Below are 121,896 nucleotides of genomic sequence, written 5' to 3'. Positions count from 1 at the left end.
TGCTGGGAGAATCATTAAGGCTCAGGGACTGTCTGTAAACTGGACACATTGAAGCTGAGGTGGAGAACAAACTGTTAATACCCTTACCGGAAAGGCATTTAATCTATTATTATTATTATTAGTAGTAGTAGTAGTAGTATTAAAAAACGCTAAAAAAAAAAACCCCAAAAAAACAAAGATGTACAAACAAGATTACATATCCTACTGGGCCGAGAAGAAAATGCCCCTATCTCTTGTTAAATTACACATGCCTAACTCTTCCATTCGTATAACAAACAACATCTCCTTAATTCAGTGTGAAAGTGCAGATGGATGCAAAAATTTGAAAATAAAGTCTTTGATAATCACAATTCCAAGATGCAGATCAATCTGGATGTTAGGTGGAAGCTGGGAGGTTTCCATCTTTTCATGATTTTTTTTTTAATCGTAGCGTTATCCCAAAAAGGGCAGATGAACGAGTAGTGGTTGAACGCAACACACGAAGTGTACAATAAAAGGATAAAGGTTCTCGAAAATGCTCGCGGAAACGCAGCTTCGTTTAACTGGAAGCGTGTCAAACGGCCAGCAGCGCCATCCGTGGAAACCCACACGACTGACCGTTACACAAATGTAACAAAAGCGGAACAGGCAAAGTTAAGAGAAAAATAGCTTCACCCCAAGGGTCCTACCACCGTCTCTGTCCATAGGAATGACGTCGCTGTACGGTTAATCAGCTGTTTCCGAGCGAGGAAATGGACCAAAATAAATACACATAAAACTGTTTTATCTCTCTGAAGACATTTAGCTCTGACCGACGGCAGAAGCTACTCTGGTCGGACGCTGTTGACATGCTTTATTTGGGTAAGCACACATGTTGGATTATTTGAGTTACATGATGGCATTTATGCTAAGTCAGTTTGTAGGCTAACGGCAGGCCTCTTCGGCTGTTTCTTTCTTCTTCTTCTAATTTTTTTAAAAATTCTTTTAATTGTATTTTTGTTAGTAAAACTGCCACTATGGAGAGGTCAGTACTGTTTCTCAGGTTTAGTTTTAACGCTCATTCTAGCCGTACTTTAGTTTCTAGACATATAGAAATATCTGCTAACTTTACAACTAGCTTTAGCAAGCTAGTCGGCTATCTGTGTGTATCCCCCACAGCAGCAGCAACACAGAGCGGCAGGAGTCATAGATCATAGGCAAAACACGTGTGAAATAGCACATAGTAATGTAATGTGCAGTCTTCAAGGCAGATGGACAATACATTAAATTTGTTTTATTACGCTGAACTTGAAAAAAAAATGTATAGCAAAGTCGTGCGTTATATTTAGTGACAGATCCACTGAAACCACCTTAAATGCCCCCCTTCCCGTTAAGGTCAATAAGTTCAGCTACACCTTTTAATCCGAGAGGTATCTTAACAGCTATATCGATATCTACATCGATATCTTAAAATAAGTGTCTTTCGTTTTTACTACACGATAAAGAAATGCTACGGTAGTAAATGAAAGAAATCTGTCAGCGCCGCTCTTTGGGCGTAAATTTTAAGAAATTTGTAAAATTACGGAAAAAGTCACGGGATGTCATGTAGATCGCGAAAAAGCAACCGTTCTGTCATTTAATTGTTAACTACAGTATTAGTTAATTATTTTTGGTGTAAAGTTGTAAAACCTTTAAAAATACAGTTAAATGTCCAAAATGCACGCCTTCAATCCCACTTCCCAGAGCCATCCAGGGGGCCCCATTGGAGTCTGTGCCTGGCCAATTGTAACCTTGCATTTCTAATTTTGTCTCCCAAACTGCTCAACATGAGCGGTGTTGCTGATATTGTGATTTCTAATCTAATAATTTTACTGTTTACACCTTTGCTTTATAGTCATAAGTCAAAATGTTTTCTGTGACGTGTGTGATCACAAACAAAAACTGTGACAGAACAAATGTTCAGTGCACCATTTAGTGTGACTGCAGATGTTTTCTGACTCTTTTTTTTTTTTTTAAATGTTTCACCTAATTACTTTTTCAATTTTCCTCTTCAGATCGACATCATGGACAAGATTTTGGAGGGCCTGGTGAGCTCCAATCACTCTGTTCCAGTGAAGAAGGCCATTGTGAAGAAGGTAGTGGAAGCAGCTGAGAGAGAAGTGACAGAGGATCAGTGTCAGGCACTATTCACACTCACCACCCGCCTCATCTTGCTCGGTGAAGATGCCTTCCAGAAGCAAATTGGCTCCCAGGTTCTTGAAGCCTATGCACGCTACCACCGCCCAGAGTTTGAGCGTTTCTTCAGCAAAGACTTCGTCCTCAGTCTGCTCCAGCAGGGCTACGGCCAGCTGGACCGCAAAGACCCCGCCATAGTAGAATACATTCACTGCTGCCTGCGGTTGCTCATCAGCTGCCCATCGGTGCTGGAGATTTTTAGTGTGATCCAGGTGGAGGTTTTAAGGATGGTGTGTGAACGACCTGATCCCGCTTTCTGTGCCCGCCTGAGCACTTTGCTGTCAGACTTTGTGCAGTGCATCCCAAGAGATAAGTCGGGTATTCTGTTCTGCCAGCAGCTGGTGAGGACCATCAGTTCCTTCCACTGCTTTTCTAGCCAAGAGCAGGAACTGAGAGAGTATGTTGGTCAGGTGACGAAAGTTAGCGCGCTGCTACAGAACATCTGGAAGGCTGACCCAGCCACGCTGCTGCCCTCACTCCAGGAGGTCTTTGCTATTATCGCCTCTACAGGTAAGACTCTTTGATTCCATATAAATTGTGCCTTAAAGGAACAAGAAAGTCATTTCATACGTGATTACATTTTTTTAAATGGGTTCAGTTTTGAGACATTTGTTGTTATAGATGCCATTTAAAAAAAAAAAAAAAAAGAAAGGAGAAAAAAAAAAGAAATACTCAACATAAAGAGCAAATTTGGATTTTGTTAATAGTAGCGTTAAGGATGGGCATTTCAAACAGAAATATTATTTGATATTTACATCTCTTCCTCAGAGATTGCCCACAGCTCAAATGCTCTTAAATGACTTTGAATTCAGCTGTTTATATTTTCGACACACATTTGAGTGGGCTTCCCTGGCATACTGCCATCCACCAATTAATGATGCTGTTGGGTAATGCCCGTACTCTTATTCTGAAAGTTCAGTCACAGCAAACACGCTAGTACCAGCCCTTCCTGTCTTCTACCATCTCCTGAGAGGTTCATCAGGCTACTGTTGTGATACCCATCCCCCAGTTTGATAGACTAATGATGTGCTCCTGAATAAGCCTGAATTTCTGAGTTCCCAGTCAAAATTTGAATCTCAAACTCCCCCTTTGATTTGCTTTTGCCACTTGCGAAGTCAGAGTAGTAACCTGCAGTTAACAAACATGGTGGCACTAAATGTAAATAGCAGGAAAATCATAAAACTTTTCATTTGTACTGCCACTGTTATGTATTTGTGACTTACTAAGTAAGCTAAGCACAGACCAGGCTCTAACATGATTGTGCAGTGGTGTTTTAAGGTAGAAAAGAGCAAGACTTTTGCTCTATTGCTATTGATTCCTGAATAGCTTTACATTGCTAAGAAGCCAAACAAATCCTGGTTTGTTTGTTTGTTTGTTTTTTGTTTTAAGTTGTTGTTCTTTCTCGCTCTTTCTGGAACACGCTAATTAGGGAGGGACTTTTGAGTTGCAAGGTATGTGAAGGGCAGTATAACTGTCTTGTCTTGGACTTCAGCTAGTAATGATACTCTTTGATCTGCTCTGGATTTTTTATTGAGAGCTGGAGGGGAACTCCAACCAGAATCTGCAGCTGGTTGAGTGCTGGTTCATTTGCTGCTACACTGTTACCTCATCTAGGCTCCAGAGCAGAATTAGGAGTGCACTTCAGATGGGTGGAGTATGAGCCCATCCAACTGAAGAGAAGCTCAGTGGAGAGACAGCTAATACTTACTGTCATTTATTCTCACAGTCTGTTTAGCGTGATTTATTCTTGTTTTTAAGAAAACGTGTGTGCGCCTCCTTGAAGACGCACACCCACTCTGCTGAAGCTACAGCTCTTAATCATTTCTGGAGTTGGTGGGTACAATGACCTAGCCACACAAAGTATTTGTTTTAGTTTATTTAATAATTTACATCTTACATTGTAAAATCATGGTTAGTCCTAATTTATGCACTCATATCAACTGATTCATTTATTTATTTTTTTGAAGTATGGAAGATCAAAACCATCTCCAACCCTAATAAATAAGAGTGATTTACAAAATGCATGAAAAGTATATTGATTTTTTTTTTAAGTCACAGAAATTTTTGTTTTAACTTGCTTATGTGATGATGGTTTTTAAGTTTTTCCAGTTCCCCACTTCCCACTATTCCTTTGTGTATTTGAGATATATGAGACTTTTAGAAGAGTGAAACTGCCCAAAAAGTATAAAGAAAAAAAAGACTGAGTGTATGTGTATACACACACACACACACACACACACACACACACACACACACACACACACACACACACACACACACACACACACACACACAGTCTTTTTTTTCTTGGGCAGTTTCACTCTTCTAATAGTTGAGAGAGTTTCAGCTGAAGTCAAAGTTGCAGTAGCTGATGGTAAATGTTATTGATGTTCTGGGTTTGAAGCAGGAAATTGTTTCAAATATTATATGGACAGTATGTGTTTGAGCTCTGTGAGCAGATCCGCTTTGGATTGAAAGGTCCCTCGGCCTCCATTTTATTGATATTGTTCAGGCGAACAGTGCCCCTGGAATGCTTTCCTAATATCCGCAGAGCATCCCCCCTCTTCATAGAGGATGCATAAAGCACCATAGATGATTGTGATCGTGTTTTCATGATGATAAACCTCTACTTTCATATTGTTCAACCTTAGTGTTTGTTTCTTTTTCTATTTTCTCTTACAGACTGTAAGTGTAATTTGTATCCCAACACGTGTCCGCTGGAACACAAAGAAAAACTAACATTATGTATTTGATTATCGCAGACCCTTCCTTTGACCCAGCCATTGCACTGGCCAGCCTGGTCCAGCATATCCCTGTCCAGATGATCACAGTGCTTATCAAGAGCCTCACCACAGACCAGAACGTCAGAGACGCAAACATGACTAAAGCACTCTGCAGGTGAAATTGCACACTGAGCTATTTGAGTTCAAAAGAAGTGCCACAGTATTTAAATACAAGAATAGAATAATCCTTTAATTGTCCCACAAGGGGAAATTTGGTTGTAACAGCAGCCAGAAAGACACATACAAACAAACAGTACACAGGACACAGAACAGAAACATACACAATTTTTCTTACATATTTACATATGAACAATGGTTACTATAAACAGAGTACTGTACAACTGGAGAAGTACAGTTTTTAGGATGCATGTATAAATGGCTTGAACATTATCTTAACTGAAAATCTGTGGATCTATTTAATAAGAGTGGGTGGGTTTGTTCCAGTCATTTGCTGTTAACATATCCTTTTTCTGTCCATCTAGGATGATTGACTGGTTATCTTGGCCTCTTGCCCAACATGTAGATACCTGGGTCATCGCTCTGCTGAAAGGCCTGGCTGCTGTTCAGAAGTTCACTATCCTCATAGATGTCACTCTGCTTAAAATTGAACTGGTTTGTAATGAGAACTCTTCAATGAGTTTCTAATAGATGGAAATTGTGTGCATTTTACTGAAGCACCTCTATAAATAAACATGTTCGCAACAGATGATTTTATTTTATTTTTTTAAACTCCACCCATAGGTATTCAGTCGTCTGTGGTACCCCATTGTGCGTCAGGGGGCGCTGGCCGTGCTCTCTCACATGCTGCTGAGTTTCCAGCACTCTCCCGAGGCCTTCCATTTGGTAAGGGGGTCTCTTGTGTCCTCACAGCCCATTTCCCTCTCGTATGGCCACTTTATTGGTTTTCTCATTTTCGTCTCTTCTGGCTTAAATTACTTCAAAGCTGCATAGACGTCTTTTCCCAGAACTCTGGGCTTGGCACCACACTCTCACTAATGATGTGTGAAGCACTTAAATGCAGAGCAATAGCCCTTGAATTGGCCAATTTCATTAGATTCTAAAAACATGAATAGGCTCAAAAATACTCTGCAAATGAGACCTCTGTGGGGTTTCTGATGTGCAACCACCCCGTGGCTCACCGCACCACAGATATTTATGATTAATGTTAGCTGTACCTTCTGCTGTTTTCAGCGCTACGGTGTAGTCAACATTTTTCTCTTCTCTTTATTCCCTTCTCTCTCTTAGGTTGTTCCACATGTAGTAGATCTAGTTCAGTCCTTAAGGACAGATGGGCTTCCCACTAGCAAAGCGTTCCTGCTGCAGTTCACTGAGCTCATACACTGCATGATGTACCAGTACTCTGGCTTCCCTGACCTTTATGACAACATACTGGAGGCCATCAAGGTAACCAAGTGGGGAGAACACTTCTTTCTGTAGTTGGATATTTCAACAATAACAAAACACATCAGGTCCATGTTTTATTTATTTGGATCATTATAAATGAAACATGATATGCAATGAGGAGCTTCAGTTAGACTTTCTGTTACTTTTACTTTGCATTTTTACTGTGTTAAAAACGTCTCTTTTCTTTTCAGGATCTACCAAAATCTGCAGAAGAGAAGATCAAACTGGTGTTGAATCAAAGTGCCTGGACGTCTCAGTCCAACTCGTTTGCCTCTGGTCTGCTGAGGCAAGCTAAGTCTGAGACGGGCAAAACAGGCTTAGTCAACTTGGGGAACACCTGCTACATGAACAGCATCATCCAGACCCTTTTTATGGCCACAGAGTGAGTCTTTTAGACATAAAATCTGTAAAAGCAGGTGTTCTTGTTGTGAAATGAAATATGAAACCAACTTTTCTTTCTCTTTCTTCAGTTTCAGGAGGCATGTTTTATCATTGCATCTAAACGGTTCCAACACACTAATGAAAAAGCTTCAGCTTCTCTTTGCTTTCCTCGCACACACTCAGGTTAGTGTTGCCCTGTTAAGTAGCAATTACAAGCATTGTTAGTGGAGAACTACAGCAGCAGATATTAACGTGTTTCATTCATTTGTGTTTATCTGTCCTACAGAGGGCGGCCTATGCTCCCAGAAACTTCTTGGAAGCGTCCCGCCCCCCCTGGTTCAACGTGGGTTCTCAGCAGGACTGTTCAGAGTACCTCAGATTTCTTTTAGACAGGTATTTTAAATTAATAGCTTGTCAATCATTTGCATTACTGAAAGCGGAATGGAATAAATGTTAATGAATATAAAGCATTGTTAGTGCTAACTGCGTATGAATACTGTTTGTAAACTGTGTTTAAACAAAGACATAGCCGTTGCACTAATTTGTTTGATTTTTTTTCAATAAAAAGCTGAGTGTTTTCTGATCCCAAGGTTACACGAGGAGGAGAAAACCCTTCAGGCACTGGATTCAGCTGAACCAAAAGCTGCCTCCCCAGCTGACACGAGCTCCAAAGACCCTGCAACAACGTCTGCTCAGGAAGACAATGAACAGACCATTTTGCCTCTAGCAGAGGCCAAACCTGGAGATGACACAAGGACTTTGATAGAAAAGATGTTTGGAGGGAAGCTAATCACGAGCATTTGCTGTATGCTGTGCAACTGCATCTCTGAGAAAGAAGAACCTTTTACAGACCTCTCTTTGGCCTTTTGTCCAGGTACCACTTTACAGGATGGCCCTCAAACACAGAGGCAATCAGAAGAGCCCAAAGCTCTCTGTCAGGGATCTGTCAATGGTGGCAGCGAAGCTCCTGAGCCAAGCTCGGCCAAAGCTCCAGCTAGCAATGCCCATTTTGTGCCAGTAACAAATGAGCCTCCTCTCTCCGTGCCTGACCTGGTGAATTATTTTCTGGCTCCGGAAATCCTCGACGGAGACAACGCCTATTTCTGCGAGAAGTGTAGCTCCCTCCAGCGGGCAGAGAAGACCATTAAAGTGGTGTCTGCCCCTGAATACTTGATTCTCACTCTGCTGCGATTTTCATATGACGCCAAATGCCATGTCCGTAGGAAGATTCTTGATAATGTCACCATCCCACCGCTGATCAGACTTCCTGTACATGACCCTTCCGTACCTACACAGTGTTCTTCTTCTACCTCGTCTCCTTTGCAAGTGGATTCTCCTGAGAGCAGCGAGAATCTGGCCAAGAAACTCAAATCATCGCAACACGATGAGGAAGAGGAGAAGGCAAGGATAGATGGAGCAGAGGAGATGAGCAGGGCGATTCAGTCGGTCCCCTATGTCCTCAGCTCGGTCGTAATACATTCTGGTATATCGTCAGAGAGTGGCCACTATTACTCTTATGGTCGTAATATTAATGGAACAGATGGGGCACAGCATCCAGACAACCAGTACAGCATCAAAGAGGATTTAGGGAACGCCCAGGCCGAGTCCAACCTCTACACCTGCTCAGCTCCCTCGCTTCCACGTGAACAAAGCGAAATGCTGCCTAATAGTAGCCAGGAGGCAAAAGATTGGCTGCTCTTCAATGATAGCAGAGTAACATTCACATCTTTCCAATCAGTGCAAAACATTACTAATCGCTTCCCCAAGGACACCGCTTATGTGCTCATGTACAGGAAACAGGAGCTACCAGGGCAAAGCTTAAATGGGGGACTAATGGCAAATGGAATGAGACTGAGTGCCGAGCCTCCTCTGCAGAAAGAACTACTGGATGCTATTATCAAAGACAACAAGCTCTATTTACAGGTACGTTGGGTTGAACACATGAAATGCACTTCCATATACTGGTGTTCAGTTACCCTTTAAAACTGTCACTGCCTATAAATTCAAGTGTGAAGCGATTAGCTCGTATTAAATCTGTGGTTTAAGAACTCTGAGGGTATTTGGATAGAAATTGTGCTTATTTTGCCTGTTTTACACAAACATGACTTAAAGCCTCATTAACACTAACACTTCTAAGAATCGAGGTTATAAAAGTCAGTCACTGAGGTGGAAAGAGGTGAAGGGAAAGCAGGCCGTGCTTTTACGGATAACTTGGAGATGTAGTGTGTAGGAGTTTTTTATTTGGACTGCACATCTGAACTGTCCTGTTACAAGATGTGAAGAGTAATTTCACGAGTCATTGAACTGTGCTCCATCGAGTTGACATTCCACCACACTTTTTTTTTTCATTACAACTGCAGTAAATCTCCTCTAGGGGGTGCTATAATTACATGCAGCGAAAGCTCTGATGGACTTTCAAGCACACGCAAACTAGCGTTGCTTCTTTGTCACAGCAAAGTTGAGTGCTGTTTAAGCTTAAATATAATCTCGCTTGGAAATAACACTTCTCTCCCCTGCTTGCTGTCGTTAGGAGCAGGAGCTCAGCGCTCGGACCCAGGCTCTTCAGGCCCCATCATCCTCCTGCTCATTCAGGCCCAACGGTTCAGATGACAATAACCCACCAGGGAGCTGCGGCCCATCTGGAGGAGGAGGAGGAGGAGGAGGCGGAGGCTTCAATACTATTAGTAGACTGGTCTTCTGAAAGAGAGAGAGAGGCATAAAAATGCTGCAGGAAATCCAGATGAACTGGTGCTAAGGGAGTTCTGGGCTCATCCCACAGGACGCTGAATCTTCTCACTATGTATAGCAAAGGAGGAGCACTGAAATGATCTAGCAACACACATCAAAACTGGCTCTGATTCTTCATTTGATTTTCTTTAAATCTAAAAGTTTTGGTTAGTCCTCATCTATGATTTTTCTTTATTTATTTTTGTGATTTGAAAACATTGTAATCTCCTGTTAATCCTACAAATGTCAAAACTCGGGGTGGCTATTACTCACTGGTGCAAATATATTTCTGTCTCAAATGAAAGAATTTTGGCAGGATATGATTCAATAGTATACAAACGACTTCAGATTAATCTTCTAATAAACAGACAGAAGGCATTCATCTGTTGGAAATACAGATTTGTTTAATTTTTATTTATCATACTTTAAGTTTTTACTTGCAGCTTATTGTGAGCTGTGGTATTTTATTATTGGGGATATTGTGCCTGGGATCTGTACTCTGTTTCATACAAGACATGCAATAAATGTACATATGACTTCAAATAAAAGAACTTCAAATTGATTACAGTATTGACTTGTGTGTATCTATATAGATACACACGTGTGTGTGTGTGTGTGTGTATATATATGTATATGTATATGTTTGTTTGTTTTTTGGGTTTTTTTTCTTTTTGCCTGTCCCGTTTGGCTCTTTTGCCATCAGAATTGTTGTCTAAAGGCAAAGAAAGATGCCTAACGGATTTACTTTACCAAATTGACCATCCCAGCCTTGCCGTAATGGTCCATTTGATTCACCTTTTATTGTTTATTTTATTTTCACTTACTGAATACGGGACAGACTTGACTGGGGGAAAGAAGGGGAGAAAGAAAGAGGGAATGAGAAACAGCTGAGAAGAGGGACGGGGGAGAAGGGCAAAAACCAACAGAATGAGCAGGGGAAAAAAAAGAAATAAAAAATGCATATATCAATCACCTGGATCACCTGCTGAGAAAGAAAAAAGAAAACAAGCAGAAGAGAACAAGAGTAATAGAATAAACAGCATCACAATGATATATGGGAATATGACAGTAAATACTAAATATTAAACATTGTGCAGCACATAAGATCAACAGAACACAGTGTGCTTTGAGGTAGGAGCCAAAAAGGGTGTAGTTTGTGGGTGTGATCACCCGTGTGTACACCTGTGAGCATGGACGCGCTTGTTTTTTTTTTTTTTTTTTTTTAAAGGTTCCTTCATGTAATGATCTGCTAGAGGGTGTGGGGGGGCCACAGCCCTGTCCTCCAGGGCATGAAGCAGGTATGGAGGAGATCAAAACTCCAGACATCCAGAGGCCCCCAGAACACAAGAGACCAAGGAAGACCAACAGAGGGGCAGCCGCGCCACTGTCCCAGAAAGAGCTGAGGAGAGTCCCAGATGAGGGCTCACTCAGCAGCCGCGGAGCAGAAGCCAGGGGGAGTTGCAGTGACGCGCCTGTGAGCTCCGCCGGCAGTCAGCCGTGCCTGAGTGACCAAGCCCCAGGCCGAGAGGCCGGGGGCACCCCACCTCCGAAGTGGCCCGAGCGAGCACCAGGCTCCAGGCCCCGATAAGCGGCCGCCAAGGAGTGAGCCGGTGTGTACCTGGACGCCCATCCCCGGACACAAAGAACCACCAACGCACCGATGTCTGAGGGAGTCCGCCACTGAAAGGGGGAGTGGTGGTAGGGGGAGATAGGCCTCCAAACCTTGGAGGGCCTGAGATGTCCCTAGAGAGGTGGCGCCTGACACCCAACCTGACATATAGACACAGACATACAGGCACACACATATACAAACATCCATTCCCACCCTCATGCTCTCATATGCACTTACTCCACACTCAACCAACGTGGAGACAGACATAAAGAGACGCTGTACACACGATCACACTCCCCAAGCGTCCTCTACAAACCGGGTCTAGGTACCCTTGCCCCTGGAGGGGGGAACTGCACCCAGACCCAGGTGGTGTTACCCTTTTCCCTGCGGTGGGGGGAGGCAGACCGCCCCGACTCCGCAGCAGCAGGGAGGCCCCACACTCCAGACCGCAGTCGGACGGCCAACTCCTCCTCCTAGCCCCCCCGCTCCAGCAGGTCGCAGAGAACGGGGGTGAGAGAAGACTCCAATGTATATATATATGTATATATATATGTGTATATATATATGTATATATATATGTATATATATATGTGTATATATATATGTATATATATATGTATATATGTGTGTGTATATATGTATATATGTGTGTGTATATATGTGTATATATATGTATATATATATATATATATATATATTCAAAATCGCTTTGTCAAATGGAGTCTACTCAAACCAGTATTGGAAAAGGGAACTGCAGAGTCACATGCCATCACATACTGTTCCCACAGGCAAATTATAGTTGTCTTTTTTTTATGCAGAAACACAAAATCATTAGCAAATGTTTACTTTTTACACATTTTTAATTGATGTGGTAAATACACAGTGGCATGTGAGCCTTCAAAGGACATTTGGAAAATAAAAAATCTCAAGACTCCTTTTTAAGCAAGCAAACCTCCTGTTTGGTGGATTTTTTTTGCTTTTTGTGGATGTATTTTCAATATTCTGTATCCATTCAGTAGCCTGTTACTATGTTAGATAATTTGCAGACAATCTATAGCTCATCTGGAATATACTGACACCATATTTTAGGTCTGTCTTTCTAGGTAATACTGAAAAGCTGGAAACAGGTAACATAATACCCACATGAACCTTTAAATCTTAACTCTGGAGACTCTAGGCCTTTGCTTTTTGATGATGTGCACATATGGCTCTCAAAGAGAATTAATTGGGGTTGCTGTGTTGTGTCTACAGCCTTTAATTGCTCCCTGTTTCTTCATCAGGACTAATGCTGTGGAAACAGGCCATGTGTCAATAGACTGGCAAAGTCATTAATCACAGAATAACAGGGAAACATCCTTTCGGAGAAGCATAACCATACCAATAGGATTCCTCAAATTCCACTCGGATTCCATAGGAAACACGCCTTTGCCAGTAGAAAGGACCAGTTATAGATGGTCTTTTTGGTCCCCCGGGATATTGACATATTTCTAGTGAACCACATCCAGGCTTACAGGAAAAAACATTTTCTAACAGCTTTGGTGCTGGACTGTAGCCTGTGAGGAGATTGCTGGTAGCTTTAGGCTCTGTGGATTTTTAGATTCAAATAAATGGTATGGGAAGTAGATTTAAATTTAGCAGTGACAGAGATGATATAGCTTTGTAAATAAATAGAGACACGGATTCATAGATAAAAACGTTAAAAAACTATCATGTAAATAGACTACTGAGTCTATTTTAACATGATTGTATACAGATTCCTCTCTGGGGACTCCAGCAGCATTGTGGATAGTGTAGTCTAGACATGCAGTGATTTGTTGGGACCCTAGGGGTTGAGGCGGGTCCTTTCATTGTCGCTTTTTTTAAGCTCATTGTCTTCACCAAGAGGTGCATGCTTCTGTATTAACGTTATGCGTCATCTACAAAAAAGCTAAACAACACTTCACTAGTGTTGTTATTTTTTTAGGAACGGGACACAGAGAACTGTTTGAACTACATGTCCCATGATGGAAGCTCTACAGCTTTCCCTGCACGCCGCCGCCTCTCCAGTTTGTGCTCTGAAGAACCGCATCAAGCAGTCGGAACAAACATCAACTTCCGACTTTGAATTTCAAAATAACATTCTAGAAATTAAACCACGTTGAGTCGTGCCTCGTATGTGCGAATATTACCATGAAGAAATATTCTGGAGTGTAAAAATGAAAATATATTCTATGTTCTTTATAACAATGTAGCCTTTATCAATTTACAGAACTAGCCATAGTACTACAGTATTGCTTAGATGAGAAAAGGTAGATGTCAACCTGTCAATCAAGACTAAAAATAGCAACTTACACTACTACGTTTCTAAACTAAAGGCAGCTTCAAAGCGTGCTAATATTATTTTGAAAACAAACCAATAACTTCCGGTCCTCTCGCCTATGCGGCTGTTAACTCCATTCAGTAGTGTTCCAGAGGAGGGTGAGTTTAGGGAAAGACGGAGCCACCCTGTCAATCACAATTAAGGAACCATGGGAGTAAACTGGTAGGAAAGCTAGGCGAAACCACCGTGTTTACGGTCGAGCTTGTTTTAATTTGCGTTCAGACGACAACTATGCACCGGTACAGTGTGGGACATGCACACCCGACCTCTCCAGATGGGAATCGCTTCACTTTGACGGGAATTAGCATGAGACGTTAAATATAACAACAACAAAAAAAACTTGCCGACTTTCATTTGTCTGCGCCTGTTTTTTCTTTTCTTTTTTCCTCTTTTTTTTTTTTGCCCCCACAGCCTTCCAGTTTGAACAAAATACAAAAGTCACCGCTGATATTTGTTCAAAAGGCGGTGCCGCCGGGGTTTATGTTTACTCCAAGCTAAGGAGACACGTTTATTTGAGTACAACTCGTGGAAATCTGGTCTGTGCATTTCACAGAACTGCCGTGTCGGCGAGTCCACTTTCGGAGGAGTGACGGTTGGTTATTGCGCCTTTAAAAACACACATACACGCACAGCATTTTTTTTAAAACAAACTTTATATTCGAAGTATGTTTTGACTTCACCGTCTTAGCCTCATATTAACTGTTTTATTGTTATTTTTCCCCCCAGGTACAAGAAGACACTCCCGAAAACAACCAGCGCCAAGCGTCAATCCGGGCTCAAACTCCAGAGAGAGCAAGAAAAGGAGCAGAAATGAGCGGGGGAGAGGTGGTGTGCTCGGGGTGGCTGAGAAAGTCTCCTCCTGAAAAAAAGTTGAGACGTTACGTAAGTGCGCTTTATATCCTCTTTGTTACGTTGTAATAAAGTAACCTGTTAGACCAAAGGGAGGAAAAAAACGTGCATGCTTTTCCCTGGAGGCTCTCCCCGGGTGCAGACGATGTGTAGGCCTCATCTTGTGTGCATTGCAACAATCAGCTTTTGTCTCTCCCCCCCCTTACCCTTTTTGTTGGTGAACCTGAAAGTGTGCGTTACTTATATAAAGTAAAGTTGCTTAAGCGTGACTTAACAGGCTTTGCTCAAGGGCACGTCAGCGGGGCGCATGGCCGTTGTTTGGGAAGCAAACATGAGACTCTGGCAAGCATTATCTCGGGAGAATTTGATTGTCTTTGACCAGTAACGCAGTGCTTTGATTACCTTTTGAAGTCACGCAGTCAAGAGTATCAAAGGTGGTCGCTGAGAGTTAAATGATTTACAAATCAACTGCAAAATCAGAGCTAGTTGTGGCTGTCATTACATCTACTATATCTGCCATTGTTTACATCCCTGTGTTGTCTTATCTGCAGCTCTGTCAGTCTCTACTCACACCTGCTATTCAGTCTTACATACTTTTAAAACGATATGCAATCAGTTATGACATGCCATTGATTTTTTTTTTTTCCCCCCACAAGTGTAACTGACAGTTTTATGTTCCTGTTCTCTCTGTTTAATTAGTGTGCTATTGGAAGAACCTCTCATATAAGGCTAAAGCAAATAACTTGATTAGCTGCTTTGTTAGCCATCAAGCCCATTTGATTTCTTTGTGCACGGCATCTTTATTGATACAAGAGCTGTAAGATCAGAGAAGGGATGTTTTTGCAGAAACCAGAAGTTCAAGAGAGCATAAAATATACACTTAGAAGCAGGGTTCATTGAGTGCCTGCATCACATCTATTACAGAATAGTGTTTTATTTGATGACAGAGGTCACCTTGTTGTACAGTACTTTGTGACAACAGTTTCCAGCTGTTTTTTTTAAAACCAGGACCCTGTTCATATCTGGAGTTGGCCAGGATTTGATCAGGAATGGACAATCCTTCTCCAAGTGAGATCAGGTGCCTTTACTGACCACTCATAATTAAGTGTACCCCACCCATTGCATATGCATGCTCTGACGCAGCATGAGAAAACATGGGGATAGATGCAGAGAAGACAAGAATCCTGTTCGTGCACAAAAAACAGCTAAAGAATGAGGCAATCAAGAAAAACTGGACTTTCCAATGCTTCCAGTGTTTGTTATCTTTAACTGTCTGCGGATATCTTGCAAAACTGTGTGTGAAAAATTGAGTTTATTGAACAGATTCTGGTGCATAAACTGCAAATAAGCAAGGCAGACATGCAAACTATTTTGTCATGGGTACTCATCCAGGAAACCTCTCAGCTGCGAGGGGGGAAAACCCCTGGTCGGTGCAGCTACGCGTGCTGAATAGTCATCGACGAATGCTTTCTTGTAAAACTAGCATAGATTTTATCAGAAGTTTAATAATTTATGAATGTGCTCAAAGCGAATATTTAACCATTTCCTTTTTTTTTTTTCTTTCAACTAAACCACAGAAATTCAAAGAATGCATACAGTTTGACATCATCAAGTTAAAAATTCATAGGAAAAACCAAAGATTGATGAATGAAATCTGTGTTTTGCTTATTAATGTAGAAGTTTAGAAATTTTGTTTGCAAAGTTTGCATTAAATGGAGGGGTCCAGTTCTGTAAACCTGCATCTTGCCTGTAGCGGCAGGCTTTGGTATCACTGTTGTGTTACCTGCAGTCAGCATCTCGTATGGTCATTACAAAAAAGTATTTTGTTTAGTTTTTTCAAAGTTGCACTATTTCCCAACAGCCTTGTGCACAACTAATGGCTAATAAATGAATCATGAAGCAACAGCAATATAACTCCTCATATTGATTCCTGACTTACTTTAATCAAACAGAGTCATGGTGCGAGGGAATAATACAATATGGGACGCTTACAAATATCAATGACTAAAACATGCTATTTCTTTCTTATTTTGAAATGATTTGAAATAACAATAATGTTTGCATCCACAATACAAAAGTTAATATGACCCCAAATGTTAGTTTCTCAGGAGAAAAAAAGAAGTAGGCTACTGGAGGACCTAGTTATTTTCAAATGGTTATGACAACTTGTTGCTCAAGTTGTGTAACTGTTTTAGTGTTTTAAGAACTCTGAGGAAACTCGTGATTTTGTGAGGTAGAAGTTAAGCTGTTTAAAGCTGCGAAATTATAGTTGTTGTTTTTTATATCTGCATAAACTGCATCTTTTTTTCCCTGTTTAATGTTAAGAAAACATTTTTGAGTTAAATGTTGGCCATTGCTTTTATACAAACAAGGAACAAACTGCAAGCTGGTTTCTTTCGTTTTGGGGGGTTTATCAACGCAAATGCCACGTTTTAGTCTTTCTGTCACAGGTAGCGACATAATCCTGTTTGAAAATATATTTCTACACTTTAGATTTCTGTTTGACTTATTGAGGCCATAAGAGTGTAACAGCAGAGTTCAGCTAAATCTTTCGAGAATACAGCTTCAGATTGTGGGTCATGATTCTTCCTCTTCATTGTTCGCTCTTATTAGATTTTCTACGGCTGCTACAGACTGTTCATATCAGAGTTGTTTTTCAGTGACTAATACTCTGATCTAACTTTCAACAATGCCCTCTATAGTAGTGCAGCAATCTAAAATCTAAAAATACTGGGAAACACAGCAGGGTGGTTTGAGCAAGCTCGGTCACATGAAGCTGTGTAATTAGTGGAAGTACTTACAAGTTGTTCAGATTATACTAACTCAAATAAATAGAGAAGTTGATTCTCTCTTGTTTTTCTTTTTCTTTTTTAAATTGAAACAATTCAGCTGGTTATGAAGCATGAGAGCTTTTGTGGGATTAGATGAGACATTCTTGAATTGTTTTACTTCCTTGCTGCTTCTTCTTCCTTTTCTTCTTCTTCTCCTTTTCGGTTACTGCCTTAATGGGTCATCGCAGCAAATCATCACCTTCCCTCTAACCCTATTCGGAGCGTCTTTTGATGTCACACTAGACTTCTGCATGTCCTCCTTCGGGACATCCACAAATCGTCTCTGTGCCTTTCCTCTTTTCCTCCTGCCTGGCAGCTCCATCTTCAACATCCTTTATCTAATATATCCACTATCCTTACTCCTCAGCAAACATCCAAACCATCTCATCCTATCTCTCTTTAACTTTGTCTCCAAACCGCCCAGACTTAGCTGTCCCTCTGATGTACTTCTATCTAATCTTGTTCAGCCCCAACAAAAATGTTAGTGTCTTTTAACTTTGCTGCTTGCAGCTACACCAGCTCTTTTTTTTTTTTTTTCTTTCTTCAGTGCCACTGTCTCCATACCATCACATCCTGTAAAAGTTCCCTTTTAACTCTAGCTGCTATCCTTCTGACACAGCATTTAATGTAATCGACACAAAGGTCAGCGTATGTTTTGAGCTGCAATGGTGCAGGCGAACCTGCAGCTCTCCCCGGGGCTTTTGTAGTTTGTTTTTTTTTCCGAAGGTGGACGAGTTTGCTGCTATGTGGGCGGCCCTGACTCTATCTGCAGTTCCCCAAGCCACTTTTTTTTTTTTTTTTTTTTAAGGTAATTATTTGGTTTTCAGCTGGACTAGGGCTGTTCGATATAACGATATATATCGGATGATAATATAAAAACTTTTATCGTTTCATTTTACGCTATCGTTTGTTTCGTGGTGTCGCAAAATAAACTGTTTACGGCAATATTTTTTCATTGTTCTGATGGTCACTGTAGTGGCTATATTAATTTCTTAAAGTTCTCTCTTTCTTTTATATTTTATATAACCACACTACGGATGGACAAGCGCCTGTTTTTATGCGTTGTCGTTAGCAACAACTACAGTAACACCATCACGTGTCCGCTTGTTTATGTTCCACATAAACCTTTCACAATAAAGCTCCTGTTGAGACTTTTCAAAATGAACTGAATCACGTGAAAGAGCAGATTATTTACGGATGAGAAGTAAAAAAAGAGCCGCCAGGTGCTAAAAAATAAACCTTAGACTCAAACGTTAGAACAGGCTTTTCCCTGCAGCACGCCGTGTAATAAATACTCACAAATGTAACGGTGGCCGTTACAACTTATGTCTAAAAATGTATAGTTTCATGCATCTGTTAAAACACTCGACTCCAGCTACATGACGCGCAGCTGGAAACACTTCCCGCAAGACGAGCTGCCCGAGATTCACAGAATTTACAGAAAATGTTACATTTTTGTGATTTATATCGTTATCGGGACGATAGAATTCTTATATCGGGATATGAGATTTTGGTCATATCGCACAGCCCTAAGTTCGACTGATGTTGGTCTCACTATTTGGCACAATTGAGCAGTCCTAGATTAAATGTGAGTTTGGTGCCACATGCTACATGAGGTTTGCTGGCAAAGTAAGCTAGTGATTACTGACTTTATTTTTTTTGTGGTAAAATCACATTACAGCTACATTGGTGCAAGCATTTTAGTTTGTCAATGTCCTTTGAGAACAGGGACCAGAATAAACTGCTGTCTGTACGCTATTTAGTACCAAACCGATGTGGGCATTTTGTTTTTTGTATCTAAAACTACTCACCTCAGCTTTAAAAAATACAAAATATACCATAGGGTCAGTACAGCCTTGCTCCCTGGGGTTTTCCATTTCATTGGCACTGCATTTTTCCATCCATTTCTCCTTTTTCGCTTTCATTTCTCTTAACTAATGTGCATATTTGTCTCAGTGTCCACTAGTGTAAGCATCCTTAAAGGAACAGCTTTCGAGATGGATGTCTTCAGGACATCTGTTGTGTTGTCACATGGACCCAAGGAGATGCAGAGATCGAGTTACAAGGTTGCTGTCGTCACTGCTCGATAAAATGGTGTATCTCAGTTAATTCTGCCACCACATCATGGAGGTGTAGGTGAAAACGGATAAAGGAAATGAATAAGGATAGTTACTGGTAACATTTTATTGATACCGATGCCATTATTTATTCTAGGTCTGTTTTTACGGATTCTCTCATTGATCGGTGATCAATATTTTGCATTGGGGAAACATGTAGGTCTACAAAGGTTTTCAGCATCAGTGCTGCTGGTTATCATCAGGGTCTGATGTAGGATGTAGAAACCAGATTTAAACAAACAAAAAAAAAAACCAACAGGTATGTACTGGTGTGGAAAAAGCTCCACTGCCGGGGGTTTGACGTCATGCTTTGTTATGTGAAACTGCAAGAAACAAGATGCCAGCACTGATGAAAGCAATTGATAAGCTCTGAGACAGACAATTAATATAAACTGGACAGTTTGGAACCGGTTCTCTGTCGAGAATCTTTAGTTCTCAATCAGCCTCTCTATCTAATCTAGAGTTGATAGAGAGATATGTATATAACTGCTTCAAACGGCTGTTTATGCGTGCCATTTTGAAGCCGCCATGTTTCAATTAAACGTCATTGTTCGGCTTGTTCACATTACAGTAATACAATTCCTATTGAAAGGAATCCTTAATTTTAGTTCAAAACATTAATTAAACAGCAGCAGTTTTGAAAATGTATAAAATAACTGTCTCCTTGATTTTTAATAATTTTGCTTAGCTCTTAGTTTCTCAGTTCTTGCCTTCCGGTGCACATAGCTTCATAGACCATTGTAGTCCCTGTAGTTTATTGGCATGCACTTTCTGAAAACAGATTAGGATTTTGCTGAACACTTTGTGCAGCCCTTACAAGGGCCTCAGAGCAAGAGCACAGGGCTGCAGGGTAGACCGGATGAAGGAAAATATTGAACCCTGAAGGTCCTCCTCTGGCTCTAAAGGGAGACTGAGGACCTACTCCATGCTGGTCTTATGGCCTCTTAGCTGAAAAACAAAAAAGCATTTATAGTGTACATCAAAGTGGCTGTTAGCTTTTGTCTGTGGCTGACTGTAAAAAGTTGTCATTTACACACAGTTAAAGAAAACTGTATGCCACCAGTGTGACAACGTGGTCGAACGAAAACAAAGGCATAGCTCATTTGATTAAGTAGAGGATTCATTAAATCTGCTTAGCAAGTGGAACAGAGAACAAACGCTCACTTTCTGTTAACCCTCCCCCCGCCCCTCCCTACGTGCTTGAAGAAACAAACAAACAAGCTACCCAAACGGGATGCAACAGAGGGGTACTTGTGCAGCATTAGCCTCTTAGGCTAACAAAGAAAAATTACTGGACTGTGTCCTCATCGCAGCAGCACCAGCAGCACAGCTCTCCATTTGGAGCAAGCAGACTACTGTTGTGTGATCTGCCACAGCTTGGAAATGGGTTGAATATGCCATTAATTATTCAATGCCCATTACAAACAAATAAGCATTAATTATTAATATATGTGCTACTACAGTAGTTGTCTCTTTTATCCCTGACACAGACTATCGTCACTGTGTTATACATAGGCGGTGTCATTTTCATCGTAGCCTAACTGTTGGTACAGCAGTTTAAAGGATAAAAAAAAAAAGCTGTGGGAATGAGGGTGGGGGGAAATGTGTAGAATCTGTAATATTCACAACCATTTTCCCCCCAAAGAACTGAAAGCTGTTCTGAGTCCTGTACTGGTGTTTTGGTCTTTTGTTTTAAAACACAATCGAAGTAAACATGAGTGTGGTTGTTCTGCATTTTCTTCTGGGTATTTATAGTCTTAAGCATGAAATCAAGTCATTGCCTCACAAAGAAAAACACAGCCATGAAAACAAAACATTCAGTTGGAGCCAGCCCTTGGGGAAGTTGGCAGCACAGAGCAATTTTTTTTTTTTTTTTTTTTTTTTTTTTGGGGGGGGGGGGGCATAGTAAATCACTGTCAAACCTGTCACAGCATTACTCAAGTGGTGATGTATACAAAAATATGACACTTTTTATTTTCTTCATTTTTTTTCATCGGTGCTTCATGTGACATCAGTTTTGAGAGTGATGACAACACACATGGTGCATGTCAGTCACCTAAAACATAGTCTGTGTTTTTGATCGTCTCCGTGGGATCTTAACAGCAGCGTTTGGTGCTGTCGATCTTTGTGAGCGCATGCTTCATTGTCGATACAGAAGGTCTCTCATCTCTTATGCAGGCGTTTGTAAGCAGCGTCTGATATTATGTGCATGATGACGAAAAAAATGGGTTTAACGCAACAAACGTGAACTTGAGCTAACCTCGAAATCACGTTCTCATATGTATACTATTATGTCCTGTTATGTAAACTAGACACTTGCATGCATAACCTTTCATGCAAATTCTTGAGCGACGCAGCTGCTTTTCAGAGCACAGTAAACCTTTGTTTATACCAGCACGCCACTGCTTCAAAATGAAGCTGAAGTTTAAGATGATTGTTTACGCGTTACAGACTAAACTTTAGTGTGTGCGCTCCAAAAAGAGTGAGAGGTTACAGTGAGTATGTTGCTTGCAAATTTATTTTAAGCTGAAAGGGGATGGAGGATGTAATCGGTTAGGAGTCATTAAGAAAAAGATTTAAGAAGTTCTGCTTTTGAGTGCACGTCAGCGCATAGTTGGTTAGATTTCAGAAATAAATGTCATTTCTGTATGAGAACAAAGGAAATGTGATCATCATTGTGATCATGTCTGTTTTCGGCTTGTTTTTGATTCATAGGTGGCGCTGTGTGCTGATAATGCTTAGAGTTACCTCCCAAAATCTTAACTTTCACTTGTATTATCATTTGTGTATGCCCCTTTAAACTTAATTTGTTACCTTAGTGCAGAAATGACACCGTTGATTTAATTGGTAGGTCAAGGCTAACATGGAGCATTTTGTAAACAGATGTGTCTCTTTTTGCCTGGCGCAGCTGTTTACTGTGTCGTGTGCCAAGTCCGCAAAGCAACTCGTGGAGTGGCTGCAGAAAAGCGGTTCTCATGCAGGCTTGGATTTGCTGTGCGAAACCTGGGAACAGATTCTGAGTTGTGTTTTCTGCTGTAAAATGATCCTTTTATTCCTTTTTTTTGTCACTGCGCCAAGTCGAAGAGTTTCAAGAGAAGCTATTATTAAATGCAGATGACAGAACCCTCAGAGCTTTGCTGCTGGGCTAATTGCACACGTCATCATGCGTCTTATTTTCTGATGACTGACGGTTGTCTCATATGCAAGGAAGTGACACAGGCCGAGGTTAAAGAAAGCTGAACGCTTTTTTTGATCACAATGCTCATTCCTGGTTTTCGTGTTGCGACTTGCCAGCTAATGACACGAGGCGGTAAAAATAGGACGTGTCATAAGGCTGCTTCTATTTCCAGGGTGTAGTTGTAGTCTTGTGTGGAAATAAAACAGTGCTAGTAGGGAGAACACAGAAGGCCCATAGATGGTTTACAGTAAATCAAACACAAAGGCCGAAGGGGTCCCTCTTCCCACCAGATTGGCGCACGTCATTTGAGGGAACGAAAGCTATCGCGAGTCGGGCCAAATGTCTGATTATTTGCATTTTCTGGATTCTTGCAAAGCGCGCAAACATTCTCCAAGATTAAAGGTGAAGGACCATAAATATGTGTGCAGGAAACGACAGGCGGGCAGGCAATAATTTTATTGTCATTGCGGAGGAGAGCAAAGCTTAAAAAAAAATAAAAGCAATCAAGATGAAAAAGACTGGAGTGCTTCTCAAAGCCCCACCATTAGGCAGCCTCCAGTGAGAGCAGCTCTCTGTTCTCTCCCTCTTTCTTTCCGTTCCCAGTGCTTCTTGGCAGGCTCAGACAGCAGGAATGCGAGGTTGCTCTGTGCTCCTCTTTGCTGGTCTGCAGGGGTGTGAGCGCCTGGTCCCTTGCTGCTGCTGCTGCTGGTGGTGGTGGTGCCGCTGCTGGCTCCTCAGCTGAGGATTGAATGGGCTGGACTACACTACAGTGCACTGCACTGCTCTGCAATGCAATGCGCTGGCTGATTGTTGTTTCTCCAGCACCATGAGGGAAGAGGAGCCGCTCCCTGGCGCCCCAGCAAGGCATGGCTGCTACTTCCTGTGTGTGGTGTGATGGCTACCAGATGGCGAGTGAAGACAGAGGAAGGGTCCCCTGCTCTCTTCTTTTTCTTTCCTTGGCTATTATATTGTTAACTCCTGCATATGTCCTCTGCTGCTCTCTAATATGTTTTATATATATAATATAGCTGCAAATGTTTATGTTAATAACAGATAATGAGAAGATGAATTTGGAACCTAATGTTACCGAGCTGTTTATGTACCTCCGAGTTATACTCACGAAAGACTCCACTGTGACTCACTAGTGATCTGTGACTCACTGAAGAGTTGTATACTTTGAAAAGCCATTCTTGACACACTCTCTTTTAAAAGTCACTGCAGTGTTTTTTTTGTTTTTTTTTGTTTTATTTTCTTGCACCGTAGAAGCACTCACTGCTGGTGTCTTTGGACACACCTGGAGTACGACAGCACATATTTTCATGGTGGTACATTGAATAGGTAAAACAGAAAATAGGAAGAAAATGTAGCCAATGAAAGCGGGGTGCTTTTTGTTTAAAAATGTCAGTAATATCCTAATTAATTGGCTGCCAAATGCTAGATTATTTTGGCATAATGTTACCTTCAGATGTGTCCTTTTTGCAAGCAACAACTAGTTGTAGTTCTGGTGTTTTGAGGTTGTTTTTGGTACTACTACTACTACTACTTCATACGGAACAGATTATTATTGAATTTGACTGAATTTTAAATCAGCAGTTGACCCATATATGCAGCCTGAGGCCTGTAAATACCATACAGGAAACAGTATCTGCTGATGTGATGTTTATCGTCACGTTAGCTCGACAAAGAGAAGCTTTTGCTGCCACGTCTTGTGATCTAAGCCTTAAAGAAAAAAAAGGCAACTTCCTCTTCTGTTTTTTTTCTTTTCCTTTCACAAATGCCAAAGATAAACAAGAAATTTTCCATTGTGCCAAAACTTGTAGTTGCACATCAGATATTCAAATGGCTTACACAAGTGTTACAAATAGGTCCCAGAGGTTCCCGTGGATAATTGGACATGTGCTGTGCGTTTGCAGAATCTCCGAGCTTGTTCCTAAGACTTTTGTTTTATTCCAGAGTTTGCACTAGATAAGATGCTCTGTACTGCAGCTGTGGTTGACCTGTAGGCTACAGCAGTGAGAGTGAGAGCACAAAAATCATGGTTAACCTTGTTCACATTCAACAGTGAATGATTTAGTCTACCGCAGCCTGTGTAAGTAGGAGGATGGAGAAGAAGATAAAACGGTATCAAGTCATAACAACCAATTTTGAGCTGTTTTATTTGTATAATAATTGTATTTAGCTTAAAAAATATGCCCAATACAAAGTCCCCCTGGATGGTGAACTTAGGCACCGCTGGGCTTGCAGTATACTCTGTATTGCTCTTCCTGAATTGAGCCCATGGATGAATTTAATACTTGAATATGTTGGATGGTTTGAGGGTTGCTTTGGAAGGTAGAAGTATGTGTGACTGTATCTGTTCCCATTTAACGCTTCACCTGTTGCACACACATACACAGCTGGCACTCGAGTTATGCAGTGCTGTGTGATCTGACCCTAGCCGCTGTGTCTGCAGCCCCTTAATATAGCCCGCTGCTGTCATGGTACTTTTTTTTTTCTTTGCCCCTCTTCCCTCGCTCTGCGAGCACCAATTTGTGTGCATGTTTGTCCCACTCTTTAGACAGGCTGAGTTAGACATGTGGGTGTTGACAAGTCAGCTTTGAGACTAGATGCGAAATATTCCTACTGACCTGTGTAATTTCCTAACTTACTGTGACTCACAGGCCGCTCTTACAGTGAATCTTATCAACTAATAGTCTCGTTCTTCATTTGGTCTTAAACATCGTATTTAATAAGAAACCAAAACATCAAAAAAAGGGTCTCTTTGGTATTTACTACTGCTGCTGTTTCTTCTACTGTCCATAATTGCGTTAGTTATGATGGTACTACCTAGTATCTTTGCCCTGGCCTCCAGCCAAAGGACGTTGTTAAACCTGTAGTCATGTACACACACACAAACACACCTACACACACACATGCGCGCTGAGAGAGACAGAAAAACTCCTGCTCTTGTAGACGATTCACTCGTAGCCTGATTGGAAGCTGAGAGTCTGGAGGTCCTACCTTTCTTGTTTAGCTGTGTGTAAAGTTTCCTGGGCACACTTCTCTTCCTTTTACTTTTTTTTTTTTTTTAAAACAAACTTGTGGAATACCTTGACGTTTTTGCCTCCACTCTAAAACGATGGCATTTGGATAACCCAGTCACATTTGATATTCAAGGTTGGTGTATAAGATAAGTTGTTTTCCTTTGAATATAAGCAACTAATGCTTGTAAGCGTTTGAGGTGAGCGAAAATGAAAGTGTTTAAATCCATAAAACTTGATTTGGTGTCGCATTTCTATTTTAAACAGTGTATTTGAAGTTTAAGGTAACCTTTTATGTTGAATTTTGAGCTTTTAAGTCCCGTGTGAAACAAGCACAGTTTTAGTTTCTATTAGTTTTAAAGGATGATAAAAACGAAACATCTGTGTTCCTTATTTTGCTGTTTCTGTCAGATTCCCGTTTGCTTGCACTGCATTGTTTATTTTCGGGGGCTGAAAGCTGAATTGTTTGAGCCCGTCTCGTCAGCGGTTAAGAAACGGTATGCTCATGTGAACAGTCTGCTATGCCAAAAGAATGTGTTGAATTCTAACCATGCGGCTTTGACAAGTGCATGTGACTAGAGCAGGGCGATATGGCCAAAAATATTTATCACGATATATATTTGAAAATTTGCGATAACGATATAACTGATGATATAATTGATGCGAGACAAAATACAACTCCACAACATTACTAGCGCAAAAAGACAACCTTCCATTTATTTTCACTTAAACAAGAAGCTGGTTTTTATGTACATTAAAGCTTTATAAAAATGTAACAGTGCAAATGCAAATTCCTTGAATGAATGTGCAGGTAATCAAAAATGATGAATGTAATGGGTAACCATCTTAAAGTGTCAAGGCTGTGGAGTGGCAAAGTGTGCATACTTTTGACTTTCTGCTTATCTGGGAGGAAAAAGTGAAAAACTGAAAGCCAACATGCCAAGGAGATATGGCAGAAATATGATAAACTTGTGTTTTAGGGAGTAATGTGTCCTGAAGTGAGAAGCAGATGTTATCTGTGCTACAGCTTTAGTTCTCATGGCCGAGAATGCTGCCTGCATTCACAAACCACCCTCCCTGTATGAGCAAGGTTATTTCAACACTGAGTCTGGGAATAATTTTCAGCTACCATTCTGATTGGTTATATTTCAGTTGTATTTGGTATCTGTTAGTGACTCAGCAACCATAACCTTTATTAGAGGAACAATTCATCAATTTATTTGGCAATCATGAAAATGATTGGAGGTTATTTTGTCATTTTCAGGCATGATTGTGAAGAACATTTCTGTGGTGTGTCGGCGTGCAGAGTGGGAAAGAAATTAGTTTGAAAAGCTCTGATAATGTTTAAAATAATAACAAAAACCTGGCCTAAAGTGCAATAGATGCACAGTCTGTCTTTCTCATGTCCTGAGCTGTTTTCTTGCTCAGTCGGTAATAGGCATTGATTGCTAACCTGGATTTTGCCCTTTCTACCACAAGCCAATGTTGATGGTCGTTTACCATGGCAGAGAAGCAATAGTATGAATTACAAGAAAGTGAGAAGGATATTAAAGTAATAGTGAAGATGTCTTTTAATGATTTGGTGAATGCATTTCAAATGCGCCTCCATTTTCATTTTGAATTTCACAATGGCATATGTAGGTGATACATGTATCTTGAATTTTTGACTTTGCATTGTTTGTATACAGGCTTTATTTTTTTATTTTACAATTAGTTTATAAAAATGCATTAGGGACAACTATGGGTTTAGCCTTTCCCAATGATACTTCTGCATGTGGACTGGAGGAGTCGGGGATCGATCCACCAACCTTACACTTATCAAATGACCCCACTCTACCACCTGAGCCACAGTTGCCCAGTTGGACTATTTAAGAAAGACTACAATTTTGCATTAAGAACTTTTTTCTTCTCTAAGAAGTAATTAGTATTTCCCCACTGGTTGTGAGTGGTTGCTGGAGATTGAAATAAACTACCAAAACCATGAGTCTCACAGTCCTAGAGACTAGTCAGTGACATCCCCCTGTGTATTCCCCAAATAGCTGGCAAGTGACTGCTTGAGGTTGCTTGCTGTCAATGAGTGCAATTGTTTGAGATTTAGGGCGCTGCACTGAAAACCTCCGTGCAATTACTTTAATCTGCAGCTGATGCTATGATCACCCTGTAGTTTGCGTGGAAGACTGTGGACACTCGACAGCTACTCACTAAACCATCGTCAAACTGTGAATAGTGGGACGCATACTTAAAAAGGAGACCATTTGCTCTCAAAGAAAAAGCTGCGTCTTTTGAAAGATGTTGGTTTTAATATTAAGGTACAACTTTTACTTTGAAGGCAAACGTTCTGTTTCCAGTTTGTGTCTCAAGTTTCAGTGTGGCTTAGTGGTTGGTTAGTGACTGTTTGCACACAAGTTGGTGTCTTCCATGCAAACGCACAACCAAAGCAATTGTACGGTGGTGCAGCTAAGGATAAGAACAGGTTCTCTAAAATAACCGGTTCTTAGTTGAATTCCTTGGAATTGTTTGTCTGCTTGCCTGTCTGTCCCGCTTATCAGTTCTTGTACTTGCGCTACAATCAGCTGATTTCAGTTGTTGGAGGAGGAAATTAGTAGGCACGTTTACAGTGTGGATACGGACATAATTTTTATTTGCATTGCACAAAAGGACAAGAGCGTGATGGTAAAGTGCAAACTGCATCCAGGACAGAAATGGCTGCATCGTGCTGGTAACACAACTTCAGCTCTTTGCAAGTACCTGCACAGACAGCATGCTAACGCTAAGCTAGCCACTGAACCTTATCAGGTAACAAGCAGTAAGGCTGAAGCCTCTGTTTCTACCTGTGTTTTTTTTGTTGTTGTTGTTGTTGTTGTTTAAAAAAAAAACCAAAAAAACAAAAAATTGTGTCCAGTTTCACCTAGTGACAGAAAGCAGCCTTGAGTGATCGCCAACTGGTCAGGGAATACACGTTTTTCCCCCAACAACTGGTCGTTACCAGGTGGTCGGCACCCTGTCTCTAGGTTTGTGTGACTGAAGCTTCAGCTCATTCAGCTGGATGAGCTGATGAGCTTATGCAATGTAGAGGCATCTGTCCGTCTGACCACAAGTCACAAAATCACTACTCCTCTTGGAGCATTGGAGATTTTAGTAAAACAAGATTATTTTGTCCTGACTATTAGGGATTGTTTTTACAAGGGCGATTTATTTGTTTATTTGCCCATGAGTACGCTTGCTAATAATGATGGAGCTAATAGAAGCAGTCAACATAAAAAAAAAAATAATAGCACTGTTTTAACAGCAGCCTCTTTTATCTGTGATCAAATGCTCATGCAAGTTAGTCGTGTTTGACTCCTTTGCTCGCACTATAGGTCTGCACAGGCACCACACCGCTTTGGTTACATCCTTAGGTTTACCTCTTTCATCCAGTTTAAAGCCAAAGAAATCCAGAATTGGCGACTCTTTTTTTTGTTTTTTTTTTTGGCAATTATTTCATCCATGTTTGGACTCCTTCTGTGTTGTAAACGCGTGAGCCTCCTTCAATTTAATTTTCATTACTTTGTACAATAGAGCCAACCAGTTCTGACTAGAGATGGACCGATCCGATATTACGTATCGGTATCGGTCCGATACTGACCTAAATTACTGGATCGGATATTGGAGAAAATTAAAAAATGTAATCCGATCCATTAAATATCACGAAATAACCTCACAAAACTTGCAACACGCCGTAACTCACCTCAGAACGTTAGCACGTCGGAGCAGTATGCATCACGTGATAGAGCGGCTGTGGCATGCGGGACCTATCGGTGGTCTGGATAGCATGTGGAGCTTTGCTAGCAACCCGGCATTTCATCTCCGACAAAGTTATCCCGAGAGAAGTAAAGCAAGTGTGTAAGTCCATCTCTGAATGTTTGTAAAGCATTCCTGCGTTAAGCTTAACAAGCGATATATGGAGCGACTGCCTCTTCTTGCTGCTACTTCAATCATGAAACTGCTTAATGATCAGCTGGTCGGCTTTTCTGTCGCGAGTCCGTCTCTCTTGTTTGTTTTTGGCCCACTTTGCACCAGAAAGAGGAAACCAGCGGCTGAACAACAGCAGCACATTTAAGCTTGATAAGCTGTTGTTAGAATTTATTTAATATTACTTTCTACACCAGGATCTTTTTCTACGTAGCTGACGCTGGTAACTGTGCAGGGGCGGATCTAGCAAAGTTTAGCCAGGGGGGCCGATAGGGCATTAACAGGGAAAAGGGGACACAAAGACATACTTTTCTTTCTTATTCTCATTTAAAATGTCTAGCTTTTAATAAATAATTATCCAAATCTTACACCCAAAGTTTTAATTTGATGTAAAATGAATAGAAGTCAATTACTGTATATAGTAACTATTAAGTCTAATATATATACCCTAGTAAGCTATAGTACTTTTTACTTTGGGAAGGTACCATCTGTGCAGTCTGCAATTTTGTTGAAGAAAGATGTTAAATCTATTTAATATTTCTTGAAAAATAATTGATTTCTGTGCATTTTTTTTTTACACTGCATCAAATTAAGGTTGATTACGTCGATTAAGCATCATGAGGTGGAGCGTGAGGGGTGGTTCCCTATTTTTTTTATTTTTGTTGTTGCTGGGAGTTGGAACCCTATTAGTTAGGTTGCTTAATATTTATGCTAAGTACTCTTTAAAATACCAGAATAGGGAGGATGGTGTAGGTTTAAGTTTATTAGATTGATCAGTATTGCTGAACTATGAAATATTTTTTTTGCATACAGGTATAACAGAATAGCTTTAGTGTAGTTGTTGTTTTAAACTTGAGTATGAACTTATACAAAATGCAGCAAGATATTTAAAAAAACAGTTTGGTTGATTAAAACACACTATATCGGATTCATATCGGTATCGGCAGATATCCAAATTTATGATATCGGTATCGGACATAAAAAAGTGGTATCGTGCCATCTCTAGTTCTGACAACTTAATTTTCTTTATGTACTTCACACAATTCAGTAACCTGTGAATGGTGATGATTGTGATGAATCAGATGAACCACTGTGTCATTAAAATTCAAGTTTTACCCCCCCCCCCCCCCCCCCCCCAAAAAAAAATGCTTGAGATCACTGGTCTAAATTAGAATTATCTTTACATGAATAAATATTTTACAACACGGAAAATTTGGAATTTCTGTGAAATCTTAGCTATATTGTGGAAGTGGGAATGTCTCAAGATACTTCATAAGTTAGTCTTACTAATCAGAAACTGTTGACAGCTGTCGGCAAACAGTTGAGATAAATAAATGGAAATAAATGAAAATGGCACTTCAGTCACTTTACTCAGCTGGACATCCTTATATCCGCTCTCAGACACAAGTTTTCCTCGATCTATGACCACGTTCTTGTCAGTCTCATGAATCTTGATCTCGTGGAGTCAGGCCTTGTTGGAGAATCTTCACCATAAGCTGTAAACAGTCATGTTCCCCGAGGATCAAAATATGCAGCATCGTTGTTCTGATTTTTATAGTCCAGTCGGTCAGATTTGTGACCTTGCCAGCTCTGGAGTCAATCTTTCCATGCACTTTTAATTACACTTCGGAGATGTGTTCATAATTGTTAGGATGACTGCATTTTCTATGTGCTGTTTTTTATTCTCCTCGTCCCTGAAGTGAAGGTTGTGGAGCCGGTAATAGGCGGCTATCAGTTCTGCTTATGCATCCAATACACTCCCCTGATTATTCTTCCTTCACATGCGATGTGACCATGATTGTCACTAGTATATCTTAAAGTGTAGCTTACTCTGATTGTACTTTTTAAATACTGTGTAATCTTATAGAGTTGCATTAAACATATGAATTTGTAGGAGGGTCATCCTGTCGCCTCACAGCAAAAAAGTGCGTTTTTGCGTGGAGCTTCCACGTTCTGTCTGTGCTTTGGATTCCCACAGTCCAAAGACATGTTTGTTAGGTTAACTGCTGATTCTAAGTTGTCTCGAGGTGTAGATGTGAATTGGAATGGTTGTCTACCCTTTTGCGTCTAACACAGCCAAGTCTAACACAGGACTAACAGGGTGGATCCTGCCTCTTGTCTGAGTGACAGCTAGGATAGTCTCCTGATAAATTGGGCATCTTTTTGTAACCATCATCAGAAGCAGCAAAAATGTTATAGTTTATGAATAAATCCTCATTGTCCTGCAATTTTTTATATTTTTTCATATAAAAAAAGAGGCAGTCTGTGGTCAGGACTATTGAGGTGAATGGTAAATTGTTTATTAAAGGGTATGGGACACCACTTTGTTTTTAATGGAGACAGCTCTTACAAAGGAGTTAATGCATAATTGCGGTTTAAGTGGTGGATCAAACTCTGGCTTTCTCGCTACAGCATGCATTAGATGGCCATAAAACCTTGAAATGCACAATTGCATGGATTTTTTTTTCCCCCCGTTCCACATTACAGAGCAAGATCTTTATATATAGACTATACGTTGTAGGAAGTTAAACCTTTTGTATAAAAGGTTTAATTTGTAGATAAGTGTCCCATAAGTGAGAATAAGTCAGCAAACATGTAAACGCTTAAAAAAAAAAAGCCACAATGTTTTGTGTAATAATTTAGTTTGAAAAATTGTTGGCATTGTTGTCTTTGCCGCTTGTAGTGTGTACAAGAAATTCCACACATTCTTTGGTAAAGGCGAACCAGTGTGTGGGAAGCACACAGCCACTGATGCAGCACACAACCTCTCAGGTATGTGTTTACAACATACAAATTTGCTTTCAGCTGAAAGTAAAGTAGTATCATCTGAATGTGACAACAGAGAGCAGAGGTGTGTACCAGTTTCAGGGGACTGGTGAATAAAGGAGGTGTGTCTTTACCTTGGCTGAGAAACAAGCCCGGGCATGCTCATCAGCTCTAAGAACAGGACACCAAACACGTTAATGAAAATAAGAATCAACAAGGTGCGCTTCAGATCTGTGAAAGGCAGCTTAGTGAATTATCTTTTGCAGCAGAGTCATTAACTTGTAACTCTGATCTTTATAACACCGAGCTTTTTTAAAAAAATGTTTTTCCTTCTTCTGTAACCTGGCACCACTTTTTTGAAAGCAACACCACTAGCCACACAGAATTACATATCAGACTCCATTTCCTTATCTCTGCGTTCGGCATCTCAAGCCATTTCCTAGTGGACAGACTCTTCCAAGGGAGCGACTAATTAGATCACGTCTAAGGCAACCTCTCACTGGCCACTAAATCTGATTTGGAATAATTTTCATTGGACTGATTGGATTAGACTGCTACATGGATAAGAACTGGGTTAGATGCACACATGCAGTGGAGTAACACAGTGTCTGTTACCCAGCTTTTCTTTTTTTATACCATTTTTTAAATAGTAATATAAATATCTTTATTTTTTATAGATATCTTGCCGGGGGTTCATTGGTGTATACTTCATTTGAGGGCAAGCATTATTAACATAACAAATAAGCCTAACATTTACACACATACACCCACACAGGCACTCACAGATGCTTTTTAGTCCTGACTGTGGAGAGGTCATTCATCTCACTGTGCAGTGGGGGTGCAGTGGGATCATCATGAGTCTGCAGCACAACCTGCTGTAGTGTGAAACTGAAGACTTGATGTATAAATATACCAGAATATCCACGATATTAATATATAATATCATTGATGTCTCTCTTTGTACTGCAGGAGTGAATAAAAAAAAAAAGAAAAAAAAAGTAGTAGTCATGCTTGGAATGCAAAGTGGGATGGTGCACTTTGTGGCGTGTGGGCACAGCTTGTTGAGTAGTGGCTGATATTTTTGGTTCTACCCACCTATCTTGAGCCAGCCTGTTGTAGGTGTTCTGCAGTGTAGAAATGGTGTGCAGTGGGGGGTTTGCGGTGGGCAGTTGTTGCCAGGGGAGGTGGTGTGTTATTTTCAGTCCATTGTGTCTACTTCCTGTGGGTCAGGGGTTATTGGAGCAGGGTGTTGGAGACTTGACAGAGTGAGAGGAGGGGAGGGAAGTCAGTAGGGTAGGCAGGAAAGTGACCAGACTCACTCGACAACAGTGGCTGGTCAGCGGCTTGGTTACCTTGCTTCTCTTGCACCGTTTTTTCTTTTTTATCTGAGCTAAGCTTGGACTCGTCAGAACCAGGTAAAGATATATTAATTGCTCTTTAGTAACCAGCCAGCTTCTCATTCAGGATTCTGTTTTGTGTCATTGTAGATTTGCTGCTTTGCTTATTTAACAAACAGCGGTAGCTTTGTAACCCTCTGCAGTAGGTCAGAAATAGAGTCAAGTATTTATCAGACATTTAAATTGAAATTTGTACTTGAGGCAAAGTATGCAGGAAATATAGAAGACAGGAAGTAGGTGGAAGTTTTGACGACTCTTAGGTAGCCTAAATCCCACTTTATGGTTGTGTATTTGGACCAAATGATTGTGACTATCACTGATGGCTACACTTGTACACAAAAATGTGTTGTTACAGCACAATTAATCTTTAAATAAACCATATGTAAACAACTGAGTGTAAATGAACAACCTCAAGTGCCTTGTTGAAAAGTTATGAATGAGTATCACAAAAAAGTGCTCCCAAATGAACACAAGGCATTTTCTTTTTTTTGTTTTGTTTATCACAGACAGGGCCAGGTGTTCAAAATGGCCACAGTTGTGTTGGAAATTCTTTAAACATAAGCGTGAGCTTTGCCTATGCAAAATGAAATGACCATCATTGACTGCAGCAACTTCCAGCGAGTGCTGTGACAGCTCTTGTGTGAGAAGAAACTGTCTTTAAGAGCAGTATTGAATGCATTAGAGACACTTTAAAGCCACCTGAAATGGCAAGCACCGTTTATTGGGAAGTAAAAATCCATGACCATGGTGCCATACAATTCACCTGCCATGTCTTTAACTCTAAAATGGTTATTAAACACTTATGTTTTTCCTTGTTTGTGCTTTGGTTCTGGCTGCACACAAGGACATTTTGGTTGTTTTGTTTAACAACTAGAGTAATACTATATGTATACTAAATACAATCTCTCACCCACACATTGGTATCAGGTAACACTGGCTGTGCAACGTGAGCAAATCCTTGAATTCTCTTATAAAGTTTTCACAGTGCAGATGTGTTACCGTCTCTGCTTCCTCTACCCGCTGCATAGACGTTAATAGCATTTATAGCACAACGTGCACAGGAATCCCCTCAGTGAGTCATTAGCTTCCAAAGAAGACAGTCATCACTGTCAAATTGCATCATTTGGGCCACGTAGTTTTAATGGAGAAGCCGACACATTACCTGTTGCGGTAACAGGTAAATTTTTAGCCGAGGTTCTAAAGTTAGCACCCGACAAAACAGCCCCCAAACACAGCCACGGTGACAAAAGAAGGCAAAACAGGAAATCTTTTTGCCCGGCTTGTGTGTTGGGAACAGATGACCAGGAAGATAAAAAGCGCTTACAAAGTGGAAACTTCCACAAAGGGATGTTATTTTGCTTTGTGTGTTTTTTCTCTCCTTTTTGCTGTTTCACAAAGACTCGTGCTTCCTGGAAAACCTAGCAAGAGGTATTTGGTTTAGGTACGATGAGAAAAAAAAAAGTATATCTATGTATATGTAGTTTCCTACATTATAGGAAACTACTGACACTTCTGTGTTCCTTGAGTCATACTGGGATGTGAGACTGTGTTAATATTTAAACCCGCTCCACTGGAGTTAATGCTTTACCTTGTGAGTACGGTTTAAGTCTGAGCCTGTCTGAAAGTGAGGCCGGGGTGACCCACCATTCTCTCAGCTACTCTTCAGAGCTGCTTATCGGTTCTTCTCCTCCTCGCGCTCTCATCTGTTTCATCTCCCCCACCTTCTCCCTCTCACTTTCTCTCTCTCGGTCTTTCCCTCCTGCTGTCGGAGCACACTCTAATGAATGATATGGGATGATTGCTTGGCTGAGAGTTCCTGTCTCCGCCCTGCGAGGAAGAGTTAGTGCAGAAACGACAGCAAATGCACAGCTGCCTATCCAAGCCAAAGAAGTAACAGGGATACTGTGGTCCTGGGCTGTATGGACACGAGACGAAGGTCACGCAGTTGGTTTAGGGCACATCCTCAACAAAGCTTCAGAGAACAAACTGCCTGCTGTTGCAAACCTGGGTAAGCATTACCGTTTCAATTGTAGATCTTTTTTTTTTTTCTTCACCCTCGAAGTTCAAGGTCACGCCACACTTTAAAAAAATTACCACCTTTTAGTTGTTTCAGATTGTCCTACTGTGTATTTGAAGTTATGGCTAGGTGGTTGTGGTCTTTGCTTTAAGTTGTAGTAGTTTTTGAGGTAATAGAGTTTGAAGAATCATGGTGTTATCCTACTATTAGGTCACCTGTGAAAGCCCATAAATGAAGAACACCTGTTTGCCCTTCAGATGGTCTTTCATCTTTGTGTGCGCTATTTGCAAAGATAGCAGTATGACTACCGGGGTCTGTGTTCTTTGGACCGCTACCGTAGATTGTTGGGGCTGGGGTCAGATGGCGCCTGGCTGGGTGAGAATTTCACAGCTGCACATGAAAGCAAAGTGACCGAAGGATGGTGGATCGAGGGAGGGAATGACTGATTGTGTTGATGGGGAAGGAAGCGAACTGGCATGTTTTGATCCTGCAGTAGATGTTCCTAATGGGTCAGCGCACTGCTGAAGAGCGCACGTTCTGTTTTTACTGTACACAGCAGATGTCTGTTCACCGGTTTATTTCTGGCAAAGTTGGAATGCACAAGTGGTAGCTCCATCATATATGCCCAGTTGCATAAAACAACTGCCATGTCGCCATGTTTGTTTGGTCTTAACAGCCTCTACCCAGGCTGGCTGTAGCTGCTGCACAAGTTTCTGCACAGATCCCCATTAACTTGATATTTGGTTGTGCAATAATGAGATATTATCATTTGTAATTAAGCATTTTAAAACAGTTTCTTAAGGACATTCTTATATTGAAATATTGGGCTTCAGAATAATTACATGTCTCCAGCCTGTTCTAGTGTGAAATCTCATGTGCTCAACTTATAAAGCTTTATAAATCTCAGAAAGCCATGAAAATTAGTCAACCATTAGTCTTACCATGTGAAATATATAGCATGATAACATCTTTAATAATCTCCATACTGATATTTGAATATTGCAGATCATTCATTCATTGTTGTTTACATTTAGAAAAACTAAAATATACCAGCTATGCAAGACCTGCACAGTTAAAAAAAATAAAAATTAATCTACATTGTTTAATATAGGCCCTGTATCTTTTGACTTTAATAGATATGCTACTTAGATAGGTTATTGTTTTATGTTTCGGGCCTATCCCCACCAAATGAAGAAATAACAGGAAATTTTGAATGGGCTTTGTTGAGTAATGTTGAATTTTTTGGCACGACATTCGTGACTCGGATGACGTTTCTGATTCCCTGCATTTCGGGCAACATTTTCTGATGAGTCCGTGGTATAGGCTCATATTGCAGTAAAAATATCATTGTTGTCTGTACAGAGCTATGTGCAGCCACAGAATGAGCAAGCACAAAATTCATCAATATTACTGCTTTATACCCATCCAGTTTTGTGTCTGCTGTTCGTCATAAAACTTTGCTGAAATATATTAAAAAATGTCTGAAAATGAACACAGGATTTAAAAATAAATAAATAACACAGAGAACTTTAATGCAAGGTTAGTCATTTGCAGTCAATTAAAAGTGAAAATGTCTGTTTTCTTGTGAATTGTTGGTCTTGAACTTTGGCTCTTCTGAAAGAATTGAGACTTGGGATTCTCACTGTTGTGTTTTTTGACCTGTGTGGGAAGATGGGGTAGTTGCATACAAAGGAACGATGTGATGGTTCTTGTTTTCTCTTGGAGAAGAGAGAAATGAAGAGGTTGACTCTGAGATGGGAGCATGGCTATGCTGTGGTAACGGTTCATAATTGAGAAGTTAAGAACCAGTTGGGATTTTTTTTTTTTTTTTGTGGGTGTTTCTAAGATGAACATTTAAAGGTTCAGTGGGACACACACATAAGCTGGTATTGTAGTTACTTCGGTTTGTTTGCCTGGGTGGTCCTATCTTTAGCTCTGTTTTCTATTTCTCTTTGTTAATTTCCTCTCCCGTCTTTGGCCTCTCAGCACTGCAGGTCATTGAATTGTGCATTTCTTATGATATAATTTATTTGGACAATTTAATCTCTCCTGATTGTAATACCTAAAATGACTAGTTAAATACATGATAACTTCAATCACTAGTTAATCATTTTTCCAGTGAAAATGCTAAACACTCTCCAGCGTCTTCCTTTCTGTCATGGCAGCTTGCTTCTTGGAAGTAAATTAAATATCAACCTGTTTCGGGCTGTTGGCTTAACTGAATGCACTTAAATGAAAATATATAAAATATGGTGAGGCTAAAACAACTTTTGTCAGTTAAAGAAAAACATAAACTCGACTCTTCTCGTGTATTTTCAGTTCACACCGGATTAAAATTGGGTCAGACTAGCATGCTTTACAACCAGCTTTTACGCTCACAGACATTAGCTCCATATGACTACGGAAGCAGGAGTATCAGCAGCACACGGCTAATTAACATTACATATCCACTTTACCAAAGAGCGATCAGTCCAATCAAATAAAGAAAAACTGGCTAAACAGATGCTCAGATCAATTTTACCAAAAATCTCAGCCGGCTCTCGTCCCTGCTCATCCCATCACAAAATATATTAATTGTTATTATTTTAACAAACTAGTGTTTCTGGTGCAGTCTAATGAGAGTGACAGCTTTTATCCATCTAATGTATTGCTCGCATACATCGCTAATGCACTGTGCCGTTGCACTTCGCGTAACCTGCGTAACTTGGCTGTAACCCTTTGGATCAGTCACAGTTGTTTAACAGGTGACTCTTAATCTGTTAAGCTACTCATGTACACTCTCACTGTTGTTGCACTGCTTAGAGCTATGTCATTTTAAAGCACAAAAACCACAGCTAAGCATGAGCAAACCTCTCTCACCGTCTGATATCTACAGTAAGGTAATGCTTGTAATAACTCTATATTCATTTTCCTACTGTTGCCTAGCTACCAAGGATGCTTTTACTATTTTTTTTAAGTTGCTTTAATTATCATTCATCTTAATATAATTACACGCAGCCTGTTCCACATAGAAAACACATTGGAGTGAGACATCACCCCTTGTTGTCTCTTGACCTCCAGTCACCAACAAGGTATGTTGGCAGCACTGGGAGAAGCATTTGGGGTCTGCCTTCTACTGCGGTAGTGGTTTTGTGAAGGAGGCGAGTACAGAAAGCTATGCACACTGTGGCATCTCTGACCTCTTTTTATTGAGAGTGCAGATGGGAAACCAAATCATAAAGTCTCCACGGGAAGCAGGGGGGAGGCTCAGATCCAGGGAAGAGGATGCAGTCTTCAGATTCTGCCGCAGAAAAAAAAATGCAAAGACTGCAACGTCCGTAGAATTATGAGTTACGGATAGACATTTAATTAGGAATGGAAATTAAGAAATTAATATTTCACTGCTGTAACCTGGGGGAAGAGCTTTATGTGTGAAATCTATCCCAAAAAACAACATGAATCATTGGAAAACATATTTTCATATATTTATTTAAGCAAGATCCTGGTTAGGAAAAAATGATCCTGAATATCCATCATCACACAGGCGGATAGTCTGGGTAAATGTGCCGTTAAAACTGGCTATAAATCACGTTTTGAAACGTAAAAAAAAATATATATATATAAATAAACATTCAAATACAGCATTATACTTTGACTTTAAGGCACACAGTGTGGTGATTGCAGGTAGATGGAACTCTCCAGCAGCACCGTGTCGAACAACTTTTCAGGAGGAAATCGTGCTTTGTGCGCTGCTCAGAAGAGCTGCAGCTACTACAATATTTTTTTCATAACTGTCACCATCAAGTGTCTTTATTTTTTAATTAAATATTCAAGTAGATCTAAAAGATATCCTTCGAGTGCTCCCTTTTTTCCCAACGGGTTGTGACAATGGGTTGATTGGGCACAGATTTTACACCGGATGCTCTTCCTGACGGCAATCTTTCTATTTATCCCGGTTTGCAATCGGCACTGCGACTGCGCTGCCGTGTGACCACAGAGGCAGGGCTTGTGTGTCCTCCCAGTCTTGGGCTGGGAATCTTCCACATGGAAGGTGAACGCGTTAAACACCGAACCATGGAGTCACTTTACATATTTCTTTCTTAATATTTGTGTATATAATCAAATTTACGATGTTGATATTGACGTCCCTGTTGGATAATTATTGATATTTTGTCCTAATTATCACTTAAAGGGTTTCATGCAGACACTGAACATATGCAGTGTGTTGCAGCTGAATAACGATAAACTGTAAAAGTAAAAATAGTTACACCGAGATTTATTTATTTATTTGAATATCAAGTGGAATACGTTGTGGTACTTCCATATTTCTGTACGCGTAGCGCTTACTGCAGCTCTCCTGGTCCCACCCCCACTGATTTAGAAGTGGCAACTATGAAGGTCTGGGACAACCTGATTACACTGAAAAGGAAGTCGGAGGAGGGAGAGGTTACAAACTGCAGACCCTCACACACACTGCACCACATGATAAAGGCAAAAGGCGCAAACAACAACAAAAACAGCGCCACACACGCTTCACCATCAAGAAATACTGCAGAATACTGCTAAGAAACTTTTGTACTACAGATGTGCAGCTTCCAAGGTAGGGGCACTATTTTTAGCCAGTCATGGACAATCTGTACTTCAAGCTCTGGAATTCTGTATTTTTTAAAATCTTTTTTTTTTCTTCAGTCTTGATGATGATATTTGGGCTAGAAGGTTTGCCATACAGCGTAACTGGAATACCTGAAAATCATCTTTTTCCTTCATATAGCAGTGCTGCAGGAAAATGAGTTTTCATTAGTTCATCAAAGCTTATTTGTAATGCGCATTAACAATCCCTGCTCATTTTATGGATCCATGTATGAAATTGAAGTCATGAAGGAAGAAGAGCTTTCTTCGTGCCTTCTTTTACACATGCAGTCTGTATAAATTAGAATGAAATACAAAGAAAGAGCTGGTTTTAAAACATTAATTACATCCTTCTTTGGGCTGTCTTTAAAAACAATTTCTCAAGAAGACATTTAGAGAAAATCTCATCATCTGTAATTCACCAAGATCCAACTTGAATGCTGATTTAATCAGAATTTCCGTCCAAACTTAATGTCCTGTCATTCGGCGCTTGTGCTCTGTCAGGTTTAACTGAAATGGCAGCAGATTTTTCATCAATTAAGATTAAATATTAAGACCGAGGCAAAGATGTATTGGTAGATCCTTTGTTAGAAGCTCAACATTAAAGCTAAGAATGTTTTTTTTAAATCTTAGTGAAGCAGCTGTGAGACACAAAGAAAGTCTTCTTTAGAATCCAAACTTTTCCTAATCCTAACTTTTCTACTCTCCACTGTCTCTTTGCTATCTGCTAACAGGTGTCATGTTTGAGTGAAATGAATGTTAAGCAAAAATCTTGATAAAGTTGGCAATGCTACTTATTTGATGGCTGAAAAGAATTAAAGAGGCGCCTTTGCGTGTCAGTAATATTAGAAGAAAACACCTATGTACTAGCTCTTTCTGCTCTTTGTGTAGGAAATTGTCTTTTTTTTTGTATGGTTTTTATGCTTATGGAGGACTCGCTGTTGCACTGGCCATCTGCTGTGCCAGCTGTTCACTTTGGGTCATTGCATTAGATTGGTCTAACAATACTCCAGCTTGCATGACCATGATTCACCAGCGTAATCACCAGTGTTTACCTGGAAGTCCGACACTGGTCATAACGTTAGCTGGCTATTAGCAACCGCTCACTGACCGTGGACCTCGGTCATGCACAGCTTTCCAGGAGGTCCCCTCTCTTTCCAGCAGGCGGAGGGGCAGATGACGTTGGCTGAACGGCCTCACTTAGCCAAAGGCCATGCACTCTTACTGGTACGTTAGCTGCCCTCTGCAGTGCTCAGGGATGTAAAAATAGCTGTTTAGCAAGAATCTCAGTCATGTCTCACCAACAAAGACTGATTTATACAAGTTGCAGCACCAAGCATAGAGAAGCTTTTGTCCCTCCCCTCCTACTCCTTTTGCAGACCTCGTCACCAAGGCCGTGAGTGCCAAAATCTCTGACGCTCTTGACACTCTTCTCTTAAAACAGCCTTTGTTCAGCAAAGTATAAAGGACGTGATAGCGAGACTCAGGGAAGCAGTGTGGTCTCTAAAAATTTGCGCATTTGTTTACCGCATTTCAGTAAGATCGCAGTGTCATGGAAATGTTTTGTAGTAGTTTGTTTGCCTTTCTGCGTCAGCGATCGCAATTTCATAATAATCAGGCATTTAACCCAAATAGCTGAAAATGTCACAGGGACTCTGTGAAATTCGCTCCTTCAGTTTTTTCCCCCCCCAAACTCGATTTGAAAATTGATAACTATTAAAATAAAACTGGCCAGCATTTGGCAGCACAGAGGAAACAGTGTTACTGTTTTGGGGTTGCTGTAGTGTGACCTTTCTCTGACTCCACTTAATCACAAGAATTTCCATATTAGTTATGCATATCAACAGTGGAAGAAATACTCGTTCAGATACGCGACATGCTTAAGTGTTTACACAGGAGCGGCTTTAATTGTTTGGGTTGAAGCTAGAATTTGATTAGATCGACATATCCTCTTTTACAGCACTAAGGATTGAATTTCATGTATAATTTTCCTCATGAACACCAAGTAAGATTAGAGCATCTAATACATCTAATTTTTTTTTCCTCACCTCCCTCCAGGCACCCTTAGAATGAGACAACTCTGAAAAGTACACAAATCAATACAGACACACTGGTTACTGCAGTACATTTAATTTCCTGCTGTGGAAAGATTTATCGTGTGAGTGTGAGGCTAATACAAGGATTTTTTTTTTTTTTTATATTATATGAAATAACCAATAAGAGATGTGTTTTCTATGTGGTCATAAAAATTGAGTCTGGTGGTGATTTTTGGCAGATAAAAGAGAATCATTTACTTTTTTTTTGTTTGTTTTGTTTTGTTTTTTCTTCATATTATCACCAAAATCTTGACCTTCTCTCTTTCTCCCTCAGCTTCACCTCGTGCGTATCCCGTGCCCCGTCTCTCCTTCAGCTCTAAACCTCACACTGTGGTTTTTTTCTTCTTCTTCTTTTTCTGAACAAACAGAGAAGCTGTCTTAGACGAGATGAGTCAGTGCAGCTGGGGTGCAGGTCATTTACCCGCAGCCCACTCAGATGGGACAGATGGCTCAGCCAGTCGCATGCTGCTTGGTGTTAACTGTGCACCCAGAGCTAAGCTAAAGCTAACGCTGAGTGCAAAGGGTTCAGCTAATCACAGATCTATAGGTAGAAGTGAAAAATGCACAGGTGATGACTCAATAGCTCAAGACGGGAGTTCGGTATAACGATAGAAACTACGTTTACTTGTTTACTTGACTGTAGGTTAGTGAGGTACTGAGTTTTCTTTTTACAGCAAAGGTCATGTGTGAAATCCTGACACAGCACGGCTCAGCTATGGTTACATGTTTGAGGCTGAGGCTTAAAATTGACAGAGGGCCAAAAAAAAAGACCAGGATATAGCTGAATACAAATGTGGCACGGTTTGTGCACAGAACAACCAGGAAGCTGACTTTCAGATTGCATGTGCCACTTTTTTTTTCTTGTTTATTTTACCGTGTCCCTTGTTCTCCAATGTGGTTTGGATCATGACGATGACAAAACAGCCTCACGCCAGGACTGAAAGGTTCAGCTTTGCATTGTGATATTAAGGTTAAAGGATATTTCTGGTGTTTCCTGTAAATGTCGCCGTTGTGACTCTGTGAGTCTTTACTTGACATTCTCTGCCTGTGATTCAGAGATTGGGGGGGGATCAAGAATTTATGCAAAACACATGATTTTTAACATCACCTTTTTTCCCCGCCACTTGTCTATTGAGTCTGACCTAAAGTAAACGCAGTAAGTAGCCACCCTGGAAGACACTTTACTGCGAACTGTGTTAGAGATTAAATTTAAAGGCAGCGTCTTATAATAACTGTTCTTAGGATGACATATTAATGCTTACTAACATTTGTGCTGTTTTTCAGCACAGCACATTTCCTGAATTCTCACAGTCATAATTTATTTAAAACTAGAGTATTCTCCAGCAGCCCCCCTTTTCTTTCAAAACAGGAAAGTGAATGGGATTTGTTTGCATGCTGTCTGTGCAGATGTTTTGATTGTGTGCAAATGCAGCACTTTTTCTTTTTTTTCTTCTTTTGACTAGTTGGCAGTTGAACTTTAATATTACTAGTTGGAGAGCTGCTAATGCTCTGACCCAAAGTTTCTGATGTTTGGGGTCGACGTCTTTCAATTTGTAGTTTTAGGAGTTTGTTTAATTCACAGCAAGTTAATGAAATGTTAACTGCTCTTTCCCTGTGTTCTGTCTTTGGCTGTTTCGCTGAGTCTTTGCAACACTGTTTTATTTATTTATTTATTTTTTTTAATAAATCAGCAGTTTGAGGCTTAGGTACGTTATGAGTCATTTGGACTGAAACTTGTCTTTGGTCTGTTGCTTGACTTTAGTAATGTTACCAATCCTGAGGATTAACATTACCTTTACTTGGATTGCTTTTTGCGCTGGTACTTTCAGTTTCTGGTATTTTATTTGTCTTTTGACACCACATATATTCAAGTTTATTTTTCTGCTGGCAATCCAGATTTACATGCCCTCAGGTTCACAACTTTGGAACCATTAAGTTCACCAGCAGTAGTAGTAGTAAGGTATGTTTTGGTCTTTTTTCCTCTGATTTGAGCGTTTGGCTGCTCTCACTAAAGTAGTGGTAATAAAAGCACTGCTTATTTGTTTCAGTCAGAGGGTGCAGCCCTTCAGCATAGTGTTGTAATCAGTTATTGTAAGTGTCCTTTTGGCCTCCTGACAATTGACTTTGGTACACTGCATTTAATATGCATAGTCACGACTTGTGCTTGCATTACCACTGATCGGCACACATTAAACACTGACAAACTCTCCCTGAAGCAGAAATAACTCTTCACATGTTGTCCAACAGATTTATTAGTGAGACGGCACACCTTACTGTGTCCTGAACAAACGACGTTATGTAACATCCCGACTGCCCATGTGCAACTGTAGATTCACATAGGCCTTCCTCTCTGTCATTTACCATTAGGCATATGGAGGAGTTTAAGTATGCAGCTTAACAGCCTGTGATGAGAGTACATTTGCATTAGCAATTAGGGCACTTAAAGGCCTTTAAAGCTACATTAAGCTATCTAAACCATGAAGCGCAATTAGCCTTTTAAGCGTAGTAAAGCTGGAGTTGCTGGAGCTTGAGTGTTGTTGGCAGGGTGCTTCACTAGCAGCCAGTTTCACAAATTCAGAGTAATAAATTACATCAAATTCTTGTACTCTGAGTACTATTTCAGCATTTAGTCAAGTTTGGCAGCAGCAGCATGGAAAAGCACATAGCTCAGAAGTGTGTATTTATTTAAATCATACTGCATTTGGGAGCTTAGTCTTTAATCAACACACTGTGGTATCATTTTGGTTCAGTCATTTCTTCCTCTGTTATGGACTTTGGCATAACTTGGTAACTAGCAATACTTTCCCCAACTAGCTTATTTCATGTGTTGGCATAGAAGTAAGATACTGAAATGTTACACAAGCAAATGCCAACAAGCTGAAACAGGGGATAGTGTCAGTATTGATACCAATCAATGCCTAAAAGGCATAGTTTGTCTAATTGGCTTCCAGTGCAGTGGGAATGTTTCCAGACTCCTTCAAGTTGTTTCACTTTCCACATCAACAAGCTCAAACTGCCTGTGTTGGGTTAACATACTACAAAATAAAAGACTGACATTTCTGAAAAAACAAAAACAGATGAATAAAGCAAAAGCTACAGTTTGTCGTAGGCTGCAGCCTCCACCATCAGAGGTCTGCAGGTGCAGGCTGGTTTCATATATGCTCTCAAAAGACCAGTATGGAGATACAGGTTGAGAGGAGGAGTCCTGGTCCCTCCACAGACCCATCTAACGAATTCCGATTATAGCTTCCTCTAGGTAAATCACGTAGCTCTCTTTCTGTCATCTTGAGATTACGTGTTTAGGTAGGCGCTGCACAATAAATAAAATCTAGGGTAGGCCTACCCTCTGTTGTGATTGATGCTAGAAGATACAGCTAATTTGCCTTTCACCATTTCTCTCTTTGTGGAATTAAATAGGACTGTAACATTTGCAGATTTCCCCCCACTTTATGCTCTTTCCCCACTTCTCTCCCCCACCCTTGCCTCCGTCATTCTCAGTGATGTTGGGTCAGGAGGGCTCTGACGGCAGCGTGACTCCACTCAGTTGGCATCTCTTTTCAAACTTCCCACCCTCCCTTCCTGTGTCACCATCTTAGTGAGCCCCTCAATGCCCCCTCTGTCTGCTCCTAGTAGGCTCCAGGCCCTGGGTGGGCAAATAGAGGGTCTCTTCCTGTGTCCCATCCCATCCTATCAGAAGGCTTACTTGGAGAAAATGGGTTGAGGGATGAACCACGGCTGGCAGGCACAGCTGCCATACCAAGGGAGCCCTCCCCATCCGGATCCAGCATCGTCCCATGCTGTCCCATTCCCAGCCCTGGAGCCACGAACACTAGACTTCTACAAGCTGAAGCGGGCTCTGTGGGTGAACTTCACAGTTCAGACTAGGACAGTGATTTAGAGAATGCTGGAATAGACATGCGTAGACCATGTAGTCATTAGGCACTGCAAGCAGTCTTAGATCAACTTGGATTTAGCCATGAATTGAACACAGCAGCAGCTACAATGGACTATACAAACCACAAAGCAGGACTAAAGACCCCATCATAGTCTTCATCAGCATCCACAGGAGGTGGGTAATAGTGGGCAGCAATCAATTGGCCTTGCACTCTTGTGTTGTTGTGCTTGTGTTGACCATTTTGTCTGTGTACTGTACATGCACTAACGACAAGGATGTGCAGAATTTTTATATATTTTGTTTTCTTTTTCATCTCATATTTTATTGGAGGTAACATAACCCATCCTTTCTCAATTACTTTGGGGCTTAAAAGACTTTTAATTTATCAAAAAAAGGCCCAGTTAACTTTTGGTAATGCAGAGATTTAAAAAACAAACAAAAACTGCACCATGCATTTGAAAGGATGAAAGGCAAGATGATTACTTGTAGCATTGTTCTATTCAATTTATATAAAGGTAAATCCAAAGGAAACTCACGGCTAGTGCCTGACTACACTGTCGCTCCCCATGCACTTTTAAAAAAGGAACACTTTTTAACACACTTAAATCTTAAATCGTTTCAGTCTGGTAGGAGGTAAATGAGAAATGTGATTACGGACCACTGCATGGTTTTTAACTTCTTTGTTGCAGTTCCTGCCAATATATTCCACAGTTCGTTGCACTGATTTGATTTCTACTTCTTTCATGTTGTCTTGTGTGCATAAACATGATTATGCATCCATGCCAGTGACATGAGGTGCGATTTAGGAGCTGTGTGAGGAGCTGGCCGTCAGGGATGCTAAGACCCTGGGTGGTGTTTTCATTTGTGTGTTATTAACTATGTAGGTGTTAATTTTTATTCATATGCCTAGGGCTGGCTGGGCAATGCAGATCTTTGGTTAAAAAAAAAACGGTGCGAGTGTGTATAATTGTGCATAAGAAAAACTGTGTGAAATCCCACAGATGGAGGAGAGATGCTCTAGCTACCACACAGCTTGTCCTCCTAGAACCACTTCAGTCTGTGACCATGCTAATGTGGCAGTGCAGAAACACTGCGCATGGATTCATGGCAACACTGACTACTGCTTTTAACTGTGGCTGGCCCATAACACAGTATTGCATGTAGGTTTAAAACTGGCTTTTGTTTGCATCTGTTGTTACACTGTAAATACATAGTTTGAAATTATTATATTTTAACAATCTGTCCCAGGACTGAATCATCAATATTTTAACTGATATAATAACTCATTATTACATTTTCAGTACTTTTATTCTCTGGACAGGTGCTTTAACATATGTATTATCATTTATTATAATGAATGACTTCAAGTGTGTTTTTCAAACAGAAGGCACATTTTTGTTAATCAACAACATCTCATGCTGTTGTTGTGTATTCAGTTTGAGTCGTCATTGTGCAGGAATTGCAGATGTTGTCTGCTTGTGTGACATATTTGTCTCTTGTTATTATTATAATTTTTTTTTCATGACGTAAATGATCAGTCCTGTGTATATCTTCACCGGGAGGAGGCCCCAGGGCAGACCCAGGACACGCTGGAGAAATGATATCTCTCGGCTGGCCTGGGAACGCCCTGGTGTTCCCCTGGACAAGCTGGAGGAGGTGGCTGGGGAGAGGGAGGTCTGGGCTTCTCTGCTTGGGCTTCTGCCCCCACGACCCGGTCCTGAATACACGGAAGAAGATGGATGGATGGATGGATGGATGGTGTATATTTTTAAAAAGAACTTTGCTCTGTGGCTGTGAAGCAGTTTTGTGGAGCAGGTTTCACTTGCCCGTGTCTTGAGTGTATACGACTTACTCAGTTGTCAACACTCTCTCCCTGGGCGGGCCTGGCCTCGCTGTAACCCAAGCTCTTGGTCCTTCTGTTCCCTGCAGGGTAACCTGACCCAGGATCGCTTTGTCATATGGAAGAGAGAGAGAGGTTCCTTCTCCACACCCACCATCTCGGTCAAACCAGCACGGGCACATGAGCCTTGTGTTTTTTGTTTGTGTTTTTTTTTTTTTCCCTTTCTTTTTTTTCACCACCCAAGCTTTTGTACTTTGATATTTGAAATGTGATATTTAAGTGGGCCTACCTCAAAGGATGTAGGTTTAATAGGTTTAAGCCTCAGTTCGGATTGTGTGGGTGTGTTTGTGATTATATAATGCAGGCCTTTTGAACTAGAGTGTGTGAAACATGGGCTGCATGCATGAGTGCACTATGCAAGTGTGTGATGTGAATGTTCTTTGTTAAATGTTTCAGTCTGATTCTTGTATATCTGTGTGCTTGTAATTGAAAATCCAAGAGCTCTGCAGGTCTGCTTGTTTGCTCATCCTGTTGGTGGAGGGAAAGGTCTGATGCTCTTCATGCCGTCTCAGTGTGGCGCTTGGCCCACTAACAAAGGACACCCTGTGGATGAAAAAACAAGGCCAGAGCATTGTTAATAGGGTCAAAATCTTATTCCAAAATAGCAACAACAAAGCTTTAGTTTGCATTCCTCACACTCTGCTGGTATGCTTCCTTATCTGTTTGATCTCAGTGGTGGTTGTTTGTCTACTAGATCTCGTGTGCCATTTTAAACTCACATGTCAAATATCGCTCAGAGGTTCTGTTGGGTTGGCCGTTTCCATTTGGTGTTGCAAGACATTTGATAAATCTTTGAAAAAAGAAAAGAAAATCCCTTTTTCCTCGGCCCCTGGCTTTAGCAGTAAAAGGAAGTGAAATATTTTTGGACAAATCCTCTGTCCTCTACAAAATCGCCTTTTCTGTCTTGGGCAATTCTCACTAATAATTTCACAGAGAGCTTATTTTGAGCTCTAAAACAAACATTCATTTCAGCTGCCATGACTCAACAAAAGCAAGAGAGCATGACTTCTTTGACTCAGCATTTATGTGTGTCTGTGTGTTTATTGAATGTTGAATGCAGTGACAAAGCAATCCTTCCTTTGGCTTTGTACACCCAAGTGGGCCCCTGACTCTTAGGCTACGTTCACACTGCAAGCAAAAGCGCATCAAATCTGACTTTTTTAAACTTTGCGACCCATATCCGATCATGGTGTGACAGTACGAACAGCACAAATTCGATATTTTCACATCTGACCTGGGTCACTTTTGTATGTGGTACTGAATCTGATACATATCTGATGTTTTAGAAAGCGACTGCTGTTTGAATGGTCATGTCGCATTAAATCCATCTTTTACGTCACTGAGACAAGAAAGTTATCAGCGCCAGAGAAGCGCTCGAGAAGACATCGCGAAAGCTTCCTGGCGATCCAGTAAAACTGTTGGGAAGACAACGTTGGAGAAACGTGAACATTTTATTTGTACTGTATAATCTGCAGATTCTGACAGAAATCTGCAACTATCCTTTGAAGCACCGCTCCTCTCTAAAACAGCAATAAGGATAATTATTAGGCCATTTGTAAATAACAAAATAACTTTATACCTTAAAGCAAAATTGGGAAACGTTAAGTCAGAAACAAGTCTTTATATTAAGGGCCATCAGTCAAACCATACTGTCTGGTCTGGATCTAAGCTGAGCGCGTTGTGTGTGACGTCTTCTTTTGCGCATGCGGGCCGCTTTGAGGGTTCACACTAGAACGCGTTTGCTGTCACATTTTATTTGTAGTGTGAACATGTGAACAAGTTCAGAATCTGCAGTAAGAAGAAATATAAAGAAGTAAAACACAAAAGTTTAAAAAAATGGACGGCCCTGCTCCTGCAGCTCTCACCTGTTTGCACTGAAAGGATTCAGCCTCAGATGAGAGCCTTTAACCCGTGTTCTGATTATTATTATGGAACTTTTTTTGCCCAGTTACCCCAAATACTGTTGCTTATCCACCTGAACTTACTATTGGCTTTTCCCATAAGGTGCTCTCATGCATCTAAACCTGTTGTCTTGTTGTCTTGACAAGGGATCCTCTGATACTGGTATTTGCTGATACTGATCCAAACATAGTTTTAAAATAATAAGCTGAAATCCTAATTTGCTAATTCCTCATGTTTGATGTAAACTGCTTACTCACTTAAAAGTAAAATGTAAATAAATAAAATATTTTTATTTTACTTTTTTTTTCTCTTCACAAACACAAGTTACGTGTGGAGCTGCCAAAGAGCCGGAGTGAAATATTATTTAACTGAGTTTAGGACAACATGCTAAGTTACTAAAATAAAAGCTTCGTAACAAACCAACATGTTGGGAGTGAAAGTGGGCGAGAGAGAAAGAAAGCATAGTCGTATTCTGATCTTTTCAGTCATGCCGCTTCACTTTGACGATACTTTGAAAATGTTTTTAATTAACTGCAAACATACAAATAAGAGCTGTCGGTGTACCAGGTGTGGAATACCTCCTAACTGCTGCTGCTATGCTTACCTTAGGTAATCTGATCCAGGCTTTTGGGGTCAGTTTCGGAGCAACACCCTGTATCCGTCCTAGTCTTAGTGATTCTGGTGTGAATGAGCACCCTTGGAGTTTGAATGCATGCTGTCATACTAAAGCACGGGTTAAACTTCCTGTGCCTGATAATGCTGTACTTTGCTCCACTTGGGTATGAATGGCACTGAGTTTTGTCATCGATGAGTGAACGTGAGGCTCCGAGTGGACAGGCGCACACACACAAACAGAGAAAGTCCAGGATGAATGACCCAATCAAAATGTTTGCTGCCACAAGTGTAACAACTCTTGCACGTATTCCAAATATTACAGTTATTATGGCTCGAAGAATAATGTTATAAAAGGCAACCTAGCAGTGAATCACAGTAACTGTCACTTTAACATAGTGATGAAGCTGGCAGTCTTACATATCCTATATCTGAAGAGCTAATCATGATTACAGATGAACTGTACGTGGAATTAGTGGCACAAAGGAATGTTTTCATCACAATTTATTACTGATGCATTAGATTATGGTAAATAGCCTCCCATGGTCCCATTCCATTGTTTCATTAATGTCCTTAATATATTCAAGGATTATATTGCTAGATTGCTTGCTCAACCCTTTATTTACAGTGCTGAGCTCTCGTCTGCTTATGTCTCCCCCCCTCCCTGTGTCTGAGTTTGAACTCTTTTGTCTGCTATGTGATGTCTTTTTCTCACAGACAATAAATTGGATTTGAAAGAGAGGACCCAATTGCCCGTTTCTTATTATAGATTTGGTTGTTCACTGCAGCCAGGGTGCTAGACCAAACTATGTGGCTTTTGTTCTGGTTATCCCAGACACACATTTCTGGTTGCGGGCCTCTTCCCTCTGGCTCACTGTTCTTTTAGCAAGGGCAGTGCAGCTGGTGGAGAATGCACACAAAGACACAAGCTATGATAGGACACAGTGGCTAAACTGAAAAAAGTACAGCATTTGGCCAGCCTGTGGTCATCTGGGAATGGAGAAGCCATTGTGAGAACACACATGTAACCTTTGGCCTCATTTCTGTGCTCACCCTGCAGGCATGGAAGAAGCGGTGGTTTGTTCTTCGCAGCGGCCGTCTGACAGGCGACCCAGACGTGTTGGAGTACTACAAGAATGACCATGCCAAGAAGCCCATTCGTGTGATTGACCTCAACTTATGTGAACAGGTATGCTCCCCTTTTACTTCTGCCCTGTAGTTTTATTGCACAAGTTATATAAATTATTACCATCTTGAATAGATCCAGGTTTGCATGATGTCACTTTGATGTATTTGGGTGAATATTTGCATAATATCCAAGATGAATTTAATTGTCCTTAAAAATCTGTGTAAAATAATGAAAATGCCCTGTACGTGACTGCGGTGTACAAATGTTTTAGCATAATAGTTTAAGTGCTGGGTTCTAGCGCTCCAAATTTCATTTGTTGCTTAGAGAGCAGTTACCTTTTAGATTATTTTTGCAAATTCTCTTAATTAAGAATGATCACTTTAATACATTTTCCCTTTTTTTCGTTTCTTTGGTTAGCTCTATTAGTGATCAGTCTTTCCTTGGCTGATGCCACATTAAGCTAAGCCGTGTCGGTTGCTCTCCCTCAGGTGGACGCCGGTCTGACCTTCAGCAAGAAGGATTTGGAGAACAGCTACATATTCGACATCAAAACCTTTGACCGCATCTTTTATCTGGTGGCTGACACCGAAGACGAGATGAATAAGTGGGTCCGCCACATCTGCGACATTTGTGGTTTTAACCCCACCGATGACGGTAATTACAATTAGCCACACATCACTCTGTTTGGGCACTATTGGCACTGATGTTTTGCTTCACTGTCGAGGTTACACAGTGATATTTATGTTTATATATACTTATATTCTGTGTCTTTCGAGTAGAAAGTTTACTTTGAACTGTTGATATTTGAAATAGGGTGATTTTGTTACATTTGTGGCACAGGCTGTGATTTATTTAAGAACATCAGTAGATCAGAAATAATTACCTGGTTATGTTTCACCATAATACACAAAATCTCGGTTTGCATGTTTGTGTGTTTCTTTTTCCACAAACTTCCCCTAGACCAGGGGTGTCAAACTCAAATACACAGTGGGCCAAAATTCAAAACTGGAACAAAGTCGCGGGCTAACGTTAATATTTATTGAAAAAAAAATCTTCCTCTAGATATAAGAATGAATCTTTTCTTATGGACTCAAACAAGTTTTGCTGAAAAACTGAATATGGAACAAGCAAAGCTTAATACTAAACAATATATATATTAGCTGTATAATACCAGTAGGCCAGCTCTAATAGTAATTTGGTATGGCTTCGCGGGCCAAATATAATTAGTCTGCGGGCCAAATCTGGCCCGCGGGCCAGAGTTTGACACCTATGCCCTAGACCATCAGGAATTGAGCCACCAAAAGTGGTGCACAGGCACATGTTAGGCTCTCTTATCTGCATCGGATATTTTCACATCATCATGTTGGTTTGCAGCCACCTAGCACCGGGCTAAAGCAACCCATTTTTAGCGTTAATGCACCTGCAACACCTTAGAAAAGCATCCTAATCTCATTATTACCACAGAATGCATAATGTAACTAGAAGTAGTAACTAGTAACTAGAAGCGTAGTAGCTGTGGACAGCAATGAATAATTTTTAGCATATGAACAACACCTGCCATCTCTCTCTCTTTTTTTTTTCTTTTCTTTTTTTCCTTTTCCTTAAGTGAGATTCAGTATATCATGGCAACAGCATGAACAGGCAAAACGATCCTATAGCATGGCCATGTAAGTTTCTCCAGGTAAGAACCGCAGCTTTAAGCGATCCAAGGATTCCCCTGTTAGAAGATGACTACAGGAAATCACTATTTGTCCACGCTGGTGTCTCTCAACAAAGCGCTTGGACATGGTGAAGATGCCATGGAGCATCAGGGGATTCTTTTTAGCCATGACACCAGTTTATCACCACAGCTGAGCAATACAGGATAAAAGTAGAGGATAAATGATTTACATTTGATGGGTCTCTTTTGGATATCACTGTTGTACCTCACAGATGTCAGGATCTTTCTTTCTGAAGGAACTAAGGGAACCAGTTAAATGTGTCAAGAGGTCTCTATTCAGCATAGTTCTCAGCCAAGGTCTAATGATCCATGTGTTGAACTTTGTGCAGTATTGAGGCTCACGTTACTCTTTTTTCCCCCCCAGTACTGGATAATAAAAGCATTGTACGCCTGTCACTCTCACTGGCCTTCTTTCGTTCGTTTCCTCTTATCTGGTTTTAATTTCCTCTCCCTTGAACACTCCTCTTTTCCTCTCTTGTCGCTCTGTCTTTGAGACTAATTGTCTAAATGTCTTCTATAGTTTCTTGACCTCATCAGCGAAGCAATGAGCATTTTTAGTGTGGTGAGAACTGGCACAGACGTTGCACATGTTCACTGTTTCACATGCTACACTAGGGCTGGGCTATATCATACCGTTCACGGTAATACCGTGTAATTTTGGGCAACGATAGGAAAATGAAATATCGCGATAGAATATGGGTAAAACACGCATGCGCAGTGCCTATGTTTACATACGCACATGGCGGCGACGCAGAATGATAAGAGCGAAAGCGGATCGTTGAATGAAACGGATGAACCAGAATTGGTTTGCAAAAATGCTGCAACTTCAGTGGTGTGGAACTGGTTTGGCTTTCGTCCGTCAGATACACAACAAAGCACTATTTTTGGTAGAGCATGCTAGCGGGCCGTCGTTATTACCCTGTTTTTTGGAAAATAACACTTAAAATCAATCCTTTGATTTTTCTGAAAATTGACAGTGCCCCTTATAATCCCGTGTGCCTTATGTATGAATTCCGGTTGTGTTTACTGACCTCGAAACGATTTTATGTACACGGCGCTCGAAAATCTGTCAAATGTTTTAGTACGACTTTGCTAAACTACGAACCCGCACCGCTTGATGGATTGTCAGAGCATTACGGCTACCGTAGGCAGGAGTCTCGCGGACTGATACGTACTGTGCTTCAACATAATATTACCGTATTGTGTGTATAACCTCTGAATCCGAGATATATCTGATGTTTTAGAAAGCGACTGCTGTTTGAATGGTTATGTCGCATTAAATCCATCTTTTACGTCACTGACACAAGACAGACGCCAATTATCAACAAAGTTTTGTGGATGTTATGCTGAGGATATGTCGGCCAATTTCCACTAGAAATGCCTTTTGGTTAAACTGTCAGCAAGGAATTTGCACTGTTACATTTTTATATAACTTTAATGCGCATAAAAAAACAGCTGCTTGTTTAAGTGAAAATATATTGATGGGGTTTTTTGCACTAATAAAGTTGTGGAGATGTAACGTATTTTGTCTAGTGTCAATTATATCGTCAGTTATATCGGTATCGCAAATTTTCAAATGTATATCCATCCATTCGCTTCCGCTTCTCCTTTTCAGGGTCACGGGGGGCGGGGGGCGCTGGAGCCTATCTCAACTTTGATAGGGCGAGAGGCGGGGTACACCCTGGACAGGTCGCCAGTCTTTTGCAGGGCCAACACACGGGGACAGACAACCATTTGCGCTCACATTCACTCGCACATTCACACCTAATGGCAATTTGGATTTTCCAGTTAACCTATCCCCACAATGTATATCGTGATAAATATTTTTGGTCATATCACCCTGCTCTATGCTACACAACTCTGATTCTTGTTGGAGACGAAGGTGCTTTTCAAACCTGGCAACTGAGTCACTGATACTCCTCCAAGGTCATTCTCTCCAAAGTGTGACTATGCCTCCAGCTCTGTTAAATAGCTAGTGTTGCAGGGTAACCATGATAACAACACTGATGGCACCTTTTCTGTAGATGTCAGAGCTGGCTTTGAAAACCCCGATGTACGAACTCATAGTAAGACGGTTAAAGGAGAGCCTGGGTGTAAAAACGGATATCTTTTGCAGATACCCTTCACTGCTCAGTACAAAAGAATGTCCCTGGCTCTCTGTTTTGTGCTTGCTTGCACTTCTCTGCATGTGAGACAGAACTCTCACTCCTCTGTCGCGTGTGGGTGTGGCCACAGTAGAGTGCTTCATAGCTGGGCAGGGAACATTAGTAGGGCTAGGGGAATGAAGGCTCTCAGAGCGAGTGTAGGAGGTATAGATTAGTACACGCAGAGGGGATTTTCCCTTTTCCTGTATGAATCAGCACTTAAAGCTTCAACAAACAAATGTAAAAAAAAAAGACAAGGACATAGCGGAGGAGATGAGAGGAGCAAATGATGCACGTAAAAGAGAGAAACTGACTTTTAAAAGAAGAGAACTCGGGGACCTTGCATGAGATAAAACCACATCAGTTATAGAAGAGTGTGGGAGGAGAGCTGTGAAAAAGGAGAAAAAAGTAGAGAAATGTGGAACGAAAACACATATACGCATCAGCTATCTTGGCTCTGAGTGCAGTAGAACAATCAGCTTGAGCAGCAGGTTTGTTTAGTAGCTCATCATGTGGGAAAGCAGAGAGACCTTTAAAAATGATGTCTGAGGAGTAGCTTGTTGGAAGGCAAAAAACAGAAAGTAGTCTGTCGACACAAAGCTTTTATTCGGGTGACATGTTATACATGAAATGATGTAGGCTAACGCAGAGTCGTGATATCGGTGACATCCATCTGCTTTAATTTGACATGAGTTGTTTGTGCCAGTGTTCCTGGCCTCATGCTGGGCAGCGTGCTGCATTTGGATTTATTTCCTGTGGGATTTCTCCCCAAGAAGGAAGTGAGGTAATTGTAGTAGCTTGTTGGGTCAGTCAGTAACAGTGTTTTAGCTGCAGGCTAACGACCTTAATTTGAGGTTTGGTTTGATATACACAGTAGAGGGACGCACATCTGTTCGTCAGAATGTGCGTATATACATCAGCTGCTCAAGTTCACACATACAGGCGCAAAGTTGACGTAGTGTCAGCGTGAATGGAAACAATTGAGCGTTACATTGGAATTGGGTTGCTAGGAAACAGCTTGGGTCCAAGTTTACTTAGCTAGAGTTGACATTGGCACATACAGTTTACTTTTTACTTTGTGCTTAATACCATCTCTGGCCTCTCTTTCATTTTCAGTGGGTTTCACAGGGCCACAGTAGGTGCAGCTCCTTGCTCTTCATCAGTGACTGCCAATGCATGTGGAGTCAAAGTTGAATAAACAGCTGGAAATGTAGCAGAAATGCTAATGTGCTCTGCTGGTGTTGCACTTAAAACTGTGAAGCAGGCATTTACTGACATCTGCTGAGCCACATGTGACAGGTCTTATTGGCATTATTTGTGGCTATTTTTTTAGTTGTGTGATCAGTGTAAGAAATTAATCTTAGTCATTCATTAAATTTTCCCTTTGCTGCTTAGACAATTCACTGGCAGTGGCTTGAAACCTCTGTGGTCAGTTATGGAGACAGCTTTACTGTATTTCATTCTTTAGTTCTGTGTACTACTCACTAAATAACATTAAGTTTTGACAGGAGTTATCCTCAGCTTTCATTTCTTTGTCCTCCAGATGCAGCAAAAGCTGCTCACCAGTCCGCCATGGGACTGGTGGTGGAAAACGCTCCACACCCAGGTCCAGGAGTGTTTACCAATGTGCCGGCCCCTTACCAGCCAGTCAGTGTGCGACACCTGGACTCACAGTCCAGTTCAGAGGAGCCCCAGGATTACCTGTGGCTTGCTAACTGTGAGAGCAAAAAGCCTGAACCCAGCAGGTGAGATCGTGTCCGAATATGCTTCTTTTATAGGTTCAAGTCTCCATATTCTCTATGTTGGAGTGTCGCATGGTGAGCTAAGCATTTTTCAGTGTGGTTTCCAAGCCATTTATTCTTTTTGTATACTTTCAACTGTACTGCCACTCCTGTCCTTGTCTCTGCCGTATGCTGTGTGTAGCTCAGTGGAGCATCACTCTCTCTTGGAGAGGGACCAGGAGTATTTGCTCCTGGAGGAGTGTGAGAGCAAGACTGTTCCTCCACAGGCTAGCCTGTGAGTGGCCAGCCAATCCAGCTGGAACTGCCTGCTTGTGTGGAGTGTTGCACACGCATAAAATACAGATCTCCAAACACTTGTGAATGTTGTAAATGTAAATGACGGTTATTAAATCTAGGTTGCATTTGTTTAGCAAAAGGCCTTCCTTCTAAACAGAAAAAGACGTGGGTGTTTTGCCTAACAGTGTAATAATTGTGTTATTTCCTGCATGGTTACAAACAGTTACCAAGAACCTCAGTCTTCCACTTTATCCACAAAAGCGTGCTGACATGGCAAGAGTTGGAAAAGTTTAATGATAAAAGCTGTCTGGATATGACTTAGTTACTAACATAGCCTTTGTATACTAGTGTTTTTGGCTTGGTGTGACTGTGTGATCTGCAAATCAACGTATTTTACTTTTTGTATTAATTATCTGGTGTTTATGTGTATTGTGTTATCAGAGCTCATGCTGAGTGCTCCAAGTCTACCTCTTCAGAGACAGACCTGAATGACAACCTTCCATCTCACCGCACGCCTACATCCTCCACTTCCTCGGCTAAACACACCTCACACAATGGCTTCTTCCCACCGCACCAGACTCCTGTGTCCGCCCCTTCCATCTATGACTCGCCTCCATCACGCGGTGCCTCCCTCTCAACTGACAGTGGCTTTTATCATCTTCCTCGCAGCTACTCCCAGGACACTGTGCTGCTCCCCAAGTCAGCCTCCTCCCCTCCGGCTCATCCAGACGGCGCGGATGCCTCTGACCTTTATGTCTTCAACACGCCGACACGGAAGCCCTCAGTAGAGACACAGATGCGCAACGTTTCTATCAGTTACGACATCCCGCCCACACCCGGTGCAAACAGCACCTACCAAGTGCCCCGCACAGTATCGAACACAGGGGTAGGAGGCTCAGAAAGCGGGGGAGATGTAGTGCCCCCTCCCAGACCACCCAAGCCTTCCCTCAGTTCCAGCTCAGGACTCCCGCCGCCTCCTGCTGAGCGCTCACCTACAGACACCTATAGTGTGCCTCGATCAGCCTCAGAGACAGATGGAAACTACTGTGTGCCCACAAGCGCTGGGAGTAAGGCTTTACGCAGCAACACTATTGGCACTGTGGACTGTTCACGCCTCCGCAAAGGTTTGTATTGTAGAGGTTTATTTGTTTGTGGTGCCCTTTTCACTTTATTTTAATTTCAAAACCTATTCTCACCTTTACCTTTTCGACAATACGGCACATATATGTGGTAGGCAGGATATTCTATTATTTAATCTTATGAAGATTTGTTGCACCAAAATCTAACAAAAGCAGATAAAAATGTTCTGAGTTTCCTTTTTAATAACAGTTCTTTAATCCATGGCCAACATCCTTTTTACAGAGCCTTAAAATAGTCTGGCAAGAGAAGAGAAACTCATGGTGTCGATTCTTCTTGCTTCTCCCTCTTGTGGTGACAATCGGAATTGCAAAATAGGTCTTGCTTCATTTCTGTGAAGGTTCTCAGTCATCGAGGTCATCGTAGTCAAAGTCCTTTGACTACGTCTTGCTTTATTGTTTTAGATGAGCAGTGGTTATTCCCCCAATAAATTTGGGGCATTTGTGAATTTTTTCCCTTTTATGCTTTGTGTCTTGGTGACAGAGCAGATTATTGTGCCTAGGGCAGGGCTGCACTGTTATGGAAAAAAACACATTTTTTAAAATTCGAGCAAATATTATAATTTTTTATAATTTATTTACTTAAGAAACCTCATAAAAGAGATTTTTTTTTACACAGGATGTCCTTATTTAGAAAGAACTCCATGGAAAAACAAATAACTGAGTAACAAAAACAAGGTGAACGTGCTGTTCACCTACCACACCACGCCGGTCTCAGGAGCACCGGTCTTTGCTGGCCTGCAGCCTCTGCTGTGAGATGGCTTCGACACAGATTGAGCGAGTTGCAGCAAACTCGAGCAACTTGGGAGACTTGCATGGTAGCCACAGGGGGAGTGATGGAGAGCCAAAACAGTCTCATGTCTCCTTGTAATGTTCACCCCTCCTTTTTACTCTTCCCCGGAAGAGACTCTCATTTGTCTTCAAAGCTTTTTCTCGCGCTGTTGTGGTTCTTGTGGTCATAAGTGGAATGCATTAGCAACTGCATGAGTACCTGATGACAATAAAATAAAAAATACAGTAATTACATGCTGCAAAGTAGAGTGCTTACATGGTGCCTTTGAGCTTTGTCTCACAGACTAAATCTGCAAAGTCATGAAAACACTTAACACACAATAGAGGACAACTGTTATGTGGGAATTGTCCTGTAGCATAAATGGGCCTGAAAGAAGGCTAATAAGGTACAGTGCACATCATTTGCTGCTCTCTGTGTAGAAGGGCTGTTTATAAACTGCATTGTAATCATGGTTTTGCTTTTTGTAGACTTTGGATCCCAGGACTGCTATGACATTCCTAGATCATTCCCTTCTGACAAAAGCTGCTCGTTTGACTTCAATGAAAGCTTCAACACCTATTTTGTGAGTATTTCAAGTGTAACTGCTGGATAATCGTTCTGTGGCTTTAGGGAGAAATGTGTATGTTAATCGGTTTTCCCTTGTCACCCTCAGAAAAGCAAAGGAATGATGCCAGTGGGTAGCCATTCTACAGAAGAGGTCGACCAAAACTACGTGCCTATGAGTGCCAACTCACCGTCACATCATCACTCGGGCAGTTTGCCAGAGCCAATGCACGAAACCAACTACGTCCCCATGACCCCAGGTACTATGGAGTTCTCATCCCTGGGAAAACAGGTTCCTCCACCTGCCCACATGGGATTTCGCTCAAGCCCGAAGACCCCTCCCCGCAGGCCGTTGCTTAGTGAGTGCCAGCCCCCACCTGTGGACCGAAATCTCAAACCCGATCGCAAAGGTGAGCAGACAGTAGGTGTGCTTGCATGCATAGCTGTGACTTCATAAGTGATGTGTGTGAGTGTGTGCGTGTGTGTGTGGAGTTCTTGCTTCAGGGGTGTGTGTGAGTATGTTGCTGCTGTGAGCTTAGTTTAGTATGCTCAGCGTTCACTAATGCACCAACTGTACGTGCTTTGTCTCACACTCTGCTGCTATTCCCACAGTGGATGGCTCATGGTCATAAAGCCATCTGCACAAAATTTCATTCTCAGAGCGGTGTCATTTTTCATCCTGCTTTAGTTGTTGTCATAATTAATGTGGAAAAATGTTTCTCTCATTTTGTCTTCTTTGGTCTGTCTGGTGTATTAAATACCACCGTCTCCCTCTGCGCCCGTCCTTGACCAGCTTATTTCACCTCTTGATGAATTAGTTTATTTCCCTACATTTGATTACATCCAACACAGTTAGTTCCTTGTCAAAACCGCGTTTGCCTCCAGCTCCCGTGAGGCTCTGTTAGCCATTTCGGAGGGGTCTGCTGTCTGTGCCACGGAGTCATTGAGGCCTTAATTGGTCACCTCCATCCCGTTTGTTCCCAGCATCTGAATGGAGCCTTTTGATTGGGGACCTCATAGACTGAAAGAGAGTTGAAGAATGATGGGAAATAATCACAGAGGCACATCAAAAGCCGGTACTGTCACTGTCGAAAACGGAGCAGTTTTCTGGAGTTTTACATTTCCAGATTGGGAATTCTCCCTTTCACGTGGCCCTTGAGTCAGTCAGCTCCAAGTTTGGCTTTGGTCATTGCTGAACTGCTGTGTCTAAATAAAAAAATCATATCAAGTAGCTGCTTTTCAAGCAACCGCTTTGAAGTGATTATTATTTCTCACACACACACACACACACACAGACGTGCACACACACACAGTCCTAATCCTCACTGCTAATAAAACTTGGTTTTACACTTTTGAATATCTTTGGCAGCAGACGAATAAAAATGCTAATTGTAAATGTTTGTAGTCTAGTTTGAGTTTTGTATTATTGTTTAAGCCCAAATCTTTTTGCTTTTTTTTTTGTTTTTTTTAAAGTATTGTTTTATCTCATTCACTTTTTATTTTTTTTAGCTAATATTAAAATTCTCATTAAAATATATTTATCCAGTGTTCAATCCCATTGCTCCTGGCATAAATTTACTCTACTTGGATTGCAGGTTTTAGATATTTGGATCTGTGCACAGCTGCTTCTTGTATTAGAAAATGCCACATAGACATGAATAAGAATATAAACTCGTATTTTTTAACTGATATCCTTAAATGGTATTATATTAATGTTAGTGATGTTGCTTTTTAGGAGCATCATTATGTGCTGATTGTCTTTTGGACCTTAGCTTTTTAAAGTAGAGACCATTGGTGTATTCATTGTTATGCATGGGTAGGATGTCGCATCACCTTTAAACAGCTCTGTGATGTTTTTCATTTCTATATTTAAAATGAGCCATCCACTTCTTCCATTTTCTAGACTAATCTGAATCTCTGCAACCTCTGTTCATCTTCCGTGCACTTTTCTCTCCGCTTTGGATGTCTGAGCCGTATGTTGCAAACACTTTGACTAGTGTATTCAAAGCAAACGGCATCTTATTTCCACTATACGTGGATCCATTAAAATTAATTATCTTTGTCTGCAATCGCAGCGCATTTCTGACAGCACTGCAGAAAAATGTTGTGATCAGTGTGCAAAGGAGCAGTGCGTGTCGTCCTCAAGTTGCTCTGTTCTGCAGATTGGTCCGAGCTCTCGTCAACATGACATGATTTCTCAGTGTTCTCTCAGCGCTTATACACAGCTCGTCGTGCATGCACAGCTGTGATGTCAGTCTTTGTGTGGGAAGTCGTGGTGCATGGAGTGAGGTGCATGTTGGGCAGTATGGGTCTTCTGTTGTCATGACAATCATCCTCTTGAAGTGTGCTGTGGAAAAAAAAAAAAAAAAAAAAAGGTAAATTGGTGTACGTGAGGTTGCAGTTTTGCTCTTCTTCATCAAAGTCTCGTCTCTTTCGCTTTGCATGGCAGAGCAGTTGTTACAGTAGGGCTGAACTGTTATGATCACCAAAAAGATGTTGTAATCAGCAAAGTCTTCTTTCACCAATCAGGTCACAGTCCTAAAATAATAAGAGCGGGTTTAGAGCGAACTGACTCTCAAACCGTAGGTGAATTCCCAAGTCGACGACGCAAGGGTAGGTACACCACACTGAACTGCTGTGCATCTGAATACTTTTCATTCTGTGACCTTTTCACACTCTACTTCATCTTGATTTTCTGCATGCTGTAAGTAAATGTACTGTGGGGATTTTTACAATTTTTGTTCTTCAGGGGTGTGTGTGTGTGTGTGTGTGTGTGTGTGTGTGTGTGTGTGTGTGTGTGTGTGTGTGTGTGTGTGTGTGTGTGTGTGTGTGTGTGTGTGTGTGTGTGTGTGTGTGTGTGTGTGTGTGTGTTCTAAAAATATGAAGTGTCGGAGGTGTTGCATTAATCCAGTCTAATCATTTTAAATCCCAGCAGGGGATGGATGAGTGTGTACCTCACGCATGGTGGATTACACTTGTTACATCTTCGAAGCTCATTAAGAGTCATAACACGCCTTTCAAAATAAACCATTTCTACCATCTTAACCTAAATATTTCCTCACTTTCAATGTGATGTTTTTTTCTTCTGTGGAGCCAAATGACTCACTAACGTTTCTCTGCTCAAACATTTGTGTCTGTGTTTTTGTTTGCAGTTCAACACATTTTACTTTCATAGCACATTGGGATGTAACAGCCAGAACACACTTATTGTCAGAGAAGCATTCACACAGGGCTTTGGAAAAGAGTAGACTTCTCTTCAGGAGGAAATTGAACAACGATATTATCTAATAAAAGCGATATCGCTAGCTTCCGTACATACAGATGATGTTTGGGGAAAATCCCAAAGCTCTTGACCATCTGCAGTGAAGGGATCATGCAACTCTTTTGTACTGTGCAGGGCATTATGCACAGGTTTAGTGCACGTGTAACTTTGACTCTTCTTGCACAGTTTCTGTCCTGAAGTGTTGTCTTATAGGAGGACAGCATCTTACCGTTAGGGCATGAGGGGACTGATACAATCACCAAGTAATTCTGAGTCCATTTTAATGTCTATGGGAGGCTCAGGCTGGCTTCAGACAGCACTCCCTGTAAACACCGTCAAGACACCAAATGAGAAAAAAAAAAATGAAGTTCATCTCATCAGAAGACTTCCAGAAACTCTGAGAACCAATGCCCACTACCATAATAAGACACTTTATATAGTTTTTTCCTCACGTTTCTCACCCACTGCCTGCTTAAAGCATTTAGTCCAGTCCCTTTATAAGAAGCTTTGGGAAATCATCCATCCCTGGCTAACATCTAAATAGAGTTGCACATTGGGCACTTATCACAATACAAGCAGCACATGGCTCATCGTTCTCAGGTTTACATCTGAAATATTCCAACACCGTTTCATAAAAGCAAAAAATAAGTTCTGGTTTGGTTAAGGATAGTTTTGAGTGCAATCACATGAAGAAATATGAATGAGATGTTAAATAACACTAACTTATATTTGTGTTATTGAGCATTTTACAATCAAACTTTTAATTTTTAACATTTTTAATTCTAATGTTGGTTTGATTAGATTTGAATATGGTTTTGTCATTTAAAAGTGCATTTTAATACACACACAGATCTCCAAAATATAAACATTTATGCTGCTCTTGACCTCTGTCAGTCTTTATGTACAGGGTGGGCCATTTATATGGATACACCGTAATAACATGGGAATGGTTGGTGATATTAAAGTCCTGTTTGTGGCACATTAGTATATGTGAGGGGGCAAACTCCTCAAGATGGGTGGTGACCATGGTGGCCAATTAGAAGTCGGCCATCTTGGATACAACTTTTGTTTTTTCAATAGGAAGAGGGCCATGTGACACATCAAACTTATTGGTAATGCCACAAGAAAAACAATGGTGTGCTTGGTTTCAACGTAACGTTATTCTCTAATGAGTTATTTACAAGTTTCTGACCACTTATAAAATGTGTTCAATGTGCTGTCCATTGTGTTGGATTGTCAATGCAACCCTCTTCTCCCACTCTTCACACACTGATAGCAACACAGCAGGAGAAATGCCAGCACAGGCATCCAGTATCTGTAGTTTCAGGTGCTGCACATCTCGTATCTTCACACCATAGACAATTGCCTTCAGATGACCCCAAAGATAAAAGTCTAAGGGGGTCAGATCGAGAGACCTTGGGGGCCATTCAACTGGCCCACGACGACCAATCCACTTTCCAGGAAACTGCTCATCTAGGAATACTCGGCCCTGGCACCCATAATGTGGTGGTGCACATTCTTGCTGGAAAAACTCAGGGAACGTGCCAGCTTCAGTGCACAAAGAGGGAAACACATCATGTAGCAATTTCAAATATCCAGTGGCCTTGATGTTTCCATTGATGAAGAATGGACCCACTATCGTTGTACCCCATATACCACACCAAACCATCACTTTTGTTGTCCAACAGTCTTGGAGGGATCCATCCAATGTGGGTTAGTGTCAGACTAATAGCGGTGGTTTTGTTTGTTAACTTCAGCATTCACATAAAAGTTTGCCTCACCACTGAACAAAATCTTCTGCATGAACTGAGGGTCCTGTTCCAATTTTTGTTTTGCCAATTCTGCAAATTCTGTGCGCCGATCTGGGTCATCCTCGTTGAGATGCTGCAGTAGCTGGAGTTTGTAAGGGTGCCATTTGTGAGTAGCTAATATCTGCCGAAGGGATGATCGGCTAGTGCCACTCTTCAGTGACATGCGGTGAGTGCTACGCTGTGGGCTCTTGCTGAATGAAGCTAGGACAGCCACTGATGTTTCTTCATTAGTGACAGTTTTCTTGCGTCCACATTTTGGCAAATCCAACACTGAACCAGTTTGCTAACTGTAGCATGGGAGATGGGTGGTCTCGTAGATGTCTTTCATTGAAATCTGCTGCATTGACCCGGTTACTGCGTTCACCAGATAACACAATTTCGATCCGCTCCTCACATGTTAACCTCTTCAACATGTCAATGGCTGCGAACAAAGAGAAACTTGTAAATAACTCATGAAAGAATAAAGTTACGTTGAAACCAAGCACACCATTGTTTTTCTTGTGACATTACCAATAAGTTTGATGTGTCACATGGCCCTCTTCCTATTGAAAAAACAAAAGTTGTATCCAAGATAGCCGACTTCTAAATGGCCACCATGGTCACCACCCATCTTGAGGAGTTTGCCCCCTCACACAGGACTTTAATATCACCAACCATTCCCATTTTATTACGGTGTATCCATATAAATGGCCCACCCTGTACAGTTTAAGGATGCTTTTCGAGCAGTGGCTGACTGCTGTGTGTTCCTTCCTGCAGTAAAACCTGCTCCACTAGAGATCAAACCAGTGCCAGAATGGGATGAGCCAAGCACACCTGTACGCTCACCAGTGACACGGTCGTTCGCTCGAGAGTAAGTACCTAAGACGTTCCTCAGCTTTTCTATAGTTCAGTGTTTGGCTAACAAATAAGGGCATGTTCACACAGCTCTTTGCAGCAAGATCATTGTCCCAGAAGACACACCGTCCCTCGCTCCCTGTTAAGAACCTTAAACATACTGCATGTGTATAGCAGCTAATGTTAAGTCTGGATTGTCCTGTTTTTTTTACTCTCTGCCACAACATGCAGTGAAAGTATATTTTTCTTTTGGTGTGAACGTGCCCTTTTGTAATAGATCCAGTTAACTAAAGATGTAGGCACTAATACTTCATGCTTTACTGTAGTCACTCTGTGACCAAAGTAGTACTGCTCATAAAACAGGATTCTGTATTATACTGAAGGAAGTCTGTTGGCTTATCTGAGACGAGGTAATTTGTGTGCTTTCGTGCTGTAGGGACTCTTCTGGCTGCAGTGGGTTTGGGCTGTTATGTCTATATTATATTTTGTGCTCACCAGAGACTGCAATTTCTGGGAAGTCAGTGTGTAAACATTGTGAATGCTGCTTAGTCCTTCTAGGTTTCCAATGCCAACGAGACCCCCGTCAGTGCATAGCACGGCCTCCAGCACTGACTCCGAGGACTCTACTGAACCGAATTACGTAGCCATGAACCCTAATATGTCCACAGATGAAGCAGTATGTAACACACAACTATACTCTGATACAGAGATTACTTTTCTCCTTTCTTTTTCTATTCACAGATAATCAAAGCTGATAATCTGATAAATGTCTTCTTTTTTTTGTGGTGTCTGCAATCAGTTTCATCTCGTTTAAATTAAATCTGCAAACACACAAATAAACACAGCAGAAGCTTTAGTTTAAGGCAGACAGTTTGGAGGATCATACACCATGCAACTTGCAATTTTGAGCTGTAATTGCTTACTGAAACTATTAAGAAATCCCATTTCCAGTGCTCTTCTCCCTAAGCCACACATTAGTGCGGACAAATTACTGGCTGCTGCAGATGGACTCCTCGCCACTTCAACCCGTTTCTTTGCAGTTCTGCTTTTGCCCTGCTGCTCTGCTTTCTTTATGCTCCTTCTTTCTCTTCATTTACTTTTCAGGTGTTGTCTTAAATCGGAATATTGGCTATTAAGAAATGAAGTTAACGTGTCTCATTTAAAATTGACTGCTCTTTCTGAAGAATGATACTATTATATGAGCTGACTTTTCTACCTACGGGGATACTTTCTCTTACACTTTGGGTAATCGATTCACAGTTTTCCTTTTTTTTTTTTCCTTTCTTTTTTTTGCTGTTAAATTTTTTTTTTTTTACTTTCTTCCAACGTTTGCTTTGCTATCGTCTGCTGACCTCCTGAACTTTTATCAGTCTTTTTTAATTTCTTGCTTTCTCCCTAGTTTCTCATTTCTCTACCATCGTCATCCTTATTCCTGCATTTTGTTCTTAACCACCTGCTGTTTTCTCCTCCTTTTTTCTTTCATCCTTTGCAACTTTCTTCTTACTGTGTAGAGAGGAGTCCTTCTACTGCACAGTCCCCATCACCCCTGTAAAGAGGGAGGTGGAGGAACTTGACACCATAGAGGAGGTGAGCAGGGTTGCCAGGTTAGACGTGCATAGCCCGCCCTGTCATTTTTGGGTGCTATTGTGAGATGAGAAAGTACGAAGACTTTGCTGTGCAAAAACCACCTACAAGCTGTGGCTTGAATATAAAGGTTGCAGTGAATTTTCAGACGTTATCTACCATCACTTTCCTTACAGTTAGAATTTCTTAGTTTTGTGTCACCATCCTAATTCGAATTAATCTCTCCATCGTACCTGTATTTCATAATTAACACTAATTACAGGCCCAAGTTGTTGTCACTATGCCTAAAGTAGAAATTTTCTTTGTTTTAAAGGTTTGAAACTATTATTAGTAATGGGACAAATTACGTGAAAAGATGGTCACTGATTGAATATGTTCATTCCTCTACAATTGCAGTAGAGGAACCCATTTGCATGAATATTTTAGACATTGTGACAACACATTGGTGCATTTGAGTATGAGCTGTGTTTCTCTGTGACTCTGCTATCAATTAAAAAATAAAATAAAAAATAAATCCCTTTTCTGACTTACGCAGATCACGAAGCTCGCTCCGCCCATGAATGCTGACGGTGGGAGTAGCCCTGTGGTAAAACCAAAGGGAGACAAGCAGGTAGAATACCTGGACTTGGATCTCGATTCCGGCAAGTCTACCCCACCTAGGAAGGTAGGAATTTACCAGCGCCCATACTCCAAACCACACGTTCTAACTTAGAGGAAATTTATGGCCAAACTTTTAAGACTGACCTCATCTCTCCTCAGATGAAAAGCAACGGAACTGGCATCACAGCATCAGACGAGCGTGTCGACTATGTAGTTGTGGACCAGCAACGAACACAGGCCCTTAAGAGCACCCGGGAGGCCTGGAGCGATGGCCGCCAATTGACAGAGACAGACACCCCTTCCAAAGGACCCAAGTGACCCTGTTGTCCCAACAACACAACCCCACCACCCAACCCACTCTAAACTACCAAAACGCCACAGCTTCCACACTAATGCTGGTTCTGGTTTTCGCTTTGGAACGATCCAGCTGTCTCGTTCCAACCTAACAAGATCCCTAGTGTGTAAGAGCCAGTGGAGCGTCATAGCCACTCAACGTTGTTTAGTTTACACTGCTGTCGGGCTTAAAGGAGCGCTGTGTGTACAGCTGTAGAAAGGGGCGTGGTCCAGGAATAAGCTGTATGCAGTTTGAGAGCATGAGGAAAGACTGGACTTGTTTGCAGGATTTGACCTGAGCAGACTCACCAACTTTGAACATTCACTGCCTTCTTTCTGGATTAGTTATGTCGTCGTTCACCTTTCAGCGGCCTGTGGGCTGATCCAGAGTTAACATTTCCTAAAAATTGTAATGCTGTTTGATGTCGTTTTGAAGTGCAAGTGAGAACACTTTATAACATGATCACAGCTCTGTCAGCGCAACACTAAACGTTAGCATAGCACGTTAACGGTGTTGTGTTTTTGTTTTACGTTTTTGTTTTCCTGCTGTTTGAGCAGGGTGAAGTTACTATGGACACTGTTAGCAGCTCAGGAAACTGACCCCGAACTGTGTCTAAGGCGAACTTCAAACTGGAAAGCCAGTACGACAAAATTTCAGAGAAGCATTACTTTAGATTTTTCTTCCACTTGCGTAGGCACCTGTACTAAAATTCAAGCTTCGGATTCACTTGAGGTTTTTAATCCACTGAACATGATTCGATTTCCATTTATTCAGTAAGTGGAGATGCTTCGATCTGTTGTAATGGAAGTGCAAAGACTGTACAATAGTGTTATGTATATAAACAGGAAAAGTGTCCTTTATTTGTATGGAATATCCAGCATGTTTGACTCTAAGGTATATGGATTCTGCAGGGTAGAATCCCGTACCTGACTCGATGGTATCAGCACTTGTGATAAATGAATGAATTACTGTGAGTTTTTAAAAGAACGTGACAGGTTTTCTCTAAGTTATGCAAAGGTATCAAAGCGAGAGAGAGAGAGAAAGAGAGAGAGAAAAATCAGGTACTCTTTATGAATGCATATTAATGCAACTTTCCATTTCTAATTTATTTCTCGAGTTATTGTATCAGGTCCTGTCCATTTTTCTCTTTTTTTTTCTTTTTTTTTTTAGCTCAGTATTGATTGATATGGAGGAACATTTGCTAAAGTCTGCTAAAATGCTTCGTTTGACAAGCGGTCAATTAGCTTCACAGGTTCATTTCTCCTTTCTCTTCCTCATTTCTCTCTCCACTTAGGTTTAATTTATTTTAAATTGAACTGGCATACAGTTTTGGGAAATTGACTGCCTCGTGCAGTCAACTTGATGCATATTTTAGAGACGGAAAGTCTTTGCCTACATACATCCCTGCTTTACTTGACTTGACTGTCGGCTCTCCCGCAGAAATCCCAAGCATGTGCTACCACGTGATTTAAAAAACAAAAACAAAAAAACAACTCATAGCTGTACATATTTTGCCATCAATTAGATTTAACATGTATCGTTTGAAAGATGTGCCTACTAAGTCATCTTCCTCCTACTTCACTCTTTCCTTTATTGCAGTCTCTTCGTGAAATGGACTGCAAAGCTGATAATGCTTTATCCTTTTTAATGAATCTCAAGAGAAATGTACATTTTAAAAGTGGACTAAATAAAATCCAGCCTCAAACCCATCTACAAGTTTCTTTTTATGTTCTTTGCACTTCTTTCTGTAATTTTTCCAGTCGTAGAATAATTAAAGAAATCATTTCTTTTACACTTAACCTGGGACCTACATATATTCTCCAGCTATGCCCTCCAAGTATGTTTAATCATTGGGATTTCTGATAAGGAAATAACATCAAGGCAGTCCTCGGTCATCTGAAACGGACACATCTCAAAACTGTCAAAACATTTTCTATCCAGTTGTGACAGTTGAAGACTTTTGAACTACTTTAAAACATAAGTAAAGCTAATCGTACATGGCAGCTGTAAAACATTTGGACTAATAAAAATTACATTCAGAGCAGAGCACTACAACTTCCTTAATTCTTTGTGGCATAAATCCAACAAAGTGCTAGAATCACTCCTCAGTGATTTTTGTGACATCATCACACAGTTCCTGCACGTCCATGATGTCAATCTCCCGTTCCACCACGAGGTGCTCTACTGGATTGACATCTGATGACTGTGGAGGCCGTTTGAGTACAGAGAGCTCGCTGTCGTCTTCAAGAACCAGTTGTGACGCTTCTTGTGACCAACAAGGCGTTTCCGAGAACTGCAGCTCACTGGGTATTGTCTCCTTTTCAGACCATTCTCTTTAAACCAAAAACATGGTTGTGTGGGGAAAATCTGTCTGACACCAACATCTGTGGCATCCTTAAATGACCTAAACTATATATAGATATAATAATTGTATGACAGTCAAGTTTCATATCACTTGTGCATCTTTGATTTGTGGACTGCTAAAACATTTAAACCACAACTGAGAGATTCTGTTTATTCATGGCAAACCTTGGTTTAAAACTCATAAAGATGTTTAACTAAGACAGGGAACCGGCATCCTAATTGTAATCCAGGTTTTATAATCTGCTTTAAAGGATAATTAAGTCCATTTGCACTCTCGTTCTTACTATTCTCACTTTTCACTGCAGTGTTTTTAAGCCACAGAGCTTTGACAGTATTATAAGATATAGCCTCAAATCAAGTTCTTACACAAGCTCCTACAAAGGGAGCGGTACGTAATTCTTAGCAAGAGTCACTGCTCAACCAAAATTTAAGGAATACCCCTGTTTTTATTTTATCTGTGCTGACCACTAGATGGAGCTGTTGTTTGAAAGACTACATGGCGGCTCTTCTTTGCCTTCATGCCTTTCCCTCAGTCCACACCCCTCCAGTGCAGTCTCTTCCCCTGATCTCCTGTTTGAGGCTCTGCAGTGCTGTGGCAGCCAAAATTACATAAACAGCTGCTTCACCGTGAGCTTCACAGGCTGTGCTGCTGCTCCCCTGTGCTCCTACAGAGGCCCCCAACAGACCCCATGTAATAACAATGATCATTTTAAATATACACTACAGTGTATATACAGAGCAAATTCAATGTTGTTTACCCAAAATGTTCTGCCTACTGAGGTGCATCTTTAGCAGGATTTCAAAAACATAAAAATAAACCTTTTTACCTTGTCATTTATTGTAGTAACCAAGATTTGAAGCACTACATTTCCACTAAACTGTGTGCAGCAGCTACAATCCTTAAAATGAATAAAAAGAGGGGTGATTAGGCTTTGAAATGTAGGCTCTCATAAAAGGTCCAGAGACAATCACAGATTCCTGTTGATTTCAGGTATTGTTCCCTCCTTTTTCTTTTATTTGTGGAATAAATGTGGGTAGCAACAGCGCCTTGAATTAAGGCAGCTTACTAAATCAACAAGAGCGATGTGATCATAAATTACAAAAAAAAAAAAGCAAACCGCTCGTTTGCATCAGAGCAGGTGTGCGTGAGCGTCCATGCATTTGGAGTTTAAAGTGTTATCCGTGCGAGATCAGCCCCATGTTAACTTTGATACTGATGTATGTACCTGTTTTCTCCCTCTACTTAATAAGACATGTACCAGCTCTGACAACTACTTCTGTTGGCTAATTGTTTAGATTTATAGATTCAGTGCAGGGCTCCAGTTTATTAAAATCCAGCATATGGGCTGATTGGCATCACGGTCACGCCTAATCCCATAAATCTGTAGTAGACATTGTGAAATAGAATTCATCGTATAGAAATCTGTCCTTCATGATCCGTTTTAATCACTGTGCAAATAACCCAATTAAAGCAAATGTCACTGTCACGTTGGCATATATTATAAATGTTTGTAAGACATGCAGCAGATTGTCTAATGTTGCCATCAGGTAGCGTCACACACGGTGGAATTTTTTTCTTCCCATCCTGAATTTCCACGTCACGCTGTCAGATGCGGCTCGTGGGATGACGGGTTAGCGTATAACATTTGACAGGTTTCTGGCTCATTTTCTCTTTAATGATTGCTACTTTTTCAGTGCTCGTGTGAGTGGTTGGCTCGCATGCTTGATGAGTGAGAACTAGATTACTGATAATGTCATCATCTAGGCTCAAGTTTATTATTTTCACCTCATGCTCGGTCGCAGGGACCTGGGAAAAAACCCCACACCCTCCGAGATTCCCCACAAGCACACAAATTACCTATTTAAAAGCTGTAATTTGTTGCTTTGTCACTTCTTCTCCTTCTGAACCAACCATTGCACACGTGCAGGTAATAAGGCTGCTCTCCCGGTCTGTGGTAATGAATGAAATCCCAGGCAGCAAAGTGGCATGTCTAAACCCAAAAACCATATCAGCATTCCCCTCCCCCCCAAAACAACAACTTAGATCTCGTTAAACAAACACAGGAGTGATTGAATCTGAGAGCGCATCGAGGATTTTTATCCTTTATCCAGCTAAAAGCTTCAAGCTGTTTCTCTGTGAGAAAAGCATCTTAATCACTTTGTGTGGGTGATAGTGACGGAATGTTTAACATTAAAATACAACTTGAGCCCGAGCGTTTGTTTGCACGTATGCCTCTACCTACCTACACCGCTGTGGCTTTGTGATAGTGCAGCCTGGGGAGCCTCTATGCAGCATCTTTGGCTCTCTGTGTGAGTAATGGGGCAAGGAAAGAGTCTCTGGCTTCTTAACGGGGCCCAAAGAATAATTATGAGGCGAGCTGAGAGGCTGCTCCCAGGCAGCGGGGAGCTCTGTGAGCTTTATTGGGTCGGGCCTGTTGACTTGGACCTCTGCCTGAACTGATGTGAGCAGTCTCTGAGGTGGCCTGAGGTGCCGCCTCGTGGGGCTTGTTACAGAGGTACGCAGGGACAGCTGCGGTGTGTTTTTGGTCTAAACGTGGGTGAGAGCGATGGCAGAGTAACACGATCATTTCCAGACCAATCCGGGGAACTGTGTAGTTGCTTGTGAACATGCCGTAAGGGTGGAGATTTTAATGAGAAAGTGCGGTGATGCTCTTGTCAACAAAAACCAAACAACTCGCGTGGCTAATTAACACCATTAGTATGAGTGAAAAGTCAGCACTCGAGACTTCAGTAGATTATGCAGATGCAGGTCATATTAATGGGGAACACACTGCAAGCCTTGAAAATAAACATTCCTCTAGAGACATGTTTAACCTAGTAGCTGTTATTGGGCTGCAGTGCAATTAACTGATGGCACAGTGGCAGCTGCACATGTCCTCTGCTGGTTAATCATGGAGCTAGAGAGCAGCCATTACCAGAACTGTGCAAGGAATGCAGGAGAGACACAGATGCTATAGATCACGAGGTATTGTGCAAATGTCTTGAGCCACTATTTATTTCTTTATATGTTGCTTGGAAAATGGGAAATTGGTATGACCAACTTTATTCTTCAATACAGCCTGAACTCTTTTAGGCTTACTTTCTTCTTAATTCTTTAAGTAGTCTTCAGGAATAGTTCTCCAGGCTTCTTGAAGGACATTCAAAGCTCTTCTTTGGATGTTGGCTGTCTTTCGTTCTGTTTTCTCAAGATGATCCCACACCCCTTCCATTATGTTGAAGTCCCAGCTCTGGGGACGCTGATCCATGACTTATGGTGTTCCATTACATGTTTTTCTGTCCAGGTATGCTTTTACTGCATTGTCTTGCTGAAAAATGAAGCAACTGCCAATCACATGCTTAGCAGATAGTATGTGATGGTGGATCAAAATCTGTTGGTACTTTTTCGTGTTCATAACTCCATCCTGAAGTTTGGATTAATCACTTTACAAGACCTGCTGCCACTGATTTTCAGTGAGGTTCTTGTTATTTTGGCAAAACTCAGCCTTTTCTCTCTCTTTCCAGTCCTTAAGAGTGGCTTCTTGACAGCCACCCTTCCACTGAGAACATTTCTGATGAGGCTTCAGTGAACAGTAGATCAATTTAAGGGCTATGTCTCAGCTCCTGTGTCAGATCTTTGCTGTTTTTCTATTTCTTAAGATCATGACTTTCAAATACTGTTCATCAGCTGCAGATTTTTAAGCCTGCCACGTTTGTCCTCCACTTGTCCAGTTTCCCACTGCACACTATGCTGACATGTGCCAAGATTCCAGCTAATAGCTCCTTGGGAATCACATTGTTGGTAAAAAAAAAAAGAGAGAAAGAAAGAAAGAAATACAATGCTATGCTTGTCGAACTGTGTTATCTTTAGTATTCTTCATAGACTCAACTAAAGAAATTTGAACACATGATGTGTTTTAGTGAAAGGATGCTAGTAAGAAAGTGCTGGGAGACAATTTAAAATCAGTTCTTTCCTAAGTTGCCTGTTATGCATATACTAGACAGCACAGGTTCACCCCTTGAGTAAGGAGCCTTTTTTATGTTAGAATGATTCAGAAGTCACTCTGAAAATGGTGATGCAGGACATCAGACACACTGCACCAACTACACATGCATCCTTCTTGCAGACAATAATTGGAGCTAAAAAAGCAGAATAACGGGGACAACTGCTCATACATGGCATCCACAGCGGTTTCTGCCCACAAGCTGATAAAGTCATGGCCTGCAACTTACAATTACACAAATGTCGTAAGCTATTATACTGCATTAGATTTAACCAGTCTGCAATTTACTAGTCTGTATTCCATGACCAGTAATTGTATTGGCCTTATACTGGCTCACACAGCTGGATCAGGTCTGTGTTACAATGTGTCAATCTTCTCAATTTAATTCCCACATTAAATATGTAACTGAATGGCAGCTGCAATTCAATAAATAAGGCAAATAACATGGTGTTACCCTGACACCCCAGTACAACTTTCATGTTATAGTGAGCGTAGCTTATTTGACTCATCAACAAGATCAATTTACTGAATGGATGAGGCTAAGGAGATTCATCCAGCTGCTAACTGTCTTCTCCCCAAAGCATCCCCTGCTACCTTTTCATAAGCACCCCTGCTGGCCCACCCCAGGAATACCTATGAAAACGCTTTGGTTCACAGCAGCTTCCTTATTATTGTAACAGCTCTTAGTTGCTGGATAGTTTTTAAACTAGAAGTATGCTTTCATACTGAGGAAATTTTAATTCCTCCATTTACAGACAGCAGGTTAAAGACTTCGATTAAGGATCTGATGTAGGTGCTCATTATCTGAAGTTTTAAATCGCTGAGAAGAGGCTACTGTCATTTTAAGGATTTTAAGGCTTTACTCAACAGGATATATGCTTTCTTTAATGCTTGCAGAAGCAATAAGAAGTAAAAATTCAATCAAAACACCACTTATAAATGCAATCTGAAAAGACTGAATCAACCATTAATTTTATCTCAACCTAATCATGACGCCCTGGGGTTTTGTGAAGCACGGCTGGATAAAAGACGAGCTCAAAGGCAGTTGCCCTCTGCTCCAGCTGGTCTACTGTGGAGGAGGAAAAAGGTTTTTGTCGCAGGTTGTGGCTCTGTGGGGGCCCCGCAGATCAGAGAGCAGGAGCCTCCAAGCCTACCCTACCTCTGCGGCTACAGGAACAAAGCCTTTGCTGCAGGCAGGGGGAGTCTTTCGTCATCCTTGTTTACATTTCTTGGAACCAGCGATGAGGTGTCCTCATGCCTTTGAAGGAGCTCCGAAAATCCAGGACTCGTGCACCACCCTCACCATCCCCAACTGCACATCTTCCCAGTCCGTCATTTGTAGTGAGAAGCATGACAATTCATGATTTGTTTTGAAATGCATGCCTAAGTATTATGACCACATGATAGTCTGTCGGTCTGTCCCACATATTGAGACAATGTCCCACATTTTGACTGGCTCAGCAGGATGTGCGCTTTTCTAAAGTCAACCTCATGTGAAGAAAACAGGGAAGGCTTTTTGCTCTATTCAAGTGGAGGTTATCCTTTCTAATGCTGTAGCCAACAAGGAAAGAAGTCACCAGGAAGTTACAGGCTTTGCAGATTTTGGTGAACATGATGGAAACTACCGCAAAGAAAACAAAGTCGCACTTTATCCTGAGAAATGCAGGTTTTGTCTCCTTGCATAGAATTATTCACACGAATGAAAATATAGCGTGAATTTGAAGGGATGATAAAATTGCTAGATATTACTCAAAAAAACGTACGATGACCTATGAATGCATCTCTGCTGAACTCCAAGCAGACAGCTGAAATAACAGTGACATAAAAGAGAATACAGGAGCGTATGAAGACGATCACATGAGACCATAAGAACAAACTTCAGCTTCCCCTCATCCTTATTGTATTTACTTATCCATAGTGCAGGAAAAGTTGCTTTCAAAGATCATTCATTTGACCTTAACGTGCTAAATGTAAATCTGGTAACCTGCACAGTTTATTATATTTTATTTTTAAGTTTGATATGAAAATATCTTATACTTAAAAATACTTATACTTCTCATATTACCTCCCAGCATTGCTAACATGTCTAAGAGAACATAGTAACTGCCCACAGTTATAGTGCATTATAAATCAAACCTTCAATATGTGATTCGAATGCAGTATTACGATTTTTATGCACTTTCCTCATTTTCAGAGCTTCAAAATTAATGGGACAGCTGACTCACATCCAGTTTTAATTTCAGGTGAGGCCTGCTCGCTTTGTTATCAAACGTAGCGTGTTGAATTTGTATTTTATATCTTTTCCACTGTCATTTTAAAGTAGTTTTGAATATGAGACGTTAGTGCAAGTGAGGGAGGTGATTATAAAGCTCAGAGAGACAACAAAAGCTTTACAAGTGGCCAAAACAACAACCTGCTAAATAATGAATGCACTGACCAGCTCAGCAACACCAAACAGTTAGAAAGACCACAGAAGACAACTGAAGTTCACGATGACACAATTATTTCCACAGTTCACAACGTCTGACCAAGTCAAGAACACTCTCAAGGCAGCAGCTGTATCACTGTCAAAGTCAGCAATTAAGTCTTGGGTAGACGTCATAATGAAGACAGTTCTGCAAATAAAACTTTCCACTTAATAGAGTCAAAAGATTCATTATTATTCATTATCCACCGTTGATAAGCTTTTTTTTTGTGTGTGTGTGTGTGTGTATGTGTCTACATTTTGTTAGATTTTTTTGCTTTACAAAGTTAGGAAATTAATGCTGAGCTCAAACCTGATGTTGCAAATAAATGACTGATTCCCAGTCTCTGGTATCAGATTGTGGTGGCTCTGTGTTGGCCGTTACCCAAAACCATCATATCTGTGCTGGTATTGCGAACAAAAGCAAAAAAACCCCAAACAAAACCAAATGTTGGATCAGCGCATCCCTCTTAGTAACAGTAGGCATGTTCTCAATATGGTTTTCATTTCTTTTGGCAAATTTTACACCGTTGGCAGTTTGTTTACTTCACTTTCTACTCTGCCAGTATTTCTGTGTGACTGTTGGGTGAACTCAACTCCAGCTTACCTGTCTCCCAGAATGAAAATCCCGAATCTTGGATGTACTTTTAATTAAATGCATCTCATTACAGTGCTTCCTGGCAGGCCTGTATTTAGCCATCTATAGCTCTGCTTATCACACGTGTCATACTCCCTCATCTTCCAGTCCTGGCAGCCGATCCGTCTTTCCCCTTACCCTCAGCCCGCTCCCTCCACATCTATGTGTCCACTTTTCTTTGTCTCAGTGTCTCCCCAGCTTTTCCTCTTTTGTCTCCGATTCAAACCTCTAATCACATTATGGCTCGAGCCAATGCTGGAGTGAATCTAAAACAAGCCACAACATACCATCAGTGCTCGCCGAGCCCAGCTACACTACTCTTTTTGTGTTATGCCCAGACAAAATCAATTTCTTCTCCTTGTCCAACTCTTAAGTCAGCCATCCAGCAATATCCTCTTGACACTTCCTTTCCAAAAGCACCATTGTAGAATTTATAGAGGCGGATAGGTGCTATAAAAAAACACCAGCGGTTTAACAAAATAAAGAGCAAGACAGACTGAAACCTACATAAAAAAAAAAAGAAAGTTTAGTAGAGGTTATTTTTTTTGTACATCTGCCTTCAGCTTGGTGCTGCAGCCTCGTTAGTGCGTATAAAGATTGCACTGCACATGTAGAAGGAAGCATGTTTTCTATTTATGTCCTCTTTATTTCTCCAGATCAAAGCAGCCCTCTCCTCCCCTGTCGAGTTCCAATCACTCAGCAACAACTTGGCCTCACCTGCCTACCCGTGCCCCGTCTTTGGCATTATACTCTGGATCCTACTTCCTGGTCAGAGGCCAGAAGATTAAAAAAAAGAAAAAGAAAAATTGAGTGATTTTCTTCGCTTTTGTTTTTTCTAACGCTCTCTTTTTTTCTCCTTGCTCTCTCACTCTCGCCAAAGCTGGCTCTAATCAGATTTAGCAAAGGCTTGAGGATTGGAGTTTTTGTGTTTGTCTGCAATGTCATCAGCACAGATGTGGAGCGGTAAGGCTATTACAGTATTGGAAAGAGTGATAATTGTATTTAGGGAGCAGTATTCGATGGGGAGTCATAGTTTTGCGTGTGATTTGTGTTTCACTTCATTTATTGCACATTGGCAGTGCTCCATTAACTAAGCTGATGATTATTATATTAGCAAGGATATAACTGCACATTTCTATTTTCCACATACTAACTTTGCGCTGCATAATGAGGTACTATTAATTTTTAATAGCTTAAGGAGTTTGCCTGAAGACGATGCTAAATTTATCCCTTCTGATAATGTACTGTTGTGCTGAGGCTAACAACCCTCCCTCCAGCACCACAGGACTGACTGTTGCCCAACAGTTGAGTGATTTATGAAAAAGATTTTGTTACCATTCCCCTCCAACTCCCGTAAAAGGGTATTCAGCTCTGCATACCAAAATATCAATCTTTGATTACACAGATGACTGATGATGGCATTTTTTATTTATTTATTTTTTTGCCTGCAGAGGACTTGCTGTTGGAGTTGCATTGACTCAAATATAGATCGGCTCCCTGAGTCTGGTCTTGGAAATATCTGGTCATGTTTCTGTCTCTGTCTTCACTTTTTGTTTTGTGGTGTGTCAGCTGTTCATCTGCGGGGTGGTTGTCTTACACAGCATCTTGGAGCTCGCCAGTCTGACAGGGTGTCAGCGGGGTTTGTTTCCCACAATTGTCAGGAAATATCTAAGTTGGGGGGATATATTAAGTGAAAAGCCGTTTCCGAAATATATTTTAACTCGAAGCATCGTAAAACCTTGTTGTGAATGACACTCCAACCTTGATGTGCCCTAACTCTTTTTATTTTTTGGGAAACATAATGCGATCCATCACCGCTGAGGACACTGTTATGTCTTAATACCTTTTATCCTACTTATGCAGGTAATATCAGTTATTGTGAGAAGGCTGTAAGAAGCTTAGCTCCTTGAAAGATGTGATCTGTAATGGGCTGGATGCTGTGCTGTGTGGCAGCATCCCACCACTTTTTTATTTCATACATTGAACCATCAGTGCTGTGATTAGGTAACAGCATTTTGTATCATAGCAGGTCCTGTTGAAAAGCGGGCGCCTTATCAGATATGTGTCGCCCGGAGTGTTTTTAACAGGGCTGTGCTGGTGAGGGACACTGAGACAGGAAACACAGCTCAGTGCGCCTGGCCTCTGTTTTCCTGCTGAAAACAGCTATCCATCTGTGTAATAGGCCTTGTCAAAAGTTTACCGAGAATCAGCAATTCACTTTGAGACCATCCTGCATTTGCCATGGAAGGCGACTCTGATAAGCTGTAAAAGCCCATTGAAGCAGTGAGCAGGCTTTGATGCCGTGTGATATCTTGGCAGTTGCTGTCCTCTTCTCATTCACCTTCCATTGTAAAGCCTTTAAATCCTTCACTGTGCACTGTTTGTGTGGCATCAGTGCACATTCTTCTTTGTAAGCGCCTTATTTGATATTTATAAGTCAGAGATGCAGTAATAGCTTAATTATTAGCTCGCCTCTGCTCACAGTCGAAATAAGTTGCTACCTCATTGAGCAGCTTCACGTATCCAGTTTCAGTCATTATTTTGCCCCCCATAAGAGTATTATTATTATAATCAGATATTGATCTTGTTCACAGCTGAGTTGCCAAGATATTCACAGAATTTCAGCTTTCTCTTGCATTTATACTAGCACCAACATAATCCACTGTTTTATTAAGAGTAACACTTAAGATCAATTTTGGAGTAGATTCGATTTCCTCCTGTAGATCCAGACCCTTTGTATGTAAAACAAACACTCCTTTATACACTTGAACATCACCTTAGCTAACGTATTAGTTAGATAGTAGATAGACTACTATCTGAGCCCTACTGTACAGTCAAGAGGACATCCTGGGCTTTATAGCTTTCTTTTCTTTTCATGGTCAATGCAATGTCCACAAGGAAGCTAAAAATCAAATTATTTCTTTAATATGACATTCTTAAATTAATCTTATTATGATTTTACAGTTTTAACCCTTTTAAAAACAAAAGTTTCATTCAGTGTCCTTCGTAGTGGATGGCAGGACTTGCTAACTCCCTTTTTCAACCAGTGGCTCCACTTCAGAAAGCAGAGGGCCGAATGAGGCAAAAAGGATTTTACTCCAAATTGTAGAAGGGGAGTCAGACTTTATCTGTCAGGGGATGAGGTGGAGGAAGGACAGACGCGAGAGCTCAGAGGAGGACATACCAGCTTTCGACTGTCCATTATGGGTAAAAAAAAAAGGTGTAACCTAGGGTTAGGCATTACAGTGTGCAGAGGGAGAAATAAGGGCCTTTTCAAATAATTGCAATTTTGGTTGAAAGAGTTTTTGACATGAAACACGAAAGCGGGCAACATTAAAACATTAATTAGGCAACCGTGTTTTTGAAAATGTCAAAGCATACGGACCACAGGGAGGTGCTCGTCTCTGAAGACGTGCTTAAAACTGAAACTTTTTTCAGTACATTTGTGTACACGGCATGACTCGGATACACGGGGATCCAGATGTACTGGGTGCTTAATTCAATAAGCTGAGAGAGATACTTCAATACTAGGCAGTCTATCAAAGAAACAAATGATCTTGATCTTGTCTCTGGTAAGGGGAGAAGGATAATGCCCTCTGGAATATGCAGAATTGTCCAAGGTGGCGTCAGACTTATTGCTATCAGGGGATTATGTGGAGGGCGGCCAGACATTAGAGGAGCAGGAAGGTGAAAGCTCAGAGGAGGCTAGACCAGCTTTTGATGAGCCTGAGCTGGGACAAAATGACAGCACCCACCGTCCATTATGGATAAGAAGAAATGTGTAATGTAGCACTCTGAAGGTTTTTCATTACATCGTGTAAGGTAGGCCTCTTTAGTACACAGCAGAAAGTTTGATAATTATTTACTCAGTTGATTTATTTAGTTAATATTTGCTAAAAGTGCATTAAGCTGGATCTCTTCTTTCTTCTTTTATTCACTTTCAACCCTACGGAAACAAGGCTAAGAGAGTTTTTAACATGAAACACAAAACAGGACCTTGCTGATCACAAACACCAGGACTGGTTACATTAAATTTCAACCAGGTTGAAGTCTGGACTGATTGTTGCAGCAGGCTATTGCAGCACCTTGATTATTTTAGTTTTTCAGGCTTTCTGTTGCAGATTTACTGTTTGAGATCATGGTGCTGTTGCATGACACGCTTTTGGCCACGCTTTAGCTGTAGGACAGATGGCCTCTTGAGTCACTGTATGAGATCCATGTGTTGATATGCTGTGTTTGGTTTTCTCCTAATTGGTACTGTACATTATGGGCAAGCATGTAAACTTTGGTCTTGTCTGTCCAAAGGACATTGTTCCAGACGTCTCGTGGTTTGGTCAAATGCTGCTTTGCAAGGCTGGGCTGTGCTGACATGTTTATTTTAGAGAGATAAGACTTTCTCCTGCTAACCCTTCTAAACAAGCCATGCAACAAGCCAGTCTTTTTCTAATTTTACTGTTATGAATTTTAACATTTAATCTTAACATTAGCATGCTAACTGAGAGCTGTAGAGTCTGAGATGTACCTCTTGGGTTCTAGTAGTTTCTCTGAACATTGCACGCTCTGACCTTGGGGTGACTTTGCCAGAATGTCCACTTTTGGCAAATTGTGGCTTTTTTTTAAACACACACCTGAACGCACCAGACTAGCATCTGACAAAATTTCTGCTTTTATAGAGGTGCTCACACACTGATGAGCACTAAATCAAGTATATTTGATTAGAGCACCTGGCTGCTACCTGCCTTCCTAATAATCCTGTGGGAGCAGTAACGGTGTACTTGGTACTTCTGAAAATGACATATTTTCCTTCATGATGCTGCTGCTGTAGCGGCCGCCTTTGAATTCTTGAAAATTGTCTCACACGCGTCTATTTATAAAACGCCTCAAAATGTATTAAGCTGTCATAAATTCAGCTCAGATTGGTCAAAAAATTTTTTTCATGCCTCTTTATGGGTGTGTTGTGTTTGGAACAAGCTGAACTCTGATCTTTACAAGTTCACTGCTAGTTCATATGAAGCAATAAATAATTTAGCTAACGTGGACTAATATCAGCTGTGCTGCTACTAATCTTTCAGACTGTTTTACCAGCAGAGAAGAAGTTTATGTCTGACATCTTGGACAGTCTTCAGTTTGTAAGGCAATGGAAACTGGAAAATGCAAGTTTAATGGCTTGAATAGAGATGATTGTTCTTGGTAATTGGAGCTTGTGCCTGGAAATGCTCGAGAAGCAAACAGCCCCGTGCGTGAAAGCAAATTTCAGAGTTGTGACATCGTGATTTGTTTTATGACAACAGTGATATTTTTGTTTAAAAAAAACCATATTTTTAAATCAAACCAAATGCTTTAATTTGACCCTTTTTGTTTTGACACAGCATTAATTGGTTTATTTGGACAAAGTAGCTTTTCACTTACGATGCGCATTCACAAGTTTTATACAAAGTTCAATTCAGAATGGTGCCTTTTGAAAACTAGTGGCTATTCCAACAGGCTCGAATACTGAACATTGGTTAGAGGAATCCTTTTACTTTTGGAGTTTGGACTCTTTTCTCGATCAAATTTCTTGTAATATGTCTTGTTATGATGAACTTGGCTTACATTTCGATTCGATTCATAACATTATATAGTGTGTTTTTGCTGCTAGAGCTGTTACTGGCTTTATTTCAAGAGTTTACTAAGTAATCCACATGCAGGTAATAAAGATGTGTAGGTAAGGTGAAGAGATTGAGTAGCACTGAGGTGACTCCACAGTGCAGTGTGCACCTGACAGTACAGTTGTGCGCACTGCTAAAATTTAAGACATGAGTGCTAAATGAAACTAACAACACAGTAAAAATTCTACATCCAACATAGTATTAGATTCATTTATTAAAATCTTTGGATATACTGACCATGAGTGTTAGTACCACACAACTCCTCTGTACTCCATGATGTCAAGTATCAAGTAGAATTTAATTTGACATTTAGGCTGACTTTTATCTTTTACAGTTCAAATACACACACACACACACACACACACACACACACACACACACACACACACACACACATACATAGATAGAGAGAGAGATATAGATATATATTAGGGGTTCAGTTCAATACTTTGATGTCACGGTTTGATATTTTTTCGATACATTACCAATAAGTTTGATGTGTCACATGGCCCTCTTCCTACTGAAAAAACAAAAGTTGTATCCAAGATGGCCGACTTCATGCTTAATTAGCGCGGCTATTTTAAGGTCACTCTACCTGCTAGCGACAAGACCAATAGCCTACCTAGCATGAACACGTTGGGGCTATGATGTTAATTTAAACTCATTACTTTGAAATATCTCAGACTGGACACCTCAGTTTGCATGTTAAACGTTAAAGTTCATGACTGTACAATTAGAAAGACGCTGAACAAGAATGGCTTCTTTGGAAGGTTGTCAGGAGAAAGTCTATTTTCTTTCATAAGATGCACAACATAGCTTAAGTTTACAAAGTTGCGTTTGGTGAAATCACAAGATGTCTCATGCCAACACCCCATACCAACTTTCAAGGACAGAGGTGAATTCGTTTTGTTTTGCAGCCACAGGATCTGGACACCTTGCAGTCATTAAGATGACCATAAACTCATCGATATACAAAAATATCCTAGAGTCAAATATGAGGCCATCGCTCTGATAATTAAAGTTTGGCCCAAACTGGATCAAGCAACAGATCAATGATCCAAAACACAGCAGCAAATTTACAACAGAATGGCTGAAAAATTAAAGAGCCCAGGTGCTGCAAATGCCCAATGAAAGTCCAGATGTCAGCAACAGGGGAAGCTTTATGTTAACATATTATCAAAATGCACATATGAATATGAAATGTGACCTTTATAGAGACAGCTGGCACCATACTCAATAGAAAATGTGAAATGGCTAATGCAGCCTTGTTAGGCTAAAATAACTATACCTAGTTATTGTCAATCTTAGTTAGTCAAAATATAAAACTATCAAAAATACAATTTAATTATAATTCTATTCAAATTCATTATTTTATTATCATCATTTCTTTGAGTTGTTATTGAATTTCAGTAAGTAAAAATTATATAAAATTTAACGTCTCTTTTACATCCCCAACATAACTAATGCATATTAACAAAATAAGCTTTTTGTAAATATTGTCAGAAAACAAACTTTTTCTTGTACATTTCGAGAGTGCAGCACTCAGAAAGTTAATTGTTAAGGTCATAACATGAGCGGTTGTGTGGTGAATGTACATTCACAGTAAAATGCATTAAAAAAAACAAACTGTAATTGACTCTATTGATTTTTCTAACCTTGACAAAGTAAGAAAAAACACTTTTGTATGTTGTATTCAAGCTAAGTTTAAAATGTCTTCTTTTACTTCACACTTTCCAGCTTTTCAGCACAGATAAGCAAACAGAGCTAATACACTGTGGCTTTCAGTTGGATCTATTGTTGAGAAATACAGGCCTGAGTTAATAGGTGCATTGGATCTCCTGCTGTGCACTTTGAACTGTCAACTAGAGAGTGCAGGTCAGAGCACGGTGAAATTAAAGCACTACATGTGTGATAGGGGCTTAATGGTCTGATGATAAATGGTCCTTCAGCTGCAGTACGGATCTTGGTGGCATATTTTACAGATAATAAAGAGGTTTGACCTTAAACCCTCTGCAAAGTCTCTATGCTGATTGGATATGCCACACTTTGACACAATAAATTACAATATATGAACTGACTCAATAGTTTTTCTTTCAAAAGAGCTTTGCAACCTAAGATATTTCTCCACAAAAAAGGGCCAGGTATAAAAGCAATTATTATGTTTTCATCAACATGAGCACCCAAATGGAAGATACAAGGTACTAACAGGAAGATGAATACAACAAAGGGAACGCATTTTGTGGATCCAGAATAAAACACAAAAGCTCTTGACGGTGTTCCAAACATTTAAAGGAAGTAAAAAGAAGATGTGGAGAAAAGGCAAGCTGAAGACTGAGGGTTGGAGAGGACTATAAATACACTAATAGACTAACAGAACATAAGCACAAGTAATTAGGTCTGGATTAAAGAACTCACTAGAGGTGACACAAGAGTAGCCCACAGTCAAAAAAGGAGACGGATAAGTAAATACAGAAGACACAGCGAAAATTAAAAAGAACAACACCAAAAAAAAAGAGGGGGAGATATTTGACATAGTGTGAGATACTAACATGGTGCTCACATATTAATGTCCTTTAAAGACCACAGTGTTGGGAAGTAACAGAATACATGTGCCGGCGTTACATAATTAAAATACCAAATATGAGTAACTGTATTCTGTTACAGTTACCATTTAAAAAGGTGATAATTAGAATACAGTTACTTTGTTGAAATAAATTACACAGCGGTCTTTTCCTTTTTCACATGTTAGGCTATCCTCTCTATCCCCTCTCTAATTTTTGCAATTCCACGCATTGCCAGAAACGCAATTTGTTATTTTTCTCCCATGACAGAACTAAAACAAAGAACATTTCATGTCCTGTTAACAGGGTATAAAAAAAAATTCAGACTAGATTAGATTTCAATGAATCTATTTTATTTTTTTCTTCCTCTTGAATATCATGTTAAGAAAAGGTACACAGAAGCTGAAAGTTAAAGAGTTTCACACCCACTTGAACCGTTACCTTTAATATGCTCAAAAATACCTGTGAAAGCGTCACAATATGAACAAGTCTCTCGTGGTCAACATGCATTCACACGCAATGTTTAATGAAGCCCAAGGGTCATTTCTGAGGTTCCTGCTTGAAAATGACATGCCCAAAATGAATAGAGTATTTTTCTGCGATTATAAACTCTGTGTAAACAATTTTGGTATCAAAGTAAAGCTATTTCATCAGAGGTGTAAATATTACAGCAGATGTTATTGTGTCAAAGTAACTGAGGATGGAACACAGAGAAATAAGAATATTTTTTCCTCAACTACCTTGAAAATATGCTGCGGGAGACAATAAACTCCAGAAAATTATTAATTAACATATGGACATTATTTGTGCACCAGAGCAAAGTTACAGCTGTTTTAGTGAAAGAGCATTTGGCACATGTTGGCAGAACCTGTGAGAGGTGACATTTCTTAGGTGTTGAACAGCAGAACTGATTTAACTTTATTTAAATGCATAAAAATAGTTGTTTTTTTAAATATACTTTTTAAGGATTACCCACGCACATGCACAATTGGTCTTGTTTTTGCACAGTGAAATCAGTCTCTGCAACTTCTCTCTGCAGAGCAATAACTTCAGCTTCTATTGGTGTATTTGCATGATTGACCCCGCCTTTTAATTATTTGCACCAATAATAATAATGGATTGGATTTATATAGCGCTTTTCAAGGCACCCAAAGCGCTTTACAATGCCACTATTCATTCACACACTAGTGGAGGCAAGCTACAGTTGTAGCCACAGCTGCCCTGGGGCAGACTGACAGAAGCGAGGCTGCCATATCGCGCCATCGGCCCCTCTGGCCAACACCAGTAGGCAGTAGGTGAAATGTCTTGCCCAAGGACACAACGACCAGGACAGAGAGTACGGGGATCGAACCAGCGACCTTCCGGTTACTTGGCGCTTCCCAACCCCCTGAGCCACGATCGCCCAATAGAATCACGGTAACGCCGTTGGGATTTAAGAGGTTAAAAAAATCTCACAAAGAATTCACCATACCGTAATAAAACTCATATGGTAAAACATTCATGCATCACATGCTTTTATTTTATTCTGATAGATGCAAAAAGTGGCCTTGGAATTTGAAATGTGCACAACAGTAACAACAGTAGCTGCATATACATATATGTTTTGTACCTGTATCACGACAACAGAACAACATCAGTGCGGGTAATTTCACAGTATGGAGTACGGAGTTTGGTCAATCCTGTTATATGAATGGTGTGATGGAGAAATAGGTTGTATATAAGAGACCAAAATAGCTGCCTGTTCAAACAGTGTAGCAGTGTGGAAGTGCCTTAAGCTCACATTCTCTTAAGTGCCCAGCAAGCAGGTCACTCAACACCTTTCCTGATTTGATCGTGGCTTAATTACTAGCTTCAAGTTGTATTTAATAGAACATGAAGTTGATTTTGTAAATGTGCTTTCCTTTATAGTCACAAAGAAGGGAAAATCAGGGAATGCCCATTAGCTAACGATGTGTGATTGACAAGTTTCATTACCTAGTGAGCCTGCATCAGTCTTAATTGGTAAAATTGACTTTATGACTTCTGCCTCAGCTTCATCATTTAGGCGTTACCTCTGGAATGCCTGTTATTGCTGATCCCTCAAGATTTGACGGATTGAAAATCCTTGGAGGCATTTAAAGAAAACAATGACAACACAGGAGGCAAATATTAGGTAGTCAGAAGCTTTTGCACAAAGACAGATGTCAGACGTTTGCAAGAATCTCTGAAAGCCTTTATTGAAGGCAATCAAGGTCAAAAGATGCTATTATTATGCTTGGTTGTAAATGAGTTTATTTGCGTGTGTGCAGGCCAATTTGCATGGGCATTTCATCCAGGCTTGCATCCAGCCATTTGAAGTCCAGAAAAAAAGCCGAAAGGGCCACATTATACATTTATAGTGTGCAAATAAATTACATCATACAATACTGGCTGCACTCTGAAGTTATAGGCTCTCACAACAAAAGCAGTTTAACACTTGGCCAATATGAATAGCAGTGAAGCATAAAGACAGGAATATGTTTAGGGATACATTTTATGCGTCCCAGAGTTGGCACGCTGAGATGCCTTTTAAAAACTGGAGTCTGTCCAGTTGTCAGTGACAATGACGCTGATTTATATGAGCAGAGGGGAGAGAAGCAGGACACGGGATATGTTTCTCTCGAAAGCTTTCCATTTGGTAAATGATGCTCAAGGGTTCGCTTTTCTCTGTTGACATGAGCCCAAAGCACAGTGGCATCTGCGGTAATGCGGAGTGGATAATACAACGCATAACATATAATTGTGCAATTCTTCTAAATCAGCCAATATAATAATTATTTATAAAATTAAATCATTATTAAGATATAAAAGCAGGGATTGACAAGGAGGCTGTCACTAGATTTAAGAGAGTTGAGGGATACAGTATTGTTCTCCTCAGCTCAGCACCTCTGTTTAATGCTGTATCAACTTTGGTTAAATGTAGTGTTGCAGGAGTTTAGTTTCAGAAAAATGGGTTTGCATTAACATTTAAATGTTATTTACTCCTTATTCAGATGTCTCAGGAAAAGTGTATTTTGTCCTTTTTTCTTAATTGTGTTTTATGATTTTCATTTGTTGCAGAGGCAAATTCTCCAGTAACAAGAAGCTAGCCTCCATTGTTTTGTTTCAAACGTAACCTTTTTAAAAAAAAAAAAAAAAGACTGTTCCCAAAGCGCAAAAAGACAAACTTTGCAAAGTCTAATTGCATTTTAAACCATGTTAGAGTTTGGTGCGATTCACTTAATGTATGCTGCTATAGTAATCATTTCTAATAGGGGCAAAGGGGAAAGTGAAAAGATTAACCATAAATTGTTAACACTCGCTTAGAGCAAAGTCAATATTTCAGTTGTGTTTTTTTCCATATACTATATGTAATTTTTTGTTTGTTTTAGCTCAAAGCCATGGTGTCTTTTGAGAATAGTTTCTCCTCCCACAGCAAGGATAGTTAGATCATTTTCCCGAGGTCGCACATGAGAAATTGTGATTGTTGTCAAGGGCAACACCAATAAGGTGAATTCAGTTCTACTCTATACTAATTCTAATTCTTTAAGCATAATGGTGTGGCCCCTTTGGAGAATTAATTGGCCACCCTTGTGTTGGTTGGTGTCCTTGCACACAATGATCACCTAATGTGTCTTCACCCAAACAGTGCTCCAGCTCAAAGCCACATTTGTCATTTTACTCTACATCCTGAAAGCATTCACAGCGCTTCACTTGTTCCACATTTTGTCATGTTACAGCGTTATTCCAAAATGGATTCAATTACATTTTCATCTTACAGTTCTACACACAAAACTCCATAATGACAAAGAGAAAAAAGTCTTGAAGTTCTTGCAAATTTATTAAACAGAACAGAACACAACTTATTGGGGAAAAAAAAGTGTGTGGTGTACAGCGCTCATTATGCCCTTTTATATGATATGTTACTGAATGTGGTTGAAGTAAATGTGGTTTGTGGTGTATAACTGTGTAAACTGCTGATGTTTCCCCCTGGTTTTATCTTTACTGACATCTTAGCAAAAAATAATTTCTGATTTAGAAAAAAAATCAACAAAAATGAGCTGCCTATTAAAAGAACCCACCACTTTCCATTATCAGGCTTTTTTAAACGTCTGCATGCATTTAGAGTATAACAAGCAGCTGAGTGACACTAAAATGCTCACAGCTGTTTCCCAATGCCTGGTTAATGCTATTTTTCTCCTTGCTGCCAAACATCTGTAAATCATGCAGACTCCAGCAGCATCTAATAACCCTGAAATTTTGCTTGTGGAAATTAATAGAGTAATAGAGGCGAGGGCAAAATGCCATGAGAAATGCCCATGTGATGCTGACAAAAAACAACACTCTTGTTCACATCATATAAGAAGGTAATCTTGCAGAGGATAGACAGTCCTGTACCTCTGCTGAAACTGGCTGCTGTGATGGAATGGTACCCTTATTAGAAAAGCTCCAACTATTACCAAAGACGCCCAAATGCTTGGCCTTCACCTACGTTACCCAGCAAATAAGACAGCAAAGGCAGCTGCAGCTTCTACTGCTGAAAAGTGGAAAACTGACCGGCTTAGTGTTGAAGGCGTGAATAAGATGACTCCTCTTATGTGAAGCACGCAAGAGTCACCCACCTATGGCTAACCTTGGTCAGCTAAAAGCAAACCAATGAAGTGATAAAGTATGCTGTTGGTAATAACACTAAATCTACAGACTTTACAGTTTTTTGTCTGGCATCTTTAGCTAAAAGTGTATTAAGAGCAATAAATGTTAATTAGCTAACATTTATGTAGTCTTGCATAGCCAGTGTTGTCTCCACACTTGTTTTAATGCAGTGGCAGTGCTGGGAAATCTCAGTGTTAAGCCTCCAGTATGGTTCTGTGTTTGAGTCTATAATTTTATCTCATCTTGAACATCAGAGGGATGATTAAAGCAGGAAAAAAATGTAACTGTATTTGTCCCCAGAACTACTTTTCTGAGCATGTTGTATCCATTACATTCTAATATGATCTAGGCTCATTTTGCATTAAACAATAAGTCAATTGAAAAAAGATTTCCTGCAGTGCTTTTACATATTATAAACATACAAGTAGTAATCAAAACTGGTCTTTATCTTTTAACCCTTTAATCTTGTGGGGCTCGCACACAAGAATTTCACTCGCATGTGCTGTGCCAGTGTGCCTGCACATGTGATGTGACAATAAAAGTGATTTGATTTGATTTGATTTGATTTGATCAGTTTGGTTTGCAGGTAAGATCAAAATAAATCCCTCAAATTGTTTTTCATACTGCAGTATTACCACCCTGTGAGTCCAGTATCCTTTGGGCCCTTTTCAGGAATTTTCCTTTTCAGACAAATATCGAAGATGGACTCGGATGCTGTCGGACGTGACTAAGGCTTTGTCACGACACCTTTCTACCTACAAATCGTATGCTGTTGCAGCTTTTGTCTGCCAATATTATAGACTCTATACCATAGTTAGTATTACAAAAGACACAAGGAAATGTATTTAAACACACATATATAATTATGATACAACTGAAAAAATAACGAAGCACAGCTGAGAAATATTTTACATTTTTATATTTTTGTATTTGATCGTATAGCCTAGAAACTCATTAAAGCTCACAAGTTAATGTATTGATTAGCTTGATCAATTCTTTTCTGTTTTGAATTTTAAAATCTGTGAATAACAATGATAACCATGATTTTCATTTTAATCTTTATTAAATGGATGAAAGTCTAGATTTAAGAAAAGCTGTTTGATGGAAAAAACAAAACAATTTAGGTCAGTGTTTAGGTTAATTTAGCTGTGTAGTGGCCAATATCAAAAAGCTCTCGAGAATACATATATACATACACATGTTCCCCTCTTACAGTGGCAACAAAAATGCTGCACACAGATTCTATTAACCTACTCACACATATGCAGTTTTATTTCCTTTAGTCTGCTGATGTAAATTGGGTCAGGTAGCCTTAACTAAAGCTCACATGGCATGCAGCTCAGGGCTGAGTCACCACTGACATGCTTTGTGCAGAGGAGACTTTCTAGGCATAGGCAAACCCAGATATGTGCAGTTTTACAATTGCTATCCGATTTAGAGCCCTGCTTTTTAAGTCTAATGCTTCCAAATGGCTGTCCAACTGAGATGAACTGCTCCTTCTAGATGAGATAAAGCACAGTGAGTGTTCCCCAGTAAGATGGATGGGCACATTTGCATGCTGGGCTGTCACTTCCACCACTGCAAGACCTCCGTCTTCCTTAATTTCTTTTAGTCTTTTCTCCATCCTTTGCCTTTTTCTGAAAGGAAGCTGTACATAAATTACTAGTAGTTAGAGAAATGCCGTGATGTCTAATGTATTATCCACAGTTTATTGACAGTGGTTCTTTAATTTTTTTTCACTTTTCACTAAATGGCAAGTGGAGTGGTAAGAGGGTAAGTAGCCAATTCAAATAAAACAATGGATTGTGGTTAATGAGCAGGTCACGGTATTAGGTTTTCCAGGCAGTTAAGCCAGAGGTTTGTTCAGACAGAAATTGAATATGTTGTATCATGTTCAGTGTTGCAGTAATTACTAGAAATGAGAATCGAGATTATCAGCGTACGAACAGAACTAGTATTAATGACCAACATTATTAGTGACACATGAATTTCGGAGGATTTTACTGGACAACTACAATTATGAGCATTGTGTGATTTGCCCGGGTGGATCGGATACATTTCAGAAAACTGACTTTCACTTTCAGGTCTTGCAGTCGATGCCATAAAACACTGCCAGCGACACTGGATCCTAATTAGTTTCAACTTTTCCTTAAGCCAATGAGCACTGCTGTTTCAGAGCAAAAACTACAATGAACTAAATAAAAAAATGAAACAGATTGACAGCGTCAGGAGACACACCACTTGCATAATTGTTGACGTCAGAATTTCCTACAAAGGTATGTTGTACAGCTCCTTCTTTCAAATTGTTCAATTGCAGCCATGCACCAGCACTGCTATTTGCCATCTACTGGAGATATGAGTTGCGCCTCTGAAGAAGTGACTACCCTCTCCCAACACGGCCGTACGACATCATTCACAAATTAGAACCTACAGTCCATCAAGTTGTAAAGCATGCTACAAAGCTGAGTGATTTTCACATATTTATCAACTCAAGCTTAAAAGTTTGCTGCTGATCTCGGTAAATATAACAGAGTTGCCTTCTTTCCCAGTTTGGAGATTTGTAAATACGGGTAAAAAAAAAAAAGGGCACCACACTGCAGATGAAAGCAGAAAAAAAATTGTCATCAAAGCAGATTGCTTTCTAAGGGATATCATAGAGTATAATCCATCAATAACTTTGTGCTGAACACTGGGGGTGGGGGTCAAAATTTCTGTCTGAATAAATAAATAAATCTGGGTAAATTCCCAGATGATTGAACATGCAACTACTTTGCTGGTAATAACTGAAATGAGTAAAGAAAATCAACAGCTTATTTATGCATGATAATTCATAATATTATTGGGGGGTTATATTGGTTGGGTCTGATTATTGGGGGGGGGATTATGCCCCTGGTGTAATCAACAGCACATTTTGAGATTGCTTCATATTAAATATCAAAGTAAGAAACAGACAATCCTTCAAAAAATTTTTAAACACAGCATATGATAAAAGGAAGGCGTTAAACTCGATGAAGGAAGACTTTTGGATTTTTCTAGCTATATGAGACGATTAATCACGTTCCTTGTAAATGTTGCTGAAATGTGAAATAACTATACGACATTGCAAAAACATTGTCGGATTAGTTTGCAATTTAGCTAACCTCAGCACTGTTTGCATCAATGGTCTTGGTTTTTTCCAAGCTAGCATTTACATCCTTGTGCTTTCGGTTGCTTGGCTAAGTTCAAATGTTTTTCTAATGCAACTTTTTATTTTTAAAAATCAAAGTACTGAACCATGCTGCTGGTTCCCTCTTGGCTATCTACAACATCCATTACCAGACAGAGTTTAGGCAGCCATCCTTGGATAGTGGCTAGCAATGATGTAGCATAAATAAAATAAGAACAATATGTTTCATTTTGGTACCCTCCACAATATGCTACCTAACACAAATATGAAAGAGGTTTAGATTTCCTGCAAAGAATAGCTGCTCCGGTGGGTGAGGTTGGGAAAAATTATGAGAAAATGGGTTATAACAACACTGTTACTGCATTTTTTTTAACCTTGAGGGGAAAATTGATGATGGAATTGGAGTATTACTTTTTGCCCTCACAAAAAACTAAAGTTGCATGAAATTGTTAGAGATAAAATGATGTCTTAACTTTCAACATGCATGAACATCTGCGGGTTGCCAGCCTCTTCTGTTTGTTCTCCACATGCTTTGGCTCTTTTGAGGCGAGCTGCTGGAGTCTAACTGTAAGTATTGTGTTGTAATGAAAAGTTAACAATGTCCCATGAGTTCTCCGCTCACACTGACAATGACTGACAGTTTCTGTTGATCACACACTTCAATCCCATTGGAGAGTACTACCTATTCCAGCTCATGAATACAAGAGGCCTCAGTGCAAAAAAAAAAAAAAAACCCTCACAAGAACTAGTTCTCTGGTTCCTAGACCCTCAAGTGCATCTTGGAGGAATATTTTAAAATAGCTCAGACATGAAGAGGAAATATGCTTTAGAGGGTATTTAAATATTCAGTGTCATTCCGTGTCTACAGTGCAAAAACATTTTTCTGAGACTATAGTCTGTTGGCTTCACAGAAGATCAGATAATAAATGAATTTGGAGCCATATAATGGTAAGTTAAGACAATGCGAAGCATATTATGAGCTGGTTTTGCGGCATGCTGTGCAGGTACTGTTACACCTCCACAGATAGATAGTGAATGGAAAATGTAGAGTGATTAGCTTCATACTGAAAGACCTGCAAAACCTCTCATTATTCATTCTTCCACCTGTCAAAGTGAAGTATTACTGTCTCTTCCAGTCTTGACATGCTCTTACCAAATCCACAAGGGGCCTTTCGTTAAACTGCTGTTCCCTTCACTGTGATGTTAAATGGCTCATTAGTAAGGCTAAGGTGTCATGTACTGAAGGACAAATGTATTAGCTCTGCAGCTTTACCTGTGCTGTCATATACATAAAGTAAGGAGTGGAGATTAGTGCTGTCTGTGTAGCTCTTAAAGCAAGTTGGCTCGCAAACCTCGAAGTGATGAACTGAGATTTTAATTCTCTTTTGGCATTAATTTAATAATTGCATTTGACAGTGATGTCACATGCTTCTTACTGGATGCCGTTATGAGCTCGCAGTGCTTTGATCCCAGAATAAACAGCCAGTGTTCATCCCCACTCAAAGCTTTCGCAGCTTTGAAACTTCAGGCACTTTTAGTGCAGAGCCAGGTAGTTCGGAACATCTTTTTGCTCTAATAAATGAAATCATCGCCTAAAAACTGCAATTTGTATTTACTCAAGATATCTTTGTCTTTGTGGGGCGATCGTGGCTCAAGAGTTGGCAATTCGCCTTGTAATTGGAAGGTTGCCGGTTCGAGCCCCGGCTTGGACAGTTTCGGTCGTTGTGTCCTTGGGCAAGACACTTCACCCGCTGCCTACTGGTGGTGGTCAGAGGGCCCGGTGGCGCCAGTGTCCGGCAGCCTCGCCTCTGTCAGTGCGCCCCAGGGTGGCTGTGGCTATAATGTAGCTCGCCATCACCAGTGTGTGAATGGGTGGATGACTGGATATGTAAAGCGCTTTGGGGTCCTTAGGGACTAGAAAAGCACTATACAAATACAGGCCATTTAGTACTAAAAATTGTTCGATGAGCTGAAACATGTAAATGTAACAAATATGCCCCACAAAAAATCAAGAAACGGGCAATTGTTTTTTCACAGCAATGTACAAATGCATATAGAATAGAATAGCTTTTTATTGTCACTGCTACAAGAACAATGAAAGGCAGTTTGGCATTTCTCCATGTGTGAAGTACACAATAGCGTAAGTGTTTACACAATAACAGACAAATTTACATTTACACAAGAAAGATATGTACAAGTTATACATACACCTGCATACATACATGCACATACATACATATATGTATATATACATATATGCATCTGTACACACACACACACACACACACACACACACACACACACACACACACACACACACACACACACATTCCCACTTACACGCTTACATCTATATACATACACATACATGTTATAATAAATAAGGTTATAATAAATACAGTTTAAAGAGGTAGGGGTGTTGGTTGCATTGAAGTATAATAGAAATACAATTTATAAATAAGGTGTAATGTCCATGAGTGTTGGCAGTGCAGTTATTCTCCAATCAGGGTGGAGGTAGGGCATGTTTGACAGCCTGTGGGTAAAAACTTCTGTTGAGTCTGTTTGTCTTTGACCTGATGGACCTGTAACGTTTACCAGAGGGAAGGGGGGAAAAAAGTGAGTGTCCAGGGTGCGAGGGGTCTTTGATGATGATGCTGGCTTTCTGCTGAAGTCTGCCAGTATAGATGTTTTTGAGGGGGGTTATTGAAGTGCTGATATATGAGGCACATGTGCAAAAAATGTTATTTAACAACGTTATTTAACAACTTTAAGGAAAGAAACTTTGCAGAACACAAAATAAGGTTATTTCATTAAATCAGACCAGAGAAAATCTAATGTATAATATATGTATCTGGTAAATAATGCATAATGGATTATAATGAAAAATAATGGGTAATACACATTTTCTTGGTATTTGTGCTATTTTATGGAACTCTTTATCATCATAGCTTTGTCCCTTACCTTCATGCCAACCATTAAATGGCACGCTAAAAGATGAAATCGTGTAGATATGACACACAAAATGTGACAGAGCAGGGTTGTTGTTGATAAACATTACTTGGATATATTCTTCCAAATTGGCTGTTGCATGTGAGTGTGAGATTGTGTGGATACATGTTTATTTTTAAGACTACAAAACTGGAAATCTGTCCCGGACTTAAACCTCTTTTCACCCTCATGTCAGCCAGGATAGACTCCAGTTCGTCTCTACCCAACTTCACTGCAACATCGTGGTTCTCATGTCCAGAAGACAGGATGACTGATCCATCACTAACCACTAAAATCCAGAGTCAGTGGTGTTCACAAATTCCACGAAAGCCAAACCTAAATGTCTCACTGACGATCTGCAATGTTTCTGATGTTTTGAACATAGTCAGAACATGAAACGTCTGCATTATACATTAACTATTTTCGTTGATTCTGTAACTTGATGGTTTTGGGACAGGGTCATTTTCATTGGAACTCTACCCTTCTCAGCTTAATTAGATCTTCCATGGGCTTAAGCTCCCGCTGATAAAGGTCGCTTTACCACCTGGCTTTAGCTCAGGAGGTAGAGCGGGTGATCCAGTAATCGGAAGGTTGGTGGTCCAATCGTCGGTTGCTCCAGTTTGTAACAGTTTGGCAAGATATTGCTCTCTGATGTGTCACATCAGAGTGTGAATGTTAGATAGAAAAAAAATGCTTGTATGAATGGGTGAATGAGTGATGAGCAGAAAAAAAGCTATATAAGAACCAGTCCAGTCCATTTACTGAGGCACACAAGCTATGCTACTATGCAGCAACTGGAATATTACATATACATTAGACTTTTATTGTTAGGTGAGAAAACACGAGGTCTGAAAATGTTTTGTATGCTTAACTATGGTTCCTTGTAAGCCATTTGTAGGTTATGCATGATACAATCATAAAACTTTCATGACATTGTGTCATTCATTTTGTTGTGAATATTGATTCATTTTACAGCCATGAAAAGTGACTCCTGCTGTCGGATCAGCTGCAGTAAGAACAAGAAAGCAGAATAGGCCTTGCCCGTAGAGTTAATATACTTGCGCTATCAGTTTTATAAACAGCAAAGTGTGGAAATGTGTTTATCATTGAAATTCTGTCAGGTACAGCACTATCACCGGATGGATCTGCAATGCAAAACACTTTCATTGGCATGTTTGTCTTTGAAAATGGGAATTTGTTGCAAAACTTTGCGCCGCATCCTTTCTCTCACTTCTAATTTCCCATCCCATTATTTCTTTCCCTCAGCCTCTTTCTCAGTCGCGCGTTCTTCGTCTATGTCCATGCCCGTGTTTTTCATCCCGTCCTTCTTTGCTATCAGTTCAGGGGAAGAAACAGATTGTCTACTCGCTCCCATAATCAATTTGTGTCAGTGTACCAGGTTTCTCTCTGAAAGTGCCAGTGCTGGGAGAACGCTTGGTATTCACAAAAAGAAATAACAGGCCACCATAAATTCTGTGGAAAGGCGCTGTCTGTTTCACTTATGTTTAGGGAGATCACCACCAGATAACGCTTGATAACATCTTCTGTACCGGTACCAGTGGCCCCGTGGGACTCCCCTTCTCTCACATCTCAGTTTTCAAGTGCCTTGGTTGTCAAGAGTAAACAACCACTTTCAATTACTAGGAGGCTGTTTGAAGCTGTTTGTTTAAAAAAAAAAAATCCCAAAAACCCAACAGAAAATCCCAGGAAAAAACAGTGTCTTTTTATTTATTTATCTTTCATTACTAGTTGAGTTTCTTTTGATAATTTGCATTTTTCACCTGGGGTTCAGTGAGCATTTCCTTCTACACTATGAACTGTCATCACAACGTCCCATGATAGTCTGTCAGACTTTAACAAACTACCACCAGCTGCAAAATTTCTGAGCTTTTCTAAATAAAGCAGTTTTTCATTTTTACCCCAAGGCAGAAAACTGCATTTAGGTAGATGCATAGCTGTACATTCAGTTATTCATTGAAATTCATGAGGTGAGGGGTAAAAAGAAACAAGCCTAATTTTTCATAAGCATGTTCACAAGCATGAGGCCATTTGTAAAACCTGTTCAGATGAATACACATGAAATAAATGTTAACTCTCCTGACAGGCTATTAATAAAAGACCCCGGTGTTTGATTTAGAGGCAAGGAGAAGGTATGTAGCAGAGGAGTTAGGGATATTATAAGTGCTGTATCTTAACTTAGCTGATGTCTTTTAGGACCCTTGACTCCCTCTGATTGGGACTTCTCCTTATCCAGAGTGATACATGCCAGACAAATTTTCCAGCCAGTGTCGGATTGGTGAAACAACACTGTCTGGTGATATTCAGATTTATTCTGGCCATTGTGGCTGGTTGGGGACTAAACTAGATTATCTCAGTCACACAGGCCTAGAGACCAGCGGGCGACCATCCACAAGTAAAATGCGGATTCCCTAACTGGTTGGCTAATGGTTGCCAGAGATTTCTGGCTTTTGCCAGGCGAAATCAATCAAAAAGAAAAGTGTTGAACCTAAAAACCTTGCGATTGCTTTAATCACCAGAAGATTGCTGCAGTCACCTGTACTTTGCATGGAAGTTACAAACTACATGCAAAGCACAGGTGAAGAATGGAAGAGGTTTGCCTTCAAAGTAAACGTTGGCTCTAACTGCTTAAAGCAACACATTTCAAAATCTGCAACTTTAATGTCAAATGCAGATGTTCTCCGTGCCCGGTTTCCATTATTCTTTTCACAGTTTCCTGCCACTTACCGAGTATTTGTTGAGTGTTTGTGTCTTCCATCCAACCAAGTAATCTATCAAGGTGATCAAAGGAATCACAAGGAGGTTTTAAGCACAACATCATACACATCTGTACAACCGCTATCTCTGAGTGACAGCAAGCAGTCTCCCACAAACACTCACCAACTGGCCAGAGAATATACATTTTAACCTAGCCACCGGTGATTACCAGAGTGTCACTGACTGTTGTTGTGAGGCAGCTGGTGGCTTGAAACCCTCTTTTTGTTTTTGTCAATATTTTCCTTGTTTTGAAGCTTAAGGTGAAATTACTGGGATGGCTCCTTTCTTATGCTCCCCTCCGTAAACCTCCAGTGCTACTCGCCAGCTCTCTGTAATCTTCAAAGGAAGAACGTGCCCGCTCACCTGCCTGCTCTCGACTCACCTTCTCAGCCAACTTGCCAGTTGCCTCCTCACTCCTCCCACGGCACTGCTCACTGCTTATTCAAGTAAAACTGTTAACCCATACTCTTATGTTCCCGATCTTCCTTTTGGACTTACTCTCTTGCCTCCTCTCTAACAGAGTTCCCGTGTACCAGCTCATATTGCCACTGAATTCCTCCACCAACTGCCTTCAAACGATTAAATCCCCCAACTGTTCTCCAGGCTTTCATGATTGGGGCTTTAGCAGTTGGATTCACAGTGACTGTCAGCAACCGCCAACAACTTGCCAGGCCGTTGCCAACTAGTCTCTTGGCCTGTGTGAGTAGGGCTTTAACTGTGAGAGTAAAAACAAGTGTCCGGATTCTCACCATCGTGGGATCTGATTTAACCACATGATGGTGAGAATCTGGACACTCTGAAGTGAGTTCAGTTTCTTGGATTGCTTTCATGGTTCAGTTGCACTTTTTGTCAAACAGCCATTTTGATTCATCCAGCTGGAAAAGCTATGCTGCAAACAATATTAACACAAATTTTTGTGTTATTTAAGTATTCCAGCAAGCCGTGACATTGAACCAGCATGCACAATAACAGGAAGCTGAAAGAGATGCAATGAAGAGAATTCAGCAGTCATTTTTGCTTTGATGTGCCAAAGTATCTTCAGTAAAAGAAAAAAAAAGTCTAAGAGGGAAAGTAAGGTGACCGATCACATGGTTTTTCTTTTATTCAGGTCCATTTTTGACTTCAGTAGTGATGCCAAGGACATGACATGGCAGTACAGCGTGTCCACGGCCATTGCTCTCTTCATCCAACACTCAGAGACATATTTTGTGTTTGGTCATGTGCCAGGATGTAGTGCGATATTCATATATTAATAGTGTGGAGGTGGAAACTAGTCGAACCAAAGGCTGATTTTTCAGCGGTGGACAAAGTTCACACATACTTTGGGCGAGCACTTACTCATTCAGTGTGCAGCCTTCATAAAGCTATTTCCAGAAAATTGTTTTTCATATTTATTTACAAAAATGTCCTAATTTCTCTTCTTGAACTGATTTTCAACTCTGGGTGATAGAACTGACTGAATGCTCAAAGCATAAGTAGGAAATATAATAAATAAAAAAATAAATGATCTATTGAACAGAGCCCGTGGTGGTGGATGCAATCAGCAGGTCTGAAACACAGGCTACTGAGGCAGTGTTGACACTCAGAGCTGTTAGTTTACTAAGCAGGAAAAGGGGCTGATGTTTAACTCTTGCTGCCCCCAAACCCTGCTCCGTGCAACCTGCTGTGTCCACTGTTTCCCCACCGAGCTAAAAAAACACAGAGCTGCCTGTCTGCTGGTCAGCTGGCTCGTAGTGCAGGCCAGTATATGAGATTAGGAGATCAAGGGAGCACAAGTCTTTCTTCAATGTGCCTGTAAGCCTCAGTAAAGTGTGTATACCTGAGTGACATGCGAGTACTAGGTCACTGCAAACGTGTTCGGTAGTTTGCCACGAGGACCACGAGGGCAAATGAAACATGTTCTGGAATTAAAACCAAATCCATACTTAATGAGATCTATGCAGCAACTGATGTGATAATGATCCTTATTTTATCGTGTTATTTCAGAGTAAACATCATTTAAACAGCAAAAACTAAAATTAATCTTTAACATTGCTGTAAATAGCTCAAAGGAACAAGCGATTGTGGTGAAGTAATGTTTTGTACCGCATTTCAATTCAGTGAGAGGTGGGAGGCAACTAAGAATTTGGTTGGGGGTGGTGGTGGTGGGGTAAAGATAAGTTCAAAGCCATATGGAATGTGCATAGCAATGCATTACACTGTCATGGTGGGGATAGAGATTGCAGGCCCATTCTCACCAGGGGAAATGGTCCAATTATTAGATAATGTTCAGAACAAGTCATGGATTAAGGCTTTGCAAGAGTCAGGATGCTCTTCAAATGAAGATGGTTTGATTAGCATGCACTCAGCCTTTCCCGCTGCCACATGAAGTTTGAGGCTGAATGAAGCATTTCATCTCTCTTCTAACCATTGTTTGCAAATCCTTTGCAAGAAATACGCTGTCAAAATCAGCATTACTCTATCTCCTCGAAGTTCAGTGCCAAGAGTCTCACTGTGCATGTGAACAAATACTGTTTCTATGACGGGACTATAGTAACAGTATTTGTTCATGCTAATGAAATTTGTATTTAGAATACCAGCATTGCACACCGGCCAAATGTGTCTCAATTTTTTGTAGGTATGATTATAGTTATATCGGTTAATTAGTTCAACTGGTCCAAAATATACCAAGATGGACCTATTTTACTTTCTGTTGATATATTTTATCCTTGAGACTCTACTACAGTAGCTTTACATGCTTTATGCTTCCAAATAAACCTTTCTATTCTGCTACTTAAGTCTTGGTGCAGTACTTCTGATCAACCACTGTCTGAAACAAGCTGTTGCAGCTGCTATAATACAACTTTTTTTCTGATTGGCTGTTTTCATTTTTAATTAAAGTTTTAATTGGCATGCCGTGTGGGTTATGCAGATACCAAAACCTTTTCCAAACGATGACCACTTAAAGACATCATACAGAGCAGACTGATGCCTGATTAATGGCAGCTCAAAGGGATTATTTGACATATGCTGACCACTTTATCAAACTCTTTGACTGATTGATCAGCTGTTCCATAGAGCAGAACAGCCTATACCAACAATATTTATGATTTCTGAAAATAGAGCTACATCAGCTGGTTATTCCAGCACAAAAACGAATGAGGAATAGCAGTAACAAGCCTCAAATCCTCAGCTATGACGCTGAGTCCCACTGTGAGATAATTTTTGGGTTTTAACAAGAGTGGAGGCTTCACATCTGTCTTGGTCTGAGCGTAGCTGCTGGTACTGACAGACGCTGAAGTCGTCACAGCTGTTGCTGGATGTGCCTGCTGTTGCAAAATATATTGAAATATATCAGTTCACTCTCAAAGCCTCAAGAATTTCACAGCAAGTTGGCAGAACAGTTTTACTGTTTATACACAGCATCCTAAGTAGAGCCTGACAGATATTTGGTGATGCACAAATCCAACATTTTTGGTGGATATATTCTTTCAGACAAACAAAACACAAACAGAGTTCTCTGACATTTGCTATGTATTTATTTACCTACTTATGTACGCCGACTGTGTTTTTGGCGTTCCAAACAGGATTTGCCAACATGGAAGTTGCAGAACGCCCTCTGGTGGGCCAACTATGCAGCATCAACAATCAGAGCATAATTGAAGGGTGTCTCTCCCATTCGTTACTATCTGAAAGGTTTCACTGGACTTACTAAACTCAACTAAAACTTCAAACTGCAATTATTTGGGACCATCACTTTAAAAGTTCAAAATATTATTCTCCTTAATTTAAGACTATTCATGTGGAACTTCATATAAATTATATGTTTTTATTCATAAGTACTGAATAAGAATTGAGCCACTAAACTGAGCTTGTTCCTCTCACAAAAAAAAAGTGTACTCTAATGGTGCTTAATGCCACCATTCTCAAAGCCGCATTAATAATTAATCAGTGCATCCAAACGTTATTGGAAGACTCATTGTGTCACGGTCCTGGGTCGGGTCGACCCAGTATTTTGAGTTTCTTATGTTTTGGTTTATTTTGCATTATGGATTAGTTATTCTCTGGTGATACTGTTTTGATTACAATTATATTCTGATTCTTTAGTTATCTGATGATGATGTTGATGATGATTATTTCTGGTTTAGGTTTTGTTATCTTGCCCTTATGTTTGGTTTAGGTTGCCTGTGCTTAGTCTTCTCTGCCCGTATGTCCCTCTGTTTGTCCATGACGTCATTATGCCTGTTTACGAGTCTGTCTCTGTCTGGCGTGTGCTTCCTGTTTTATTTTGTAGGTCTGTGCCCTTTGTCAGTGCGTTCAGCTTTGTGCTCTCCCTGTCTCGTCAGTGTAATCAACGTCAGCCGTGTCTCCCAGCTGTTTCCTCTTTGCTCCGTTCACCTCTTGTATTTAGTGTCTGTGTCTTCCCCTACTCGGTGTCGCATCGTTAACGTCTGTTCACCCTCACTTGCTGCGTGTTTAGGATTTCCAGTCCTCCTGCATCTCTTTTTAGAGTTTTGTTTGCTTTTGTGAGTTTTATTTTATCTTGATGTTCTGCTCCAGCAATAAAGCTGCATTTTCTGTTTAAACCTCGTGTCCTGAGAATCCTGCATTTTGGGTCCACCACTCCTGCCTGCCTGCCACACAGCCGACCATGACACATTGTTTGTGAGCTGAGACCCACACATCCACTCTACTTGTAAAGAATGACCCACAGCTGCACCTGTGTGCTACAATTGTTTATTACTTATAGCAAAAACTAAATTTTCTTGGGGCTATTTAATATGTTTGGATTTAATATTTCATTTTGTGCTGTATACGTGTGGTAACTTGCACTGAATTTCTGAATAGGTAACAGTTGAAGCATCACAATCAGTAGGAGCAGGGAATGGAGTAAATTTTACTCTGATCGCAACGTATTCTTATTTAGGCTTCATGCATCCATATGGCATTTCCATGGCATGTGACTCGAGCAATGGAAAGACGTGCTCCTTCTTAGTTTCTCTGATTATTGATTATTTTATGTAGCTCAAATCCGAGCATGGTCGTTGTCATAGTAAAACCAGCATTGCAACACTGGAGAGAAACAGCTTGAGATTGCTGCTGGTTAACATGTAGTTTTAATGAGCCACGAGTCAGTCTCCATTTCATTCTTGTTCAGTTGTCGGGCAACAAAACACAAAAAAATGTAAATCAGAACACTTTTAATAGGAATGGCGGCATCAAAGAGAGTCACCAAAAGTAAGAAAGAAAACACCTACAGCATGCAGGCTAAATCATGTCATTGTTCATTTTGTTTTAACAAGTGTTAAACCCCATACATGCACAATTGCTCCTTTTGATTACACAGAGTGTCATCAAGTATAATTCTGTCTTTATTTTTCCCCCTTTTTGTACGCAAGTCAAAACTGTTCCAATAGAAATGGATGAACTAAACTAATCACATCCTTACTGCCACTATAGGAGCTGAGAGGGTAAGTAGCAGCCATGTACTGCTAATCAAGTGCAGCTGATTAACTGATCATTAGCAAGTGTGAGAGTCTCAATACAAGCAGAAGTTTTGGCAGTTTGCCTGTCTCGAGCGTTCAGCTGTATGTTAATACAATACCACAGTCTTCCCAGGAAATTCACCTCAAGGTCAGACTGTGCTCAGAACGAAACCCCAAGCACTACATCTCAGACTCCACTGACCTCAGTTGGCATGTTAAATATTAAAGTTCATGACAGAACAATTAGGAAAAGGCTGAACAAGTATGACTTGTTTTAAACGGATACCAGGCTTGTTCTTCAGCCACAGGATCTTGGCACCTTGCACTCATCGAGTCGACCATGAACTTTTCTGTATACTAAAGGATTATAGGGTGATGTGGGAGGCTATCTGTTTGAAATTAGGTCATGGAACAGGTCAATGATCCCATCGGCGTAACTTTGTGCTGAACATTGGGGCGGTCAAGAGCTCTGTTTAAATAAATAAATAAATCTGGGTAAATTCCCAGATGATTAAACATGCAACTATTTTGCTGGTAATACCTGAAATGAGTAAAGAAAATCAAGTCTATTTATGCAAGATAATTCGTAATTTTATTTGGAGGGTTATATTGGTTGGATCTGATTATTGGGGGGGGGGGGGGGTCATAACCAGTGTTGGGACTAATAATAATAAGTAACGTAGTTACTGTAACGCGTTACTTAATAACGCGTTACAGTAACTACGTTATTATTGTGGTAACGAGCACGGTAACTAGTTATTATGCCAAAATCAGGAACGCGTTACTCGTTACTGGGATTTAGATAGGGTCGTTATTCGTTACTTCGTGTGGTGGCTGTCGCGGAGCTTCCACAGATTCAATGACAATAGCAAGTGGTGGAGGGCAGCAGGTAAGGGGAGGCAAGAGAAGAGACCCGTAGCGGCCGCCGGTCTGAGTGTCAGGTGAACTGAACTTCAGGTAAGAAGTTGTGACCTGCAGTCAGTGTTGGGTGTAAAGTGTTACTGTAATTAAATTACTTTTCCACTGGAAAAGTAGAGTAACTAATTACTGTTCATTTTTAGGTATTTTAATTACAGTTACTTACAATGTACTTGCGTTACATTGTAAAATATTTAAACTCGCTGAATATCATTGTTTAATTTCAATAATTTATCTTCTAAACGTAGAAGTAAACTCTGCCGCTTTAACATCGCTGTAGTGCAGGTGCACGTCATTTCGCGCCAGTTTGCTGCATAGTCGTATTCTATGTAGTAACTAGTAACTAGTAAACACAAAATGCAGTTTCTAAATTAACGTATTTATTTTTAAGGGGAAAAAAACCTTTATGGCCGTTTGTGAAAAAGTGATCCCCAAGATATTTGGAAAATAGTCTGTTGACTGACAAGATGAAAGTTGAATGTTTTGGAAGGTGTGTGTCCCATTACATTTGGCTTAAAACTAACTCAGCGTTTCAGAAATGGACATCATAACAACAGGTAAAATATGGTGTTGGTAGTGTGATGGTCTGGGACTGCTGTGCTGCCTTGGTACCTGGAGGTTTGCTGGGATAAATGGAACCATAAATTCTGCCATCTACCAAAACATCCTGAAGGAGAATATCTGGCCATCTGTTCTTGGCCTCAAGCTGAAAAACACTTGGGTTCTGCAGCAGGACAGTGAACCAAAACACACCAGCAAATCCACTTTGAATGGCTTAAGAAAAACAAAAAGAAGTCTCTGGAATGGTCTAGTCAAAGTCCTGACCTGAATCCGATTGAGATGCTGTGGCATGGCCTTAAAAAGGCCGTTCATTCTCGAAAACCCTCCACAATTCTGCAAAGATGAGTGGGCCAAAATTCCTCCACAGCGCTGTAAAAGACTCATTGGCAGTTATTGCAAACACTATCCATACTCACAGATAGCAATCCATTTCGGTTAATTACGGTGTGCCCAGGGCACCGTCTTGGCCATTTTCAGCTTTTTTTTGGTCTATTCAATCTACTCGCCCCACTACTATGAGCCTTTAGTTGCTCTGCTCCAAGACTTTTGAATGTTCTTCCACCAGATCACAAGACCAGAAATTCTATTTCTATTTTTAAATCATGTCTAAATACCCATCTGCTCAGAACTGCATACCCTTCATTATAACATGGTCTTAGTCTATTGCTACTTTGATCTTGACTGTTCGGCTATATCTGTCTTGCAAGTTTTTCCTCCTGTGGCTAGGCATTCAGTATTGTCACACTCCCATAAAATGCCATTTTACTAAATGAGATATATTAACCTATGAGGAAACATACTCCTCATCAGCTCTCTCTTAAAAACAAAAAAGAGTGATTAACACATCTTCTTTAATAGTGCTTTTTGGAGGGGCTGCTTTCAATTTGGCTTTCATTCAATTGCTCTCTTGAAAGACAATCTTTTATATCTTTAAGCAGTAAATGGTGACTATAATGAAAATGACATTAACAATTCTTAAAAAGAAAATGTTTTAGGCTCATGATGAGGGATCACATTGTGCATTACACTGGAATATAATGTTAAAATAGAAAGAGTGTCGCCTCTCTGCCTATACTGTAAAACTTAGTGCACTATAGACATCTGCATCCAACAATGGTCCAGATTTTTATTTTGTTTAATATTGATATATTTTTGGTAAATAATAACACATGTTGACCCTGTCAATAAGATCTGAGTCTCGTACCACACTTTATGACAGATTCCACTGTTTACTTGGGATTTTGTCTGCATCAAAGTGATGGTGCTGTTAAGGTCTTCTTCCTCATTACTACAGCCACACCATCTAACTTTACTAAAATGTGACTAAAAGTTCTCCAGATGATGAATTATTCACATCTTAGCAACCTTTGTTAGTTACATTTTTATTTTACACAGTAAGTTAAATATTGATTTAAGTCAAATTGTTGCCTCAGCAAGGCTCAGAAGCCATGCATTCTTCTTCAGTGCAAGATTTTGAAGAGACTGAGACCAGCCAGATTCAGAAGACTGTGAGCTGCCTAAAGCCGCAACCAAACAGCTTTCCAAACAATGATCTGGACCTGAAACATCCAGAGCCTGAAAGGTGTCACAATCATCGTCTGGTGTGCACAACAATATCATCTTTGGACAAGTGCATTCAGTGTGTGGGACCGGTTTCCTCCCTCAAGTGGCTTGGCTATAAGTGCAAAGTTTGTTTAGGGGTCTGGCACAAATCTTGCCTTGCAAAATTGGCAAATCAGAATTGCCACCAGTCAACACAGAAAGAAGAAATTTCTGAATATTCAGGGGAGGATGGATTGCCACATTCAGTTCTGGATCAAATATCAAGCGATGATGATGGCAACCACAGCATATCAGAAGAAGAATATGTGCCAGATTCAGAGTCATATGATGAAGATTCAGATGAAGACATCTCATTATTGCCAAGCACATCAAAAGGTCTGCTATGCCAAGATGACATCTCCAAAGCGCATGAACAATCAGATTCAACGAATTTAATCCACAACTTGACAAAGGACAAGCCACAAGATAAAAGTGAGCTTTGCGAAACTGAATCAGAAAAAATGACTTTAAGTAAAAGAAATTACTGCTATTTTTGTGGCAAACCACAAGCTAAAATTTCCCGCCACCTGAAAACGCACAAAACGGCTCCTGATGTTGTGCATGCATTTTCCCTGCCTAGAGACTCAAACGAGCGTAAAAGTCTGTTAGAGAAATTGAGAAATAAGGGAAATTTTAAGCATAATGCTGCAGTTTTGCATGGTGGAGTGGGACCACTGAAAGTGAAGAGAAGACCCAAGATTAAAGCAGTAGAGGGAAAGTTTGCTCATTGCTTTTATTGTCAAGGGATGTATGTTCGCAAGGATCTTTGGAGACATGTCCGCAGATGTCCTAACAAACCAAAAGATGACACGGATAAAGAACCTGGAAGAACCAAAGTACTCGGCCTGGCTTTAACTCTGGAGTCTCAGTGTTATCCGCAGGTGTCAAGTGGAGTCTGGAAGGTTCTTGCTGTTATGAAACAAGATGAGATTGCCTCAGCTGTGCGAAATGACTTTACTGTTATTCAGTTTGCCCAGTCCCTCTACAATAAACATGGACAAGACCCTACAAAGTATGATTATATACGACAGAAGCTTCGTGAAGCGGGACGTTTGTTGTTGTGTCTGCGCACAGAATTCTCAGTGCATAACATGGAAGAAGCTATTAAGCCTGCTAATTTCCAGAGAGTTGTGCAAGCAGTAAAGAAAGTTTCAGGTTTTGATGAAGAGACACTGTCATACAAAACTCCAAGCCTTGCGCTGAAACTGGGACATACACTGCATAAAATGTCTGACATTATCCATTGTCGTGCCCTCATGACAGAGGATGAAGCCCTAATCAAGTCCACTGATGCGTTCAAGAAGTTGTATGTCTCCAAATGGTCTGAGATGGTGTCTCACCGTGCCTTGAACACATTGAGTGAGGCAAAGTTTAACAAGCCATCAACATTGCCCTTTACAGAAGATGTTCGGATTCTCCATCACTACCTTCAAAAATCTGCAGAAAGTGCCTTTTGCAGCTTGGAGAACGAAGCCACAGCTCAGAATTATGCCCAACTTGCACAAGTTACACTCTCACAAATCATTGTGTTCAACCGAAGACGTTCTGGAGAGGTTTCAAAGATGCGCCTCAAAAGTTTTCTTGAAAGAGACAAAACAGCACTCCACACAGATGTTGCCATGGGGCTCTCAGAAATGGAACAGAGACTCTGTAACTATTTCTGTAGAATAGAAATAATGGGAAAAAGGGACAGAAATGTTCCAGTTCTGCTAACACCAAGCATGCTGGATGCTCTGTCACTACTGGTTAGTAGGAGGCCTGACTGTGGTATTTGTGTCACTAATATCTACCTCTTTGCAAGACCCCGATCAATGAGTCATTACAGAGGAATGGACTCCTTGCGTGTTCATGCACACCAGTGTGGAGCAAAGCAGCCTGAGTAGCTAAGATCGACACAGCTCAGAAAACATGTTGCCACACTCTCACAAGTCCTTAATTTGAAAAACAACGAACTTGATCAGGTTGCAGATTTCCTGGGTCATGATATCCGCGTTCACCGCGAATTCTACAGATTACAAAATAAAAAAGAAAAAAAGAAAAAAAAAAAGAAAAAAATAAATAAATTGTTGCTTCAGGAAAAAGAAAAGAAAAGTTTCTGGATTTGTAATATAAATTCATATCGAGGGTTAGCAAATTCAGCACAAGGTCAGACGAGGTTGTGCAATGCTCAGATAAACTGCAAAAAATCAAGGAGCTACAGCTAAGACTCTACAGGCCTCAGTTGGTATGTTAAATATTAAAGTTCATGACAATACAGAAAAAGATTAAACAAGTATGGTTTGTTTGGAAGGACTGGCAGAAGAAAGCATCTTCTCTCTAAAAAGAATATGACAAAGCTTAAGTGTGAGTCTGGCCAAACTACAAGACTTCTTGAACTATGTATTTTGGACAAGACAAGACTGAAGTGAAGATATCTGAACATAATGCACAGCAGTACGTTCGATGAAAATCAAACACAGCATATCAACACAAACACCTCATACGGGCTGTCATACGGGTGGTAGAGGGGTGGTAATTTTTGCTTGATTAACAGCCATGGGACCTGTTATTGAGTCATGAGTGAACTGTGAATGGCTTTGTATACTAAAGGATTTTATAGTCAAACGTGAGGCCATCTGCCCAACAGCTAAAGCTTGGTGCAAACTGGGTCATGCAACAGGGCAATAAGTACAACAGAGAGTTGACCACAGAATGGCTGAAAAAGAAAAGAATCAATATTTTGCGGTGGCCCAAGTCCAGACTTCAACTTGTTTGAAATGCTCTGGTGGGACCTTAGGAGAGCTGGGCATTACCAAATGCATGGAAACCTCAGTGAACTGAAGCAAAGTGGTAAAGAAGAATGGGCCAAAATTCCTCCAAAATCATATGAGAGATGATAAAGTTATGGACAAAAGGATTAATTCAAGTTATTGTTGCCAAAGATGGTTCTACAAGCTACTGATTAACGGGTTGTCCTCAGTTTTTCACAGGACAAAAGCTTGCTTTTACACATAATTTTATGTATAGAAAAAAATGCTCTCATAGTCTGAGTCAGCCATCTAAATATACAAAGAGTGAATCTACAAGAGTGATGTGATTTGTCTTGACTGCTGCAGTGCTTGTCGCATCAAGCCTAGTCCCTCCAAAGCCCTTTAATAAATAGAAAATGAGATATGACAAAGCAGTATCTAGATATTCAGAAAATTCACTATTGACTGTCTTAACATCTGTCACAGTTATACATGTTATCAAATGCCAGATGACAGATAAGCCTGGGCTTCGGATTTGATTATGATCAGATATACTGCATGTATGAAGTGCAATCTTCAGCTTTTTTTTTTGAAAAAAAATCCATTCATTATAGTCATTTTATTTCAGTAAACCAACCAAACCTGTAAGCAAACGTGATGAAGCAATGCCTTTAATAGAGGTGACAGCCAGCAGCATGTCAGCATATTATAATGGCACCTTGAAGAACAACCATGCTTTATGAACAAAAAACAGATGCAGGCAAAAGCGCTCCAAACCCATAAACAGTGCAATTATCAAAGCACTTTCTCGAGCAAAAACACAAACACTAAGAGGTGTCTGTCAATATAGAGACACTGCTCATATTAAATCAGACACACAGGGGGACACAGATGTGACAGTGGAAATGGATTGAAAGCGAAGTGATATTAAGGACAGAAAAACAGAAAAATCTGGTCAAATGAGTTCCCGATTGCCATGGGAGAGTAATGGTATGAAACAGCTCTTCTCTTTGACTTTTGAAAGGAGCAGACACGCATGGGTGTCTCAAGAGACCAATAAATGGTGCAGTAAATAGAAACCGCAAGCAGATCAAAGAAACGGTATTCACATCAACCTAAAAAATCCAAAACAAACTCCCAAACACCTGAGCACATACGGGAGGGAAAAAAAGACAGAGAAAAAGACACATTTCCCTCAGGAGAGGGAATATGAAAGCGATACACCCCGTTTTAAAAGAGGTGCAACCCATTTGAAAATGGCTGGGCATGCATCCACTGGCATATTAAGTAAAACTAGATAATGCAAAAACTACTAAAAGTACTTTGCTAAACCATCACAAACAAATGCAATGTTTGTCAGCTTGTTCAGAAAATAGAATAAAGCTAAAACCATCACCTCACTGCAGTGACTCGATTTTACAGACCAGCCACTAACTAAAGAGGCACCTGAGAGTCACAGTGCAGGGCACAATAAGCCAGGTTAACAGTGCAGCCGGCAGGAGTCTGTGCACGGAGCAGCAGAGAAGGAGGGAAAAACGACAAGAGAGACAGCAGATTGTTGCTAAATTAGGTCCTCAACAGTTCTCCAATCTCCAGTGGCTAAATGCACCTGTATATGTGACTTTGTGTGACTTGTGAGAAGTTAGTGTCGTCTGATGTGTGAGAGAAGTAGCAACGGCTGCCAAAGCCAGAGAAGAGTGAATCCTTTAGTCGCTTAACTTTAGTCAGCCCTGAAGTGAGCAGATAAGCTCAGAGTGCAGAATATGGTAGTAGTTACTGACAAGTATGAGAGCTCTCCTCTACCACTGCTCATATTTTCAGTAATATTCCAAAGAAAACCTCTAATATTTTCAAATTATTTTCTAAAGTGGAAGTCTTCTGACCGTGTAAGTACATCAGATCACAACGTTCAGCCCAACAGCTGCAGGTTGAGTGGTATTCAGGTGGTACTCAACTACACACACCAGTGTATGCACACCCTGCTACACAATTCCCAACATTAACAAGATTCCCAACAGGGGATTAGGAGGTAGAGTAGGTCAACTACTAATCAGATGGTTGATAGCTCAATCCCCAGGGCCCAGTCCACATCGTGACATGTTCTTGGGCAAGATGTATCTGTGTGTGTCTCAAAGGCACAGAATAAAAGTGCTGCTAAATATGTGTGTGCAAATGGGTGATTGTTTTCTGTAGTGCTTTGAGTCCTCAATGTAGAAAAGCAGTAGCCTAAGTACCAGTCCATTTTCCATTTTGCCCAAATTAGGTAAGTGATCGCTTTTTGATATGGTCGGCAACACAGCATGTTGTGTTATATCCACCACTGAATTGATAAAACGTGTCTTTAAATATCGACCGAGTAGATGATAAAGCTTTTTGATATAACAACATGACTTAACCCTGTTTCACATCATGGCTCTAGCGTGCTGTTCAGCTGTAGCAATAAATGGAAACTGTCCCTCTTTTATCAGCGTTTATTTGAACAGCTTGTGACGGTTTAAATAAAATGTTTACTACTTGGAGAATATTCGAACTGACTCTGGATAAGTTCATACTCTTCTAATGGAATAATAAACACAAGTCCTATTACTAGACGCCTGGTTTGTCTCTGCAATAATGCGTTGTTGCGCAGAAACACTTTGCAATGAGAATGAAAGGCAGAATTTATAATTGCTTTTCTTTCAATAAACACAAGGCGTTTTTCTTTTTTTTTTTTCATTTAGAGAAAGCACAAGATGTTGCTTAAATTATTAACTCAGGAGCTGAAGCTTCAGCAAAGAAAAAGCTTGATGTCAGCGTGCTGGAATTTTCTTAGATGTGTCACGTCAGGCAAATTTCCTAACGCATGATTATTTCCTGGTGCATGGCTGTACATCACTGTACCTTTTTAGCACATTCATCATTACTATGAAAAAGTAATCATTGCTGGCCACATGCATCCTGTTTTGCCACATTTGTTGTGATGATTATTCATTAAAATCAAAACTTCAAAGATTCCCTAAAAGCTGCAGAAGACTGTAGTGATATTTCCGCCTCGATTCTTCCAATGTACTGATACACACTGAGTGGGACGTATTAGGGAGAAGTTGAACATTTTGTCTTCAGAGGTGATGTGTTAGCAGCAGAAAAGAGCAAGAATTTGAGTTAATTTGACAAACTGTGACAAAATTGTGACGACTGGTCAGAGCATCTCCTAAACAGCAGATCTTGTGAGGTGTTCCCAGTCTGCAGTGGTCAGTATCTATCAAAAGTGGTCCAAGGAAAGAACAGCGGTGAACCAGTGAAGGTGGGCATGGGCGCCCACGGCTGGCCCGTGTGGTCTGATCCAATGGACAAACTACTGTAGCTCAAGTTGTAAAAGTTGATGCTGGTTCTGATAGAAACATGTCAGAATACACAGTGGCGGTCATGGTAAACCAGATTTAAAGGAAATCTTTTGCATTCGGCCCAGAGACTCGTCTTCAGGCCCACAGACTGGTTAAACGGGCTAAAGATGTTATTTTGAGGATAAATCTCTGCAGATTAACATACACAGTCCTCAGTTGTTGTTTTTTTTTTTTTAAAAAAAAAAAAGAAAGATCCTGAATGTTTTGTCCAAATATTCAGAGCACCACAAGTATATGATGTACTGCTCATATGTTTTTCCATCCATTTAGCTGTGTTAGAGTATGTAAGGACAATGATGGTGCGTTGCTGAGACCAGGAAGCTCTCTGTAATTAGTAAAACACAGATAAAAATGCTGAATCTTAAAGGAATGGACTTTAAATTCGACATCCTTTGGGGCTTGTTAGTTCCACACTTCTGACCAGTTTGGGTAGAGCCAGTACTCTGTATCCATCTGTAGTGTTTTCAAGGAGGCAAATGAAATGAATGCAATTATAGCCGATTTTAAGCTATTTATAATGGCTCATAGCTTGTTCCCAGTGGCTGCATCATTCATTATTTTTGAACACTCCAAAAGTCCTTAAAATATAGAGCAGCAGCTCACAGATATATATATATATATATTTATATGTGTAGAGCAGCACATGGTTGATAGAAAGATGTTTGAACTATGAGTGCAGGATGTGTCTGATACAGGAGACAGCTCATAACACGCTGACATGTTGCTGTCTTATCACAACATGCCGTAAAAACAGCAGCCAGGCAGGAGGGGTCTACCACTGGCTACTTTTAAAACGTCAGCCACACCATAGCAGGGCTGTGCACACAACAGACAACATTCGGGGCTCTTGGAAGACTTTATTTGACTTTGTTTAATTGTTTTTGATTGCTGTACTTTTGTTTGTTTTTGTTTTTACAAGAAATTAACATGTAAAATGTTAATGTGTAAAGCAGTAAAGTCAGGCTCAGTGGGTTCAATGAATATCTGGTCCTCAATAAGAATGGAGAATTTAAAAATCTGTATTTCTATTGTGAAAAACATTTTACATAATCTTAGCATCGTCCTCTATCACACCGACCCTCTGCATGTCCTCGAGTCTTCCTTTTTCCCCTCCTGCCTCGCAGCTCCCTCTACAACAACCTTTGTTGAACATATCCACTAACCCTCCCCTGCATTATCCAGACCGTCTCAACCTTACTTCTCTGTCTTTGTCTCCAAACAGCTCAACCTCAGCCCAGCAAAGTTTCATTCCAATAATACATGTGACTGATTTTCATTGACAAACCTGCTCTTCAGTGAGGTTCTTTGTTTTGTTTTAGTGTCCTTGTCCTGATCTCTCGAGTCTACTGTACTGCACGGCCTAAACTTTCTAAATTTTGTTGTTTTGTATTCTGTGTGTGTGACTTTGCCTGCAATTACAGAATAGAGTTTCCAACCAGGGGGAAAGGTGAGTAGAAGTGCAGTCATCTGCCACTGAAGTGACCTTTCAAGTTGATGTGCGGATTCACATTTAGAAGCTGCGCTCTCGTCTTTCGGATGCCTGCGTCATTGATCTGGCTTGAAGAAGACAGCTCAGCAGGCTATTTTTAGCATCTTACACCACGAAAAAATAGCGGACACAATATCTGCCACATTCGTTACTGAGAATATGTGCATTTGTCCTCCCATTAAAAATAAGCATCGACATTCACGTAGAATAACAGGGAAAGGTCTTTTTAATGCAAAAATATCCACGTGAGTTTAATATATTAATGTATATATTTTACATATTTATCCTCTAAACACACACACACACACACACACACACACACACACACACACACACACACACACACACACACACACACACACACACACACACACACACACACACCTCTGGATAGCTTTTCAACATCCAGTGAGCTGTAAAGCAGGTGACATTGTTTGAGTTTATTTGCTGCTTTGGTAACTAAACTTACTGAAATGCTGCTTGAGTAACATAACAGAAGTCCAACATGATTCATAAAAATGCATCTTATAAACATCAGAAATGGTTTAACTCATTAGCAAGCAAACTTAAGGAGGCTGCTTACCCAAATAAAAGATGCAAACGAGAATAGAAGACTGGATGGTTCCTGTGTATGAGCTGACTCAGCAGGGATGATATTAAATCAGAAAAGTTGACTTTCGAGAGAATAAATATTTGGAAAGCAAGACAGAATTCCTTAGAGGCTGACTGCATTTTGTTTATTTATTGCATTATACAGTATTATATTTATTTGTTTCTGCCTTTACATAAAGAGAGACATTTCCCCAATAATCTGAAAATGAAGTGACTGACACTGCTTCCATTTTCAATCTTCAATTTGCTCCTGCATTCAGTTGTCCAATTCTATTTAGTCACCATCAAAAAATTTTATTTCAAAATTACTTACTTTGTCATTTGTGACCTTCGAATGTCTCACAGAATAAAATATATATAAATAAAGCGATAACATTTTATATCACAAAAAGCCAAACGTCAACTGTGGACATGTGTGTATCCGAGATGCTTCAGTAATGTGGGAAAAAATAGCCTGTCCTGTCTCCTTTGATCTCTGTGACCTTTGTGTTCTTTCTACTTTCATAAAAGTCATTGTTCGAATGCACAGATGCACTCTTCCCACAGATCCGTTAACTAAATAAACAAATAACTGAACAATATATTCAGCTGTGAGCCAGTTGAGTCTCTTGTCCTGCGGTGTTAGTGTTGGACAGTCATAGACTGCGACTGATCAATGGCTGATCAATCATCGGACGTTATGGCACTTTTTTTTGCAATGAAGTGAGTTTGGTGAATTGGCACACGCACCAATAACAGCTCTTGGTTAGAGTGGCTCTCCTGCTCATAGCTCGTCTTCTGGAGGCCAGAACAGGGACTATCACCACCAACAGCTGCAGTCCAGGATGATGGAGATTAATGTCACTGGTGAACCAGCTTAATGACATCAGGGATCGCCACAACTGCAACTGGAAAGTATGGAAAAATGTAAAGGCATCATCTGGTTAGCTATGAGTGAACTTTCACAGCAGATTTTATTATATCACCTATTACTGTATGTTTTAGAAATATACTGCTAACAAGATATGCTGTAAGATCAGATACTTTATTGTTCCCAAGGAAACTAGACTAGAAACAGTCAAGCAAGGACATGGATCCTATAAAAATAAAAAGTACAAAAAAAAAGGGCAGACATCAACAGGTTCACACTGAGCACATGTGACGGATGCAAACTAGTCACTGTGGTGAACATTATGCTTTCTGCACCATCATCAGTGAAGAGAGTGCCAGTGGCAGACTTGCCAGTTCTGGCTTCGTGGTGCTGGCTTGGGAACACGGGTCCCACTAAAGGATGCTGAACCCTCACGCCACCCTCACGGAGTCTTAATGTGATAATTTTGAAAGCTTTGTAGGACTCTGGCAGCGCCCATCCTGTTCGTCCTCACACAAAGGAACAAATACTGTTCATGCATGCTCTCTATTCCTGTAATTGCCGTGGTCTGGTATGTGCTGCGACACATATAGTAGCAAACCTTGTAATGCTGCTTACGGATGCGCCATCCTGGAGTAGTTGGACCCTGAATGGCCTGCGGGTACCTTCTCATGGCGCTCACAGTGACAAGAACACTAAAAAACTGCAAAACAAGACAAAAAATAAGTCTGGAGGAAAAAGGAGATATGGTCTGTGGCCACCACCCGTAAACCCTCGCACCAAAGCAGGTGAAGCTGATTCACAATGCTTTATCCTTCCTAACCGAACAGAATGATATCCGCGAAGTTCACTTTACTGTGTGTTAGACTGCGATGACCAAGTGCTCCCCTAATTTTCTTTGAGCAGCGTATATTTACTATACTTAATACAAACAGTCTGCCTGATTAAAGTGTGATGTTCTTAAGTGTTTGGACTGTGATTGTTTTCATTCCTCATTCCTGTTATCTTCTGTTAATGCTTCGTGGCTCCATATCTGCGTGTACCCTAAAGTTAGGAACTGTATAAACCTCTGCAGAGAATCACTGCCGCTATGAGGACTTGTCGTTCGGCACCTTTTTTTTTTTTTTGGCCTGTCCCGTTTGGCTCTTTTGCCATCAGAATCATTGTCTAAAGGCAAAGAAAGATGCCCAGCGGATTTACTTTACCAAACTGACCATCCCAGCCTTGCCGTAATGGTCCATTTGATTCACCTTTTATTGTTTATTTTATTTTCATTTACTGAATACGGGACAGACTTGACTGGGGGAAAGAAGGGGAGAAAGAAAGAGGGAAAGAGAAACAGCTGAGAAGAGGGACGGGGGAGAAGGGCAAAAGACAAAAACCAACAGAACGGGCAGAGAAAAAAAAATGCATTTATCGATCACCTGGGTCACCTGCTGAGAAAGAAAAAAGAAAGCAAGCAGAAGAGAACAAGAGTAATAGAATAAACAGCATCACAATGATATATGGGAATATGACAGTAAATACTAAATGTTAAACATTATTGTGCAGCACATAAGATCAACAGAACACAGTGTGCTTTGAGGTAGGAGCCAAAAAGGGTGTAGTTTGTGGGTCGTTCGGCACCTTGACGTCAAAAAGTAATTTATCCCATGTCTGTGCTGTGCTGAAACCACGCATGTAAAGTTAGTGAGCTGTCATACTGTCCCATTAAATATCTGGCACTTCACCTGTAACTTATGATTTGTAGAGATTTCACAGACATGCACATAAGACACAAACACATTTCTGTCTCATACACTTTCATTTAATTGCTTTTCTTATGTTTTCTTTTTAGCTGCAGAGCTCTGAATACTAGAAGTCCAGTCTAATGTTTGTAGTACTGTGGATTTTATTGTAAGGTAATATATAAAAATACAAAACAAATGTGACCAGATAAATGTTTCAAACTGAGCATTTAAATATTTCATTTTGCTTCACCGTGTAAGGTTTTAAGAGGGTGGGCTGCCAAAGATTGAAGTGAACTGATGTTTTTTTTTACTCTTTATTTAGCAAGCTAAAGTTCAGTCCAGAGCAAAAGCCCATATTACTTGCTGTCTGTGCTCACAGCCATATACTTTGCTCTCTTGTTTCTGTGATAGTCTCAGAAACTCGCTCATTTTGATGTGGGCTCTTGAAATGTGAAAGAGAAATGCAAGCCATCAGCTGTACATTACAGTTGCCGCCCACGCAGCATCAGTTTGGGGCTGACAAAAAGGCTCGCTGGGTTAAAAAAAAATTGAAGGAGATAATTTTAGCATCAGTGTCTTCAGCCCTAGATGCAGTATCTGTAAAAGATCATGTGGGAATGAAAAAGAGAGGACAGTATGCATGAATGACTGAAACGCTATGCTTGTTTATTGGAGGGTTATAGCTACAGTACTGTGCAAAAGTCTTTAGCCGCCCCTCAATTTTATATATTTTATGTTGGCTGCTTTTTCCCTCATTTTCATGCCAGTCCTTGTACCTATCGGTCATGGACTGGCCTCCCCAGGCCTCTATGTTACTGAAGCAATGTGGGATCATCTTTACAGAAAACAGAACAATTTTTTTTTTTCACATAACCAAAGACAACCAGGAATCAGTAGCTGATGATAGAATCTGTCTTTGTAACATCTAGGTGAAAGCTCAGTGGAAAGGTGTTTACTGGAACTTTATTTGAACTGGAATTGAGTCCTATTCACTTTATATTGGTAGATCTTTTCAATGTGCAGTACATTCAGACATAGGAAACCTCAGTAAAAGTTGCTCATGCAAAGGTGCCCTAAAACAGCTGGATTTTGGGATGTGGAGGCAGATTAGGAACTCTCGTGGACACTGAAAATGGTGCACTAAAATTATTATTATATTTCCAAAAATATGCTGATTGCCTTGTCATTCATAGTAAAGGAGGCCCAACCAAGTACCAAATGTATAAATGAACATGGTTTTCAAATGTGCTGTAATATATATATATATATATATATATATATATATATATATATATATATATATATATATATATATATATATATATATATATATACACATGACATATTCTAATAATTTCAGATCTTACATGTTGAATTTTCATGCGCTATGAGCCATAATCATCATAAAATAAAATGAAATGAGCCCTGAAATATTTCACTTCACATCCAATGAATATAAAACATGTGAAAGCCTTTCTTTTTAAATTAAATCATAAAAAGAAATACACCTTTTGAGATGCACTAGTACAGTTGCTATACAGGGAGTGCAGAATTATTAGGCAAATGAGTATCCACATCATCCTCTTCATGCATGTTGTCTTACTCCAAGCTGTATAGGCTCGAAAGCCTACTACCAATTAAGCATATTAGGTGATGTGCATCTCTGTAATGAGAAGGGGTGTGGTCTAATGACATCAACAATTATGAGGCAACGTCCTTTCCTTTGGCAAAATGGGTCAAAAGAAGGACTTTACAGGCTCAGAAAAGTCAAAAATAGTGAGATATCTTGCAGAGGGATGCAGCAGTCTCAAAATTGCAAAGCTTCTGAAGCGTGATCATCGAACAACCTCTAAGGTTTTCTGGACTGATGAAATGAGAGTGAGTCTTGATGGGCCAGATGGATGGGCCCGTAGATGGATGGGCCCGTGGCTGGATTGGTAAAGGGCAGAGAGCTCCAGTCCGACTCAGACGCCAGCAAGGTGGAGGTGGAGTACTGGTTTGGGCTGGTATCATCAAAGATGAGCTTGTGGGGCCTTTTCGGGTTGAGGATGGAGTCAAGCTCAACTCCCAGTCCTACTGCCAGTTTCTGGAAGACACCTTCTTCAAGCAGTGGTACAGGAAGAAGTCTGCATCCTTCAAGAAAAACATGATTTTCATGCAGGACGATGCTCCATCACACGCGTCCAAGTACTCCACAGCGTGGCTGGCAAGAAAGGGTATAAAAGAAGAAAAACGAATGACATGGCCTCCTTGTTCACCTGATCTGAACCCCATTGAGAACCTGTGGTCCTTCATCAAATGTGAGATTTACAAGGAGGGAAAACAGTGCACCTCTCTGAACAGTGTCTGGGAGGCTGTGGTTGCTGTTGCACGCAATGTTGATGGTGAACAGATCAAAACACCAGAGGTGGGACCAAGTCATTGTTTTGCAAGTCTCAAGTAAGTCTCAAGTCTTTATCCTCAAGTCTCAAGTCAAGTCTCAAGTAATGTCAGGCAAGTCAGAGTCGAGTCTCAAGTCACTGGTGTAAAAGTCCGAGTCAAGTCACAAGTCTGAAACTTTGAATTTCAAGTCCTTTCGAGTCTTTAAAAAAAAAAAAAACGAAAAAATAATGTTGCAGTTATGCTAAATGTAAATATTAGACCATGTAATTTTTTAATCTGTGTTTTTCTCAACACATGACAAAATAGTGAACTTAGAAAATATACACAAATTGTGAAATTGCACCTCTTTAAAATGCAGCTCAATTAAACCTAGCTCCAAGAATAATTTTCACCGACAGTTCTGAGATAAGCTGCA

General features: G+C 40.5%; 2 protein-coding genes and 1 long non-coding RNA gene across 13 annotated transcripts; 2 read left to right on the top strand and 1 right to left on the bottom strand.

Annotated features, from left to right (window-relative positions):
- The first annotated feature begins 474 nt into the window (after positions 1–474).
- On the top strand, positions 475–10,050 carry usp38 (ubiquitin specific peptidase 38). Its single transcript, XM_080303008.1, has 11 exons — positions 475–840; positions 2,013–2,703; positions 4,956–5,091; positions 5,459–5,588; positions 5,718–5,819; positions 6,222–6,380; positions 6,572–6,762; positions 6,851–6,944; positions 7,048–7,154; positions 7,352–8,684; positions 9,292–10,050. The coding sequence occupies exons 2-11, from the start codon at positions 2,022–2,024 to the stop codon at positions 9,460–9,462; spliced, it is 3,105 nt and encodes a 1,034-aa protein (XP_080159134.1). The 5' UTR covers positions 475–840; positions 2,013–2,021; the 3' UTR covers positions 9,463–10,050.
- A 3,486-nt stretch (positions 10,051–13,536) lies between these two features.
- Positions 13,537–70,215, top strand: gab1 (GRB2-associated binding protein 1). Of its 11 annotated transcripts, none has more exons than XM_026171325.2 (13): positions 13,538–14,051; positions 14,186–14,341; positions 51,659–51,787; positions 52,216–52,381; positions 57,135–57,336; positions 58,051–58,733; positions 60,006–60,100; positions 60,191–60,491; positions 62,611–62,694; positions 65,911–66,004; positions 67,500–67,575; positions 68,108–68,236; positions 68,332–70,215. In XM_026171325.2, the coding sequence occupies exons 2-13, from the start codon at positions 14,270–14,272 to the stop codon at positions 68,488–68,490; spliced, it is 2,190 nt and encodes a 729-aa protein (XP_026027110.1). In that variant the 5' UTR covers positions 13,538–14,051; positions 14,186–14,269; the 3' UTR covers positions 68,491–70,215. The 11 variants fall into 11 exon arrangements, 9 of the variants coding, with proteins under 9 accessions (XP_026027110.1, XP_080159128.1, XP_026027109.1 ...); XM_026171324.2 differs by lacking the exon at positions 67,500–67,575 and adding an exon at positions 66,538–66,664 and having other exon boundaries at positions 13,540–14,051; XR_013909708.1 differs by lacking the exon at positions 67,500–67,575 and having other exon boundaries at positions 13,537–14,051.
- Positions 47,206–50,703, bottom strand: LOC145429467 (uncharacterized). The gene is made up of 3 exons (XR_013909710.1): positions 50,591–50,703; positions 48,037–48,627; positions 47,206–47,901 (listed from the first exon to the last, which is right to left on the bottom strand). It is a non-coding gene; the product is annotated as an uncharacterized LOC145429467 (long non-coding RNA).
- Positions 70,216–121,896: the final 51,681 nt, after the last annotated feature.

This window comes from Astatotilapia calliptera, chromosome 6 (assembly GCF_964374335.1).
Source record: "Astatotilapia calliptera chromosome 6, fAstCal68.1, whole genome shotgun sequence".
Lineage (NCBI taxonomy): Eukaryota > Metazoa > Chordata > Actinopteri > Cichliformes > Cichlidae > Astatotilapia > Astatotilapia calliptera.
This window is presented reverse-complemented; position numbering and strand designations above follow the sequence as displayed.

Coding starts and splice junctions, on each gene's coding strand:
- gab1 (XM_026171324.2), top strand. CDS start 14,270: ATGAGCGGGGGAGAGGTGGTGTGCTCGGGGTGGCTGAGAAAGTCTCCT. Junction 14,342..51,658: donor AAAAAAAGTTGAGACGTTAC/GTAAGTGCGCTT, acceptor CTCACCCTGCAG/GCATGGAAGAAGCGGTGGTT. Junction 66,005..66,537: donor ACACGGTCGTTCGCTCGAGA/GTAAGTACCTAA, acceptor AATGCTGCTTAG/TCCTTCTAGGTTTCCAATGC.
- usp38 (XM_080303008.1), top strand. CDS start 2,022: ATGGACAAGATTTTGGAGGGCCTGGTGAGCTCCAATCACTCTGTTCCA. Junction 5,820..6,221: donor CTCCCGAGGCCTTCCATTTG/GTAAGGGGGTCT, acceptor TCTCTCTCTTAG/GTTGTTCCACATGTAGTAGA. Junction 6,763..6,850: donor ACCCTTTTTATGGCCACAGA/GTGAGTCTTTTA, acceptor CTCTTTCTTCAG/TTTCAGGAGGCATGTTTTAT.